A 140,865-nucleotide genomic window follows, 5' to 3' on the forward strand; every position below is an offset into this window, starting at 1 on the left:
ATCGTGTACTGAACTTCAGCTCACATACCACATCCAAACCCCTGGGAGGCTTTTTCATAAGCTCTTTGGGTTTGTGTTTTGCTGTCTCCCTTTTTTTTTTTTTTTTTTTTTTGGGTCACAATCTTTTCATTAAATGCTCTGAAATCGAAACTTCAGGCCAACGTGTGTGTCTGAGAGCCAAACTATACCACAACAACAACAACAAAAAGATATTTGTATATGCATCCAGACATTATTTAGAGGAAAGACAGTTACAAAAAGGAGAACGGCTACAGTTTCAAATGCTTGATAGAGCTGTGTGGTCCATCTCTCGCAATAGAAGGGGTACACTTAAAAGTCGGACTTGGGTATATAATATTTTTCCCCACATATATATAACCCGATACCGTTGTTGCTTCTGCGTGGTGTTTGGGGCTCTCCGGACAATAGAAAGACCCGTTGTCCTCGCTAGTGCCGGAAAATGGCGAGGAAATAAAGCCCTAATGAATTTGTTTGGGTGTATTTTGTCCTGCCGCACACTAGAATTTGAAGCTCGTCAGAATTGCTTGCAAAATATGTTTCTAATCCAAATGAGTAAAATGATACACGTATAATACAAAACATAGTTAGGAGAACAAGCCTCCGGATGGCTGGAATAAAATTAAATCCCAGCCTAATTTTTAACAAGATAATCCACCAAAACAACCCAACCTCCACAGCACCACCACCAACGTAAAAGAATTTCTAGTAAAGATAAAATTAGTGGATCCATCACTTGTCACCTAACTTGGCACAGACACAGTTTTCCTAAACCTCTTGTCTGAAATCCGCCTTCTTTGGAGCAAATCCAGAAAAAAAAAAAAGAAAAAGAAAAAGAAAAGAAAAAGAAAGAGGAATCTGGCACACACGCGCGTTCCAGACAATTGACAGTTCCAATATTAAATAACTATAGTCTGATCGCATTCATTTTTGGAGCTGTATAAAATGTAGTCCACGGCTGTATTCTCAGATAGGCGGCGCATGCACTCCTGCACAGACTGCAAGGCCGTTTACGTTTTCACAAATTGCAGCTTGCCCGTGTCTACAAATAAAAGCATATTTTAATTAGCTCGCAAAATGCGTCTCTGGATTAACAATGCTGATCTTTTGGGTTATACGGGCCAATAATAAGAAGATAAATCACGGTTTAACACGATACATTTTGAGATTTCTAGTCAGAGTTTGCTTAGGCTGAGCTGTCGGTTTTTATTTATTCCCTTCTTGTTTTTTAATTTTAGTTCAACCAATAAAATGGCTTAACGACCCTATTAATGCATCTATTATATTTTTCTTGGATCAATAAAATTTTATTTTGATAGTATTGTCTGTGTACGCCGTGAATTTAGATTCTCCAAGAAAGCACCTTCTCAGCGGCTTTGATATTCATCAGAATTTTATTTGCTCGCTTTTATAGACCCTCGGATAGCTTTACTTACAGAAGTAGAATTAAAAAGAAAGTAATTCTCGTCCCCTGGCGTCCACAATATTCTTTAAAATTTCTTTTAAATAGGGGTTAAGTTCCAAGGGACACATTGTTAAGTGCTGGCAATGCAGTAGCTGCACCCAGCGCATGCCAAATTAGCTCAGTTTAGTCAGAATTGACCATTATCTTTTATAGTTACGAATCAAGTGAACATTATTAGTTTTACTTCACTGGGTTTGATGATGCTGGTTACTATTTGCCTTGGCCTTGTTAGCGATTAAAGAAAGCGGAGATAATGCAACGCCGAGCTGAGTTCATGATCTAGATGCAGCCGGTGCCTTGACCATCAAACCACCACTGTTCACTGCGGTCAACACAACACCCCTCGGCAGCTCCCACAGGACCTGACACGGCAGGGGGTAGCCCACTGCTACAAAACCTAGGAGAGGAGGCTAAAGATAACCTTCAAAATTCTCACCGACTTCTGTGCCTTTTGTCTGATTCCCCTGCATTAGCTTGCAGAGAGGGAGAAGAAGTCAATTCGTGTTTCTTCGTTGCATTTCCAGTCATTTTTTTTCCGGCTGACGACAGTGTACTTTTTATAGTACTTTCCTCCTCTTTAATCCAATTTTTAGAAGGGAGCTGCTTTTTTAAAAACAGTTCTGGAACGATTTCAAGCGTTTCTCCTCGGTTCCGTATGGCTTTTAGGTTTGCAATCCATTTCTATTTAATTTGGCAAATGCAAAATAAACATACCGCAAGAGCGGACTTCCCCGGAGTAATTTTTATACCTGACTTACGTAGAGAAATGTATTTGGAAGGCGGCGCTGGGGCTCACGTTTCGTTTTATTTAGTTCTGTATTTATAACGCTAAGCCTATTGATAATAGCCTTCCTGTATACCAGCCAATAAACCGGTGCCTTATGTGGTATTAATTTTGTTAGTAGTGATATGGCCCTCATAGGAATCTGATAAGGGTCTGTCCGTCGCACATTAACACATCGCGGAGTTATTCAGGTTAGGAAAATACAAACAATGCTACAAGAGGAAATAGGAGAAGGAAAAAAAGGCTCAAAGGGTTTCTATAGGCTGAGAGATCTACCACTGTCACCGCATCCCACGGGCTGGTCAGAAGGAAATAGCGTTGTGATGCTCACCCCATCACACTGGAAAAATCACAGAGGTTTTATGGATGTTGCAAAGCTGTAGCATCCCCTGCCCGGCCCGTGCTTTCCGGGGGCGCAAGGAGAGCCCCGAGGGAAGGGACAAGGGACATTGCCCTCCCTTCTCAAGGAGGGAGGAATGTCACGTTGTGGAAAAAGCATTTCCCCGTGGCAGGCAAACACTACAGGACAAGACCACGTGGGGCTTGACAGATCCGTGGGGTGAGGGGGGAAAGAGTGCTCCCCGGGGGGTTTTGAAGGCCGAGGGTAGGCGCCCGGGGATGCGGGGAGCCGCACCCGCCTCGACACCACGCCGCCCGGCGGACAGTGGTCCCACCACCGCCGCCAGCGTCCTCCCGGGCATGGTAGACGTGTGCCAGGCAGCAGCTCTCGGCCCGGGTCGTGATGTCGCCCGGCCGGCAGCCGCTCTCACCCGCCCGCCCTGCTGGAAGCGGAAACCGGCCGATGGCTGCTTCTCCCGGCGGCGTGTGGAAGAGAGGAGCGAGCCATGCTCCTCAGGGATGGGCAGCGAGAACTGGGCAGCCTCAGGCTCCCCTTGAACTAAAGTGCCCTTAGTTCCGCGGACCAGGCAGTGAGGCGACTTCAAAATGGCACAAGCGAGAGATGATGGAAGTGAAAGCAAGCAATCATTAAGCATTTCATTAAGAAATCTATCTGTCTCTCTGTCTGCGTCCCTGCCTGTCTGCTATCCGTCTGCTACCTCCACCACAATTGCATATTGACTGGACAAGGCTGTCTAGTATCTCGGAATTTATCTAGTTACTCTTACTTCTATTATTTAGTACATTACTTAAAGGAGACGGTGCTTTTGAAGAGGCGAAAAGTGAAAAGACCCAAATGCAGGGGGAGGGAGGGGAGATATAAAAATGATCGCCCAAATATAAACACATCAATAAACACGGTGCGCAGCATCCTGCGAAGATCCATTTGAACTGCTCGCGTCTGGATTCTTTCTGTGACATATGTCTGGCTTTACATTTTAAATGGTAATCAGACGCCGGGAAGAATCAAGCGTTAACTAAAGCATTAGGAGCTGCAACCGCACAATCAATCCTCCCAGAGTGGCATTGCTCCCTAAGAGATTCCTCAGCGCAGCAGCGAGCATTTTATCTCCAGGAAAATTAAGCCCAGCCTGGCGTCGTGGCGGTGATTTTAGGCTGGAAGCAACCCCCTTCCTCGGGAGTTTAACGCGGGAGGCACCAGGCCCCTTTATGGTTTCCAATGATCCGTGATAAACAATAACACGTCTTTTATTTCTTAAAAAAACGAGACAATCAAATAAAATGAGCAGAGCCTGGGCATAAAACACCGGGCGAGCCGCGGTTTTATTAATTTCGTGAGACACATAGGCTGTGCAGGGAGGTGAGCAGGCGTTGTTGCAGGAAAGCCCAACCGCGGGGAAAGAGGAGCGATAGTAAAAGCTTCATCTGGACACCGCTTCAGCCTAGGTATAATAAACATCAGGACCGCCGGGCTATTTTATAGCGGTGAGTGTGATAAGAGGGGAGCAAAACTTGGAGCCAGTACCAGCACAGCCCGCTCCTTCCCCTTCCCGGGAGCGCGGCTCCCGCCTGGGCGCAGACGCTCGCCCATGTGGTCGAAGTGCGCGCGCCTGTGCGTATGGAAATCCATATTACACATTAATATACATCTATCTTCCAAATTCAGAGGTCGACCTGAGAGCAGCTCTGTGCATACGAAACCAGACGGGGAGGGGTTGCTGGGGAGGCCCGGGCTTCCATTGGCTGCAGCAGCCTGCCGTGGCGCGGGGGTATCTCTCATCATATTCAGCATGTTTTGCACAAGAAATGTCAGCCAGAAAGGGCTATCTGCTCCCTTCGCCAAATTATTCCACAACAATGTCATGCTCCGAGAGCCCGGCTGCAAACTCTTTTTTGGTAGACTCCCTGATCAGCTCGGGCAGAGGGGAAGCGGCGGGAGCAGGAGGCGGAGGCGGAGGCGGAGGCGGCTACTATCCCAACAGTGGTATCTACCTGCCACAGGCGTCCGATCTGTCCTACGGGCTGCAAAGCTGCGGACTTTTCCCCGTTCTGAGCAAACGCAATGAAGGTACTTCTCAAAGCATGGTCCCCAGCTCGCACTCCTACGTGTCAGGGATGGAAGTGTGGCTAGACCCCCCCCGGTCCTGTCGCATGGAAGAACCAGAGAGCCAGCAGGCCACCTCGTGCTCCTTCGCTCCAAGCATTAAGGAGGAGAGCTCCTACTGCCTCTATGACTCAGAGAAATGCCCCAAGGGCTCGGGCGCCACAGACCTCGCTCCCTTCCCCCGGCTGAGTGCCGAGGTCAGCCCGGCCAGCAGCGGCGGCGGGGTTCCCGTCCCGGGCTACTTCCGCCTCTCCCAGGCTTATGGCACTTCCAAGAACTACGGCGCGGGGCCGGCCGGGGCTGCCCCCTTCCCTCCGCAGCCCCCCGGCCGCTTCCAGACACCTCCATCTTTGCCTCCTGTCCCAGACGCGGGGAGGAAAGAGGACGAGGAACGCTCCCCCAGCCCCTTGGCGTGCGTCTCCCAGAGGGAGGACGAGACTCAGGCTTCATCTTCCACCGCAGAGGAGCTCTCTCCAGCTCCGTCAGAGAGCAGCAAAGCTTCTCCCGAGAAAGAGCCCGTAGGTAAGCGAATGATGATGGTAATGGCGGTAGTGATGATTTAAAAAGCAAGAAAAAAGAAAGGAAAAAAAACCAAAAACTGTTGAGGATCATAGTGGCATCGCGATGCGAAAGGAGGATCCCAGCTGCCCCGCGGGGCTGCCAAGAAGCGCTGCTCAGGCTGACCTTCTGAACTTTGTAATATTCGGGCATGGGGTTGCCGTAAAAATTAATGTCCGTCCTGTAGTTTAAAATCCTTAGAGCCTCCGCAATGGGCAACTTTAGCCTGCATGCTGCTTAAACATATAAAATAACAAGATCACTTTTTCCCCTGTGTTGTGAAGGTGCCTACCAGATAACAGAGATGTTTGTGAAGCATCCAAAATAAGCAATAGGCAGTGCCAATAAATAAACCTATTAACACGGTAAGTTATATTTTACGATCCAGAATGCTTTTCGAAATAACAGCCGCGCTGAAATGTGCCATCTCTGAGCTGCTATCAAATTAGACTGATGAATGCAACCGCGAATATCCTTCAGCGTCTACACTAGATAACAGAGCTGTTATTTATACATTTCCTCATTTATTTCCCTTTCGGGTCCCCATGGCAAAAAATAACTCCCCTTCCCCGGGCGGCAGACTTTTCAGGAGCTTCTCTCCATTCGCTTTTCAGACGCCCTGTTATTCCTTTCAAGTGCACGGTTGGAAAATAATATTTAAAAAAAAAAAATGAAAGAAAGAGAAAAACTACTAGAGAGCCAACCCCAAACCACTAACTCTAAGCCACCAAGGGATTGGTGTTACCTCTTTCCCAGCCAGTGGGGAACATCTTTGATGTTTGATGTTTATATTATTATTATTATTATTATTGTATTTTTTTCTTCTCTGAAATGCTAAGGAAAAGAGAGGGCCGCGGTGAAGCATTCTGGAAAGGCAGGGCCGAAAGGCAGGGAGGCTTCGGCTCCCCAGCTCACCTTGTTTTCCGCCTCCATAGCACACTTAAAAAGTTCGCATCCACAGGCTTTGGTTTTTTGGAAGCAGGTGGCAGGGGTGGAGTTGGAAATCAGCCTACAGGTCGTTCACCAAGCTGCCCCCCGGTAACAGTGGGCTCTGAGCGGCTAACAAGGAGAGAATAGAAGCCTGTTTTGGGATGTCGGGGTTGAACTACACACCAGGAGAGGAGTTTTTCGAACAGTGTCAGTTTTTACCAAGGTAGATCCAGCGCCTTTGGGAAACCACTTCGAAGTTCTTGGTTCCCACAAGGATACCCCACATTCCAACTCTCCGCAGCTGGCGGAGCAAGCCCACATGGATGCTCCTTCTATCCTCTTCCCCATAGCTCCTTGCCTCTGACTCGATAGTAACGTCCATTTTTTACTTTCTCAAAACTAGGCAATTCAAAAGGAGAAAATGCAGCAAACTGGCTCACGGCAAAAAGTGGCAGAAAGAAACGATGCCCCTATACCAAGCATCAAACTCTCGAGCTGGAAAAGGAGTTTCTATTCAATATGTACCTGACTCGTGAGCGTCGCCTAGAGATCAGCCGCACAGTCCACCTCACAGACAGACAAGTTAAAATCTGGTTTCAGAATCGCAGAATGAAACTGAAGAAAATGAACAGAGAGAATAGGATTCGGGAGCTCACAGCCAACTTTAATTTCTCTTGATGAATCCATAAACACGTCTTTATGGTTTAAAGAGCCAGTATCATTTTCCTAGGCTGTAGTAATCCGCACCTGTATGGATTAACGATTTTAGACACTCTCAATACGTCCTTAACCTCTTAAGAGCTACTTTGGGGGGTGAGGGGGTGGGTAGACTAAGGCCACACTAAAGAACAAAATGCCGTGCGTGAACCTCCCCTCTTCCTTCAGCCTTCTTCCGGGCCGATTTGTTCCTCCAGGCTTTGAAACATAGAAATACGATTTCAGAAGCTGCAAATAGGTTTTCCTGTATATGTCTCTTTGAAAACTAAACAAGCTTGGTTAAAGGTACATTCTTTTAAAATATAAGTGCTGCAACTTGGACTATATGTAGCTGCACAATGAAGAATTTAAGCCTTGCCATATTTCTATATATTGGGTTCCCTCCTCTCCTTTCCTTTTCTCCCCCTCCCCCTTTTTTCTTCGAAAAGCAGGACTTAAAATAATGAAATGCAGGCATGCTTTAAAAGGGTTTCATGGGAACGGGTGTTAAGAGAATTTTTTTTTTTTGCTTTACCTTAAAAGTCATTATTACAGCTTTAAAATTGGCCAGGAAAATGAAGTCTCTTCTCTTTAAAGGTATAAAAGAGTTCGTTTTGCTCATGGACTAAATTATTACTCTTACCTCTGAATTTCTCTTGCTGGTTGTAGATATTTACGTAATGTAGTTTTGCTTAAATATGTGGAATTAGTTATTTTTTTGTGTCTATATATAATGTTACCATTGGTAACGCATGACAAGCACACAGAAATTCCCCCTTGAGAAAGAAATAGTCACTTTTTTCCTCACTAATTTCACTGAAAAGTACATATCCTGAACATGAGATGGACTTTCTGAGCCAGAGTCTGAGATTGCAAGGGAGAACGTGTCTTCCTTTATACTGTGAAGTTATATGCATTAAAGGGTCAAACATATGGGTGAAAAAAAAATTTAAAAAGAGAAAAAAAGAAAGAAGGGGAAAAGCTATAAATACAGATATGGATAAATGTCTATTATTATTAAAATGCCGATACTGTTTTAAGCAAATGCATTATATTGTTATTATAAATGTTAGTTCTAGCTATATCTAGTTCTTACCTTAAATCGGAATAAATTAATATTGTAATGCTGCTGTGCGTGAAAAAGACGATGTTTATGTTCTCATAGAAGAATAAAAAAACGTGGAATGAATCCTTTTAATTTTACCTCTTTTTGTGACTGTTTATCCTCAGGTTCTACTTTATGTCTTCGAGAACTTTTACAACAGGAATAGTTGCCTAAACCCCCTGCAATTACTTTAGGAATCTATTTAAATATTACCTAGACGGTCGTAATTTGTCTGGGCCATATAGCGATGGTGCTCTAAGGTTTGTCGGCTTTTGTTCAGTTTTATGACTTGCTAGTATATCTGGATTGTTGCTGTCTTGAACGAGTGGTTTCAGTTGACTGAGGAGCTGCATAGACTGAGGAAGCAAATTGCTATTTCTTGAGGGAAGGGAAACGATTTTTTTTTTTTAATCGAACACCTACAAGTGTGCGGAGATCTTTAACTCCAGAAGAGGCTGACAAAATGCTAGCTTTATCTCAGGGCTGAGAAGAAATCGTAAAGGTGAGCTCATGGGGAGGGGGGGACCCAGGTCTTGTCTCCCTGCCAGTGGGCCCCTCCAAACAAGGCTATTCCCTACCTGGTTGCATGTGGAAGAACTTATTTCACCCAGCTGCCTTTTTTTTTTTTTTTTTTTTTGCATCCTCCCTTCCTCAATGCATGTTTAGCTTGCACAAAGTCTTGCACAATGGGAAGGCAAAAGGAAGGCTGGAAGAAAAGCGACAGCTAATGCTTCCTTGCAAGGGTATATGTACGCCGGGAGGAGGGGGGGACAGACTTTGAACCCGGGCTTCTTGGGAGCCGTTAGCTTTTCATGATGTAACATTGTCGTGCACGGGCTTTTTTTTTTTTTTCCCGGTTGCATCTGCATGGAAAGGCGAAAGCTGCCCGCGCGCGCTTGTGTGGGTGGTTGTTATTATATTTTATTCTTGTTTTCATTAACCCACCCGAGGCTGGCCGGGGGGTGCGGAGGGGCGCCGGCGGGGTGGGCGGGAGGGAGAGAGCGATGTTTTAGTCACGTTTCTGGTTTTATTTTCGTAGCGGGATCCTTGCGTTAAGGACCACGGCAATGGGGAAAGTAATAATTAGCGCCTGAGAACTGCTCTGTGGTTTAGGTAGTTTCATGTTGTTGGGGCTCCACCTTTCTCTCTACAGCACGAAACTGCCTTAATTACTTCAGTTGATATCATCACCAGGTATGCTTGGTGCGAGGGTCCATTCTGCCCGAAGAAATCTTAGCGCTGAAGTGAACTGTAGGCGTCAAGTCCCAATGCCATTGTTTCCCATCTGCAGCGGAGCCTCCTTTGATTCCTCAGATAAACACGGCAGCCGAGGGGGGAAGCTTGACAAGTTCTTCAAGGTTAGCTAGCTCCTAAGCGAGTCCCTGCCTGCTTGCGGGTTTTTAATGTATCTCGTTGGCTGCATTCAAGGTCAGGTGCGTTTTGCATTCCGCTCGGCGTGGGTCGAGCTCGGGGGATCGGAGGAGGTGGGGGGACGCTTTTATTTTTCAGCCTGGATTTATTAAAAACCAAGAGATCCGAAAGCGTGCCTGGGGGAGGGGGTGGGGAGAGTTCAAATCTGCCGGCCCCGCTCCACGCGTCATCAAAAACAAGGGCCCGGAGCACAGCGCCCGCGGTCGGGTGGACCCACCGGCGGCGGGGGTGCCGTCCCGCCGGCGGCTCTCGTCCCCCGCGGTGGGGTGGCTGGTGCCTGCCGGAGTCTGTCGCAGGGCTCCGCCGGCTCTGTGCAGCCGCCCGTCGGGCCCGCTCCGCCGGGGCTGCCCGGGGGCGCCGGCTGCCCCGCGGCCCGCAAGGCCTCGGTTACGATCACGATTGCGGCGCGGTCTCTCCGCGGAGGCGGAACGGGCAACAGCGACCTCTCCGGGCCCGCTGCCGCCGCCGCCACCGCCGCCTTTTGTGTCCGCAGCGCAACCGCGGGCCATGGGCGGGCTCCCGCCCAGCCCTCCGCCGGCAGCCAGCGCCGGCGCACCCGCGGAGCCGGGCACCCTCCGTGGCGGAAAGGAGGGTGCGGAAAAGGACCGAGAACTCACTCCTTGGGCATTTATTTCTATTTAAGATTTTAGGAGTCGTGATTATTTTTTCCTTAAAAAAATAACAATAGTAAAACCTATAAACTTTTTGGAAAGCCCAGGTTGGGTTGCAGGGGCTCAAAAGAGTTTGGATAGCGGATTATAGCTAGACCGATCCCTAGAGAAGCAGATGTCCCCGGCCGGGGCAGGAGCAGAGCTCTGCATTGCAGCCAAATTTAAGTGCTTGTGTCTGTCTCTGCATACACTGTGAGTCTGACGGGTTATCTGCTGGGGCTGTGTACATTCGGGGAGTGTATTTACAGTGCCTATGACTGTGCGTGCCTGTATGGCGTTTGTTGCCTCTGCCCTTTTGATTCCCAATTGAATCGCCTCATCTTGACTTTGGACTGCTTCCCCTAAATTCTGAATAATTTTTTCTCTTCTCTGTGCCAAAACCCCTCCGTGCATTCATAGCACCACTGGTTCAGAGAGCTCTGCAGTGGCAGGAAACCCTGGGGAAAAGCGATCCTGAACTTCCCGTTCAGGAGAGGTCGCCAGCGCCCGCGGATTTCTGCCCCGCGCCCGAGTATACTCCGCGCCTCCTTGGTGCGTAGCTAATGAAGCAGAGTTTGCAGATGTCTCTCGCTTGAAAACCGATGGGATCCTTCCTGTTGCAGCCGGGGGTCAGAGCTAGAGGAATAAGAGCTCTGCTAATTCGGTTATGTCGGTATGGAGGAGTATTTTTATTCAGACACGATGGCTCCATCAGTGCTTCGTTCCTGGGAATTCCGGTTTCATATAGCAATTTTACATGAACGCCTGTTTCTGCCCTGCTTGGAGTCTTTTGCCTCCGAAGGTATAAGGCACCAAAACCTTAAGGCATTTGCAACACAAACTGTACGAAGCCCACTCGTCCTTGTAACTCGCGTGAAAACTGTACTTTGGTTGTAAATGGATCTAAAACCGCACCAAAAAAGAGGAGAATATCCCAGCGTTTTTATCAGCATCGTTACCGCGTGAAAAATGTCTAATTATTTGCCAGATTTTGCCTCTTGCTTTCTGTACACCCTGTCCTTCCTCTTGGATGCTGGCAGTGAACAAATACAGAATTTTACAGGGAAATAAAAATGCAGACACGTTCTTTTAAACGCTACTGTTATTGTTATTCATTTGCTATTAGTTTTGGTGAGGAACCAAAAAAATGAAACCCGCTGCTGAAGTTGAGAACCCAAATTCGAGTATAAACATCCAGGACTCCTGCAGCTAAGATTATTTTTTCTGAATGGAAAAAGGAAGTTCTACAATCACATTTCACCACAGCTGACTCTTAATAATAAATACGAATGACGTGGAGTTCCGTCTTTCCAGGAAAGAAATACAATTATTTTTTCTATTACGAAGAGTCTATACAATAGCGGGGGGGAAAAAAAAAAAAAAGAGTCAGAGAGCTTTATTTGCATTTTTAAAATTGTTAGAAAATAACGGGCCCCTTGTTTATTGAGGTCCTGCAACTGCTCCGTAATTTTTGAACTCTAATGGGGGATAATAGTTTCATTATGGACCTTTGTAATTCTGAATGGGGAAGAGAGCATTGTTAAAATAGGACCTCTGTAAAATTTCGGATTAAACTGTTGAGAAGACATAAAAAGAAAAAGAAAGAGAAGAGAGGAGAGAGAGAGAGAGAGAGAGAGGGAGAGAGACAGCCCACATAGCGATGTAAAACTAATTAGAACCACACTTTCGCATGCACAGTCCTTACACGCGATTTTAATTATTACTCAGTCGTCCCTACCATTTGCTGGGCTCTATTTTCAATAAAAGATTTTTTGAGTAAATTGAGCCTCTCGTGGAGATTTTTTGTGCCCCCTGCATCCTGGTGACCGCGCTCCTTCACCAGCCACGGGGATAAACAGCGTGATTGTCCGCCAGAGAGAAACCAAGGAGTCGCAGGCACGTTTGCCAAGCGCTCAGCCACGACTTTAATTCCTAACACTGGACTTGGATCTGGCCGCCTCTTACTTTTCCCCCGCGCACCCTCCCCTCCTTCTGCGGAGGATTGTAACCCTCCGCTTGGCTTCCGATGCCGCTAGCGTGTGTCTTGCAGTCATAGGAGGTGCCAGCAAATAAATAACTATATTTGCACATAAATTTGATTCACCAGAATGCGGGACGGCCGACTGCGAACGCCCCTTTGATAGCCGCCCGGAGAAGCAGGGTGCCTTTCGGCAGCGGGGAGACGGGGCTTTTTCTCCCCTTTCCCCCCGCTGCTTCCCTGCATAGTTGAAGAATTAATCGTCGTGATAAATATCGCCGCCCGGCTCTGCCCGCGCTCCTTCCCTCCCGGTCCCGACGGCGGCTCCGCTCCGGCCGCAGCCGAGCAGCCCAGCCCCAGCTCCTTTCCCCGGCCTGGCGAGGGGTCCCCGGTCCAAGGGCAGGGTCGGGCAGGCGCGGCGGGGAGGACGAGGAGGGTGTTTCGGTCACTGCCGCGCCATGCCCTGCGGGGTGGGGTGGTGAAGTGCAGTTTGGTGCGGGCCAGCCTAAGTAACGAGCCAGCGCCTGCCCCTGTCCTCCTCCGGCCGGGCGGGGAGGGCCGGCTCTGCGCCGCGGTTTCGGAAAGGGGATACGTTGAATTTGACTTTCCGCTGCCAGCTCTGAGCCGAACGGAACGGTATTATTTACAGTGGGTTCCCAAACTAAACACAATAGTATAATTTAACCTTTCCAAGCACTCGTAAATTTTTACTGCTGAGAAACACAGCGATGCAAATGAGCGCGCTCGTAGTTACTGACTTAATAACAACCCCGTGGCTCCCGAAACAATAACTCCTTATGAAATATAATAAATGTATATTTAAATACAGTACACCGCAACTGTTATTTTGCTTTTTTTATTGCTTCAGTTATTGTATCATTTTATGTGAAGGTCTCCGATCACAAGGGTGGTGGGATTTTTTTTTCGCGGGGAACACGACCCACTGATGGGATGATTAATTATGATATAAAATAGTCCGCTTAAACGAAAAAATAAAGAGAGAGAGGGGAGAGAGAGAGAGAAGGAGAGAAGGGGGGCTGTAATACGGAATCTGATCTTTTAATCTCAGTTGGCCGCAATTAAAACAAACCCCACCGTATAACTCAAATATCCCTTTGCATAAAAACATATGGCCTCGCTATAAAAATTATGGCTGGAAAACACTGACCCATTAATAGCCCGCGGACTGATTTATACTTTATTGTTCTGCTCCCTCGCCACGTGACCGGCGCAGCCAATGGGCGCCCGCGCTGCCCCCAACTTATTACTGACTCTACTTCCCCGCCAGCACCAAGTTGTTACGTGAAACCCGCAGCCCCGAACCGCGGCGGGTCCGCCGCGCCCGCCTGCCCGCCATGTCGGCTCCCGGGACCCTCAGCAATTACTACGTGGACTCCTTCCTGGTGCCGGAGGGGGACGAGCTGGCGGCGCCCCGCTACGCCCCCGCCCCGCTGGGGCCGCCGCCGCGGCCGGCGGCGCTGGCCGAGCACCCCGAGCTGGCCCCCTGCAGCTTCCAGCCCAAGGCGCCCGTCTTCGGCCCCCCCTGGAGCCCCGCGCACCCCGCCGGCGCCCCCGCCGTCTACCACCCCTACGCGCACCACCAGGCGCCCGTGGCACCGCCCGACGGCAGGTACATGCGTTCGTGGCTTGAGCCTGTGCCGGGCTCCTTGTCTTTCCCCGGGTTACCTACCAGCAGGCATTACGGCATTAAACCTGAACCGCTGGCGGCCAGGAGGGCTGACTGTACCACGTTTGACACTCACACTTTGTCTCTCTCTGATTATGCTTGTGGTTCTCCTCCAGTTGATAGGGATAAGCAAAGCCACGAAGGCGCATTCTCTGAAAGCAATGGAGAAAGTGAGGCAAACGGAGAGAAACCGCAGATCGATCCAAGTAAGTGGGACTGCGAGGGTAATGGACTTCAGGGCGCTGCGCTGGCCGCGGGGAGGTATCGAGGCGCTGGGGCTAATTACGTGGCCGAGCACCGGCCGCTGCTGCCGCCGCCGCTGCGCCAGCTCACCCGAGCCTGCCATCTGCAAAAGCCAGCGCTGCCTTTCTCAGGCTCGAACGGGATCTAGGACGGCTCTGGCTTTCCAGGCTGAAAGGAAAACAAAAACTCACTCTACAACTGCAACTTGAACAAACATAACAAAAAAAAAAAAAAAAAAAGAGAGAGAGAGAAATGCAATAGCCGCCCACCCCTGCTCCAGCCACCCCAGCAAACTCCTCGGGACGTGCTCACATCACCCTGCCTCGCCGCGCTCCCAGGCGTGGGCAGACACCGGGGACAGTGTGCCTAGAAAGCATTGAATGTGAATCTGATCTTTTTTGAGACGGCTCTCAGGCCGGGGCGGCTATTGATGGTGTGAGAGCAGAAATCCCCCGCCACTGACTTGATTTCCCCCCTCCCCCCTTCGACTCCTCTGTGGAAACCCCCAGGCTGGATGCTCCCAGGGCTGCGAAACTGGTGGCAGAGCGCCTCGGGATTACTATCGCGATTAACGCAGTGCGAATAAGGGTCCTAAGAGGGCGAGGGTTTGATTATGCCAGTTGTAGACTGACTCTCCAGCTTCCGGGGTCTTGCCAGGAATGACACGGGAGAAGGTAGAAATAAAAAAGTGAAACAATTTCGATGACATATTAGTCTGGCTGGTCACTCCCCGTGCTGGCAGTTTAAAGGGGGTGGGGAGGCCAGGAAGGAGGTAGGGGTCTAGCACAGAGGGGGAGAGAGAGGGAGGGAGGGGGGAGAAGAAAGTATTTTAAAATTGTATTCCAGAAACAATAAAAAAGGCGAGGGAAGGCGGGGGCAACGGGGCTTTGCCGCGTGTGGTTGCGTGTGACCTCTCCATGTGTCTGTATTTTGGAGTCCATTGTGCCTCACGATCCTCTGTGCCTCGGGAAAGGAGAGCCACGTCCTAAACACGAACACCGGGACACTTAATCGGCAGTTTCTGCGTGGATTGCCTTCCCAGACCCCTCCCTCAACCCCCCCCCCCCCCAGCCTGAACTTCTCTTGTTTTCGTTCTAGATAATCCAGCTGCAAACTGGCTCCACGCAAGGTCCACCAGGAAAAAGCGATGCCCTTACACCAAGCATCAGACGCTGGAATTGGAGAAGGAATTTCTGTTCAATATGTATCTCACTAGGGACCGTAGATATGAGGTTGCCAGACTCCTCAATTTAACTGAGAGACAAGTGAAAATCTGGTTTCAGAACAGGAGGATGAAAATGAAGAAAATCAACAAAGATCGAGCAAAGGACGAATGATGGAACCACACGAGTTAAACTAAAAATGCATAAAATAAAAGAAAAAAAAAAAAAGAAAAGTTAAAACCAAAACAAACAAACAAACAAACAAAAAAGAGAAATCCTCCCCTCGAGCCCTGCCATGCAATGCGTCTGGGTCCAGGCCTCATTTTTTTTCCCTTGGCAAATTCTGATTATGATTGTACAGTGATTGTCACAGAGGCCAGAGTGCCAGGAGAGGTACAGTAAGACTTCTAATTTTCTAATAGGAAAGAAAAAGGGGGCATTAGCACGAAAAGGCTGTTTAACTGGCTTGTATAAATCTACCTGTTTCTTCACTTATTGAAAGAAAAAAAAAGAAAAAAACTACCTTTTCATAATGCACAACTATTTACGGACTGTATAGTTTAGCCTACGTAGTTAATTTTATTCGCTCTTTGCGCGGCAGAGAGATCTCTGCTCTAATACTTGAACACTGTGTTTTATTGTGGTAATTATGTTTGTGACTCAATTTATGTGCTTGGGTGCTGTACCGGATGTAATGGTGTAAGCTAGAATTCAATTTGAACTCAGGTTGTTTATTATAAACATTGCATAGAGTATAGCTCTGTAGTGTATTAAGTCTTTTCTGTATAATTAGACAGTTAACCTTTGATTGTAAAATATATATATTATATATATCCCAAAAAAAAAAAAAAAAAAAAGTAGAAAAAAAGTTCGTCCGGAATGTCTGGGAATTACGGTTCTCAAAATATGAAACAAGTCATTTTAGTATGCACAGTTGATATATATATAGTACTGTCTTTGTCGGTTGTATATATAATCTATATATTAAAAAACTAAGTAAACAGACTAGCTTAAATATTGTTTTTGCACCAGTGAGCAGTTAGCAGATTTCGGAGCTATACGTATATGTGAAAAGGGTAACTACCTATGGTTTACGTTTGAATTTTAATCGAATTATTTGATGGTTATTGTAATGAAGGTTAATTTTATTGATAATAAATTATACATTATAAAAAACTACATTTGGTTATTGTAAATTTGTATCAATTAAAAAAATAAGTCTGGGAATTTATGTTGATGAAGAACGTACACTGTCTATTTTGAAATAGTTACCTCATGGCCTACTGACCAAATCGTTGTGTTGAAATGATATTTAACTTTTTGCCAAATAAAATATATTGATTCTTTTATATTTTGTGATGTTTTAACATTATTAAGGAGGGGGTCTTCCAGCAGACATGGCAGGGCTAGGGCAGCTGCGGAGGCGAGGAGTGGTATTATTTCTGAGCCAAGGCAAACCTATGGTTCTATAAACGCAACCCCCAGGTGATGGAAAATCGGGCTTATTTTCGTTCTAAACGGGCAGATTCAGGTCCTAAATGCCATAGCTTCTCTGAGGGGAGGCATTTCTTCCTCCCTCCCGGATGTGATTTTGGTAAGCTGGTGCTTTTGGATGGCTTCGGGGCACGGTCCTGATCCAACGCCGATTTAGTAAATTCGCCGGCGGAGCGGTGGAATTAGGACCAAACCAAAATGTCCGAGACGTTCTTTAGTGCGGAGCATAATGTAAATCAGCTCAGACAGCGACATTTAAACTGAGACGGTTAATTAGCCTCCACCAGAAAATGTCCAACACTAAATGTGCTTCCACAAACCGTGAGAAAGATCGCCTTACAAGGGCGTTAATTTTATATTCCCTTCTAAAGACAATTTCCCATGCAAAATATGTTATTTCAAACGTCACTCACTTTTTTCCTTCCCTTACCTTCACTTTTGGGATTTTTTTTTACCCTTTTAAATGCCCCGTGGCAAATAAAAGCAACCCGTTGCATTGTAGTAGCTCCTCAGATTATATATGTATTTATAGATAGATATAGATACAGATAAAATTTTACTGACAATTATGGTAGAATTTATGGTGTCAATTTTACTCGCTGATTTAGCCGAAGGAAATAGGTGGGCTGGCAACAGTCTAGAGCAGAGAAGACAAAATAGGATTTATTTTTAAAAAACAGAAAGCTGGTTTCTTCTGAGTCGAAGACTTCCATACACCCCCTCCTCATTTCATCTACCCCTCCCCCGCCGCCCCAAGCCAAACCAAGCTCAGCAACAAAAGAAAATAGCGTAGTCTGTGAGCTTGCTGAAATTTACCGATGTTTTGGGCGGACATCTTACTGCTCAGAGCAGATATCCTCCATAACACGAATCGCAGCACAGCTCTGCACCACACTGACCCTTGTTTGCAAATATACCGAATAACAATAAAATCCTTCTTGTTTTACGGAGGTACCCTTACATATATGTATGTATTTAAAGCAAAATAAGACGGAACATGCTTATGGTCTTGGCAGAAGTTGTTGTTAGGAAAATTCAGAGCCATACTACAGTGCAATAAAAGAAAATGACTGCTGTAACCGTTTATGGGGTGTAAAACGCTGCAGGGCTAAAGACAAAACTTAGGGAGCCGGTAAGAAGTTTACAGATGTGCAGAACTGCGGGATGAAAAAAAATCTTTCGTCTTTACCTTGGGAAAAAAAAAAAAAAGAAAGAAAAAAGAAAAAAAAAAAAGAAAGAAACCCGACATAAGATTTGATGAGTTCTAATTAGCAAAAAGGAGCTCGTTCTGGTGCACACACACACAAAAAACCCTCTAATTGATCCCCGAGCCAGTATTTGGGGATGCTGGGACGCCCTCTGTTGTTGCAGACAGAGGCAACTTCAAAGAATCAGCATTAAGAGTGTGTAATAAATGACGGGTCTGCAAACTGTCTGGAATTCGGCTCTTAATGAGTTTACAACTGTCCAGCCACAATTAAGATTTTCTACAAAAGCCTTTTCATTTGTTTTGTCTGGCTGTTTTAGATAAAGCGGGAGAGCGGAAATAACAACCTTTTATTGGCCTTCCCCTGCTTAAATCCAGGCTGGGAGGTGGACATATATCTTGCCGTGGGCTGGCGGGCAGAGGCGCTGGCTCCGCCGGGCCGGGGCGGCGGCGGCGGCGGCGGCGCGGCGGTGGCGGCCGGGCGGCGGCAGGTGGCGCTGTGACCCCGCGAAACAGCGCCCGCCCGCCCTCCGCCATCAAGCGCCCGGCCACCTCCCCGAAAGCTCCTAAAATGTCGACTTTATGGGAGCATAACTGTGCTTGGAACTGCTGGCTTGGTTTTTAACAAAGGCTGGTGGGTTTGAGGGTGCTTTTTCTCCCCTTTTGCCGCAGGTTTTTTTCCCCACTTATCCCTCCAAGCGGGTTCCATTGAGGGTGGCATTTACCTCCTGGCCACGCTCGGTGCACTCGTGGCAAAAGTAGATCTTGATCTGCACCAAGGACATACCGTGCATTTATTATTCTCAAAATACTGAGACATTTCGTATTATCTGATAGAGACGGATGGAGCCCTAGCACGGAGCTGCCAACTCCTCTTTCTCTTGCCCCAATCCTTCGCCTTTCTCTGGTGAAGCTCTGATCCGGCAAACAGGGTATCCTGATCTCCCGAAGGGATGGTATGAAATGAAATGAAATACTGGGAGAAAGGGGGAATTGAAGGGTTCAGTCATGACGGAAGAGGGTCTCCCCGGCTTAGCCCGGTAGGAGATCACCCGAAGAGCTTCACCCTCAGAGCACTGGGGACGACCGATGGATTTTCCAATGCCCTTGGCCACCCCGCTTATGTGAGACAGCCGTGCGGGGAACCTGCAGCGTCGCAAAAATCTCGTTTGTAAATTATTTACCGGCGGATGAAATTCTTCAACAGCTGTCTTTCATACAAATAAAAAGCCCTGCTTATGTCCCCAGCAATTTCATGTCTGTGGGACCCGTTGTGATTATATTACACAGATGTGAGAAGGATGATGCTCTGCAAACTTGACGGGTCTCTCAAAGTCATTCCTAACTTACCCTCGCCTTCTATTTTGTTTCCTTGAATCGTTTTACTATTTTTCCGCTTTGCTTTTGTTGGCTTCCTCGTCTTGAGAATGAGGCTTAGTGGGGAGTCGTGGAATATTTTCAGATCGCAGTTGCCAAAAGAGATGGAAGAAAAAAGTGATTGAAAGGAAAATAAATGTAGGAGGAAAGGAAGCATAAAATGTGAACTAAAGTATGAACGCTGTATTTTTTAAGTTTACGCCAGACAACTAAACAAATCGCTGCATTTTTACAGTACAGAGTAGTACTCTGTTACAGAACTACTTTCTCTGCGTTTTATTTACATTTCCTTAAATCAAAGGCATTCTCTTTATATCGAAATTTAGGATCCGGAAGGAATGCACTGAGCTAGTTTTTCCCCCGCACTGCTTCAAAAATTAAAGTCTTTCAAGGGATAAAGACTAACAGCCACTCCCTGCTTTCTAACAACAGCCTTCCTATCAAATGTTTGTCTACAGTGGCATTGCTAAACTTATTATGATTAATTTTTTTCCTTGGGTAGTAAAATTACATTGAAATTAAAAAGTGTTTATGCGTTGTCATACTAAGTAATAACTTGGCACAGCAAGCTCCATTATAATCGTGGATAAATTATGGTGAGAACAGATTCCAAACGAACAAAATCTTCTCTAGTATGAATCACATCAAGATACTGCTTAGTACACAAGCCATAATCATGTAGTGCTCCCAGGTCGCTTATAACTTATGAGCACCGTTTTATCACTACATTTTACTTCCCGGAAAAGCTCAGAGTCAAAGAGAGGTAGTCCAAAGTTCATAAGAAAAAAAAAAATAAACTAAGCACCAAAACAATTAATCCTTCCTAGAGGACTATTTTTAAAGCGTTTGAGAATATTGCAGTGACCGAAACTTTGAAATCTGCGCCCGTTCTCTGTTTCCCCGATTGGAAAAAAATAATTCAAATGAAATGTGCGTTTACAGACGCGGGGATCTAATCTAATCTTGTGAGCGACAAATGAGAGATTTCAGAGGCTGTTTCTGAAGCAGAGTTATACCTAACTCGCAGAGGGTGGGGGAAGTAAACAAGGTGGCGGGGACCCATGTCTAGGGGTCCTTTTAGCTTTTATTCAGTAAAGACTTTTTGAGAAATCTGAAGGGATGGCAGGAAAAAAAAAAAAAGAAAGCAAAATACATTTTAAAAAGTGGTGGTGGTAAACACACATACGCGAAGAAAATTATATGAAAGTGCAAATTGTACAGAATCAGAGTGCTCGAAATACAGCTATACAGACAATCTATTCGGTCCTACGATATCCATATTTAAGTCTAGACATTGGTTATATTTGCTGTTTCTTTCTTCTTGTATCTTGGTATGTTGTCACCAGAGGAGCAATTTATTGGTCTAATGTCATCTACTTCAGTCTCTTTGATCTTCTTGGTCGTCGTCTTGTTTGCATCGCATTCGTTTAACTTGGGCCTTTATTCCTTTCCATCAGCCTCTTCTGTCGGCGTGTTCCCATATCACGACTGCGACCGCAGGGATATTGTCTAATATTGGTGAATTGGAAGAAATATCCAAAGGGGACTCGTTCGCCAGCTTCTCCCTGACGCCTGCGAATAATAACTGCATTTTCACGTACATAACACTTCGCAAATATCTACATACACCCGCCACATCTGCATGCTCTGAAGCACTAATATCTCAGGGATCTGGCTTTAAAGAGTTTACTTGCTTCTGTACAGTAACCTGTATTCATGGGGCTGTAATAACCGCGCATAAAGAGTCCCAAAGGCTGCGCGGGTGTGTGTGCATATGTGTGTTGGAGGTGTGTATGGGGAGAGAGAGTGTCCCACGTTTACAAAACATAAAGTTTAGGGTCCGTGCGAAATATCACCAAGAACAATTTTAACTGGTGAGAAAGTCTTTGTACGCGGGGCACCAAACTATAATTGAAAGGAGAATTTCCGGGGCAATTCCATTGTGCTCCTTCCAGTTTATGATGTGCAATACAGGCAGGCAGTAAAAGCTGTCTTTACCAGGACTCCCTGTCTGAGGGAAGGAAACTCATTTTACGATCCGTTTAAAGGAAGGGCACGAAGCAGCATCCTCAATGGAGAGCCATTCGCATTGTTGGGGAGATCAGTGTTTAGAAAAGCAGCAACGCTCGCCGTCATCCGAGCGTACCGCTGCCGCCTCACGCTCAGGACTGCAAGGTATGTAGGGTGGAAAGGTAAACAGGAACAGTAAACAGGCGGCGGTGATTTGAAGCCATTTGTAGGCGATTTCTTCAACTTCAGGGTTTTTGGTTTATTTTGCTTTTTCTTCTTGAGATGTTCAGAAAGTTAAATACTGGTTTTTTTGGGGGGAGGGAGGTTTGTTTGTTTGGTGTGGGTATTTTTGTGGGTTTGGTGGTGGTGCTTGTTTTGGGGTTTGCTGTTTGTTTTTGTTTTTTTTTTTCTTTCCACGGGGATGGTGACTGTGAATTTTTTTTCCCCTCGGCTGACTGCTGGGGAGCGCCTTGATTACCAAGGTTCGGCAGCCCCTCGGGATCGGGGTGGGGAGTGCCCTCCCAAGCCCCGTTGCGGGGTTACTGCCTGCTTCTTTCCCTTACGAATAAAACAAGCCATCTCCTTTATATATGTACATATATATAAGTATATATATGTATATATACTTTTTTTTTTAAATAATTTTTTTTTCGCAACGCACCCCCGGTCCGTCTGAAGGACCGCACGGTGCGTGCGTGTTCCCCTGGGGGGCCGAGCGCCCCCCAGCCGCCCATCCCGGTGCGGCGGCGGCTGGAGGGCGCTGCCGGGCGCGGCGGCGGCGGATGCCCGGCATTCCCGGGCCGTCCATGGCCGGGCACCGTCGGGCCCCGGCCGGCACCACCTGTGAGGCGGGCGGGGATTGGCGGGCGGCGTCATATGACCCGTCACGTGCTCCAGGCAGCTCAGTCCAAAAGAAAATGGGGTTTGGTGTAAATCTGGGGGTGTAATGTTATCATATATCACGCTACCTCGTAAAACCGACACTGAAGCCTGCCGGACAACAAATCACAGGTCAAAATTATGAGCTCTTCGTATTATGTGAATGCGCTTTTTAGCAAATATACGGCGGGGGCTTCTCTTTTCCAAAATGCGGAGCCTACTTCTTGCTCCTTTGCAAGCAACTCCCAGAGAAGCGGCTATGGACCAGGCGCGGGTGCCTTCGCCTCCTCCATGCCCGGCTTGTACAATGTGAACAGTACCATATATCAAAGCCCGTTCTCTTCCGGATACAGCCTGGGCTCTGATGCCTACAACCTGCATTGTTCCTCTTTTGATCAGAACATTCCCGTCCTCTGCAATGAGCTAACCAAACCCAGCTGTGAGAAAGCGGAGGAAAGCAACCTGCACAACCAGGCTGAGCCTAATTTCCGGATATACCCCTGGATGAGGTCTTCAGGTAGGGGCGAGCGGAGAGGGCTCGGAGCCGTGGCAGCCAGGCAAAGCGTGTCGCCAGGATTACTGTCAGCACAGCCTTTATGGTTTTAATTATAGCCGAGGCGCCATTGCGTAGAAAGCCCGTGGCATTGTATGTAAATGAGTATCATAAAACTTTTTATTGCCCAATTAATGGGTTCTAGCCTCGTAAATTTATTTAACTCCATTTGCTATGGAATTTTAGCATTGAGTTGATTTGCGCTGTTTGCTATGGAAAAGCGGAGAGTTGTCTGCGGGCTCCCAGAGCCCCCACGGGTAAGCGTCTCCCCTGCCCTCTTGTCGAAGTTGGGAAAAAAAATCCCGCTCGCTGGAGAAGGCGGAGGGGACAGGGGCGTTTAGGCGGAGGGGACGGGCTGTTGAGGACTTTGCCAGCCCCCGTTGCCGAGACGTGCCACTCTCGTCCCCCCTGCCCTTTCCACGGAGATAAGGATCTATAGAAATGTACTAAACAGGAAAAGGGGGGGTGGGTGTGTGTGTGTTAGGGTACGAGTGTGTGTGTGTGAAAAAGGAGAGCTCTCTTCTGGAACTAAATGCGATGTATTGTTTACGATCCAGGAGGGGTGGGGGCAGCCCCCGACATTAAAATAAAATAAATACAGCCCAGCCTTCCAACTTTTTATTTCCCCTTGCGAAACGTGAAAGTCTGGAAGGTTTTAGAGAAATACATCGCCTGGGGGGAAAGTTCCTCCTCCCAAAAGCAATTTCCTCCCCCACCTCCACTCCTGAATGCTTTCTCTCCACTTTTTCTGGGTCTCGAGCAACTTCTTTTTTGCCCTGCCTAAGCAGGGCAGGTCGTGTGGCTGAAATGTCTTTGTTAGGGCAAAGTGGGGGGGCAGGTCGAAGTCAGAGGGTGATCGTTCACTCTGGCTCGGCCGCTTTTTGCTTATTTATTTATTTATTAAAAACAATAACAAGAAAAATAAAAATAGAAGACTTTCCACCTTTCTTCTTGTCTAACTGCTGGACGCATGTGTGCCTGTTTTCAGGTCCCGATAGGAAGCGAGGGCGCCAGACCTACACCCGCTACCAGACCCTGGAGCTGGAGAAGGAATTCCACTTCAATCGTTATCTGACTCGGCGGCGAAGGATAGAGATCGCCCATGCCCTCTGCCTGACAGAGAGGCAGATCAAAATCTGGTTCCAAAACCGGAGGATGAAATGGAAGAAGGAGCACAAGGAGGAGAGTTCCAGCGCCCCGGCTCCCAATGAGCCCACGTCAGCAGCAGCTTCTGTCGAGAAAGTGGAAGAAGACGAAGAGGAGGAGGACTAAGGAGTCCCACTCGAGGAAGTGATCTCTTAGAATAGTGTATGCACATGACATTTGGAAAAGTTCCCTTTTAAGGAAAAAAAAAAAAAGAGAGACTCAGTGTTTTTATTAAAAAAAAAAAAAAAATCAGTTCCCTTTAATAATCATATTGCAAGCGAGCATTTGCAAACATGAAAACATTTCTTGGGATGGCTTTCCAGCCTACTCTCCATTCTCCCGTACTCCCCAAACCTACCCTGTGCCGAACCTTTCGGTAGTATACCCTAAGAGCATCCTACAATCATTTGGGTTTAGTTGTTTCGTGGTTTTTGTTTTTTGTTTTTTTTTCTTCATTTACCCAAAACTGGGTGGATGTCTCCAGGGGGCATTTCAGTGGGAGAACTGCTACTTGCACAGATAGCAAACCGTGACCTTCCGAAGTAACTACCTGATTCAATAGTCTCAGTCATGTGTAAGGGGAAAAGTGCATTAGGCTCACATTAAGAAAACTACCTAATTTTGAATAAGTAGCTCTGCACTTCTCTTTTTGTTTTCTCTTTTTTTTTTTTTTTAATTGTTGTTAGGAAAGTATCATAACTAACAGCTACATTTACAAAAGATTAAACAGCAAGTGTGTGTGTGGGGGGGAAATGTTCCACAAACCACTACAATCTACAGCAATTATTTGTACTACCTATTTTCCAGACTACCTACCTATATATCTTGCTCTGCCTACCTATCTTCGAAAGTATACTGTATTTTAGTAGTCAAAAGGATGTTACAAGATTACTAATGTGAATCGCAAAATGCTTTTAGAAATGTAAGTGTAGTCATTCGAAAAGCACGCATCAATAGCTTTGGTATAGAATTTGGTACCGAAAAGTCTGAATATATTTAAATTTAAAATAATATATTTATTCCTAAGCAATTATAAATGAAAACCATATGCTGCAGTATATCTTTGTTCTCGATTCTTTACTATTCCGAGTGAGGAAGCAAACACACACCAATATTGTACAAAGCGGTTTAATATCTCCCGTTGGTTTCTACCTTCGGCTGCCTCTGCTAAAGGCCATTTTCTTATTCTGGGTTGATCTTAATATAGCGGAAAGTGTTCTTTGAACCTTTAAAAATCACCTTAAAAAAACCCACAAAATATTAGTCCTGATTATCCAAATATGTTAATATGTAATACCGTGAATTTTCTTAAATAGCAGATATTGTATTTTTTTTTTTTGTCATTTATATTCGTCTTGGAGCTCATTTGTAAGATCATGTCATAAATTGGAAAGTATGTAATTTGGAAACTTTGTAGCATGATGTATTGTTAAGAACTCTGTATAAATCCGTCTTGAAGGTTTGGCTAAAGTTTATTCAAAAATTGTATGTTACAATGTGTTTCAATGTGTTCGTTGTGAACATTTGGATATGCCGTGTAAGTATTGGAAGTGGGAAAAAAAATGTCTGTGAACTCTCTTTGGAAGTGATACCGTGTTCAATTATCTCCCACGATAAATGTGTTTTATGTTACACAGAAAATAAATATGCTTGTTGACAATGAATTGTATTTCTTTATTAAGGAACCAGTTCGAAGGAAGCTTAAAAAAATTATTTACACAGACAAATAAAGAAATTAGGCCATCTAAACCTTCCCCCCCCCCCCGATAATCAGGAGGGGGAAAAAATCCAAGGTGATGAATTGACACAAATTAGTCCATTTCTCTATTTTTTTCCCTAGCGCAGCTGATTAATAAAGCGGAAAGCCTTCTTTATGGGAGGGCTTCCTTCTACCGTGTTCCCGTGTCCTCTTGCAGTCATAATCCCAGTCCAGGCGACCGGCGATCAAGCCGAAATCGCATACAGTGAAATAATATTTTGTAATGAACAGAAAGTGCAATGCAAAACTTCCAAGTGTAAATGATCTGGTCGGGTATGTGTGTTGTTTGTTCGTGCGGCTTTCGGGGGACGGAGGGCATCACGGTGGCAAGAAAATGGGGGAAAATCCCCCTGCTTTAGATATCACGTAATGTCAATGAGATCTAATATTTTCAATATTAAAAAAAATTAAAAAATTAAAAATCTAGCCCGAAAACCCCCTTTATTCGGCTGGATAAATACAGGTAGAAACAGAGCATCATTTGCGCTGAAGTTCCCTTTTTTCTACTACACTCCGTTCCTGGTCAATGTACTAATTGTAATTTTAATAAAATTAGTACAAAGTCCAGGTCTTTTAAAAAACTCTAGGGCTGCCTCTTCGGTAAGATGGCGCCTCTCTAAGACCTGCCTCTTCTTAGTGATGAGGAAAAGGCCATAAATCCGTTGTTGTTTATGAAAATTTACAACTTTGCAATACAACTTTATGAGTTGTTCGGTTTTTCCATTGGTCGTTGTCGGTCATGTGGATGGTAACCGTGAACATGAACTTTTTTATAATTTCCCTTGCGAGAATAGAGCCGCATTCTTTTGCTGAGCTCTGTCCTGCTTCGGATCTCTCTGGCTTTCAATCCCCATTTCATTTGTTCTTTGTAAGGCAATAGTGAACAAAGTGTGCGGAGGTTCGGCATAAGCAGCCGCCTAGAACACAGATCCGGGATGGCAATTTCCAGTTCCCCCGCTGGAAGGTGTGGCATATTGGATTCAAAGCACTGGCGTGGCAGATTTTCAACTTGCAACCTGGCTAATTTCCTGCTTCTTCTGGCACCAAAAGGAGGGCGATTCGTCTCCTGTGCAGCCAAAGCGACAGCTGTCAAAGTCGCAGGGGCTCCTGTGAGCCAGAACCTAAAAGGTGAGAAATGTATATGACACTACTGTAAGCAGGGGAAAATGGTTTAATACGTTTAAATATTAGACATGTGTAATTAAACCAAATGGAAATGTTACCGGCCAAAAATAGAGGTGGCTGCAGCTCAGCTGATTTTGACTTAACCAGTGCATGCAAAAATATTCCTTAATAAAATGTCTATTTTATATGATTTAGTAAGGAAGCTGTGGATTTTTTTTCATGAAGTTGATTTCTGTTTGCATTAGCCAGGAGGTTTGTTGTGACGTTCAGGTTATTTTGCAATAATTCAGTTTACAGCATCAATGAAGGGGGTTTTTTCCTATCAGGAGGAAAAAAAATATTAATATCCCCAAACATTTTAATTAATTCGCAGCATTAAATTATTAACTTAAATTTCATTTGCGGTAGATGAACTTTAGATATTATTTAATTTTTACTATTTCAGAAAAAAAAACCAAAAACAAAAACAACCAAATCAGTAAACACAATGTCTCCTGGCTTCTCTACCATGTCCAGGAGGAAGGTTATTTCTAGACGGGAGGAAACAGCGCGATTGTGTCTTAGATTTTCTTTATCAGATCAAGCGCTGCCTGCATAAATTTCGTGGCCCGCCGTGGGTCCCTTCCCGGCGCTTCCCGGCGCGGGCGGCTTGCGCGCCTCGGCTGCGCGGAGCGGGCTTCGCGGCAGCTAAACCCATTTCAGCGCCGGAGACGGAGCTTCCCCCCCCTTCCTCTCCTTGTTGTGACTGTTACGGTGCGGCGCTGGGGCGGGGGAGCGGCAGGCGGCGGGCCGGTGCCCCGCGGTGTGTGCCGGCGGGGGGAAGCGGGGACCCGGGGACGGCGCCCCGGGACCCCCCGCCGCTGCCGCCCGGCTCCGCTCCCGTCTCCTCACGGCGAAGGAGAAGCTCGGAGGCCTTTAAGCGACGGCCCCGGCTCTGCCTGTGCCGCCGGTCTGATAAAGCACTGCATTTGCATTGCATTGCGGTATCCGCCGGACTGGAGCTGCAGTGAGCGCCGGATTATTTATTGCGGGGCCGCGGGTGCTCAGTGCTGCCACGGCGTGGCGGGATGGCGGAGGCGGGCGCGGAGCGGAGCGGCCCCCGCAGCCCCTGGGAAGGGCAGCGCTGGCAGCCTGCGCTGCTCGGGGGAGCCCAGATAAAAGACCAAGAGGGAAAAAAAAAAAAAAAAAAAAAAGAAAAAAAACCCCTGGGCCTACCTTTTTGTACGGGAGCATCGGAGCTGGCCCCCGGGCAAGATATTCTGGCAGGACCGGCTCTGCCCACTCACCCTCCGCTTGTACCTCGGTGTGTGTCAACTGCAAGTTATCACGGTGGGAGCCGGCTGGGGAGGACCCGCCCGCGTCCCCCCGGCCAGGCTCCTTGTACCCCGCCACTCTAAACAACGGTCCGCCTTGCCCAAACTGTTTGGATTAGGAGCTATTAGTTAAAGGTTGGTTTTGATGACGCTGGCGAGCACGAGAATGATCTGAAAGTGGTTTTATATACGAGGAGAAAGAGGCTTTTGAGCTTAAGAGGGTAACTACCCCCGCACCTGTAATCCAAGAGTGGCTGGGGTCGCGGCCGGGTTTTCGGCGGGAGGAGGAAGGCGAAGTGTTTTGTGAAGAAGGTGATGGGGGTGCGGGGAATTACGAAAACAAATAAAAGGGGGATGAAATACACGGATGTCGCGAAGTGTGACTTTGTTGCGTTGTCAAAATGCAGCGGCTGACTTGCTTTCTGCTTTCTAGAATGCGGGCGGGAACGGTGAAGGGAAATCGCTGCGAAATGTGTCTGGGCAGGACATTTCCTCGGCAGACCTGGGGGGTAGCAGATTATTGTAATTCGGGGTTTTCTGGGGGTAGGGGGAGGAGCGGAAAGGACGCTTGAATGTGACTGAAGCGGAGATTGCAGTGCAGACGGTTTAGCTGTCACTGTAACTACTCTAACACGACTCAGTCAGGCAAACGTGCAGATTTCATGCATTTTCATATTATGGGATCAACGGAGAAACATTTTCACTGCCTGCAGTGGGGCTTTCCCAACTTGGTTTGGACGCAAGCAATAACTTGAAAAACGGGAAAGAAACAAAAAGAAACAGAGGGGGGGAAACAGTCTGTAACCGATGCTATAAAATGTAAATACAACTAAGCCTGGAGCGATTTTTTTATTTTAAATTCTGTTTTGGTCTGTATGCTGGATTTAAATAGAAAACCGTCTGGCCACAACTTTTTAGAAGTAAGGCCAGTGGGTTTTGGTTGTCCTGAGCGTTCTTTTTTCATGGTGCTTTTTCGTTCTGACCTGAGTTGGAGAAAATCTGCCCTTTTAAAAACCTCTTCGTATTTGCCGTGTTGTGTGTGCTTGATGGCTGGTGTTTCCTCCTTTTTAAACTCTATTCTCACTGAGTAAGAAACCTTTTTTTTTCCTCTGGAAAAATCTGTTTTTCAGGAAATACATGTTTCTGAAATGACCTCTCAAAGCATGCAGCTAGCGAGCTGTAATTCTACCAGGTGTGTTTATGGATTGGCTGGGCTCAAGAGGTTAAGGAAGTTTAAAAAAAATTGGAGGCAATCAACATCTGAATGTGAAAGTCCAGCTGAGACTGCAAACAATACAAACGATTGTGGAGCAATGTTTTAGCTCACTACTGTTTTATAGGTATCGTAATCTGCCCCCGGAAATGAGACAAATAGTCTCCCAACAAAAACAAAACTCTTTTGAAAGCTGCTTTAGGAAACGGGGCTCGTACGAATGTCACTTTCCGTGACAGAGCGCGTTTAAAATTAGGCTATTCAATCTGTTGTAATGGGCACGGATTATGAGTAAACACAGCTTGGAATGAACAACCTCATGTTATCTCCAGGAACTGCGCGGTTATGGCTGAATTAAATGCGCATCAGCGAATTTCATCAGCACTGTTACTGTCCGAGCCCTGGGCCAAGAATTATATTTCCGCTATGGGGTAACTGCCATATTGAAAAATGAAGGTGGAAATGTTTGTTTCGTGTATTGTTTTTCTCCTCTTAAAGGTACACATTCGCTTTTAATCAAATTATTCGGAGCGACAACCAAACCGATTGGCTTCTGCTGATTCATTAGTAGGGCTATATTAATTAGGAATAGTCCTACTGGCTCATTTTTTATTTTGAGTGTTTGATTCCCTCGGCTCAGCTCTGGCTGAAGCAGGGGTAGACTTGGGAAGAAGAGACACGCAGAACTTTAGCTGGGCTGCTGGGCGGCGCTGGGAGACTGCCGAGCTCTTCTCGAGGCCTCCTCGGGCACTTGGTGCAAATCAAAAATCCCCCTCTCCAAAAGGCCACTGCCACGACCTCCGCGTTAATTATGGTGGAGTTCATTAAAATACGAGACCTCTTCCATGCGGGACGGGTTAGCCTCTCTCACAAAAACTGGATTCGACACTGGGGCAGGCTCCCTGAGCTGCGAAGGGAAGCCTCAGCGGAGGGGCAGTTTTCGACTGAATGGATAAATAAACACGTTTTAAAATCTCCTAAAAATTCTTGGATGTGGTTGTGGCATCGCGATGGTAAACTGGAGAGAGGCCGCCCCCCTCCACCCCCCCCGCTGCGTGGCGCTCCGCTCCCCCTTTCACGTGCTCCCTCCACTCCAAAGTTTCCCTCCGCAGCATCCTCCACCGCCGTCTCCTTCCTTCTCTCCCTCCTCCTTCCCTCCGCCGGAGACCCGCGGGCGGCTCGCCCACCCTGCCTGCGGGGCTGCGCGGCTGCCTCGTCGTGGGCCCTCCAACTTTTAAGGGCGAAGACTCCCTACACACACCTCCAGCGGCCGCGGGTGGTGTCCCCATCAGCCGCTGTCACACTGCCCGCGCTGCCGGGAATTATCGCTATTATTGTTGTTATTATTACTGAATTATTTTTCCCGCGGAGGGGCGGCGCCGCCCCGGGGGCGCGGCCGGTGGCCGCGGCACGGCGCGGTGCGGTGCGGGGCGGCGCGGGGCGGCGCGGCGGGGCCGGGGCTGCCGGTAAGTTGGCGGCGCGGTGGCGGCGGCCCCGGGGGAGCGGGCGCCGCGCGCGCTCCCATTGGCCGCCCCGCCGTCAGCTGCTCCTATTTTCTGCTGTCGCTTTTGGCGCTCGGCCATCCAGAAACAAACCACTTCGATGACTCCTAATAGTTATCGCCAGATGTACTAATACACAACAAATCACGGTCCGAGAGAGGGGGAGAGCAAATGAGTTCCTATTTCGTGAATCCCACTTTCCCGGGGAGCCTGCCCGGGGGCCAGGACTCCTTCCTCGGCCAGATCCCCCTGTACCCGGCGGGCTATGATGCTCTCAGGCATTTTCCGGCTTCGTACGGGGCAAGCAGCCTGCAGGACAAGACTTACACCTCACCCTGTTTCTACCAACAGTCCAACACCGTCATTGCTTGCAATCGGGCTTCCTATGAGTACGGAGCCTCTTGTTTTTATTCGGACAAGGACATTAGTAGCGCCTCTCCCTCCGGCAGTGGCAAACAGAGAGGGCCCGGGGACTACCTGCACTTTTCTCCCGATCAACAGTACAAATCCAGCGGCGGCCAAGCCAAAATTATAAATGACGAAGGTACCGACCGGAAGTACACGAGCCCTGTTTACCCCTGGATGCAGCGGATGAACTCCTGCGCTGGTAAGACATCTCGATGCAATCAAGGGCGGGAGGGGGGGCAGGAGGGAGGGAAAGGAAAAGTTTCTTTTCTTTTCTTTTCTTTTTTTTTTTTTTCCTATTTTGTTTGTTTGTTCTTAGATAAAGTCCAGACTGTTGGAGAAACATGGTTCCTGCAGGGCAACATGTAACATGAAACCTTCCCAGGTTATTTTAGACCTGGCACGTTGGCACCCTCGGAACGGTGGCTGAGATCCCAGTTTGTAGGCTCACTGGAGAAAGTTACTGGGGAATCCTTAGAAGTAGGGTAAAAAAAAAAAGAGATAAAAAGGAGCAGAGCAGTTTTACCACTCTCTTAAAACCACCCCAAAGCCTCTGCTCTGCTGCTTCATTGTCAGAGAGAAATGCAAGGAATATGCCCTCTGTACTGAGGATCCAATGCATTTGTGGCACATTCCTCCTCGCCCCCCTCCCCCAGCTCATTAGCCTGTGAGTATTGGATATTGAGAGCACGTTTCTGAGGCCGTGAGCGCACTTCCATGGCATTGCGAATTTTTTTCTGAATTTAAGAGTAAACTTCACATAATTGAACTATTCTGTACAGGAGTGGTGCTGGGGGCTGGGAGTGGGTTGGGAGGGTTGTACTGGAGTGGCACGTATTTTTTATAATCCCATATTAAGACGTTTACTTCCAGCGTTTGCTAATGACTCCCCTCTTCTCCCATCCTCCCGAGTTTACGTTTGCTGAAGGGTAGATCGCATTTCTTTTTTTTTGGAAAGTTAAACTTTTAGCAAGACCATTCTGATGCTGCTTTGCATTCGAGAGCAATAAATTCTAGAGCAAATGGCAAAATGCTCTTCTATGATCTTTAGCTGATGTCTATAATCATACTTAAATTAGAGACCCTCTGCAGTCACAGCCGTGGCAATGGCTGCGTGTTTGTTTCAACACACCCGCATGTGCGTGCACACACATAGGCGCAGACACATGAGGCTTCCCGGGTAGCACACGTGTGCGTGAGTCTGTGTGTGTGTGCGCGCACAGGCTGCCAACGCGCAGGGAGCAGACGCTGCTCAGTGATTCACACGGGTGCTACCTACTGCCCTTCCCCTAGGTCTACCTTAAAGCCTCTTTGTATTCCGCTTACCCCACTACCGTAAGCACGCTGCACATCCGCATTTACAGCTAGGCAGTCAGGAGAAAAAGAAAAGAGGGGGGGGAAAAAAACCCTCCAGGAAACCAGAGCAGCTTCCCCCCCTCCCCGTCATTGTGCCTCCAAAAGGAGGCAGAATATACTAATCGTTCTTTCTGGTCTGAAATCACTGGGCCCTGTCCAATGCGATCGTTTTGTCTTTACTTCTACAGGTACAGTATATGGAACACATGGGAGACGAGGGAGGCAAACTTACACCAGATACCAAACGCTAGAGTTAGAGAAGGAATTTCATTTTAACAGATACTTAACCCGAAGACGACGTATTGAGATTGCAAACGCTCTCTGCCTTACTGAACGCCAGATTAAAATATGGTTTCAAAACAGGCGGATGAAATGGAAAAAGGAAAACAAATTCATAAGTTCCACACAGCCAAGCAGCGAAGAAACAGAGGAAAAGTCAGGGGAGTAGAACCACTTTTAATAAACGCTACCAGGCCTTTCCTTAGCACTTACTACTATTATTATTTACCTTGTGTTCCTTCTGCTACTGAAATCCTATAGGTTTGTCACAGTCTATTAATCCCCAAAAGGCTTGTTTAAAAGATGTACATTTGCAATCATCTGTGACTTACTTTAATATATGTGGAAGTCCTAGCTTTTGAGCTACAGGCATGTGTGTATATAATCACCTTTCCAAAGCATATGGCGTTGCCTAAACTATTAGAGAATTGGCCCAGAATTTTAAATATTTCAGGTGAGCATCTATGTGTGGGTGAGTGCCCCCGGTGTGCTTGTGTGAGAAAAGATAAGGGAATTTTTTTTTTTTTTTAATTATAAATGTTCTTACTGTAGAAAGACTTTTAGAAAATATCGGGTTTATGGTTTTGCTAGCTCCCGCTAAGTCTGACCATCTCGTTATGCTGTGTTTGGGAGTTTATGATCTGCAGGGGGGGAAAAAGTTTTAGTTATGTATAAGATATTTAAATAGCGAAAGGAAGAAAAATCCTTTTAAAAAAATCGTTGTATAAATCCCTGTATATAAACTTGAAGTGAAAATGAACTGCAGGGAGATTTTTTTAAAATGCCCCTAAACTGCTTAATCTGCACTACTAGTATTAAAGCAAAAACTCGGCGTTAAACTACAGGGGAAGCGAGGAAAGAGGTTTTGAAGTGGGAAAATTTCTGTGGTTCCCGTTGAGCTTACATTGAGGTTTCAGTGAGCTCAGCTCTACACTGAAGGGGCTTTGAATTATGGACTACATTTCTTGGGGCTTTGTGGGCTTAGATCCATCTGTTTTTCCTTGTTTTAAAAATCTTTCCTTCTTTCTTTCTTTCTTTCTTTCTTTCTTTCTTTCTTTCTTTCTTTCTTTCTTTCTTTCTTTCTTTCCTTCTTTCTTTCTTTCTTTCTTTCTTTCTTTCTTTCTTTCTTTCTTTCTTTCTTTCTTTCTTTCTTTCTTTCTTTCTTTCTTTCTTTCTTTCTTTCTTTCTTTCTCTCTTTCTTTCTTTCTTTTTCTCTTTCTCTCTTTCTTTCTTTTTTTTTTTCTTTCTTATTTATTTAAAGAAAAAGTCTTATTAACTCGGAGGATATTTTTCTCCGCTTCTGTGGTATTTTAATGCACATTCGCTTTTCTTAGCACTGGAAAAAATAAATTGATACTCTGTAGAAAAATACCTGCCATAAAATGCTTCCACTTCTGTAAAAGTAAAATAAGCTCAGCGAAAATATTGATTAATATATACGTTATATCTCTCTATATTATATTGCGTGTGCATGAGTATGCGTGTGAAACTGTGTCCAAATGCACTTGTATAGTCATCGAGGCTCTTTTGTTTGGAAGGCAGCACAGTTTGGGCTACTGCTCTAAATATATAAAAAGCCAGACCTGAAGAACACCAATGCACAATGGCTACCGCCGCATTTAGAGAGTTATTTTCCTTTCGAGAGGCGATAAGATAACAGCGGCCGTAAAGTCGCTTGGAATTTTACTCCCTAGCTGGAAAAACGCTGCACGATATTTATCTTTCATGGGTACCTGCCATTTCACATCGGCAGGACCCGGCTGCCTCTCTAAAGCTCCGGCACGGGAGTAAGTGGGGAGGGGAAATTATATATATACCTATATATGTAGAAGAGACATAAGCGTTGTCAGCTCCCGAGGATGGATCCTATAGGCTTTGTGAACTGGTGTAAATAAGCCTCGCACGGAGGAGAAGGCAAGCACAAAGCTCTCTCCGCTCCGAGCTCTCCGGCGGGCGGGTCGGAGGAGCAATTCCCGCCGGCCCCGCGGCCTCGCCGCCGGTTGCCGATGCCGCCGGTGGCGGCGGCGGCGCCGGGTGCGGTGGCGGCGCGGCCCGCTCCGCTCCGCTCCGCGCCTCTCCGCTCTGCTCCGCGCCGCCGTCGGGGGCCGTCACCCCGGGCCGACCCCGCGGAGCCGCCGCCATCCCCCGCGCCGCCAGCGGGTGGCGCTGGAGGCCGGCGGACGGGCGGGCGGCGGCGGCGGCGGCGCGCACGGGCGGCGCGCCCCGGGCCGCCCGCGCCCTCCCAGCTCCCCCACCAGTGCACGAGTTTACCTCTAGAGGTCATCAGGCAGGATTTACGACTGGACAACAAAAGCACGTGATGTGAAGCCGTACCCCATATTTGGGTGCCTACGTAGGAGGGAACCAAGTACATGTCCCAGTCATTTCCATAATTCATCATAAATTGTGCAAGGGTGCTATAGACGCACAAAACGACCAAGAGCCACAAATCAAGCACACATATCAAAAAACAAATGAGCTCTTATTTTGTAAACTCATTTTGCGGTCGCTATCCAAATGGCCCGGACTACCAGTTACATAATTATGGAGATCACAGCTCGGTGAGCGAGCAATACAGGGACTCCGCCAGCATGCACTCCGGCAGGTACGGATACGGCTACAATGGCATGGACCTCAGCGTCGGGCGCTCTGCTTCCACCCACTTTGGTGCCAATGAGAGACCCCGCAGTTACCCGGCCAACACCACCTCTGCCTCGACAGAGCCCAGGTACAACCAGCCCGCGACGTCTTCTCACTCGCCTCCCCCTGACCCTCTGCCCTGCACCGCCGTGGCCGGTTCGCCTGTCAGCGAGAGTCACCACGGGGTGAAAAACTCCCTCGCCAACTCCACCAGCACTTCGTCCAATTCCAGCAGCAACACGCACATCAGCAGAGACGGGGTTGGCACCTCGTCTGGGACTGAAGAAGACACTCCAGCAAGCAGCGAGCAGGCAAGTGCCCCGACCGACCAAAGCACAGCCCAGCCTTCACAGCCCCAGATCTACCCTTGGATGCGAAAACTGCACATAAGTCATGGTAAAGCAAATACCCTGTTCTTTCTTTATTTCTCTGGAGGAAAAGGAGGATTTAATGTAAACCGGGTGGCTGCGCCGAGCAAGGTCGGGGAGAGAGGGAGAGGAGGGCGTGAGAGCGGGCAGTCTCCGCACACGCCACAACTCTGCTCGCAGGGAAGCACGCTCCCTTCTCTGGGCGAGTCCCCCCGAAAGGAAAAAAACCTCCCGGCCCCAAACCCACAACCCGTCTGGCTCCCAGCGCCGGCGGGGGAGCAGAAGGCGCCTTGCCGAAGGGGGATCGGGAGCAGAGGCTGCTCCCGGCTCTCCTCTGGATGGGGGATCTTCCAGAGGGAACAGCGCGGCTGACCCCATTTATTTTGCTGAGACATATTAAATAGAGAATAGGAGAGGGCGAGAAGGGCAGTTTTCAATGCTGGGAAGCCGGGGGGGCTGGGGGAAGGGCGAGTCGCCCCAAACTCGGGGGATAGAGCTTGAGGGGCGCGGGGAAGTGAGGCAACTTTCAGCCCCGGGTACCTGCCCTGCCCTCGCTGCTGGGAGAGCGGCCGGGAGTTCGCTGCCTCCCAGAGCCTTCCCCAGCTCAGCCGTGGGAAAGGGCTGAAAGCTTTGCTCTCCCAGCTCTGAAAACCTAGCTAGCAGCAGAGACATCTTCCAAAGCAGCTTATCTGGGGGAGGCGTGGGGGGAATTAACCTTCGGGGGGGGAGGGGGAAGGAAAAAATTCAATTTTAAAAAATCGAACCACAAATCCAAGCAAAAACTTACCGAGACTACCAAATCCCCCTCCCCCAAGCCTTTCCTTAGAGGGGCTGGAGGGGGAAACTTGTTGAGCGTTTATCCAAAGCAGAAACAAAACCAAGCAGGACTGAGAATAACGGTCCTGGTCGCTGGTAGCTGCAATGAGACACGAAGGCTCCGAGTGGCTGCTGAGAATCTAAATCATGTACTTTTCTCTTCCAGACAACATAGGGGGACCAGAAGGGAAAAGAGCTCGGACTGCTTACACCCGCTATCAGACCTTGGAGCTCGAAAAGGAATTTCACTTCAATAGATACCTGACCCGCAGAAGAAGGATTGAAATAGCACATGCTCTTTGCCTCTCAGAGAGACAAATAAAGATCTGGTTCCAAAACAGGAGAATGAAATGGAAAAAGGATAATAAGCTGAAAAGTATGAGCATGGCAGCTGCAGGAGGGGCATTCCGTCCCTAAGCGTTTGATCAATTAAAAGTACTGAGCAGTATTAGCTGACCCTGCGTCGTCTCATGTCAGTACTAAGTTGACTTTCTAAAACTTCCTTGTGTTACTTCTGTGAAGAAACCCTGTTCTTGTCGCCCTTATTCATCTTTTAATCATGAGCCTGTTTATTACCATTCTCTCGCGTGTATAAGTAGATCTGCTTTTATCGTACATTTCTTTGTCTTGAATGGCTTTGTCTTGAAAAAAATAATAGATGTTTTAACTTATTTATATGAAGCGAGCTGTGTTACTTGAAGTAACTGTTAAAACAAAACAAAACTGAACAAAAAAGAACAAAAAGGAAAAAAAAAGGGAAGTTAAAAAAAAAAAAAGGAGAGAGAGAAAGAAACCCTCCCCCGGTTTAGTACAAATGTTATGTGTTGCACTCAACCTGCTTAACTGTGCATGTGTGGTCAAGTGTTAATGTCTGTATAGCTCCAAGCTGTTAAAAATATTTTTATTCAAACTACCTATATAATTCCTGTGTAATTAATGCTGTTGTAGAGGTGAAATGATGAAATCAACTGAATTTGTCCTGCGTGTAGTGAATAGTGAATCTGTGACGAAAACTGTGATTCCAAGCAGTATGTCCTTGCTGTGCCTTTGTATATGACTCTTTGCACGAACTCTTAGAAGTGGCTCTTATTAAGCGCAGCTTCTGTGATGTATGTTTTTTGTGAACAAAGTTACAATTATAGTCAAAGTCTGGCTGTTTGAGCAAACTGTGATCAGCTTTTTTTTTATTATTATTATTATTATTTGTTTTTAAAAAAACCTGACTGGAAATCAACAAAAAAAATAAACTTTCTATTGTAAAGTTTTCGTGATCTGGTTTGTGCAAAGCAAGAAGTTGTGCTTCCAGATTTGCCTCTGAAAAAAAAAAAATAGCCCGTGCAGAGTTTGTAATAATATTTTACCTGGCTCCTGCTGCACGTTGCAGATGGTGGATGCTGCAATTGTCCGCTACCAGTATTTTTAATTGAAAGTTTGACCGTAAGTTCTTCCTTACTGGTTTCTCCCTAGGTGGAAAGCTGCATCGCAGGACCACAATCAACACTCTTTGTGAGTGAATCAACTGTTAGCTGTTTGCTGATGGTTAAAAAAAAAAAAAAAAAACAAAAACCAAAAAACATGTGCTTTGTTAAAACACTGCTAATGCCAAGGCGTGTTTGCATCGCTCTAGAATTTCTCCTGTGGTTTCATTTAGTATATTTGCAGGACAGCCACGTCTGAGCCCTCTGCGTCTATCAGTAACCCTCTCTAGCCACATTCCCACTCTTCACCCTTTAAAGATTTTTGATTTTCTTTGCTACAATTAGTTTGCTATAAACGTAATGTTACTTACCCCATCAGAGCTTGAATGGTTAACTCTTCTGAGCTTCTAAGAGCAACTAAAGATTTGCACATTTACTGACTGGTTACATTGATGCCTTCCCTTAAAAGTTATAAAACAGTAAACTTTATAAGCCCCAGTTCCGGCTATATGACATTTGGGTGCCAAATGAATAGGGTTTTGTCTATGAATTAGATCGTAAAATCATCCATAGCACAGACAGATAGGCTCACTGGCTATAAAAAGTCACGTGGTGCCATTAAAGTAAGTTTTATGGTTTTGGGGAGTTGACATCCAACATTATATACCACATAACATATAATCTCACTGACGCTGGACTTCATTTGACTCTTTTGCAGGCTACGTGTGCCTCCTGGCCATTCAAATTGTCAGGTTTAGGGACAGAAGTATCCAAACCACAAGTTCTCAGTACTATATGAAAAATGGCTCCTTGCAAGTCAAAGGTAAGTTTTGTGCACAAGTTCCTTAAAGTTTATTTGTACAGTGAGGAAGCCGAGGCTCCCGCTCGTTCTCGCTGCCTCTCGCCTCTCTTTCTTTCTCTTTCTCTTTCCCTTCCTTTCTGCCTGGAGCTTTTCAGGATGGTCCCACCGAGCCAGAGAGGCAGGATCAACCACTAATGATCCAGGTTGCCTGCAAATTCCCCCCCCATCCCTTCACTCGCAGCAGCTAGCTCTCTATTTTAACGATCAAATCAAAGTAAACCACAATAAGCGACTTTGGCAGAGATGGATTTTGGGGCCTAGCTTTAATCACTTTGACTACCACAGAAGATAATTACTTCCTTTGCTCCGATAGACTCTCCAAGTTTGGAGAGGTTTTGTTTAGCAAAGAGTAGTTACTGAAGGCGATTAAAAAAAGGGGGAAACAAAATAGATGGGGCTTGATATTATCTGGGCTGTATCTTATGCAGGCATGATAGAGTTGGAGGCGTGATGATATGGTAATAATCCTTGGATTGGTGAAATATGTTGCACATCAGAGATAGTATTAAAATGGCACAGACTGTACTGGAGTGCTTAGATACATATTTTCTGCATTGGGTTGTGCAGAAAGCTTTAACTACATGTCTATGTCCATCTATGAGTGCGTACTGTGTTTTATGGATGCGCATTTATAACATTGCTGTAACTTTTTCCTGACCCTATATACAATTGTATAAATATATTTAAATTACATGCATGTGTGCTTGCATGTACCTATCGGTCTATATGCCTGTGTAAAGCCGTGCAAATGCATAGATGTGTCTAATATTGGTGTAGTTACATATACAAAGGGTGTGTACGTGTGTATACATATACATGTCCCTGTGACTTTTTTTTAAAGCAAACCAATTGACTGTAACTTGTAGCATTAATACAAGAGACTACAGGTCATTAGAGTGCTGCAAATTATGAAATACGGGCTTGGTTTATTGAAGATTGTAAATATCTCCCTAGCTCTGCTCTCTCTCTTTTTGCCTTATATTGCTGGCTGCCATTGTGGGGTAGGCCCCAGCTGCATGTTTACTTCAACATTCTTTTTATTTAAGTGGACTGTTCTCACTAGAGTGTGATTACTCAGCAATAAACTTTATGGCCGGATTTAACTTTAGTCTTTGAATTTCCAGGACTTGAATGAAAGGGTGAAAGGAACTCTGTCTTTCTCTGGGTAACATTAAGGCCTGATCCTTATCCTCAGAGCTGTTACTTTGGCGAGTGATCTCAGGGGGGTGCAAACTGACTAGTTGGGGGCTAGGGAAGAGATTTGAGAATTGCCTACAGTCTCTCTCTCTCTCTCTGTATATATCTATATATCTATCTCTCTTTCTCCCCCTCTCTCTCTCTCTCTCTATCTTCAAACCAACTGTGGGTATCTCTTTCTCTGCTCAGTTACTCCAGTGTTTGGAGTAACATTGATTCAGGACATTGCATTGTTTTCCTTTATGTGTCATAAAGTTCGGTTTGCAAAAGAACAGCATGGTATGATGTGAGAGATGGGCTTTGTTTTATTTTGCTAGTGCTATTCCGCTTGAATATTGTGGTTTAGGCTGGTTTTGCTACTGCAAGCAAAAATGAGAGAAAGGCACAGGGGCACAGGAGGGTAAGGTTGTTGTGTACCTCTGCAAGGTCTGCATGTTGCTGTCTGATTCCTATTTTTAATTTGTCTTTAACTTCAAAGAAATGGTAGTATATAAGGTAGGTTCACCTCAAAGATCTCAGTTTTACAAATATTTAATATGTAAAGTCACCCCTTGTGTAAGATAAATGGAGTCTGAAGCCTTTGTGTCTGTCTATCCTTCCTATGAACACTAAACAAACACATCTGCATATATTTTATATTAAAAAAATGGGAAAGGCTTTAAAAGAACATATCCAAATGCACATTTGAAAATCATTTCCGTTATAAACAGCTGGAGATTTTATAGCACACTAGCTGTCACATTTTCATCAATAGGAATACCAGAAAGTTATATATGATAGGTGTGCATTGCGTTATACTATATGTCATAAAATTTTATAGTTTGAGGCAAGGCATGAAAAACCTTTAAAAGTTTGAACTTCATTTATTTGTGGGTCCTTTTGCTAGGAAAATTATTTGCTTGTAGGTGGGAATGATACTAGACACAAACAGCTCACAATTACTCAGTATTCAACAACACTGCATTATTTGAATTAGCTGGTGAATATACAAACACACACGCACATCCGTTCAGCTAATATTTTAGGATGCTGGCTTCCACCGTAGACTGTAACTTTTAATTGTTTAGAGTGAAAATATTTGCTACTATGTGTTTTCTACATTTCTGGTTGTGGCTTTTGGAGCCTATTCCACGGAAAGCAATGTACAGAGATTCAAGAACTATGGAGAAGAAAAATATCCCCAAGCCCAGAAGCATACAAACCCACCCATACTGCAAGAAACACTAACAACAAAAGAAAGTTAGATAGAAATGACAACTTCACCGTATTTCTGGCCCTGCCCTGTCCTAAGAAGCACAGTTGAAACCATTCAAATCCAGAAATGCATAAAGATTTCCTAGTCCGCTTTGAAATTTAAAATTCAAACGAGCTCAGACTGCCGAACTCTATGAAAATAGTCCCAGGTCCGAATTGTTTTCCGAGGGAAAATGTCATGGGGAATTATCGCTGGGAATCAGGAGAGAGGTCTTAACTGCACACGTTATTTTTCTGCTGTATTTGGAGGATTAATGCGTGGGAATTTGTTCTACCTTAGGCGTGGCAAGTTGCGTTCTGTGATTTGAAATATAGCTTGCCTAATCCTTTGAAAGAAATACTTGCGTGTAGTGTCTCATGTCTAAGCGTAAGGCCAATTAAAGATTAGGTAGCTCTCTTAATGTGCGTTAACTGGTGACTTTGCAAGACATAACTTTCTCTAAACCAGAAGTATAACAATCCAATGGAAAGTCATCCGTAAATTACAGCTCTGCAGTCTTGTCTAAACCATGCAAACGCCCTAATTGTAGAACATTACAGAGAAATTATTATTCTGCCATTTCCTTACATTTAATAAGTGTGTATCTGTGGAAGGGTGACAACAGAGGGGTTTGCAAACTGCTTCATGGGAAATTGAATGGAACAGATCACGAGGGGCGGATCAGGAGGTTTCGATTTCAAACCCTGGATCCTAGAGCAATGTTTTTTCCCGCCCCGCATATACAGACTTAAGGCATGAAACGCGGACATAAGTAAATCTCCTGACCAAGTTATCGCTTGGCTTTCTTAGTTCTTTCTCTTTCCTGCCCTCAAAATCTTCCCGATTTGAGACTAGAGTTGCTAGCCAGAGCACAAAACCAGGGCTCCCACAGATGTCTGATCATCTTTGAAAATATTATCCCCTTCAAATTAAAGCATCCCCACTAATGTCTCTCTGGAAGGCAGATACTCATGGACCACCCCAGTCACATGTTCCTGTAGCTACACGCACAAACGCTATCAAATCTGACACAGAGAGCGTGTAAAATTTGCATGAATTTTGCTTTATAGCATGCAAAAAGAATCTTTCCTATATCCCCTCCCCCCCAAAAATGTCTTTTCAATAATAATATTTGCGATGAAGGTTATTGGGTAATTATTGCAATTTTGTGGAACAGTCCTTGCTTGAGGTGAAGTCTGTCTCTGGATAATAAATGGCAGCCCGTGCAGTTCACTGCCAGGTTAAGTAAATGCAGAAAAGATAAATCTGCACACCCTAGGAATCACCAGCAGAGCTCGCTTTAGACCAAGTTCACAGTCAACTCGTTTGCCTAGACAAGGCTTCGCAAACAATTAGAGTTGTTTCTTTATGTTTAAATCAAGGAGAAATGACTAAGACCCTTCAGCAGAGAGCTGCAGCTTTCCCCCCAACGCTCGTCGCTACATTCCTTCCAACCTCACGCCCAGAACTTACCCAGCATTTCACCTGCAACTGTAACCATATAGCGCCTTTGAGTAACAGGCTTCCCTCCAACGCTGCCGAAAGGCTGTGCAAACTGATCTAACAGCACTTTGCAAAACCGCGAGATTAAGGAAAAAAAATTAAAAACGCAAAAGTATCCGATTTCTCAAAAGCAAGAAGAAAAAATAAAGCCCCCTTAGAAAGCTGGGGGAAACAGCAGAAGTATTGAAACAAACAGTGCGACTCTCTTACTCCTAGAAGAAGCTGCATAGCTTTTGTATATCTTTGTGGTTAAGGGCGTTACAACTGCAGGTCAAAAAGTTGAGGGTCAAAAGTTTACGTTTTGCACCACTCTTAGTCATTCGCCCAGACAGAGTTTGATGTCAATGTTATAGCCGAGATCTTGACTATCAGCACAAAAGATAAAATAGCTTTGAGTTACGTGTGTATCACAGTATGGACTCCAGGTGAACCCTACTGGCTGAATGACCTCAATTACCGAGGAAAGGATAGAAAATTCCTCTTTTCAAGAGTAATACACGTTGTATTTCATCTTGAATTATCGGCCGCATTTGTGTCTGAATATCTCGGGTTCAGTCGTGGCAGGTAAATACGCGTGTTACCCCCACAGCAGCCACTGACGCTGCTTCTTCCAAGACTCAGGTAGCAAAATGCTTCACCTTTGTTTATTATATAATAACCTGATTTAAGAGGTTTAACGTTAAGCCTTCTCACTTTGCAAAATGGCAGGAAGATAAGATAGGAGCGAAGCTATTAAGGCGTATATCGATCCTAGTCGCGTCTTTGTTTTTGCTCTCATTTCTGTAGCAATGGCTAAACTGTGCTTAAACAGGACATGCTGGAGATAATATAGGTTATATGTTTGGTCCGAAGGAGCTCGTTTAAAAAGCGGAGCGGTGGAGCCCTGTTATGATACCAATGGAAAATGTTACGGAGAAGCTGGCGCCCTGCGCTGCTCCGAGATTTGAAGGGTTCTCACAGCCTTCTGGAATTATCCGAGGCGGCAATTCCCAGCGAAATGGGGAGTAGGAAGTGTTGTTAATTCTCCCTCCACCCACCCCTCTCCACTCCTTCAAGAAAAAGTTTAGTGGAATTTCTTAGCACAGAGATTTATTCCCACACTGCTGGGATTTTTTGTTCCCAATGCGGTCTCTGTGTAAAAGCTTTACTCCTTGGTCAGACGTGTCTGCGGGGAGAACTGGCCAATATTGCTTAGGCAACTTCATTTTGGACGAAATACCTGAAGACAGGACTCAGCTTGAAATTTTGAGGCTGTGGGGTGGATGGAAGAGGGAAAGGGTATTCCCAAATAGGCATAATCAGATATGTAAGGTGTGGAGGAGGGGACAGCGCGACGAGGAAGTCCGAGAAAGAGCGCACCTCACTCCCAACCACGCATTGCTGCCTTCCCACCCCCAAGGCAGGAGCCTACCCCGGCCTCTCTGTAACTGGTACTCGTGAATTATTTGCCAGAGACACAGCTGGATCGTGACAGGCGAACTTTCTTGGGAACAAGTACGCGAGAGGCTAGATATCAGATTAGCCAAAGTGTTTATTGGAGATTTTGCCTGAAGTACCTGCTGAAGCCTGGAAAGTATGTAATGCAAGTATTTGATCGGCGTGGAGACGCTGCTCAGAAGTTGTTGCTGCTGCTCACTTGTAGAGAGCCCTGGCACTGCACGTTTGGGGAGCCTGCCCGCGCTGGAGATAGTATATAACCTTTCACATCGAGGCTATTTATTTGGTGTAAGAGTGAAGCCTGATAACAAGCTAAAAACCGTAGCCAAATATCTATTTTGTTAGAGAATAGCAGGCGAATTGTTTCCAAGAATAACAATGCGTCTTTGATATACCCAGAATGAAAGCTGTTACTATAACCGGCTTACTCAAGAGTAGGTGACAGAAATCCATTTACTTCCTCACTAAAACAATTAGCATCCCGGATTCCATATTTAAAATCTGGTTTAGAATAAAAATATCAATTATAATAATTTCAAATAAGTTGAAACAGCGACTTCCGTAAATATCGACTCTTTTGAATTATTGTTTAAATTGTTCCCCACTCCCACCCCCAATTTAAAAAAAAAAAAAAAGGTAACAGGCTAGAACAGAACAGTTAATATTTTGAGGCGAACTCTTTCTGTCCTTTCACACTCTGCCTTTAGCACACTGCTCTCTGGCGTGGAAGGTCTGCTCAAAAGACCATTCATTTAAAAATCCGTGCACAAATCACATTTTACGTGTGTTTATTTAAGTGCGCCAGGACAGAATGAGCAAATCCCGCCAACCATCCCGTTGTTAAGAGGAGTCTGCGTGCCAGAAAAGCCACCGCTTTTACCAAATGCTGAACTTGGGGCAAAACTCCCAACATTGACCTGGTAGAGCCCATCGGGAAGGAGCGCTCCCGTCCGCGAAGGCAGGGCAGCCTCGAGACTGTATCATTCCCAGGAACAAAGAAAGGAATACAGTCGATACATTCCATAACGTTTACATTTTCCCGCGATTTTTTTCTTATTTTTCCTTAGAAGTAGTGACCTGGGCAAAGCACCCTGCTATCTAAAAGACACTGTTATAGACCTTTTAGAAAAACTAAGTCCAAGGCCGAGGTGAACTTCAGGTCACCGCGTCTAACAAATATGAAAATGTCGCCTGGTGAAGGGCACGCCTTGTTATTTAACAAAGACTGTCAATGTGTAAGATTAATAAGAAACAAAATGCACACGGTGTCACTTTTCGGTCACTTTGAAACTTGGGACAGCCTCGTATTCAAGAGGGGAAAGCTGGGGCTAAATATATTCAAAATGGTTCAAATCAAAGTCAAGTCAGGCTGCTAGTGTGATTCTTCCTCCTCCTACTGTTCTCGGTGGAGGATGGCCGGGCACGACGAGAGGTTGACTTGAATTATTATTATTATGATTACTATTATTACTACCACTTTTGCTATTATTGCTGTTATTATTATTATTTTATCTTTCGTGGAAATTACGGTTTATCCGCATATGTGGAGGGTAGCAGGAATGCTTGTCTGTTTCACCAGAAAAAGAGGGATCCCCTTTTCCCCCTCTTTGGGTATGTATGAGGTTGCCTCTTCTTGGTGCATGAAAATTTATTCTCTCCCTCTCAACTCAATTCTGATGCGTCCAGAATTAATTCCTTCTCTTCCTCGGCCAGACTCGGCCAGGAAACTCTCGCTTCTTTATTAATCGATTAAAGTCTCCTTCTTCAGTGAAATCGAGCCTTTAGTCCTTCTGGAAAAATAAGGGAGCTGGCCTATTTTATCCGATCCTTTTCTTTTTTTGAGAGCTTAGGGTGATGGTACAAGTTTGTTAAAAGGAAGTACCGGGGAAAAAAAGGGTTTCTGAGATTGTTTATTACAGCCATAAATCTTGCAGTAAAATGTCGAAATGGCCGTGTGCAAGATAACACTTGGTGGTCTTGGCTGGGTTCTTGTTTATGATAACAAAACCACAAAGACATGGAACAGGCCTTTTGGAGGTCCTGCCTCAGCACATCTTCGCAGACTAATAGAGCCACACGAAAAAACAGACTTGAGCTGAGCAGCTCAGGTCACCTTGCAGATTTACACTCGTATACAAAATTGAGTCCTTCTTTCTGTAGCCGAGCGCCAGAGACCCGCTGTAGAAAGAGGTGCAGTGAAACTTTGAGATCTAATCACAGTAAATAATACGAAGCAGAGGCCGGTCAACTCTCCCGATAAAGCGCTGAGCCTATAAACCGAGACAACATTTTTCGTTTTGCTTTACCATGGCGTGGGAACACGGCAGCCCGCTGTAGTGCTCCGGCCATAGTGCCTCAGGAGTTATGCCGAGGATAATATTTACGATACCCCAGTGTAATTCATCTGGTGCTGCCCGGCAGGTATTTGTGCGTATGCGTCTGTATGTGTGCATGTGTCTCTTTACGCCGGGAATTGTTCGCTGGTCGTGGTGGCTTTTGGCAATCTTTTACTTTTTATAGCCATGTAGATGGGAGCTTTATTCTTCCAGAACATGGGTTGCTGTTGTTTTGTTATTCTTGTCGTTTTAATATAAATAAAACGATCTCCCCTTTTCTGTCAAATATGTGTTGTTGAACAGTTGCTGCTGTCTCTGTGTGTAACCGCGTGTGTGTAACCGCATTTCCTCTCCACGCAGAGTAAATAGAGAAACTTATCTATTACCCCAGTTAAAGAATTCCATAGATGTGCTGTTGAAAACGAGTAAGTAAATGTGTTTTAACTCTCTTTACAAATTAGACATTCGATAGTAGGAGGAAATGAGTGATTGTTTAGATAAGTACCCCAGTATACCCAAGTGCTGGAAATGTTCTAACATATTACAAGTCGCATGCAATGTGCGTGCCTGTGTGTCTGTGAATAAAATATAAATCGATACGATGTGTGTCTTGTTAGGTGGAATATATATTCAAATAGAATTTTATTGCATGTATCCATTATCTATAAAACTGCAAAAGACAATAATCTGAATTTAAACCAGGGTGACTGTTAATGTAATATCTTTAGGAGGGCAAGATCTAAACTGTATCATATTTACGCTTGATATATTAGAAGTATTTTCCCATACCAGCAGATGAGATTACCCACTCAGCAATTATATTCTCTAAGGGTGCAGTAAATATTTCTGTGTGTTCATATGCTTTCCTTAAAAGAAGAAAAAAAAAATCCGAAAAGTTCGCTTCCAACTCCATATGTGCCAGACTATCTGACACAATCTCCAGTACTTCAATAAGTATTTTTCCCCTTAGAATAAGAGCGTAATTAGTTTAACCATCAAATTTCAATTACCTAAGGTCAAGACTGTTGCCTCTTTCCCCTCTGAGCTGCAAATATCGTTAACAGTCTCAGTGTTAGCAACGTAGGGGTGTCTGAGTGCCCTCTCCCTCCTACACCAGGATTTGCGAGTTACTTTTGCGAAGGTGCTAGCGATTTCTCGCGGAAGTGAAAATTATGGAATAAACCCAAGACGAGGCATACCAAACCAATGGACTTAAAATCATAGTTCAGAAAGAGCTCCTCCACGGGGAGGGATGCTCGCACTGAGCCCTGCGATCGCCGGTAGGAAGTATTTCATTCCGTCGTGTCCGTCTTCCCCTCTCCCTTCCCCCTCTCTTCCCCGTTATTTTCAGGCTCGCAATGTCCCTCACACCCCGCAAGCCACTTCAGGACTCTCTTCGGCCTCCCCGCGACCTTCGTTCTAACTTTCGCATCTATTCGTTCAATTAGCACAGATAGAGAGGCTCAAAGGACTGGCCTTGGAGCGACGGGGCGCTGGGGACAGATCCCGGAGGGCGGCCGGTGGCCTGAGCCCGGCAGCCGCTGCCGCCCTCTGCCTGTGCGAAGCCCCGGTTCTATGCTTTTGGAGATGGGCTTGTTTAAAAGGATTGTGCAACGCCTCGTGCAGTGCCTGGCTCCCTCTGGATCACAAAGTTGGGCTGCGCGCCGCTTCCTCGCCCCGCTTCCTATACTCTCCCGCGGGGGAACTAGGGCACAAGAAGTGCTGGGGCGGGCGGGGTGGGTGGGAGACTGTCAGAGCCGGATTAGTTTTATCTCGCTTGACACTGCGACTGCTGGACGCAGCCCGGGTCGGCGTGCGGGAGGAGCTAGGGATGCTGGTGAGGAGCGGACGCGGGGAGCTCCCTCGCCAAGCAGCCGCCGCCCTTGGGGGAAGCGCGGCCCCCGCGGAGGGTCCGCGGGCGCGGAGCTGCCCCGCGGCCCCTCGTTCTCCTTCCATTTCCTGATCCGGGGTCCGCGGCCCCGCGCGGTAATTGGCGCTGGCGGTCAGGTGGTGGCGGGGCGGTGGGGGGTGCGGGTGTGTGTGTGCGCGGGTGTGTGTTGTGTGTGTGTTGTAGGCGCTCCAGGGGTGGGAAGAGAGGAAGGGAGGGGAGTGCGGCGGGGAAGGGGGGGAGGGAGGGCTGGAGGCCCAAACTTTGGCAGCGGCGAGCACTTGACAGCAGCGGGAGGGGGAGAGGGAGGGAAGGGAGGGAGGGGGGGGAAGGGGAGGGGCCTCGCCGAGCCCAGAAAAACGACAACGCGAGAAAAATTAGTATTTTTGCACTTCACAAATTAATGACCATGAGTTCGTTTTTGATAAACTCCAACTACATCGAGCCCAAATTCCCTCCCTGCGAGGAATACACGCAGCACAGCGGCAGCGCCGGCAGCTCCGCCAGCTACCACCCGCACCACTCGCACCCGCACGCCCCGCCGCCGCCGCCGCCGCCGCCGCCGCACCTGCACGCCGCGCACCCGGGCCCGGCGCTGCCCGAGTACTTCCCGCGGCCGCGCCGGGAACCGGGCTACCAGGCTCCCGCAGCGCCGCCGGGGCCGCCGGGGCCGCCTCCCGAGGCTCTCTACCCCGCGCAAGCACCCTCCTACCCCCAGGCTCCCTACAGCTACAGCAGCGCCGGCAGCGCCGCCCCGGGCCCCGAGCAGCCGCCCCCGGGCGCCTCGCCGCCGCCGCCCGCCAAGGGCCACCCCGGCCCGCCCCAGCCCCTGCTCCCAGGCCATGCCCTGCAGCGCCGCTGCGAAGCAGCCCCCGCCGCCGGGACCGGCACCGGGCCCGGCTGTCCGCTACTGCCCGACAAGAGCCTGCCCGGGCTGAAGGGGAAGGAGCCGGTGGTCTACCCCTGGATGAAGAAGATCCATGTGAGCACGGGTGAGTTGCCCTTGCCAGGGGGAGGTGTGGATGCGCCTGCAGAGGAGGGAAGGGGGGAGGGTGCTCCTGGGGACGGGATGGGTCTTTGCGTGTGTGGCTTTTTTTTTCCTCCTTCTCCCTCCGCGTTTCCTAATGCTTAAAAAAAAAAAAAAAAAAAAAAAGAAAGTGAGAAACCTTTTGTATCCGGGGTCCTTTATCAAAAGATTTACGAGACGCCAAACTGTTAGGGCAGTAATTATAGCCCCCATAAATTTAATTGCCCTGCAGTGGCTCTGGGCCATGTGTCTTTGAAGCTTTTCTTCTAACCCAAATGCCCATCACCATTTTTTATTGCTCCTCGATTGTCCCCACTGTCGATAGGCTGTGAAACAATTTTTCTTGCCGTTTATGTATCTTATGTGAACCTGGTGTCAAGTTATTATATAATGATTATGTCCCATCGCTTCCCTCCCTCCTTTTTTCCCCTCCGCGTGTGTATGTATGTGCCTGTGTGTGCACGTTTCAGTCAACCCCAATTACAACGGAGGGGAGCCCAAGAGGTCTCGCACTGCCTACACCAGACAGCAGGTCCTGGAGCTGGAGAAGGAGTTCCACTTCAACCGCTACCTGACCAGAAGGCGACGCATCGAGATCGCGCACACCCTCTGCCTCTCGGAGCGCCAGGTCAAGATCTGGTTCCAGAACAGGCGCATGAAGTGGAAGAAAGACCATAAACTGCCTAACACAAAGATGCGCTCCTCAAACCAGTCCACACTGAGCCAGCAGTCCAAAGCACAGACACAGGGCCACCCCCATCCGCTCGATGGGGCTACACCCAATGCAGCCGCGCTATAAATACGGCTTTTGGTTTGAGTTTTTTTGTTGTTATTTTTTTTTAATATATATATATTTACCTATCTATTGGGGTTTTCAAACTGCCTCATGGTGGAGGCTGGCCGTTTGGACCAAACAGTGTAAAACAAAGCAGGAGCAGGAAACGAAGACAAAATGTGCCCAAGAACGGGCACATGTTTAAACCAAAACCCGGACGATTGTCTACATTGTATATAGATAATGGTTCCATGCCCAACATTTTTTTCTATTTATGGAAACGCTCTCTTGCCCTCGGTGTAAAAGAGGGCTGGATGGTGTCATGGACGAATTCTCTGTATCTAAGATGGACTTTTTTTTTTTTCTTTTTTTTTTTTAAAGGGAAAACCTTACAAATAAAAGACTTTACAAAGTAAAGAGCTCGTGGGACAGTTGTGTAAGGCATTGACTTGAATAATGCTGTTTCATGGCGTGTTCGTGGATTCTTCTGTGTGTGTGTGTGAGGGTGCACAGGCACATGTACACACTCACACCAACATAGGAGAGACAACGAACACGTCCATGAGAGGTTAAAGACTTACAAAAAAGTCCTCTTACCCTGTCTAAAGGAAAATGTTTTATGTATCATAACAAAGGTAACTTAACTGGTTTTAAGTGTATCCCCCGCAGTAGCTGTGATCTATTAGTTTTTCTCCACTTTCCCTATTGCATTTATTTAAAGAAATATTGCTATAAAGGCTGTTGCTGTCTTCGTATTTGGCACCGTCTAAATAGTTTGGGTCCATGTAAAATTTGTGGATTTTTGGTGTAATGTATAACAGTGCCAAATGCTGGTAATAAAGATTATTCTGTACAAAAGAATTAAACGCTTGAAACAAGAGTCCACTAAGTGCTGTTTCATCCACCTTGTGCTTAACTGGTGTTAGAACCAGGAATAGAAAACAACGGCTTAATGTATTGTTCTAACTTGGATTCACCTTATCAATAAGGTAATGGTTATTTTCAATATAGTGAAAAACGTCCTGACTCCTAATTGCCTGGCTGGGATAAAGTGTGCTATAGGATGGGGAAAGGTCTTGCTTCATTGTATAGGTGAGTGGTGTTCTCTGTAGCAGACTTAAGGCAGAGTGAGTCTGACTCCATCGCTTGCTCTGTGACTGTTTTCAGCTGTGTTACAAGAGAAACCGTGCTTCTTCTGGGAGCCGGTAAGATCCCGTGCCATGATAACACTTTAAATTTTTAGCCAGTCGTGATTTATTTATTCGTTTTCTCTGATTATGATTTCTCAGCTGGCTAGCACTGTTTAAGGGAAACATATGAACGGTAACCTATAGTTTCTTTTTAAGCTGCCGTTTCTGTTTCTGTTTCCTTTAATTTTGTTTTTAAGGTTATTTTGAAATGTGTTGAGAAAGCCTCGGCAGACATGCGAATTTGGGTACAACTCAGGAGGCTTATGTGACTGAGATTGTCACAGCTATTGTGGCAAAATGGGGTTCAAGTGGTTCCAGCTCAGGCTGTGCATTTCGCGCTGCTTCCAGGCAGCTAAGGAGTGCAGGCAAAGCAGAGCTTCTAAGGGAGAGCCTTGCTCAGGGCTTTCACAACATAGTGTAGCACCAAGCCAGGTAGGAAAAATCTTGGAAAGGAGCTCAAATGCTCATAAATCTTCAAGGGAAGGCCTGAAGGCCAATATTTTTTTACTTACCCAAATACATCCGAGAGGGATTTTTGGAATCAGTGCTTCTCTTCACATGAGTGAGACCGCCAGGACCAGGGGCATCATCACACTCTGGTTGAGGTAGAACCAGGCCCCTAAGGTGCTGCCAGCATCCCTGCCCGGTCATGGAATATGAACCATCCCGGAGAAAAATGTAACATGCCGATGGCAGAGCACGCTCAGCATCAAAGAGGTGGTGTCTTTAAATACCCTAAGCAAACAATGCTGTCTCCACACCTGACCAAAGAGCAGGCCTGAAAAGCATGCTTGTACTCACATACTGCTGTTTACTAAATCCTGAATCGCCAGTTATCTCTTTATAAAGGAAGAAAAATACAGCTGTTAAGTGAGGTTACTACTATCTGCAAGTCTGTAACTCTTTGTTTTGTTTATTGCTTGAGAATCCCTTCATATATTTGCAGTCAAAATTAGCACAACCGAGCAAAATTCCAGCTGAAACGTATTAACTGGCGGTGCAGGATTTCTTTAGTGAGCAGCCTATGCGTATAAACCTGGTTTGGTCCCATTGTAAAGAGAAATGAAATCACGCTGCAAATAGCAATTTTAGCGAGAATCATTAATCACCTCCTACAATAAATACTTCTTTGTAATTCAACAGCCGTTCTGAAAGGCATTCTCTTGGAAAAGTCTGTGAAGACGCAAAGGATTTTCCTGGGGAAAAAAAATGGTCATGTGTAAAGACACAGCATCTTGGTTGTCTGCTAAAAAAATGTACTTTCTCTTGCCGGACATTCAACCGCGGACTGCAAAATACCCCGTGGCAGATTATCATCGTTTAAGGTAAATTTTCTTTCCCCCCCTTCCCCCTCTGGCTGCGCTGGGAAGCAGGACGCTGCTCCCGGGCTGGGAGCCCTCTGCTCCCAGTCCGATACCTCCCGTCTTTACAATAACTTTGAAAATTACATCGTCCAGTTTAAATTCTCGCATTGTGCTCCCTTTGCTAAGGCAACCGGGAGTTCATCGAGAGGACAAATTTTCTATCCCATTAATTGTTTTTTTTAGAGGAGCAGACTGACCCTTCAAACCCTTGACCTTTAAAGACAGTATTCTTTTTAATCCGGCACTTGGACCTAAATGTCTCTTTCCCCCCTCCCTCTCTCCTGCTCTCCCGGTGTCTCTCACACACGGATTTATCTGCTCTGGCCACAAAGACAAGCGCGGCCCAAAACGCTGAAAGTGAAGTTTGTCAATATTTCAAAGAAAGACCGAATCAGCTCGGAGTCAATTTGCTGGCTGCAGGGAACGCCATGCCGTTAACCCCGGCACCCACCTCCCCTCCACCAAGAAAAATACTCCTCTTCCAAGATCTGCCTCCTCGTTTTTCCTACGAGCTTTTGCTATACCTGGTGTTTCATTACACGAGGAGCTGAGCTGTGACAAGCGCCTTGTGGTATTTAATAACCAGAGCCATCCTGCCTTGTGAGATTACGCAATGCCGGGAAATTTTTTTTTTTTTTTTGTTCAGGGTGCTTGCAGTTCCATGGCCTTCTTGCTCAGTGTTTGTAAACGAGGAAGGGGTGGGGGGAGCCCTCACACAGGTGGAGATCTTGACAGGCTTGCCATGAAACTTCGGCTCCCCCCAGCCCTCCCGTGCTGCCCTATTCGGGCAGCCCCGAGCCCGCCTGCCGTTCCCGCACCTCCGCCAGAGCCGCCCGGGCGGCGCGGCCCCGGGGCGCCCGCACGTCACGTCCCCGAGGAGGCGGAGGCTCCTGCCATGTCCTCAGCCTCACGGCAAGGCCGGGCTGCGGCGGGTGGGATCCCGCGGGGTCGCCCCAGGGCTGTCCCCTTCAGCGCCGTGTTGCGCGGGCGCCCAAGCCCGGCCCACGAGGGTCCCAGTGGGGCCGGGGCTCCCCGCGTGGGCAGGGAAAGCTCCACGGCCTCCTCCCTCCGGCCCGGGGCAGCCCTCCTGGCTCCGCCCGGGCCCGCGGACAGGCAGCACTGACCCATGGAAGGTGGCCCGGGGGATGCCGTCCTGGTGCTCAGAGCCCCCTCCCCGCTGCAGACAATGAGGATCTGGGTTCAACTGACTCGTCTGGAGGTGTGTGTGGGTGTAAAGCTGACCCATCTCTCTGTGCAGGACGGGACAAACCCATGTTATTAATGCCCTAGCACTCTCCCTAGAAACTGAGGAGCTGTCAAAGCAAGGAGAGATTAGGGGACCCAAGTGCGAGCATCCCTGCACTCGCAGATAAAGGTGTTGCGTCTGTTCTGGGGGAGATATTGAAATTTTTATCTTTATGGTCACGTGACTCATTAAATAATTAATGCAGATAGTCAGGAATGGATCTGTGGCCGTCAGTCCTCACTAGGAGTGATTCTCTCAGAAGTGAAACTCAACTCCTTATTACTGGAGTTTGTTTTTCTTTCTTTTTTTTTTTTTTCTTAAAAAAAATACCCACCTGATTTATCTTGAAAGATTCTAAACTTCTTAAGCAAGCAGTAGGGTCTGTGGTGGTAAGTAGGTAGTGTGTATTTCTAGCTTGATGACTTTAATTGTTTGTGCTTGCTTTGTGTGCTGAGCATTTGCTTAACAAGTTTAATATTTAGAAATGTTAAATCTTTGTTTCAGCTGCCTTGTGGTCACATTACGGCTTTTGGTGATTAAGTGTTACCGAAGCAAACACATTTGATAATGTTCTAATTCACACTGTGGAAGGCTGGGTGCCACGGTGCAGGAGGACCTGCTTTGTTCAATTTTCCTGGCGTTAATAAATCACCGGCTCTTAATACAGGGCCAAAAAAGCAATGGAAAGGCAGTGAGCATTGTAAAGGAAAAGTCATGGGCGAATTTCTCTATGACTCATTAGTCTGAACGATTTATGTACGAACTTAGAGTGCCGCAATGAATATTAGAGTTTGGGATAACAACAAATTAAAAAAAAAAAAAAGTTAGAGCTTTTTTGAAGTGCTTTACTGCTACTTAGCAACTCTTTCAAGAAGCAGCATAGTTTAAAGGACCGTGGCAGTGTAAAATATGGTAGCGTGACCTAATAGCTCTAAAATAAATAACAGAAAGTCGCTGGCACCATTTTCAGATACACGCTCCATATTTAACACGAGTGGGACAACCGAGTCACGACATGCTTGATCGATGATTATTGCTGTTTGTAACGTGACTATTGATTAGGGATCAAAACGGCTAAGGTATGTTTTTGAGCCTAAAATGCCAGGGGGTTCCCCCTGCGCTGAAGGCGAGTGGAGAGAAAGGTAGAGCTAAGGATAACCCCAGGAAGCAGCACCCGGGCTCTGCCATTGCAGATTGAACTTTCCATTTTCTTTTGTGTTTGCCAGTAGATTTTAACAGTCAGCGCTCTCAAATTTATGACACAGCAATAAACAGTTTAGTAGGCTATTACTGCATGATTTTATGTAGACTGGAGTTCAACACCAAATTTAAAATTATTAGCGTAATTATTGAACTACTAAATTACCAAAGCAAAGTCTCCGCTCGAAAAGTTATCCCAAGATAGACCTAATATTTCCAAGGCTCAGATAACACCCTTTCACAAGAACTGTGTTATTTAATTATTAGCATTTGCATTTACTGACGATTTTAAGATGCATTAGATGGGTTTTATTAGCAAGACTGAATACGAGGGTACATTGTTGTATCTGACAAATTCATATATAAAAGTGATTCAGTAAGTGACATGCAAATAATCTGACTGTTGTCTTATTGGACTGTGCGGTATTGTTTATTTTAGGGGAAAGAAGCGGCCCGATTTTTTCCCCCCTCCGTCAATGGCTTTCAGTGTTTTGGTTTTTGGTTTCTGTTTTGTTTTTTTTTTTTCCCCTTAAAAAAAGCCAAAAAAAATCATTTGGGCCCGATTCCGCTACAGTGAGGTCAACTGTTAGTCTCTTATTGCGCTAGTGGTGGCAGGATTGGGCCCTGAATAACCGTTTGAATAAAAGCCCAACCACAATACTCCCTGCATTTAAACTGGAACACTTTCCGCGTTTTATTCAGCAGAGATGAACACCACGACTTGTGTTTAATGTCTGTTCTTGATTAAATGATCCTAAACAAAGGTTTCCCAGAGGAAAATAAAGCAGACATTCATGTAACAAGAATTCGGAATGACAGTATTTCCAAACACTTGGAGACAGAAGGCATAGTTGTCTACGAGGAAAAAAATTAAAAAAAAAAATCACACAAAAAAAACCAACCAAAAAAAAAAACAACAAAAAAAAATCATCCGCACGCTTTTATTTCTCAGCTCCCTGTGCTCTTCATCCGGGTGGCAACCCACACTCCGCGAGGGAGCCCGAGCCCGCTCCATCCCTGCCCACCCCTCTCCGGGGCTCTCCCAGCGCACCCGACAAACCATGTATTGCCAATGAAGGCGCAAAATACCTCCCCCTGCACTCCCCGGTAAGGCACTGTTTGTTGCTTGTTTACAGGGAGCCCCGAAAAGAAACCGCTCGGCCGGGGCGGTGGAAGAAGCTGGGAGCGCTTCAGCCCAACCTTGCGCAGCTGGAGAAGGTAAGAGTCGGTCAGCGGCCGCTGCTTTTGCGCCGGTGGCTGCTGTAAGAAAGCGATTTGCCTGGTATCTGCATGAAGAACAAGCCTGCTGGAATGAGATTTTGTTGTTGTTGTGATAAATATTTAACCTAGCTGGAATTTTTTTCTGCATTGGCTCTATTCATCTTCCGTGGGTGGTGAATGCGCGTGTCTGGGCAGACAAAGAAGTGTACGGGACCTGAGTGATCGCCATCCTTATAAAGGCATTGGGAACAGGAAGGATGCAAAGTCATCTGAAGAGCGAAGGAGTTAGAGAATTTCTTTGTCCATTCTTAGCTCCTTCCCAAATCAAAGGCGCAAGGCAAGGGAGAGAGGGTTGGAGCCGGTTCGGTGTTGAATGGCTGCTTATCGCGGCTTGTCTGTTCGCCTCCTCCTCGAGGAGTTCCGCAGCCAGTTCTGCAAACGTGGAGTGCATGTGGGGATGTTAGAAAACCTGATTTTTGCCTGCGTGCGTACACCAGAATGGTTCGCGAGTAAATTTCGGGTATTTGTCTGGCCCGGCCTGCTTTGCACTGAACGGAGGTCAGTGTCTGGTGGTTCGGAGTTGTTGGAGTCTTTTATGTGCTTGGTCCTTTGGCAGGAGAAATGAAATGCTTTCCATAGTGACAATTTTTTCATGCCAGCCGCCGAGAGGGGAGGATTACATAGAATTAGCTCAAAATCCTGCTAGATTTACCTGCTTATTTTTGGACGTTGATGTACAATTAGTGTACTTTACTACCTTTTAAAAGCGGCCATAAATTACGGAACTACAAGGGCTCTTTGTGTTGGCTTAATGGGCTGCTTAAATCTTAACTACAAAAAGGCACTGCAAATGTCCATTCACGCTTGTGTTCGGAAATTGAAAGCGAAAATACGGTACGAAGGAACCTTCCTGCAGTGGCATGTACCCACAGCATTGCGTGCAGAGATATTTGGGATTCCTCGACGAATCCAACACTGGTAGACTCTGACTCTGCTGACTCTGAGCAGAACTTCTCGCACAAGGGCGCAGTCGATAGCTCTACTCTTTTTATCTACTTGGAAATGATCAAAGACCAAGTTTATCTCTATCAGACTCACGGATGTAGGTAAACAGCTCTGCATCCCAGCAGATTTCAAATCTTTCGAGGGAGTGAGGAAATAAGTACTTGTATCATACGGTGATTCCCATTTCATCTCCACATGGGAGTGATAGGCACACCTCTTAACAACTATCATTAGAGTAAACTTGAAACACAGTAAAAATCCTAAATCTAATTATATCGAAGACAACTTTAAATAGCATTAATGCCAGGAGTGGCTATTGATGCCAGAGTGGGCACAAAGGGTCTCTCTTAATGAAGGCACGTTATGAACTCAGATCTGTTTGTTGTTACTGAGGCTGGAATTTCAGCTCAGCTCGAAGCCATGTGTATAAAGCACGGAAAAATCAGTAGCAGACCTACTGATAAACTCCACATTTTTCTCCTAGAAACAGTGTTTCGGGTCTCCAAATCATCGAGGTAATAAAACACAATGTTGAATGTCCAGGAACAGGAACAAAGCAATAAATAGAGTGGTGAGGGAAACCTAGTGCCTGCAACTCGCAAGATCATTTGAATTTGTTTCTGAAACTTCGTAATCATGCTATCAGAGCAAAGAAAACTTTCTCCAAATTCGGCAGAAGGGAATAATTTTCAGCTGCGATCCAGGAGAGTACGAAGTTAGGCAGACTCCCCCCTCTACCCTCCCAAAGCACACCCTGTGAAAGGTATTCACAAGTCAAGAAGTTACTTTTCTTAAGAATTAATTAGTTTCCCCACTATATAATGAAGTTAATTGTTAAACAGTAGTTTTAGGATTAACCTGACCATTAATACTAATAAAGATGTTCATAGAAACAGGATTTTGAAGCCAATAGTCACAGCTAGCGTTAAGGCATTTAAGCTGACTTATGGTGGTGATTTATTGCTTTTGTAGTTTCTATTTGCTCAGGACTGTAACTTCTAAAGCCATCTTTCTGCTTTTGACGCAAAGCAGTCGATAACTTTTTACAACAGCCCCAAGACAGGCTTGCTTTACTTTCTTCAACATCTGCTCCAATCCCCAGTAATTTCAGTGTCATTGTTGCAGAATAACTTCTCTGTATGTTTCTTCTATGGGATGTAAATGCACCATATTTAAAAGAACCGTGAATCCATCTCGAGCAAATATAGGCCTTGGTTTATGATAAGTATGAGAGCTATGGAGTTACCACGCGTTCTGATAGTCACAGACTCGGGCATGTCGAGTGTACCTAATGCTTTCTCTTTTTCAAAGGTCTATAGTTTTTATTCCAGTTCTTAGTGAGGGATAATAGATGTATACGCTGATACTAGCTTAATCACTTCCATATGAAAAATTGCAAATTTTTCTCCTATTGTAATTTCATGCTGACTTTGCTGCAGTAGCCACTACTATACACTGTTACGAGTGGGTTTATGTTCCAGTGGCCCACTTTGACAATCCAGGGAAGCGTATATAAGGCTTGGTCATATCTCAAAAAACCACGTTTAAAAAGAAAACTCCTTCCATTCTGTTCAATGATATGCAGGTGAACCACTTAGAGGGAATATGTAGTTAGCTTCTTTGAACTTATGGGAGATGGTGGAAAGATTTAGGTTAGAGTGTATGCATCATGATGCACAATGCTGGAGTCACAAAACTGGACCAGGAGCACGTTAAAAGAATGAACTGCCTGTTTTGCTTTGATTCCTTCTAGAAAAGTTATGTGAGTGGAGGGTTTCTTTTGTTTGTTTAGCTTATTGTGTCAATAGAACAAGTTAAACAGTCTAACAGGGAAGATGTGATGTGTTCACACACAGGCGAAGCTGCCTGGCTCAGGGGCTGCATACAACTTCGCTCTTCTCTTTTTTTCTTAATTTTTTTTCCCCTTAGGCAAAGAGCTCCCCCTCCTCAATTTTTTTTCATCATTAGCAACCTATAATTTTGTGCATCACTCAAACTAGCTGTATAGGAAATGCGTAAGCACAGGTTTAACAGCAAGGTCCCAAAAGATTTTGCAAAATTCAGAGGCACGCCAGTGAAGGAAGGTGTATTCTTCATAGGGTGTTACGAGGACAAAAATCAACTAGCTTCTTAGAAGAGACGGTCTTTTGCCTTTGTCAGGTAATTAAAGGTCTTTTTAGTTTCTACAGGAGCCCTGATGTAGCGAGTGGGAGTTGAGCAAGCCCTGTACAATAGCAGCTGGGGGTGGGGGGAAGGCTGGTAATCGTCCCGTTTAGAAGAGGGCTGGAAATAATAGCATTAAGATTTGGGTTTTCTTCGGGAGTTGCGGAGGATATGCGACGTGAAGCAGAGTGGCGGGCCTGGGGAGCAAATACCGGTTAATTAGGCTAAGTATCAAAGTGCAGCGTAATCCCATATTATAAGAAGAATTCCGCTTACCTTCCAATGGGCTTTGTGTAAAGAAACATTGGTGTGGGAGGAAAGAGAATCAAACCAATCTCCCCCCCTCCCCCAGTCATCTGCATCTCTTAAAATTTTTTTTTCTCCTCCCTTAAAACTCTTCTTTAACATATTGGGTTAAGGCTTTAAAAAGCGAAGGCTCGCTCTAAGAAAGCCAGTTCCTTCAGTGATTCCCTATTTCAAATAAAAGGATTTAAGTTGACGTATGACCACGTGAGCACATAATACAGCGCATTATTGTGGCATTTGGAGTGGAGACCCGGTCTGGCTCCGTCTGCGATTACGCTTTTCCAGTTTCTGTTCAGAGCAAGCACTGCTTTCTATTATTCTTTTTTTCTCCTGCCCCCATCACCGTCCCCGCAAGAGCTGGCCATTTCGCTGACAGCTTTCGTTCCTTATGGAAAGGTTATTGTCGAGCCGAGAGGACGAAATGCTTCGTTAGAAAGGATGGATTTTATTTTAAGGTATTTCCGTTGATTGTTCATTTATGTGGTGAGTTATTGCTGTTCGAGGCAAAGGTCAGTAGCAGAGGCTGGAGTGAGTGCGTGTGTGTGCGTGCGGGTGTGTGTGCACCCGGACCCAGGCTGCTTCCCCCTTTGTTTCAATTTGCTGCGGTAAATATTCAACTCTACCCTCGCAGCGAGCAGAGCAGGGAGAGTTTGCTTCTTTATTTATTTTTCTCCATAGAGATCCCACACTGCTGTTGATGGCCAGCTGCCTCTGCTCCAGCCCCTCGATTGCCATCTTATCATTATTTATGACCGGCTAGAGATCGGAAGCCTCCTTTATTGTCATGTTTGAAAATTTCTCCCTTAATTTTATTCTATTATTTTATTTGTGTGTTTTTGTGTTTATTTATTTATGTATTTGGGCAAGTCGGAGAAAACTATGCGGGGGGTGTATGTGATGCTCCTCGGTCGGGGTCGTGCTCGAGTGTGCGGCGGTGGTTGTTGTTTTATGGGTGTTTGTTCGGCCGCTGCCGCTCCGTAAATCGATGACTGTGCGATCGTGCTGCCATTTTATTTATGATGCTTTAGTGGTACTTTGTTTACTGTGAGCGGAGCGCTGCATGGGCGCTCAGCAATATGGCAAAGCTTCTCCTTCCCAAATGAGCCAAGGGGCTCCTCTTTATTTCTCCGCGGTGAGAAGGAACAAGCCAGCCACGGCTTCTAACAATAAATCAACCTTGGAAATGTGCGAGTTTATTCTGTCTCTCTGAAAGGGGATCTGGAAAGAGAGAATAAAAAGGAGAGGACTGGGAAGTACCTTCTAGGAGAACCTAAATTCATATCCATCCCGTCGTTTACACAAATATAGCTATATCTGTATATATAAATATGTGAGTATTTGCATATACTTATAAATATGAAGGCGTATATATATATATATATGAAGAATGCGCTTTAAATGACAAAAAAGAAAGATTATTTGGCTTTCCAAGGAGGGCAAAATGCTATATGAAATCATATTTCCCCGGTGTGCCCCGGCTTTGGGAAAGGTTGGAGCACTGGGGCTGGCTTTCCTCCACATCTCTCGTCTATTCCTGTTGTACTATTCTGTGTCCAGTTACCCGGTGTTTTTAATTGCTCGTCTTCTAAGCGGTCAGAAAGGGAAGGAAAGAAGAAAAGCGAACGATGATAAAATCTCTGCTGAAAACAACAACAAAAAAGGTTATTTCCACTCGGAGTTGCTCGCGGCCGTTCTGCAGAGATCTGCAGGGTGATGTTTGGGATGGTCTCACGTTTTCCTGTTCTTTAAAGCTGTTCTCAAAGCAGAACTGACCCTAATGAGTTATATTTCCCCTTCTCGCCATACTGAAGCACGTTGTCCTTTCTTAGACCCGGCGTCTCTCTCTCTTCAGCGAGGGGAGGAGAGCTGTTTCACTCCCAACTGTGTGTCTAAAAGCCAAGGCTGACTTTACCGTATTTTGAAATGGGCCAAAACGCGCCTCAAAAATAAAGTGCGAGCTTTAATTGCAGCTAAATTACTTGGCAGCGTTTCCTCTGATTTATGGCCCAGTTCGGATGCATACTGACCCAGTTAAAACACTCATAAATAATACAGTCCTTCTCTAGAGCAAAAGAAAGCGAGAAGAGTTCTGGGGGAGAGGAGGATTTCGGCGAGTTGTGTAAATAACTTCAGTCTGTTGAGCAAATAGCGAAGGGTGCGTTGCCTCTCTAGTGTTAGAAAATATAAACAACAATTTAGATTGACCACGACTCCCTTCGATTGTCCAGTCCTTCTCTAATTCAGCTGATATCCCCTCCTAAATCTCTAACGACTTGGACAGGCACCAGTTCCAGAACTGCCCCCCTTCTCCAGCAACTCCCTACCTTGCTGTTTCATCTCTAAGAGATCCCCCCCAAACCAGCTTTGAACTGTGGTGCTACCTGCTTCCATTTCGGGGCATCCAAGGACAAGGCGCTTTACAGGCATTATTTTATTCGGAAAATAGTAACTCCGGGGAGGGGAGGGGGGAGACAGGAGGGAGTCCCGCAGAGTGGGTCTCTTCGGGGAGAAAAGGCAGCTCATTTCTGACCCAGGAATCAGCCCCAAACGCCACCCGTCCCTCCCCGAGCTGAGCCCTATCTCTCTCCGCGGAATGAAGCAGAAAGAAAATATTCGGCCTCTGGGAGGGAAAGACAGATAAAAACAGCGGGGATTTGTGCGTTGGAACACTTATTCTACATCATCGGAGACATAAAAAAAAATAATCATCTTCTCATGTTTAAAATTACCTCTTTGGGGAGAGAGGGGGCGTGGGGAAACAGGACTAATAGGAGAATCCTCGCAAAATACTCTTTGCAGGCAGTAAGACGAATGGAGGAAACACTACAATATTCCTATGAACCCTTTCGGTTCTCACGATTAAAGTCCTTGAAAATCTTTTCATTTTTAAAAAGACCTTCCCGCCACTCCCCTTCTCCTCTCTTAAATACAGGCACGAGTCAGAATATCCCGCTGGAGATGGCTCCCAAGTTGAAACGCACTCCTCGGAAAAGCTCTCGTAGCTTTCGGCGGGGCTCCCCAAACCAGCAGGCTACCCCGTGTCCGCAGGTTTCGGCAGTCCCCATCTTTCTCTCCCGGTCCAAATCCTCCTCGCCAGTCCGAGGGGCTCCGTCGGGGCGCAGCGCTGCCTCTCGCTATTTGGCCGGGCAAGTGGGCGAATGGCAGATCAGCAGTTTCAGAAGAAAGTGTGGGGTTGATTATTGACTAAAAAGACTTTTTTTTCTTCCGATGCAACATTCATGGGATTGTTTGAAGCAAAACGCGTACGCGGGATTTTTGCCTCTCCTCTCCTCCTACGCTGGCCGCTTCCCCTTTCATGTGGTGCCTTCTCACTTATGCCATAAGGAGCAAGTGTTTTCTGTTTTAGTGCTCTGTTTACAGCTTTGGTGCACGAAGTCATAAATCTTGCATAGCCATAAATGACAAAAACCATTGGTATGCGTAAGAGGCCACCCCAGCCTTATAGTGCTTTTTATTTCTCGCTTCCCCCTGGCTTTGTTTGTGTTTAAAGATGACGCCGGGCTCCCTCGTGCTTTAAACGGACTGGTTACATTTGTAATGCCTTAATTAACGAAGTAATGTCAAATTTACACCTAGGTTTTATTCGGAGGTTCCGCTTAATGCAGAAGGCAGAGCCCCGTTAACGTCTGCCAGACCGGCAGGGTCTGAAACTTTGTTTAAGTTCTCGTTTGCACGGTCGCTGCCGTGCTTCTGTTGCAGGAAACTGGGGGGACTCCACCACCCCCAAAACCCGTGGCGCTGAAGAAAGAGGCGAGGGCCTTCCCCACCTCTGCCGCGGAAAGAAGGCGAAGACGAGCTGTGAGGCTCCGGGCTCGCATCCACGAGGGGCTGACTCCCACACGTCCCCACGGGGGGCTGCGGGCACCCCGACCCGTCTGTGCAGCACATGTGTGTGCGTGAGCGCCTCTGTGCCCGTCCCAGGCGCTGGGGATATTTGGGGGGGAGGGACGGGACAGGGGGGTGTCTGTGTGTACATCTGTGTGTGTGTGCGCTCACGCATGCATGAGTTAATAATTAGTAACTCTAATGATTTCCAGCGTGGCTCTGAAAGCATCGCCCAGAGCGGGGATCCTGGTGGGCTTCGGTTGGCTCTCCGGACCCAGCCTCGGCTCTCCGGGCTTTGCTCCCCTCCCCGGGACTCAGCCAGGGCTGTGCGGGGCTCCTGGCCGTGAGGAGCGGCAAAGGGGCTATTCTGCAGCCGCCCTCCAAGCCCACCGATAAGAGGGACAAACTCAAGGCCCCCCAGCAGCACCCCGGAGGCTGGTGAGAGCGACCCTTTGTGAGAGCCGTTTGTCTTCATTAGCATAATTTTCCTGGACTTTGGTGACGCCCGGGTGCGGGGGGGGCCGCACTCCTTCACTGCCGCGCTCCTTCGCTCCCTCCCCAGCCCCCACCCTGCCCTAGGCTTCCCCAGGAGGCCGCCTTTCTTTCTTCCTTCCTTTTTTTTTTTTAATTTTTTTCTTTTTTTTTTTTCCTCCACTCCCCCCCTCCCCTCCACCCTTTCTCCTTCCCTCTCTCTCTTTCCTTTCCCAGAGCAGCCCTGGGAAACATCCCCGTCCTCCGTGCCCCGCGCAGGGGGAGGCCGGTACGCCGGGGACCGGCTCGGGGTAGGGTGGGCAGCCTCCAGCGTCAGGGGAGCGGGGAAGGCGGGTGTCCGGAGCAACCGTCCCCATCCGTGCGGGGCAGGGCTCGTCCCGGGTACGGAGTAATTGAGCCGGTGCCCACCCCGCGGCCACAGGGATCAGGCTGAGGCAGACAGCCCCTGCTCCCTGGGTTGTGTCGCCTCCAAAAAAAAAAAAAAAAAAAAGAGAGAGAGAGAGAGAGAGCATGCTGGCTTCCGCCTCAGTCGTCAGAAGTTAAGGTAAGCAGGCCACAAATACGCTGCTATCAGTCGTGAATGGCGGAGTTTATGTCCCAGTGATTTATGACCGTAGACTTAAATGTCGGTTCAAGAAGAGTTCACAAGCTGGGGCTTCCTTCCAGGCAGTGACTGATACCCTTACACTTCATGTTCAGGCAGCTCTCTCTGCTCTTTTCCTCCCACCCCCCCACCTTCTCTCAACTTCATCTTTATCTTTCAGGAAATCTTTCAGGGGGGCTGCGCGATTTTTCGTCCTAGAGTCAGAGTTCGGGGCTCGGCTGAGAGTTACAGGGCAAAGATCTGGTGTGCTTGGGAGGAGGGGAAAACGGAGGGAAGGAGAGGATAAGAGAGAGCTGGAGTGGGGAGTGGAGGAAAGCAAGCGAATTGCCTTCCCCAAGCAACTTTCATCTGCTGTCTCTGGGCCGTTTGGGTGGGGGGACAGAAGTTGGTAAATAGCAGAGCTGTGTATTGCACAAACGGAGATGAAGCCGATAAACCGGGCATTGGAAAAATCGGGGGCCCATCTGTGTTTGTGAGACCTGGCCTTTTGTATTCGAGGGGGAGAGGAGAACTCTTCCCCTCCCAGGCACCGGCTGGGGTGGTAAATCCACCCCCACTCTTGCTCCCCTCTCCCGTTAGGACCCTATTATTATCGTGATCGTTGTCGCTCTTAATCTCGCTATTCCCACTTTCTCCAGGAATGACCAGGCTCTCCTCAGGTTACCCCCGCTTCTCCATAACTTTGTAGGAAGTGATTAACTTGGCGAAGCCAAACGCGGGATCTGACTTTTTTTTTTTTTACTTGCTGGCAGGCGGCCGAAACTTCAATAATATTTTTACTTCCGAGTAAAGTTGTCTATTGTCTGCGGGCCAGCAGCGGCGGGAGCATCCCCACTCCGCACTACCCGTCCTGCCTGCGCCTCAAACTTCCTAGCGGCCAAGGGAAGGCGAAATATTTGATGTCGCGATCATGAAAGGCGGGTGTCTTTGTAAAATCACCACTGGCTGATTATTTCCTCCTTCTCCTCTGGTAGTGGTGTCTATATTCTCTCTTTCAAAGGAATTGAGAAAAATCACACCAGGCCTAGATAGCATCGGGAAGGAGAGGCGAGGAACTGGAAACTGTGTGCGCGCCTCAGATCTCCATCGCCTTATTAGCTTAATAGCATCCAAAGAGCTTGATTAGTGCAATAACAGGATAGCCGCTCTGCTGTAGGTGTATTGCCTTCATTTTGTTACGATCTAACAAAAGGAGTACTGTTTTCTAAGAACCTGTATAACTTGAAAGGCGTAGAATGAGCTCGTTTGGTGCATATGTTGTGTAAGGCTTTTCGCCCCTAAGCATTTGTCCTCGTTAGATGTTTTGGGGGGGGGGGGGGGAATATCCAGCTGCTTAAGTACAGGGAAAGTGGTAAAAGAAAAGAGAGGCTCTTCTGATCTGAAAATACATGGTTATTTGCCAGCAAAGAGGGTAGGGGACGGTGAGGAACACACTTCAATTTCTGAGAACAATGTGAGTGCGTGTGGAAACAGCTCCTAGATCGGAGGTTATGCACAGGTCTTCTCTCATTAATACGGGTGATTCTTTAATTGGTTATTTTCAAGCAGGTGACCAGTAGACTTTAATCTGGGGAGAGAGGGAGGGTTGTATGGAGGGGGGGAAATCCCAGAAAGAAAGGAGGATGGGTGACCAAAAAAAAAAAAAAAAGGGGACCGGGGGGGGGGGGCGGGGAAGGGATTCGCCCAGGCAGGAGAAGCATTCTCTGGATTTGTGTCCACCCTCTCCCCAGCCAAGTGACCCTCATACATCAAATTACATAGCAGTTTCCAAGACAGAACCTATTATCGCTAAGTTGGAAGGAAAGTTCAAGCCGTGGTCATGGAGATGAACGCTGGTTTTTCAGGTTCCTGGTGTTTTTTCCCCCCAATCCATCATGTTTTAACAGGTAGGATCTGGCTGATTCCACGAAAAGTTAGTGTCTTGTAAATAACTGCTGGGGAAAAGAAAAAACAACCACGGGCGAAGCTCCCAACTTGCCCCTGCTGGCCTCGCAGAAGGGGCTTTGTGCGGCGGCGGGTGCAGTTAAGGCTCCAGACCCAGTCACGAGTGGGAGGAGGGCTCGAGCACTCCGGGGCCGAGAGGGAGCCGCTGCGGGCGTCGGTCGGGGCTCGCCCGTGCAGAAACCGCTGCTGCCGGGGTGCATGACCCGGCCGTTTCGGGTTGGGGTGCGAGCACGGAGGGGAGAAGGTGCTTTGTTTATTTTCCTATCGAGCATTTCATAGGCAAGCTAAAATCCATCACTTGGAATCGGAGTGTTTACATATCCCTGCCTAGGGAACCTTTCCACCCCTCTCCTGCCCCCTGCCACACGTAGACAGGAACAATCTCATGTATTTCTTTGAAGTTGTATAGAGAGTCGTAACCAGGAGAGAAAGGCTAAAAATAAAACGACATTGGTTACAGGAGAGAGTTTGATCTCAGAGTTGGAATGAAGTAAGAGCCCACCCCCTACCCATTACTGATTCCTCGATCACCCTTATCTCAGCGACCAGTATTAAAACAGCCTCTTGGTGATAAACGATCAAACCCCCTTGCTCTATTTCTTAAGAATAAATAAATAAATAAATAAATAACGCTAGAAAGCCCATATCCCGGTGCAGCAAAGCACATATTTGTAGCTGCCAGTAAATGCTCTGCGCCTGAGGCCAAGTCATGCTGCTAAATATTGCTGACCACTTTTTCTTTTATGGCTTTCATGTCACTTAGCTATTGAAAGTAAGATGGATTTGTACCATTTCTTCACCCTGCTCTGCTCTCCCCACACCCCAGGTCTGCCTGGAGAGGCCATTGGAGGAAGAACGCCACGTGACAGAGGGGTGCCAATGTTATTCTCCAAGGGTGTCAAGACCCTGTCAGTTTGTGAAATAAATATTGGGAAACAACGAAATGCAAAAAGCGACCTACTACGACAGCTCTGCAATCTATGGTGCCTACCCCTACCAAGGAGCAAATGGTTTCACTTATAATGCGAGTCAGCAGCAATATCCTCCATCTTCATCACTTGTGGAAACTGAGTACCACCGTCCTGCGTGCTCCCTCCAGTCCCCTGGCAGCTCTGTGTCCCACCACAAGGCCAATGACATCAGTGAGAGTTGCATGAGGACCCTCCCCAGCCAGCCTCTCCAGCCTCCTGGCCTCGCTGACCCACAGGCTCCACCGCAGCCACCTCCAGCCCAGCAGGCACAACCTCCACCTCCATCCTCCACCTCACCATCTCAAAATGCCAGCAGCAACCCTGCCCCAGCCAACCCCACCAAGAGCCCAGCTCTTAACTCACCCACCGTGTCCAAACAGATATTCCCGTGGATGAAAGAGTCTCGGCAAAATACAAAGCAAAAAACCAGCAGTTCCAGTTCAGGTATGAAACATGCTCCCCCTCTCCCTGGGTACCCCTTGGCTGGCTATGCATCCAGTAGGGAGGAGGGCTGTCTCTACCCATCTCCACTTCAGGGAAGGGAGGGTGTGGGCTTTTTTGCTCTCTGAGTTGGCTGCCTTAAGCTTTTGGAAAGGGGTTGCTATCAGTCGGCTCATTCACTGAGGGGAGTCAGTGAACAAATCACCCCATGCAAAACTTTTCCAGCCTTGCAGAATAGGTCTGAATTGACTTTGCTTCCTAAGTGGTTGAACCACTTGTGCCCTCCCGCATCCATTGCATTTCCTAGGTAATCTCCCCTCCAGTAAATCATGTCAGTGTGGAGCAGCCCAGGCCTTAAGCCAGAGACTTGTCCCGAGTACTTTGTTGGCATGGTGCTGTTAGATTAATAAGACAGTGACCTATCTCTGCTGAAGTGTAACGGGAATAAAATAGCTCATAATCACATCCAGGCAGGATCAATGCCCTGCATGCAGTCAGAACCTCTTCCTATTTTAATAAGCTGATTGGCAAAGTTACAGAAATGGTAAACAGAAATCATTCTGGAGTGCCATAAACTTCAGCCCATAAAACATTATTTGAGGGATGGAAGTGTATATCAATGCTTTTATTACTGAAGGAAACCTAAATTGATAACACCAGTGCTAGCTCTAATGCCCAGGAGTTGGGTTTATTCTGACTTCTTCCTCTTTTTCACTGAAGTGTGCCTTGGAAAGAGAGTCCAAAACTTTAGCAATGGTCTTTGCCAGTCTGCTTTTTAAAGTCACGGTAACACTGCTGTTTACAGCCTTCCATATCATGTATTTATTTTATTAAAAAGCAGTAAAGTTTCAGTATATCTATATGCCTATCTGCAAGCCTAGCCACTGTAGGATACTTCCCAATCACTACCATATGTTTATGCCATACCCTAGACATGATAAAAACACTATACTGTCAATTCTATGTTTTTATGTTAAAATTTTATACCGTAGAGACCCAATTTTCAGGCATTTCTAGCTTATATGTATATATAATATCTGAAATGGTATATTAAATGGTTTTCAGAAAAAGAGAGCTTCAGGTCTTTACAGCAATGGAGAACAGCTAGTTCTTGAAGACTCTGATCACACTATGCTAGCAGAACCATAGGTTCACCTTCAGACTTTCTAAACCTCACTGTATTTCCCTAAACCTTTCCTGCTCCTTTATGCCAAGTTCAAGATATGTTGCATGTTGTCATTCTTAAAGGAAGCAAGTGTAGTCATATAGTGACACTAAAGAGGTGAAGGAAGTCTTTTGATGCTTGTTGCTTGGCACGATTGAGCTCATGCCATGGGGGAGAACTCGTTGCACACATGGGCATCCCTCTTGTGCTTGAGAGCTGGACTCTCCCGGTGCTGCTGGTGTTGGCCATTTTCTCATGTTGCCATGTCTAGGTTTGCCATGCTGATTGTGTTCTTTGTGTGATTTACATAGGTGAGAGTTGTGCTGGTGATAAAAGCCCTCCGGGGCAAACCTCCTCTAAGCGAGCCCGTACAGCTTACACAAGTGCCCAGCTGGTAGAACTGGAAAAGGAGTTCCACTTCAATAGGTACCTTTGCAGGCCACGAAGGGTAGAAATGGCTAATTTGCTCAATCTCACGGAAAGACAGATCAAAATCTGGTTTCAAAACCGCAGAATGAAATACAAAAAGGATCAAAAGGGCAAGGGCATGATGACCTCTTCAGGAGGACAGTCCCCAAGCAGAAGCCCTGTCCCTCCAGCTGCTGGGGGATATCTAAACTCTATGCATTCTTTAGTAAACAGCGTCCCCTACGAGCCCCAGTCGCCTCCACCATTTAACAAGCCTCATCAAAACACCTATGGCATCCCTGCATCGTATACCACTCCTCTTAATAATTGCCCACCTCCTCAAAAGAGATACACGGGAACGGCAGCTGTGACACCTGAATACGATACTCATCCTCTTCAAGGCAACGGTTATGGGAATCCACATATACAGGGAAGCCCCGTCTATGTAGGGGGCAACTACGTGGAGACCATGACCAATTCTGGGCCTTCCATCTTTGGTCTAACTCATCTCCCTCATCCTCCCTCTGCCAACATGGACTACAGCGGGGCTGGGCCAATGGGCAACAATCACCACCATGGACCTTGTGATCCACATCCAACATACACAGACCTTACTGCTCACCATCCTTCTCAGGGAAGAATTCAGGAAGCGCCCAAACTCACCCATCTGTAAGAGACAGGAGTCACTAAGTGGAACACCAAGCCCCCAAGTTTTGGAAAGTACTCATCCCTTCCCTTCTCTTTCTCCTCCCCCCATCATGTGCCCTCCCCTCCCCTTCTTGTTTCTTTTGTTCATTTTGGTTTGGTTTGTTTCCTTTCGTAAAAGCGTTTTCTAGTTTATGTGACGTAGCAATATTTGTTGCTTGAATTGCTCTATAGTTTCACTAGTGGATATTTATCTTCTTGAACTGTAGCCTTGTGTCTCACTTTGGGAGTATGCAGAGGCTTTATACTTTACCTTCTACACTTTTATCAAAACAGGGTATATGAACAAATTTTCTATAAAAGGAATTCTTAAATGTGAATTTGTTCGTACATGATTGATCCCACGGGGAAGCAATTTTTTTTATTGCACTTCTTTTAAATAGCAAGAAAGACATCACAAGCGCTTGGACAGGGCCTCCCTGGACGATTATTGATACGTGTAAGTCTTTCAATGTGTGTATGCTGGTGAACATTCAGATTTATTTATATTTTTTTTTGCAAACATTGAATAATCTAAGTGTTTAAAATTTTATTTATCCCCATTTGTTCATATTTATATATATATAAAAAAATCTGTACCCTGAATATTCAGGCGGTATTTACCTGGCCATATGTTAGATGGCATATCGGCACGTGTTGGAAATATCATTTGAAAGGAAACTAGTAGCTCCTTTTATTAAAAATGGTGATAACGATGATGATGATGATGCAATAAAATCTGGGAAAAAAGATCACGGTTTGAATACTTTATGCTTGTGACATCCAGCTAGGTGAAAAGCGTGTGAAGCTGAAAAGGTTAGATTTGTTTTGAAAGTTATACATTCCTTGCTGCTCACGTTCTGGAAAAAAAAATAAAGTTTTTATTCTGAATAAGAAAGAGTTAAGAACATGTTCTTCACAGCTCAGGGGAAGGGAGAGCCCTTCATGACGTGGGGAGATAGGAAACTCGCCTGTAAACTCACACGAGGATCTCATCGCCCACCCGAAGGGCCCCGCGACTCCTTTACAGCATTTCTTAGGCATGGAGAGAGAGTTTTCTTTTCCTCTCCCTTTTCCCTCTACGTTTCTCTCTTTTTTTTCCTTTCCTTCAGCGGTGCTTCAGGGCCCGTGGCTGCTGCCTCCTCCCGCACCCGCTGCGCGGTGCCCGCCCGGCGCGGAGGGCAGGCGAGCGCGGATCGCCCCCTCCCCGCGGGGTCTGAGGGGGGACCGGCGGCGGAGCAGCGCGAGGAGGCCAGCGGGGGTGTGTGCCTGTATGTGTGTACAACGCTGTGTGCGAAGCACATGGGAGCAGAGCTCAGGATAAAGCTCTGCGTGGGTGCTGGCGCGGAGGGGTCGCCTTGCCCCTGGGCTGGCCCGCCGTGGAAAGAGGGGAGCCGGGGCTCCGGAGTCCCGCCAGCACTGGGGAGCAGTGGTGGTAGAGATGGGTCCGGTCGAACCGCGAATGCGGTTGGGGCGTGGATGTGCGCTCTGCTACTCCTTCCACCCGCCATCCCCGCCGTCGTTTTTTTCCTTTTCCTTTAAGAAGTGGATTTTTCCTTTTACCTTTTTTTTTTTTTTTTAATAATTAGTATTTTTATTATTTTATTTGGAGCTTGTTTCATTCTTTCTGAGCCGTCTTTCCTCCCACCGTAGCCTGAAGCTGTGGGGGAGGGGAGCCTTGTGTTCCCTTTCTTCCCTCGTGGGGGTGTGGATGTGTGTGTGTGTGTGTTTGTATCGCAGGAGGGGGACACGGTACTGTAGAAGGGCGACTGTCCCGGCCCCAAACGGGCACCCGTAGGGGTCTCCGGTCCGAATCAACTCGAGGTAGAAGGGAGAAACCCACAAGCTTGTGTTTAAATCCCATTTTTCTTCCTTTCAGGCGAAATGTCCATAATTTTCAGATTGAAACTTGAAAGATAAATCAAAACGGACCTTAATATACTAGGTAAAATACACCCCTGAATGTTTATAAAGACATATTCCTATGCTATGTAGATAATAATGCACGCTGTTCACCATCTGTATCTCTTAGAGCACAGAAAAAAAATGTCGCCATTTTGGTCTCATACTGAAATATTATTAATCTTTGGGCTTTATCTTGTTCCCAGAACCATCCTTGCCTGATGCTGAAACATTGTCATGCATCCGTGAATCTATACAGAGCTTTTCTGCATAAATAGATAAAGCGTGCTCAGTCAAAGAAAAGAACAGCAAATAGATTTATACCGTGCTGTTTATTGTATATGTAGACATGTAACCGTGGAAAGAAAGGCTATGTAGGCTGATATTTTTCATTGAAAACTGATTACTACCCAATACAGACCAAAGACTGATTATTATTTTTGTAGGCGAAGGAAGCATTTTTGCCACATTGCAAGACATTGCCCGTTTCAAAGGAGCGCCCGTATAAAATTCAAGCCGCCCCCCCACCTCTCGGATCGGTTAGGTTAGATACAACAAAAGGTAACGGTACGCTCACTATACTTACTGAGTGGTTCCTTTAGCACCACGAGTTACATTAAGGAAAATGCTCAAAAAGAAGGAATTTGGCGTTTTACTCCCCTCCCACTCGAAGAAAGAAAAATACAGGCGATTTTGTCCCCTTCTTTCCATAAACAGTATTAAATCCCTTCTTCGGACCCTGTAGGTTGCACATAAGAATTTGTAATTTCGCTTTTAAGATTCGCCCGATTAAAAGATCCCCCTGGAGGCAGCAGTAATTGATTTCCCCAAGAATTTTGCGTCCTCTCGCCAAAGGTTTTGTTCCAGGTGGTTTTTGTATTAGACTAACCACAAGAAACAAATGTGCAGAATAGAGACACCCACACAGGTTTTACTCACAAAGCCTGGTTAAAGTCCAAACCTCTTTCTTTATTATTTGTCATCCTGCTGTTAATCCCAATATTTTCCAGAGGGGAAAAAAATTAAAGAAAAGAAAAAGAAAAACCCGACCCCAGCGTAGGCACCAAGAAGCAAAATAAAACTGGACTTTCCCCAGCAGCTCAGTCCTCTGCCAGCATATTTTAAAAGCAGCTTTTTGTCTTGTTTACTTGCGTTTCTTGCTCTGCCTCTTTTCTCGGCCACATTTGATCTTGGAAAGACCAAGAAGCTTTAAATGTGTTCTTAAGGGCCAGTAAGCTGTCAAACCTTTTGGCGGCCAAGATTGATCGCGCACAGACACCACCAGAGCTTTGTTTGGACTAAAAGCAAGAAAATTAAACCCCTTGCATTTTCCAACAGCATCGATATTTGTAAGTCATCCCTTTTGAGGGATTAAATGACAAGTCTCGTTCTATATTTTATTTAAACAAGCAACCACCAAAAAGCCCATTTAAAGCCTCCCGGCCCCTCCCCTCCCCCTCTCTCCAATGCCTTCGGAGATATGCTACATCTTGTGGGTGCATTAACTTAAAACCTATTTTTTAAATGCACTTCGTGCAGACTGGACGCAGACCGAACCGCTGAGTGCTCGGGGTCTTGTTTTCTCTTTCCTCCCCCCCCGCCTTTTTTTTTTTTTCCTCAGTAATTACGAAGACGGTTGCCGACCCGTTTGGCAACTCCGAAAATAAAGCGAGACGGCACCTCATCGCGCTGGCTATCGTTCCTGGCTCCTGGAGGACGCGGAGAGCGACTCGGAAGCGACTTCCCCTCGGCCCCGGCGCACCCTACCCTGCTGGGCACTCTGGGCTCCGCGGGAAAGCAAGTCCCGTCCAGGCTGCCCAGGGCGGCTGTGACCATAGGATTCAGCGGGTTGGTGACTGTGGCCATCATTGTCATCGCTCTTCCTCTCACTTCGGTCTGGTTGGAAAACTGTGCCCAAAGCATCCAAATTCGGGACTTGCCTCGACCTGGCAGGGGCGACTGGAGAGGGCGGCGGCGAGAGCCAAGCGTCGGAAGCGAGTGCCGTGTCTCAAGTCATAACCCCGCAGCGTTTTCGCCCTGCCTGGCCCCGTGAAAACAAACCCGCTACCAGCCCATATATTTCCTGGTAATCGAAAATACTCACCAGACCCAGCCTACTACGGTTATTAAGCAAATTATGCCAGCAGCCGGGAGTATCGTTTGCAAGCTAAGGCACGGGATACATATTTTTTTTTTAAGAGGCAACTGCCAGACACGTTTGCAGCCTCGCCATTTGGCTCACCCAGAGAGGTTCTCCTAGAGTTATGTTTTACGCTCCAATCCCGGGAAGCCAACTGGAGAAGGGAAGTCATGAAGCACCGGGGCTGCTGCCTATATGACTCTTCCCCTAGAAGCAAGGTTGCTGAGGAAGATCCTGATAAACACTGGCTCAGCACCGGCAAGGAATTGTTCTCCGTACTGTACCCCCGTTAGCCACCAAAAAAGAAAAAAAAACTAAAAAAGAAGGAAAAAAGGAGGGAAAAAAAAGAAAGGGAAAAAAAATCAAGAAAACAAAAAGAAAAAAAGGAAAAAAGAAAAGAAACAAAAAGGAGCCCATCGAGGCTGAGTAGGGAAGGAGAACGGGAAGGAGAAACTAGTTTTGGAGGAAGTGCTATTCCTAGGAAAAAATCAGGACCCTCTGCTTCCCACTCCTGCCTGGATGTAACTTCTTATGCGGGGGCCTGACGGTGTCAAAACTTTAAAGATTAATGGATTACTTTGTTAATGACTCAAGGCGTCAGATTGAGGTGCTTAAATGATTTGTGAGGTGCAAAGCGTTTTCCTGACAGTCCCAAACAATGAGAGAAGAGTGTGCGGGTGGATGCGAGGGAGGCTGCAGGACAAGCAGCCACACACACACACACACACACACTCGCGCACACACACACACTCACAGCCTCTCACACAAATATATCCACGCACATGCACCCTCCCCCTACCCCCGATCACTTCAGATTAGGACGCCAAGGGGATAGATACTCGACATATCATTTCCCTCTTTAAAAAAAGTGTAAATAAAGCCTTTCTGGCCCCCAATGAGGCGTTCCTTCCCGACTTTTTTGGATCAATCAAACAGACAGTGGCTTCTTTTGATTAAAGCCCAAATTGTCATTGGGCAGAGGCAATCATGTGACAGCCAATTCGGTCCAATTTCAACCTTGTCTCCATGAATTCAATAGTTTAATAGTAGCACGGTCCCCATACGGCTGTAATCAGTGAATTAGAAAAAAAACACCCCACCAGCGATCTTCTATGCTATATTTTTTTCTCCTCTCTCTCCTTTTTCTTGGGCCTTCCCCCCCCCGAGCCCCCTGAATCCGAGGGAACTTTTTCTCCGCGGGGGCTGCCAGTTGAAGGCCATGAATTTCGCATTTGAGCGAGAGATCGGTTTTATCAATAGCCAGCCATCGCTTGCTGAGTGCCTGACATCTTTTCCCCCTGTCGGTGATACATTTCAAAGTTCATCAATCAAGAACTCGACGCTTTCACACTCGACACTGATTCCTCCTCCTTTCGAGCAGACCATCCCCAGCCTGAACCCCGGCAGCCACCCTCGCCACAGCGGCGGCGGTCGCCCCAAGGCGAGCCCCCGCGGCCGCAGCGGCAGCCCGGGCCCCGCCGGCGCCCCGCCACCCCCGGAGTACCCCTGGATGAAAGAGAAAAAGGCGTCCAAGCGATCCGCGCTGCCGCCCGCCTCGGCCTCCGCCTCAGCCGCTGGACCTGCCTGCCTCAGCCACAAAGGTCAGTCCAAAGACGTGCCGCCGGCCCCGCCGGGCCGCTATTTCGGCTCCCCGCATCCCCCCGGCTTCGCGGGGGGACGAGAAGGAGGGCGGGCGGCGGGAAGGACGGAGCTGGCGGTGAGCGCTGGAAACCCAAACTTTCCCCAAACTTGCTTAATGCGGGATGATTTATTTGAGTTGGAGCTGACCTCTCTTGTCTCGCCGTCCTAGAGTTAGGATATTTGACAGTAATGAAGAGTGATAGATTGCTCCCGCTCAGCTAAGCAGCTGATGCATTAATTATAAATTGCGGTATGGCTAATATAAAGTTTGCTCTGGTGTGGGGAGGTTGGGGAGCTGGAGGCAGCGATTTGGCAGAGGTGGCCGAGGGGCACGCAGCACAGGGCGCTCAGCAGTGCAACACAATGGGTTTACTGCATCCAAAGGCGGCCATTTTGTTGCAGTTGCTATTTTATGCTATATGGACATATAGATATAGACACATACATGCAGAGAGAGCACTCCCGCCCACCCCCCCGGGGATGCGATGTGCTCGGGTGCTGAAATTCAATCCGTGCATTTATCTGTTTTGTGTGTGCGTCCGTGTGTTTTTGCTTTTGCTGTTCTGGCGGTGATGCTTTGGGGTGCGTGTGGTGGTGGTGTTTTTCTTTTTTTTTTTTTTTTCTTTTTTTAACAGACCCCCTTGAAATCCCCGATAGCGGTAGCGGTGGATCTAGGCGCCTGAGGACGGCTTACACCAACACCCAGCTTTTGGAGCTAGAGAAAGAATTTCATTTCAACAAGTATCTCTGTAGACCAAGGAGGGTTGAGATTGCAGCCTTGCTGGATCTGACTGAGAGACAAGTCAAAGTCTGGTTCCAGAACAGGAGGATGAAGCACAAGAGACAAACCCAGTGCAAGGAGAACCAAAACGGCGAGGGGAAATTTAAGAGCCTAGAGGACCCCGAAAAAGCGGTGGAAGAGGAGGAGGAGGAAGAGGAGAAATCCCTCTTCGAGCAAGCCCTTAGCAACGTCTCCGGTGCTCTCTTGGAGCGGGAAGGCTACACTTTCCAGCAGAATGCCCTCTCCCAGCAGCAGGCGCAGAATGCGCACAATGGCGAATCCCAAACTTTCCCCGTTTCGCCTTTAACGAGCAATGAGAAAAATCTGAAACATTTTCAACATCAGTCACCCACTGTTCAAAACTGCCTCTCAACAATGGCCCAGAACTGTGCAGCTGGCCTGAACAATGACAGTCCTGAGGCCCTAGATGTCCCTTCTTTACAGGACTTTAGCGTTTTCTCCACAGATTCCTGCCTACAGCTTTCAGATGCGGTTTCCCCCAGTTTGCCAGGATCTCTGGACAGTCCCGTAGATATTTCTGCTGACAGTTTCGACTTTTTTACAGACACACTCACCACAATTGACTTGCAGCATCTGAATTACTGAGAAATTAAAGACGTCCTCTCCAAGGGTCCCGCTTTCTCCTCATTATTACTTTTTTTCCCCTCCAGTGAATTAATTTTATTTTTTCCCCTCCCTTTCCCTTGTCAGTATTTTCTGTTTGTTACTTCCCTCTGCTATGCCATTTTGCCATTTCTTATGAAGTTTTAGTTGTGTTCAATTTTAACCTAGCCACATTCTAGGTCCTTCTATGAAAGCAATATATGAGGTCTGTAAGAAAGTGATCATATAGGAATGTATCTTCACTTTCTTTTTATTTTTGTATTGCATTAGGATGCATTGTCATAAGTATTTTTGGTAGAATAAATTCTTGTTTGCTACAAGGAGCTTTCTCTTTTTTCTTTTTCTAACTCCCCTCTTTTTCTCACCTTTCAAGACTGATAACATGATGGGTATCTCTCCCCATCCCTTCCACTATTAATTTACTAATAATCAAAATCCAACGTTCTGACTACGAGCTCTTCCCTTTTGGCAAATTAGGATGTTTATTAGAGAGGAAAAGCCCATTCAAGTTCTTTATTGCAAAGATTATCACAAAGAAAAAAAAACAAAGAAATTAAAATCGTTCACAGGTTTGATGGAGATTTGTTCCTTTTAATGGATAAACGCAGCATCTTATCTCTATGAGGATGCAAAACTTGGAAATGCGAGCTGTAACAAAAGCATGAACGAGCACTTTCTCTGTTACAGGCAGAACATAAGAGAGACACAGTAGGATAAGCGTCTCCTGCAAAAACTAGCCAGTCACATGAACGAATGGAAAGGCTCTTTAAGAAAAAAAAAAAAATCCTGTTTTTCTAGAAAGTAGTGCTTAGCAGCCAGCAAGATTTTTCAGGAAGCATATCACAAAAAATATCAGAGTTCACAGAGAATGCGCCTGGTTACTTCTCACATGCTGAGCAGTCCAAGAAATCAGCTCTAGGAGGAGAGGAAATGGAGAAGTTAGTGCCTGTGAAATCAAAAGGGTGGCAGAAACATAGGGGGAAGAAAAAGTATTTAGGTAGGAACCAGCCCTTCCACTCCATCATTTGAGGGGTGGTGCGGGGGCAGAACCGAAGATATTTTTCTGTTTAAAACTTGCGAGGTGAAAAACTGATAACGCAAAGGGGAAACTCTATGACTTTAAAGTTACAATTTCCTCCGGCTTCCCATTCTTCTGCTGGCGGCAGCAAAGACGGGCTTTCAGAAATCTCAACCAAATTACCTGCCACCCCGCTAGCAGCGTAGCGGGAGACCCCAAGGCGGAGGGTGAGCCCCGTCCTTCGGGCTAAAAGCGAGCAACAGATGCCAGCGGGGCTCTGCCGCTCCGGGGATGGGGAATCTGGGGAGGGTGCGTTCGCGGCTTCTTGTGTGCATATGAGTGCGTGTGGTTACATTACACAGCTGAGCGGGGCTTGGGTGGGTGTTTGCGAACGGGGCTCTGCTGTCTGTCCATGCGAGGAGTGTTGTCTCCCAGCTCTGCAACACGCTGTGGAGCTGGGATGCGTGGATTATAGCTGGAAGGGCTGAACGCAATTCTTCCGAAAGTCATAAATCAAACTCTTTCTATGAATGAGAATGTCATCAAAGAGATCAATTGCAGGAACACATGCACAAATAAAAATCCTCTTACGTATTTGCCGGGGCTGGGGATCCCCGTCTAAAACCATTAAGTGAGAAGGCGTTTAGTCATAATTCACTTTTATTGCTCTTTTAAAACAACAGCTTGGCTGAGCTGCGGGCGGGCGCGGTGAAACCTCGGTCCTGGTTCTTCTTCTCTCTGCTCCAGCCATGTCCCTGCGGAAAGCGAGCAGCCTCATCGGCATTTTAACTCCTTTGCCACTGGGTTAAATTGGATCACAACGTGCGTGTAAGGGTTGGGGTTTCTTTTGTGCCCGGATTTCCGGATGCTGACAACGCTTAAACCAACCCAAATCAAACCAACAACAACAAAAGAAAATGTGCTACAAGGTTGCAACTTTTCATAAACTGCATTTAAATAAATGGGAGAATTCAGCGAGTAGGAGCCGCCTCCGTGTCCCCCGGTAAGCCCTGGGGCCACAGGGAGGGCACACTCCCACGGAAAAGCCTGAAGTGCCGGGATGGCCCCCTCGGCCCCCGTCTCGTGGCAGGAAACGCGGAGCGAAGTCGCGGAGGAGCCGCTCCTGGTCTGCGGGCAGGAGGAAGAGGTAGTAGCTCCCTCTCGCCGGGTTGGGGAGGAGGGAGAGTGTGGTGTGCGTTCCCCCTCTGCTCCGGCCCTTCTCATGGTGTTGCCCCCACGCTTAGTAACAGACAGCAAACCCCCACAGCCCCGTCAGAGAGACAAAGCAACAAGAGACAATGGCATGAAAAAGGGAGAGAAAAAAGGATTTCAGGATGCTGGAGACTGTAAGGAAATTGCTGTGATTCATCGGAATTTCTGGGTAAAATGGATCTATAGTAAAATATTTTTTTCTTGGCTGACTGAAAAGGTGTCAGCCCTTTTATTAGTAAACAGTCCTAATCGCCTGCCTTTTTTCTCTGCCTTATGCTGTATTTATAATACATGGTTTACAAGAATGAAATAAATGTGTTTACATCTGTAACCATAGCCAAAACTGGTGCAGAATAATACCATAAACGCCTCTGGAGTGTTGTTGCTCTTGTACTCCACCCTGGCCCCCTGCAGTTTAAGAAACTGAACCTTTCCAGAGGGCCCTTAGTATTCCTGCCTCTGTAGTAAATCAGAACAAATAGACGTACTGAGTGCACCGGGATAGACGTGTGGTGGAGAGAGTAGCCCTTAGGTTTTGGCTGACAGTAGAGAGGCCTTGGAGATGGCATGGGATAAGGGCTGACCTAATAGCAATAGGAGAGCTTTGCACCTCGGAGAGAGTTGTAGTTCATGTGGGAGGGAGGAGCTTGAGGGTGAGTATGTAGGGGGGGGTGTGATCGTGAGCAAGGAGAAGGGGCAGGGTAGAAGAGCCTTTTGGATTTCAAAACAAGCAAGAACTGAGCGTGAGAACAGAGGGACGTAAGAGTCGGCACCTGCAGAAATAGAGGGAGCAGCCCCTCCTGGGGCTGGTGGCATCCATCCATCTTTTTCCAAGGTTAACGTTTTGCAGGATGTCTTTTGAAGACTTTTGCTGCCGTCCTTTCTGCCTGCAGATGGCTGGGTGCACCGGGATGGACGCATGCCCGGCCTTTGCCTCCCTTTTCATTTTCCCCATACGTAAACCGAATATGAGGTCGTAACCCACATCTCACAGCCCCTCCTTCTCTGGCCACGGACCCATTTTTTTACCCACCTCCCCAAGGAGCTGGGAAGGGGTGGGTTTGAGTCGATACTCAGCGCGGTTCCCAAGGGTCCTGGGGCCGTCTCTGCCACTGGCCATCTGCCATCTCTCACCACCGCCGACTCGAGTGGAGGAGCGGAGGAACAAAGGGGCCGGGGCGGCGGGCCCTGCGCCTCCCGTCGCTCCTCTGCCCCTGCCCCGGGCCGCCTCCTCGGGCTGCGACCCGCGGCACCCCGGACAGCCGTCCCCACACTCGGTCCCAGGGCAAGCGGACGGCAGCGGCGCCGCGGGAACCCAGCAGATGGGCTGCGGAGCCAGCGGGCCCCCGCCCAATCATTTGTTCCCCTGCCCCCCGCCTCCTCCTTCCCTACCCCAGCCTCGGGCTGGCGTGAGTGAGCCCGGCGGAGGTGCGAGGGGAGCAGGGATGAGGGACAGGGGGTGGCCGGTGAGTTTGGGAGAGCACAATGGCCGTCAGTCCCAGAAGAGGCTCATTTCCATGCTAATGTCCACGACCGCCTCGTGATGCAGCTGGACAAGCCCCTTTAACTCTTGGCGTGGCGTCGCCTGCGGCGGTGCAGGACCGGCGAGATACCTCGGCACCGGCACTATTCCCGTCCCCCTTGCATCTCCCATCCCATCACATCCCATCCACATCCATATCCTCGACCCCATGCTTATTCTCCATCTTATCTTTACCTTCATCCCTGTCCCTGTCTCTGTTCTCGTCCCCATAGCAGTCCCCAACCGCATTCACGTCCCATTCTCAACCCCGGCCCAGGGGTTGATGCTCTCAATGCTGTCCCTGCCGCCCTCCGCCCCATCCCTCGCCCCGTACCGCAGATCCAGTCGCCTCTCCCCTCCATCCCCCGCTTCCCCGACCGGTGGTTGAGGGGCGACATATGAGCCCCACGCAAGCCTGACAGCGCCAGCAGCAGGGGTGATGCTGGGGCGCCCTCGCAGCAGCACTCACCCTGGAGGGGACGGCCGGTGAGCTCCGCGGGCCAGGCGCAGCCTTCGGCTCTCTCCTGCCTTCCCCTCTCAGCTGGTGGGTGAGACCCAGGGGGCTGCCGCGGCGGGGTGTGTGTGTGTGTGTACGGTCCGGCCCCCCACCTCCCTGGGGGGCTGCCGCCGCCGCCCTGCCCCGCGGTGCCGCGCCGTCGGAGCGCTCGGCGTTTAAATGCCCCCGACGCGGCGCTGTATCAGCGACAGGAGCCGGGGAAGCCCCGCGGGCGCCGCAGCCATTGGCTGCCGCCCCCCACGTGCCTGCCCGCTGCCGGCGCCTTCGTGTCATTTTCCTGCCGGCCCCATGGAGGAAGTGGGAAAGTTGGCGCGGCCCCGCCGGACGCTGAAGACCCGGTGGCGGCGTGACAGAGGGAAGCGGCGAGGATGAGCTCCTTCCTCGAGTACCCCGTTCTCGGCGGCGAGGCGGGAGGCTGCGCCGGGCGCGCCTACCACCCCGACCACGGAATTACAACTTTCCAGCCCTGCGCCGTCAGCGCCAGCAGCTGCAGCGGAGAGGACCGCTTCCTGGCGGGCCGCGGGGTGCCCATCAGCCCCCACCGCCACCACCACCACCCCCCGGCCCAGCCTGCCGCCTACCAGCACCACGGCGGCCTGGGGGTGTCCTACGCGCACCCCGGCTGCGGGCCAACCTACGGCGCGCAGGGCTTCGGACCGGCGTACGGTCCCTACACCCTGGGGCAGGACGCAGAGCTGGGCGGCGGCTTCCCTCCTTGTGCCCCCGCCGTGTACTCCGGGAGCATCTCCTCCTCCGCCGCCGCTGCGCAGCACCCGCACCAGGGCTACGCGGGGGGCCCCGCTCAGTACGTGCCTCCCCCTTACGGGCAGGAGCAGCAGAGCCTGCCCCTGGGCACCTACAACCATACCCTGTCTCCCCTCCACGCTGGACACCGGGAAAACGCCCGCTCCCCCTCCGCCGAGACCTCGTCGCCGGCGCAAACCTTCGACTGGATGAAAGTGAAAAGAAACCCACCCAAAACAGGTCAGTGGCCGGCGGGAGGGCTGGGACGGGGGCCGCTCCTGTCTCTCTCCGCCGCGGGTGCGGCGAAAGCCGTGCGGTGCCCCGCCGGGCGCTGGGCAGGTAGGGCGGCCCGCACCTCTGGGAGCAGTCGCGGCTGTCTGCCCGCGGTGCTGAAAGCCAGCGCCGCTTATGCCTCACTTATTCCTGACTCCCACTTCTCCTCCTCTCCCACGGTCATATTGCTCGTAATTAATAAACCACTTATCAAGTTTCCTCTGACACTAGAGGCTGACTCCGGTTTAGCACCTCGCACTCCATCACTCACCCTGCCGGGGTTTCCCTCTTATCCAAAGAAGTTCTTGCTCCCTATCGCTTAGTCGGTGTGGACATATTGATTAAGTCCCCTATAAATCATTTGCACTCACTTACTTACCGCTGCATGTCCCCTCGCAGGCAAGGCTGGCGAGTACGGCTTCGTGGGGCAGCCCAACACCGTCAGAACTAACTTCACCACCAAGCAGCTCACCGAGCTGGAGAAGGAGTTTCATTTCAACAAATACCTGACCAGGGCCAGGCGGGTGGAGATCGCCGCCTCCCTCCAGCTCAACGAGACGCAGGTGAAGATCTGGTTCCAAAACCGACGAATGAAGCAAAAGAAACGGGAGAAAGAGGGGCTGCTGCCCATCTCTCCTGCCACCCCTACGGGCTGCGAGGAGAAGGCGGAGGAGTCATCGGAGAAGTCCTGCTCCTCACCCTGCAGCGCCTCGCCCGCCTCCTCAACCTCGGACACGCTCGCTGCCTCCAACTGAGATCGGCCGCGCCCCGCCAGCTGCCCGGCGCGCCGCCCCCGCCAGCGCGGCACGCGTCCCTTCACCGCCGCTCTGTCGGTCCCTCGGTCGGTCAGTCGGTCTCCCGAGAGGTCTCGGCACGCTGCCGCTCCCACTCCCCCTACCTCCACCGCTCCCGCCGCCGCCCGCCCTCGAGGGTGCCAGCTCCGCCGAGTGCCGGCGCCTTGGTGCCAGGGGATTATTTTCCCTGCCCCCTCTCCCTTTTCTGCTGGAGGAGCTGTGTTGGCACGCGTGTAAGGGTCTCCCTCCTCCACTGCAAGGACGTTTCTCCGAGTTTCCCCCAGTGAACGACAGGTTATTTAGGGTACATAACCTCACAAAGAGATGCACTATTGCAAGTGTTTACACGACTTATAGGACTTTCATCCCCTTAATTTAATGTATTCTTTGTTCGTGTCTATGAGTTTGTTGCTTGTAAATACTTTGTCCGAGAGATTTATCTTTTTACAGATTTTTCTAGAAATGATGTTTCGATTATCAGGTTAAGCAGGGTGAGTGCATTCGCCAAACTGGACCCACTTTTATATTAGTAACGACCGTATCAAGTAAGCATCTTAAGCTCAAGCAGATACCTCAAAAAAAGTAGCGCTATTTCTGTAAATGTGACAAACAAGGCTTCAATTGCACTAGGTTTTGTAAACCTTATCCGGTGTGCTTGCTTCCTCTCCCTTTCCCCCTGCCCTAAAAGCTGTGTTGGATTATGCTCAACCAAAGGGTTCAACCATCTAAAATACCTCGCCTCTTCCTATTTTCATATTAACCTTCCATTAGACTTGATGTCTTTTCAACCTACTCGTGAATGTGATGAATGGCCAAATGAATGTATAATTTCTGTGGTTGGTGTCCAGACCATTGCATGACGCACTGTGCTTTGCTGTACTGCGGGTACACTGAGTTCTATCAGTTGTCGTGTGTGAGCGAAATGTCCTCCTGATTTTTCTGTACAATCATGAAAAGCTCTGGGATTCCACAAATGAGGGAAACCAGGGCAGGATTTACGGGTCCTTATAATGTCTGTAATAAATATATTCCACTTTCAGGTAGCCCTTGTCTGCCTACCTCTGCATGACGTCAGTGCTGAGTCACAGGCTGGGCTCAACAGTTTTGTTTCCTATATTTTCTTCTACTGGAGCCTTTCCAAGGGGAAAAGACAAGAGTCTCACAGCCTTACTCCTCATGTGTTGTTTTGTCAGAGTTAGAGCTCTGGTTACTCAGTCTGACTTCTTACACAAAGCTTCTTCCTCTCCTATGCTCAAATATTATTGTTAGAAAATATAAGGCCGTTCTCTCCCTTCTCCGTAACTGGGAGGAATTTATGGTCCCAATCTATTTCTAAAGCACAAACACGAGAACTTCCTGGGTCAAGTGCTAACCTTTTCACCTCGAGGTGGATGCTGACACTTATATAAACAGAGCACCCTTCAAAAGCAGAAACTGTCTTCAGCCAGTCTTTCCTCACACTGCAGGCCTCGATCCAAGGACTGCACATTTAATTAGCCTGGGCACTGAGTGAGTCTGGCTTCTCTCTCCCACCTCAGGCTGCCATCCCAGCGGCTGATGGGATGCCGTGGTGGGAGATGGCTCCCAGTTCTTGGCAGAATGTTTTTGTCGTGAACCTCAGCCCGCTGACGCCTCGTCCTCGATCCCCAACCCCCCCTTTATTTTTGGAGGGGGTGTGTGTGTAAAAGAGCAAGCTCTCACACATAAATATAATAACTATTACAAGAGGTGTCAAGTGGACAGCAGGTCGGGGATGGAGAGGAGCCTGTGTGGGGAAAACCTGGGTGGCAGGACAGAGCAGAGACACGCTCAGCTGGACGGGGGGTGTCTCAAGTCACTGATGCCTCTTGAATTTCAACGCAAACACGCGTAACATCTCTTTCACTCGGCCCAGCTGCGGGAAGTGCTACCGGGCTTCTCCTGGGGCCGGGCTGCCCACGCAGGCTTTGCTCTGTGGGATCCGCAGAGAGTCAACGAAATTTTCTTCACTTCGATGTCAAAAGAGACAAGCCCTGATTTGCAAGGCGTGGCGGCCATATCAAGAGCCGAGCTATCTGCAAGGGAGCAGGGCTGTCTCCAAAGGCTCCCGCCGATGACTCTATTTCTTTCATTTACCCGCCTGCCATATACTTTACCTTTTGTTTATTAGGGTAAAGCCACAAAGCAAAACAGATGGCCTTCTTCCAGAGATTTGGATGTGTTAAAGTGGCATTTGCATGCCAATGAGGACATTTCAATATCGAAATCTGGATCTAAACATTGCTGGAATCCGGATCTACAACTCGGTTCCCCCGGTGCTGACTTAATGTGTTAGAAACAGTGGCCATAAATTATAGCCTAAATGCGAGAGACAAGACGCTTTTCAGTGTGTCAATCTGCGGTGAGCGATTCGCAGGCAAAGAATCCCGTCTCCTTCCAAGACCAAACCTTGGTTATGTTTATATATATATATATAAACATATTATTATATATTTATATATATATATATAATCTTTTCCCCGCAGTCACGATCGATTTCGAGGAAAGACGTTCCAAACATCATGATCCTGCTTTATTTTGTTAGCGTTGTTATTATTTCGATACCTTCAGCCTTTCTGGTCAGGTAGTCCGGGGAAGAGAAATGAAAATCTCTAGTTTAGAGTTTCTACCACAAAAATATCACTAAAAAAAAATCACAGCGTCCTTTCGTGGTTTGCCCTGATGAAGACAGAAATTTGCCCTTCAGGTCGTAAGGATCCTTTTATTTTTACACCTTGTAAAACGTATTTTAATTTTTCTCTCTAGAGTCTCAGGGGAAAAAATAAAGAAAAACCCCCCAGCTCATCAGAACCCACCAACCCAAACCGCATCCAAATGTCAAAGGGAGTTTAGCATCTTCCTATCATACTTAAGGCCATTTCTGCTGTTCACCTTTAAAGTTTACTTTTGGAGGCTATTGAGATGCTTTGGTGTTTTCCTCTGGGGCAATCAGATTGAAACCGATCAATATTTACTCAGTCTGAAAGGGCTGTTGAAAAGGCAGCTAACAACAAACTGCTTAGCTGCTCACCCCTCTTTAATCTCAGGTTCACCGAAAGTTCAAGCAGAAATGAATTCGGTGATGGGTCACTTTAGAATAAATCCCAGTAGTTAATCTCACAGCCTTGGTAAAGGCAACAATTACAGAGTCATCCCTCTCCCTCTCTCTCTCTCGCTGTCTCCCCGGCAGCGTCAACTTTCCTCTCATTTTTGCCCACCAGCTTTTTACTAAATTTTATCCGCTTTCCACTGTTTTGCAGAAATAGCGAAAGCTCGGCACCTCCCTCCCGCCCGCACTGCAGCCGACACCGGCGTTCAGGCGGGTACCCCCGACGAGAGGTACAAGTGTGCGGGAAACAAACCCTCCCGCAAGGGATCCGGTATTTTCAGACAGGGATCCGGGGCTGAAGGTAGGGGTGCTTGAGGCTTTCTACTCAGCAGTGACGGTGGGTGGAAGAAGGGGGCTGGAGACGCACCCGGCTGCTGGAGGCGCCGGTGGAGCCGTGCTCCGCTCTCCATCCATTGCGGGAAAAGAGTAGAAATCTGGGCAAAAGGCGATAGACAACGCCGTTAATTGCAGAGATTCTTCAAAGGCCAAAGTTCACATAATCACTGCATAAATGTATTCTTAATAGGGATTTATTAGTAATTCTCTAATGGCAGTTTGGGCTACAGACTCGAGCGAGTTTTCACCGGCAAATTGCTTCTCAGAACAGGTGCCCCCTCCACTGAGGCATTGCCGGAGGACCCCGGGCACGAAAGGCGATGAGCTCCCGGCCAGGCCCCGGGGATGTTCCGAACCGTGCCGGCCGCCGGGGCCACCCGCAGGAGAGCCTGGGCGGCAGCTCCGCGCTGGAGAGGGAGCCCGGGGGAGGCCGCTCCCGTCCGTGGCATGGCCGGGCCCTGGACCCGGCGGGAGGAGCGGCTGTCATTTTTGTGAGGGGGGAAAGAATAGTTTTGGAGTGTTTTTTTCCGTGTAAGTTTAGGAGCAAGGTCTCGTATCTGTCTTCCCATGGCAATTAGCTCCAAAAGATCACAGTAAACTGGTAACCACAGAAAAGGAATACATAAATAATTTAGTTAATAATATCTGAATAAATAGGCATATAATGTATTTTAAGAAATTCTTTCTTTCTTTTTCTTTCTTTCTTTCTTTCTTTCTTTCTTTCTTTCTTTCTTTCTCTCGTTCTCTCGTTCTCTCGTTCTCTTTCCCTTTTCCCTTTCTCCTTTTCCAAGGCAAACATTCCTGTTCTCCCCCAGGCACACTACTTGGCCGACTTTCACTGTTAACATTATTCTTTTACGGTTTATGTGTCATAAAATATTACAGGTCACAGTTACTCCTGTTTCAAGCTCAGAAAGACCATTGAAATCAACGGGTGCTCTGGAGAAAAGAAGTCTTCTTTTGTGCCTAGGAATTTGGGGACAAACTTCTTTGATTTTGATCATGCAAGGAGTCCTCTTTGCCATATAACACATTCCATTATTGTCAACAGAAATAGGCCTGGAAAATGCATCTGTGCCACTTTTTATAGGGCAGTGACATATTTTAAGCATTTGTTCCACACGGAGAATGTTTCAACTATTACTTTCACAGTTATTTTGGCTTTCCAATCCACTTTCCTTGAAAGTGTATATCTCACAAAGTTAAATTGGGACTATGGATTCTTATAAAAATGCAGTCAAATAACGATCAGACTCGACTGTGATGAAACCAATAGCCAGTTCATGACTTTTCTGAGTGCCCAGTTTTTATAACTACAAATCCAACGTATTGTAAAACTTCTCCTGCTGAAGAAAGTAAAAGTAGCAAAAAGAAAAAAAGTAAAATAAACCCGAACATAAGACCAAAAGAGGGACAGCAGGAGGTATGAAGCCAATCTCAGTCACAAACTCTTGTGCCCCTGATGTGCCTACACCTACAGATGTGGTGTAGCCAGCGGGAAGCAGAGGGATTAGGAAAATACAGGGACTTATGGAGCGTTTTTCTCGCAAGAGCTGTAGGAAGTGTCCGAGAGGTCGAGAGCCACGGGACTTGCGCTCCCTGCCTCGATGTTTGCCCCGGTGCCTGCCCCGGTGCCTGCCCCGCGTCCCAGTGCTGCACAGCGGTTCCTGGTTGCATCCGATAAGCTTGGCTTTGCCCAAAAGCACTTATTCATTTTCTAATTCTATCCCACGCGACGTTGTAACTCGGAGTGCCTCTCGCCGCCAGAAAAAAAAAAAAAGAAAAAGAAAAAAGAAAAAAATAGCAATATGCTATCGACTGTTATAAATGCACAAATAAAGATAAATAAATCCAAGGATATATCTACTTTGACTGAATACTTCACTACCGCATTTTGTAGAGATCGTTTGCATTCGCAGCTGTCTTCGGGTTTGATCTTCGGGAATTACTAATACGAGGAAAATCCGTTGTGTGAATTGTAACAAGGGCGGAGCGAGGCCGCGGCCGCTCCGCTTTGCTCCGCACCTGGCCCGGGGGCTGCGGGGGCGCTGTGTCGGCGGCCGCGCTGCTCCGCACCCCGCGCCGCGGGTCTGTCCCCCGAGACACGGCTGCGGGGAGGGCAAAAGCCAGGCTCACCCGGGGGTGCCCCGGCACCCTCCCCGCTCATCCGGCTGAGCGAGCCTGAGGTGGCACCGCAGCGCTGAGCCAAGGATATCTCTTCTGATGTCCTTTGTCTATTAATATAACCATCACCAAATCCCGGATAACCTCCCTTTCCCTCTGTCAACACCCCTCCGCTCCAGCCTGTGTTGGGAGAAGAGGGATGGGACCTGCCATCGGGGCCCTGTAGCAAGGGGGTGCCCCTTTTAGGGGTAACTTGGTGACAGATGTTGACGTTTCTGGGGAGCTTGGTAAACAGAAAGTTGGACTGGACTTTTTCATAGTCCATGTGGTTTTCATCATTCCCCATCAGACTCAGACCAAAGGCAGAAGCTTCCCTCTTCACACTCTTCATTCCCTCTCATCTTCAGCAGTCACTCAGCCCTGGTGACAAGGAATAAAGAGCAGAGAAAACACAGGAGACCAGGTTCGTTAAGAAATGAAAAGAGATGGGGGTGAGGATGAGGCTGGTGGTGGAAATGGGGGAGCAGAGAGAATTCCTCCTCCACTGCATGCCAGAGAACCTTCAGGTGCAAAGCACACCTGCGTAAACCACAGACCCCCTCTGGGGACAGAGCAGTGGGGGCATATCAGAGGAGACTCGGAGAACAACCACTTGTCCAGACTTCTCACTGCCTTCATAAGAAGCTGAAGGTCATGGAAGGGGCTAAGCCACAGAGGTGGGTTTTAATTGAAACTCCACTATTCCAATAACATGAAGCTTTTTCTTTAGTTTTGCAGTAGGTCTGTTATCTCAGCTAACTCTTGTGCAAAGCATCAGTTGCAGTGGAAATACCATCCAAGTCTCAATTTATTTCCTTAGCATAGTTGTAAAATATTCCCAATAGCACCCAGCAAAGATAGAGACTTTCACCAGACTACTCTGTTTTGCAAGAAATAAAATCCCTGCAGCACTGCTTTACACTATCAGTGGATTTAACACCTATGCATAGTTCTGTGGACTGGCGGATCATAAAACAAAACACATTGGTTGGGGTAGTGTTGTGTTCCTCATGCTGTGCTGGGAAAAAAAAAAGTAAGTAAAAAAATATAACCCTTTAGAAACTGAAAAGTGATCCCATCTGAGCTGAGCTATCTGAGAGCCATGCATATTTCACTGTGCAAAAATGTTATCTTGGAGGAACACTCCTTACAACAAGCAGTATTAACATGACCAATATGTTTAGACTTAGAAGTGGGTATTGCAGTCAGGCAGGACCCCCTAGGGCTTTGCAGTTTATTACATCCCCCTGTATATTTTATTTTTTATATTTCTGACAGTGCCATCAGGCAAGCAGGGATTATGAAAATAGTGGGTGAGGCAAAAAGGGTCTGAGAAGACCTGTCTTCAATGACACACCTCAGATCACACTGCACAGGAAACACGCAGTGTCTTTATCCATACAAATATGTATGTTCCCCAAGAACCCGGATTCATGTAAAGAGGCTGCTTCTTTCTTTTTTGTCAGCTCACAAACTGAAAGGTTAAAATGCTAGCAGAACATGTACCTGACATATAGGTTGGCTTCGAATGGGACCTACTGTGACTCATTGCCCAGGGAGATGAGATTCAGCTCACCTGAGACCCACAGCCCGACAAATCCAAAAATTAGCCTCATTGAGCCTGGTAAGCCACCAGTAAAGATAACTGTTTCTCCTTCAGATCACATCTTTCTCACCTCAGGGTTTGAACAACATAGCAAAGTATATAAGGAACACAGGCAAAACCCACTGAAAATTCTGCGGAGGCCTCTCTAACAAGACAGATTGGAAATCTGATGAGAGACGTTAGAAATCCAGATAATCTCCATGTAATCCTCCTTTTTGAACATGGTAATGTGTTTCGAGACTGGTCAACTATACAGGTTGACTCCTACTTTCACTGGAGCTGAAACAGAAGAAGACACAACTACTATTGGGCTCTGGGTCAGACCCTAACTGCAAACTCCGTATTCAACAAAGGGGAAAAAATTCCCCTCTGCTTTTCACTGAGAAGACAATAGGAAAGACTGTGTGCTGAAAGTAGTGGAAACCTAACAAGAAATCTTCTGCTCAGAGATTCAGTTTTTTCTTTATCATATATGTAAGCAACTACGGATGAATCCCGCTTGTGGAAGGAGAAAGCGTTCTATTTAAAATATTTACTGCTATCAGAAAGAACAATTTTTCTCACCCTATCCTGCAGGTATGAATCAAAATAAGTGCAAATCATTGAAGTTTGAATACAAATTTTAGCTGCAATCTGAACTGTTATCCTGTTCAAAACACAAGAATGGAGGAGGTCCTTTAGTAACTGGTCTTAACCAGGATCAAATACAGAACAGAGTGTGACTCTCTTCTACAGATCTTTTTCATTAAAATCAGTGGAGTTTTGCCTTAGAAAATACTGCAGACAAGATTTTTTTAGCCACTAACCATTTTTCAATGTGACATTTTACAAATTAAAATAAAAAATGAAAATTAGTTACTAGAAATGCAGCATCTAAAGCAAGAACGAGCCCATGTTAACATTGATTTCTCTGTGTTTCCTTCTTTCTTTCTTTATAAAACTTATGTACTCTGTCAATAAAATACTATCTTCCTTGATAATAAATCTGTTGTTTTAAGCTAGGATGTCACTATTTCCTTTTCCATGTAATTTATAGCTATATTGATTCTAAAGCTGTGGTTCTCTATTTCCCCCATTTTGTATTAAAAATAAGTTCTAATTGCAAGGCAAATAATCTTTGATTGAAGCACCTCACAGAGTATTTTAACTGTAGCTAAGGAGATTTAATTTGATTAATAGAGAAATAAAAGCCTTGAATATTTAAAATTATGATTTTCAGTTTAGGAAAAATAGAGAGACGGAGAAAGAAGGGAGGTTAATGGAGCCAGGGAAATGTTCATAGATCAGCATGAGCAGATGTTCTTTTACTTTTCTGTCAACATTTCTGGTTTGTTGTGCATATAGAAAAACAAGGTTTTCAACTCTCACCATGATTTCAGTCTGTTGCCAGCTTTACTTGCCTGCAGGATATCTGCTTATCTAGCATGGGGGCAGGATCAGACCTCCTCCCCTTTGGTCTAGAAGCAAAACAACTTTTCACATGGGCTACGAGGTTTGTCGCACTCCCCCCTCCTTCACATACACATTTTCAACCCTTAGATCTTTATTTCATAAAATGCCTTTCCTCTTAGAGACCAAAAAACTGGCCAGGAGATGAATGGAAGGGCTGAGCAATATTAACTGCATTCAGGTGTGTGCTGGCTGAAAGGAGAGGATAGGAACCGGGCCCCTTCCTTGAGGGCAGAGTGTGTGTTCAGCCACGTGGGACAGAGATCTCCATGTTGCTGTACAGGGTTCCCTGTACCCCTGGTGTCTGCACTCAGCATGTAACTTCAGAGTGAGAAGGATGCTGTTACTTCATATAGGAAATTCCAATAGCCATTTTCCTTTGTGAAGCACCTTTGAGAACTACCTTATGTGCTGACATGTCTGAAGTGTCCATGTTGAAGGATGAAACTGGTCTATGGATGCACGTGTGCGTTCTTTAGGATTCAAGAGAATGGGACACTTCTTTTCATGTTTTTAATCCTCAAAGCAGATCTTTTGCTTAGTACAATTCCACATTAGTTCGGAGCAGCAGCATTAAAGTTCTCTGGGGCAAGGAATATATATCAGCCTTTGCAAAAAAAAGGCAATCTGCATTTAAGTTAATAATCTAATTAATTAAATAATCTAAGTTTTATCATTCACATTTGAGAGGGTAGGACTTTTTTTTTTTAATTGTAGTAAAATATTTAGAGTAAAAAGTGTCAGTAGGCATCAGAAAATACCTTTTAATCACAAAAGGTTAACTCCTGCTGTATTTGTGCTATATAAAAAGGCCTAGCAGTTTCAGTGGAGAGTTTCTCAGAAAAAGGACTATGGAAGTAGCCCGAAAAGTCACACTACTCTTGAGGTGAAGAGCTCAAAGAGAAAAGAGAAAGGAATGAAGTTTGTCAGCAGCCCTGTCTTGAGACATACCTGATAGATGTGAATGTCTGAAGGTAGGGACTCTGCTCTGCTCCAGAGATCTTGTCAGCTAGATCTGAAGGACATTCCTTGAGCTGTCACGTGTGAATATCCCTTTAACTGTGAGCAGGAGTATGTGTGCTTAGCCAGAACACCACTACTGAAAATACTGCTTTTTCTTGACCAGCAAAGTGAATTCTAGATGCACTCAAAAGCTGAAGTGTTGCAAAATTTCTTTTTAGGAAAATGAAGGGCACGAATTATTCCTTGCATACATCTTACTCTTCTATTCAAAAGAACTTTAAAAATAAAGCTTTAGCTAAATGTTTCCCAGATTCATACCCACAGCTGTGAGACAAGCCCTTCAGGATCTGTTCACTGGTGATCCAAGCCTTTTCAGTTTTCCAGACTTCATGAGCGTACATTCCCCAGCCCTTGGCGCAGTTCTTCCATTGCTGTAAAATAGTTAGGATGAGGCTGGTCAAAAGGGCAAGGCTTATGTGAGGAAAGAGGATGGACAACCATGCAGAGTCTCTGCTGGACATTGCTGCCACTGTCCCCAAGAATACTGTCTATAAGGCAGTGGGATAGCTGGAAGGAGAGACTGCTGCCTGGGCTGGGTAGGAGCAGGGGCAGAGCACAGAGAAGAGAGAATTTAGTGGTAGTATCTCTTTCTTTCTCAGGCACAGTGTGAAATTGCTATAATACACAGAGAGAGAGACATTTCACATGACCATCCAACAGAGTTGCTATTCCTTAATGTATGTTTTAATTCCTCTGGGGTTTTTCTTCCAGGTTTCTGCACTGTTTAGCTTGGATACCATCACCCATGGTTTTATGCTTTTGGATATAGTGCAAAAGCTTGTTGTCTTTAAAAGGCATGTGAATCAAGTGATAGAAAATTAATGACTTGAAGTTTTTTTATACATTTTTTACAAAAGCAAATTTATTCCTTCCTTCCTCCTTTCTCCTTCCCTCTTCCCTCTTCCCTCCCTCCCTCTCTCCCTTCCTCCAATTTACACAGTCTGAAAATATTACCCTTGTCATCCAGGTGTGACTGTAAGATATACGTACCTCCATTTCTCTTCTGGAATGCGTTGTGATGTTTGTACTGGGGTGTGTGGGAAGGAAAGGAGCACGTGTGGTTTCTCCAGATTTCTGCCTGCCTTTCCAGTGTGAGGTTTGAAAGCAAGGCTTTGATCTGAGCATCAAGAACTCCACTGAGGGTAAGGACGGTGTTTTACTGTCATTGGATACTTGTTTGTTGTTTACTGTTGATTTCAAGTCTTCCTCCAAATTCTTCAGTCTGGAATTCACAGATTCAGACTTCTGCTGTGGGGAAAACATGGAAATTGTTTTTTCCCCTAGTCACAAAGTGTTTTCTAATAGTTGCCTCCTTTTCTGCTGCCTTTTCTTCTGCTTTAATACCTCTAATAAGTGTTACCATCTGCTTGGATGCCTCGTACTACACATTGTGAACAAGGCCAAGAGTTTCTGAGGGGCTGGAACAGCGTTGTTTACTGTTAGGCATAATGCAGGTCATTGTCTTTGCCTGGGGCAGGTGGGCTGGGGCTGGAGCACACCTAGAAATGCAGAACATGTGCTGAGGTTCAGCTATTTGCCATTTTCTTAAAAGGAGGTTTGGCTGTTAGCTATCAGTGCTTATTTAGTATGCAGGGACTCTTTTCTCCTGCCATTCTCTGGCCCCTAACATGCTTAACCTTAGAAAGAAAGACATAACATATTGTGATGCTGCTAACTGGTCGAAAGGCACTATCAATTTTAGACATGATAGGTACATGTCAGAATCAGCATAATTAACTGGAATGACAATCCTGTTAAATGTGTTCATGTCATTGCACTGGCAATAAAGCATGTGTAAATTTACAATTAAGGCCTGTCTTTCTTCCATACCTTGGAGACTAGTGACAAACATTAAGAAGTTGAATAGCATCAAGAGCTGAAGAGAGGTATTTATCACAATAAAAACATCAGGTGATGCATTTCCCAGATTATCTGTCCTTATGCAAATACCCCTTTTGCTGGAAATTTCAGGCTAAATAATATTTATATTTCTGATCTGAAAGGTGATATTTCACCCTCTGAATTTTTGTTTTCATTTGCAAAATGGATGAGAACCATATTGTTAACTACTTTGCATAAAGGTATTTGAAATAGTTCCCATTTCACATTATACCTCAAGCTGAATTTTCTATATATTGGGTGCACTGCACATTGCATATCCAGAGAGAAATTTTCAGGGATGCTATAAGACATTTCCTTACATTGTACATATATACTACAGCTCTTGCTACAGTGATGGCTGGAAACCATCAGCACAAGTAAGATAAAGGTGATTTAAAGTGTGTCTGTGAGTCAGGCAGAGAACTGACAGCCATCTTTAACCAGCCTGACCCTGGGATGACCCTGAGCTCAGCTGGTTGAGAGATAGTTGGGTCTATTATGGGACAAAGGATCGTATGTCTGACAGGATGCAGAGAACACATTACAGGATCACAGCTGAGTAACAGTGCAAGACATAATGTACATTTATTTGATGAACAACACAAGCAAATCTTGCCAAGAAAATTTAATTTCAACTATTTTGTTTATTTCAAGTCAATCTCTTTCTGCTGCCTATTTCAAGAAATTAATATTTGCTAGCTTTTTCTCTTCTAGGAACAAAAGAGATGATCATGCTAGTGAAATCTATAAAGCATGCAGAATTCACACTGATAAACTCATATAATGGAGTTGTACATTTCTATTGTATTTTCTTCCTGTGTGGGCTCAATCTGCATCTATTCAACATTAAATTTCAAACATCTTCGCCTAAAACCACATATAATTTTGTCAAATGAAGCTGGAAATGTCAGAACTAGTGCAGCAGTGGTCACAGAGAAAGCCATGGGCTTCAAACTGCTTACAACCTTGTACGTGAGTAGCTGTACTCATGTAAAAGTGCCAGGAGACCAAAATTTGGCATGACAGGGTTCTCAAGAAGGGAGAAAAATACTCAAGTACCTTATCAGGCTGAACTTCCTTCACATCTAGTTTTAGGAATAACACTGTGGCAAGGGACCTGATATCCTCAATTTCAGCACTGGGAAAAGGGCTGACAGAGATATGGAAAATCTGTGTAACCCTGTACATCAAAAATTAGATCAGCTCTAACCTTTCCAATACAGAGCTCATCATATACCATGGACGGGAACGATTGCTGAGCTGAAGATATGGAAGCTGAGGCTGGGAAGGGAAGGGACTTGCCCAAGCTCCTTTGCTGTTCAGGCACTAGCCAACGTGCCCTGGCCCTGATATTGGCCACACTAGGCTTCTGTTGTGGAGGAAAGGGAGAATGGGTGTCTCATTGCTGGTGTGGCAGGCAAGAGAGGTGGAGTGATGGGGAAGGTTGACAGTATGTCTGTCAAATGACAAGTCTCTTGTCCCCCTGTGAGGGAGGCAGGAGCACATCTGCTACAACTCCTCTCAGTGCTCTGCCCATCCCTCTGCTTTCCCAAAGCTGCCATCCAGCATCACCAGGTGAGAGGCAAAAGCTTCAATCAACAGAAGGAAAATTGAGAGTTAACCCCCTGCCCTCCCTACGGCCCCCACCACCCATGTGGTGGGGTGATGAGAGAGGCGGGATGAAGTACTGCACCACAGGCAAAGCTGAGAGCAGCGCTTTACCTCAGCCAGCTTTCCTGGGGACAGGGGGTTAATCTGCTTCCCAGGCCTTGTTGTCAGTAGCCACACGTGGTATTGCTCCATGCAGGCTTGGATATGGCTCGGAGTCCTACAGAAACAGCTCACTCTTTACGGAGGTACTGCGCTGGGTGACCTCTTCTAATGTATTACTGGTTTATATTTGTGCTGATTGCTTCCAAAGGGGAAATGACATGAAGTGAATCAGTGTGACCTCATTAGCGTGGCTCACACTGGTAAATGGATGACCACCATTAGGAAGGCTCTGTTGTGGCAGTGCTTCCATCGTGTTACCTGTGGATAGTATCATCATCTTGCTATAACCTGCTGCAAAGATTTATGCACTATGCTAACTTGCATGATACAGCTGCTTTCTGTCTTATAAATATTGACTTCTGTGCCAAAAACAACAACTCGGTACAACATGAATTAATCTTCTGCTTGACTGATGCATCTTTACAGACCAGTTTGTCTTGAGAAAATAGAGCTCAAGAGAGTTTTATGATTTAGAAAAATACTTTAAAAGTTGATTTAAAATATAGGCTGTGATAAGCAGAGGCATCATTGAAATGACATGGGGGCTATATTTTGCCTTCTAGATTTTCCACACATCTGTTTGTCATCTCGACTTGTGTGAAATTTTAAAGAAATTGCCAGACTCTGGCTCCTGAATCTTTTCTGTATGTTGCAGTTTTTTGGATAATTTATCTATCAGACTATCCAAATGGTTTTAATTCACTTTTTTTTTTTTAAATTAAAATAAAGTAACCTTTAGGTAATCTGATTTATCAGAACACTTGCAGATGTCCTCCACTGCAGTGGACACCTTTTGTTCTCAGCAATAGCATTACAATGACAGGGGAGCAAAGCACATCTCCCAGTTGATGTTAGACACTGGAATATTCAGTGTTGGACACTGCGAATTCTGCAGTATTGCAGAATTCTGGATTTGACAGTCAATAGCAACACACAGAGCCAGGATGCTAAAAGATTCTAAGGGAGGACATCAGCTTACCTTAACTAAGATCCTTCTAGAAGACCTGTGCACTATAGTGCCTAAACAAAGATATTTTACAGTGCAGAGGAACCATTTAGGATATTAGATCTAAAGATGAACTTACAGTACGTGGACAGTTGCCATCTGTTGAAGTTCAGATGTTCAGGGCTCCAATTACAGGCACTTTTTGTAAGCCTGTCCATACTATGCATGACAGTGAAGGAAAGAGAGTACTCCCTTTTTGGAATTTTTTACTTGATTATGCTTTTATGGATCATGTGAAAATTAGGAAGGTATTGTGGTTTAGGACATTATTGACTCAGATATGTTACCACGTATTATGGTCTTATGCTCTCTAGGCCAGGTCTGATGGACTTGCAACTGAATTTTTGTTCAGATGGGGACTTCAGTGCTGGTTCTTTAAGGGTTTTGATAAAGCTTATTGCCATACATCCCTGAATAAGCAGTCTGGTGGCAATAGTTCCACTCTCGGGATGAAATTCATGCCTCCAAAATGAAGGCAGTCACTGGGTTTTCTCACAGTCTTCACTCAAGTAGGTGTTTGATTTGTGCAATGCCACAACTATGCCTTCAAAGCCACTATCTCATGATCTCCACACTGAAATTTGCCTCTAGGCCACTAAAATCTGTGTAAAAAAAATTCCAATAACTATCATGGGGTAGAAGCATGTATAGAGAGCTGATCTGGCTGAGGTGGTCACTGACATGAGGTTTGAGAAATCCTAGACCACAACCCCTCAAAATTCTGAAGTAATCTGAATGACTCATGATAGTTATTCCACACCAATGGTTATTTTTGCCATAAGTAAAAGGATTATAGATCTCAGGAAAAAAAAGTGCAATGAAAAATGCTACAGATGCATAATACCAATAAATTAATAATCTTTTAGAAAACTTACTTGTTATGTAGCGAAATTAAGCATTTGGGTTTTACATTTGATAAACTGTAAGCTTTTATCTTTTATAGCTGATTCCCATGTTTGCTCAGCGTTTGAGAACTCAAACAGGTACATGTTTGCACTGGCTGAGCTGTTTGGCAGTCTCAGAAAGGGAATTTTTAAAATTTTCTGATATTCATTGGAGATGGGTATGGCCATGCATTTAAAATTATGGTGCTGAGGGTCTTCAAATGAGAGTTGTTTTTCTCTTCAGGGGAGACAGCTAGACAAAGTAAACCAACACCGGATTTAAGTTTCATCCCTGTATGTGTCGTAGTAATGCAAATATTCTCATATGGGAAAAGAGTATTTATCTTGTGGTCAATCCTCTAAAAAAACAACTGAACTGATTAAAATCACTTTCAATCAATAGGAATTGTAATCAGTAGGAATTTTCATCTATAGGACTTTGAAAATGTTAACTGAGAATTCAATTTCTGTTGTGATTATAAGCTCCACATCTATTTAATTAATTCAGGTGCAAAGCTGTTATTAGGAAAAGGTTCATTCATAGTAGAACACATGTAATTGAGGCATTTTTAGTGCATAGTTCCAAATTGTGGCAGTGATTAGTTTACCAAAAAAAAAAAAAAGGAAATTACATGGCTGGAATCCTTAAGTGGGTCACATGGGTCACAGCCAGATACATATCTTCTGTAACTGATAATAAACTGTGCAACTAATTATAAATATGCCAAAGTGCAGATGTGATCTTCAGTAAATACATGTTCACACAATACATTAATGGATTCATAGTAAGCAGATAAAAAAATTTTGAACTCTAGGAATGTATAGAAAGTAACATAAGGCTGTAGTTTAGATCTGCTAGATTCCAGACTTCAGACTCCAATGTAGGAAACCTTATGATAACTTAGTTTGAATTCCAAATTCAAACCTATAAAGCAAAGGCTCTTTAGTTCATTTTTCAACACCTTCTACAAAAGGGATGGTGACCGATAGTACAGTAATAATTGCTACTGTTTTTCATTTACAAACACACCCAGACACTGGCACTTGGGCAGTACTCTGGATTGTGGTGTAGGGCTCATCAGCAAGAGCAGTGACTGAAGGCCCAGAACCGGCCACGTTCAGGTTAATCTGCACCTCATCTTCAAAAACTCCCTGCTCTCTCAGCGTAGCTGTCTGTGTTCCTGTGGGGTGGGTTGCCCTGACACTTTATATTATTTCAGAAAATTATGATTCCATTACACACTGAGCTCAATAATCTCTTTGTTTCTGTGAAAGTGAAGGTTTTGTGGAAAGGGTTTTCTCTCTTATCCAGCTTTAATCTTGAGATCTTAATCAAACAAGCAAATCACAGTCCGTGATATATGGACAATGTTTTGGGTTTTCATGACTCTCTTGAGGCATAGTCCACTAATAGTTCAATCCCTGGAAGTATTGGTAAATAGTTTTTGGTGTGCTGCCTGATATTACTACTTGTTCAGACTCTGACATTGTACACACTTGTGATTCTGTCCCAGGTGTATAAAGCTAAACACAGGCATTACTCTGGATTTCTGGATCAGAGAAAAGCTCTGAACAGCTATCCTGATGCTTCAGTGACAGCTGAGTCCTCATGTGGCAGCTGAGACCAGGCCTGTGCCAGCACAATTGAAAGAGAAAAAGACTTCAGGTAGACACTGTCTGCACAGGGTGTGTGAACCCCTCAAGGTACCTGAAAAGTACCCTTGGACTATGAGTTGTCCATCAGAGTGGATGAGGTGAGCATTTCTGAGTTGGAGGTTCAGCAGGGACATTCACTTACACTTAGGAGAAGAAGGAGAGATCTCTGCTATTCCCATGTCTCCCTCCTCACTCTCTTTCTGTTGTATTAAAGTGAATATGAATGAGACAGCTAGCAGAAAGCCAGCGAAAGGTGAGTGGAAGACCTCACCTTGAGCCCTACTCATGTTGCATTGAAAAAGTTGATATTTGTTTTAACTGGGGGCCACGGCAGGGAGAGAGGCAGGAATGGCATTTTGTTGGGTGTCAGGGAAGTCACTCTTGGCATGACTGTTTTTTTCCCCCTCAATTTCAAATACTTGTAAATTCCTTCCAAGCTTCTTTAGGGGGGAAAGCTTTGATGCTTGATCTCAGCCCATAAAAGACCTTTTTTTCTTCTGAAATTTTGAGGAAAATTCTTTGATCTAACTTTGAGTCATAGAAGAGTGAGACAATGAACCTTCTTACAGACTACAACTTAAAAAAACAAGGAAGCAAGCAAGCAAACAGAAGTACCCCAGAGAAAACAATATCTCATTTTGATGTTTGAATGTTCTTCTGTAAAGGCAGATGCAGATGCAGTCCCACAAAATTCAGGAAATGCCATGCACAGAAGATTCCTGTGTAAAATCCCAAGTTTGTAAAACAATGTTGAGAAACAATGTCTAAGCATGTATGGGAAAAATATTCCTTTTAGAAACACAAAGGAAAACCCTCTAGTGTGACAACCTGGGAATTGGAGAAGCGCTGTCTATTCCATTTGGCTGGAATGTCACACTGGGACCAGACTGTTGTGGGGGATTTGGAAATGCCTTCAAATGTACCCGTCTCAGTCTAGTGAGGACTAGTCCATCCCATGTAACTGATGGTCTTTCTGGAAAACACATCAAGCGCTGAATTTTAACAACTGCACTCAAAATGATCCAAGCAATGCATTTGCTACATAGACACAGGTGGATTTGGGCTTGGTAATCACCTCTCTCTGATCCAGTAGTGAGAGTGGATGCCTGCTTAACTGGACTATGGGATGTGCAAGCATACAGATGTGCTGTTAGCCACAGCGCTGCCTTGTGTGTTATTGCCTGCAGAAATTCAGTGAGCTTTAACCTTTTTCATCTGATGGGTCATTCAGACCTGGGAGGATATTTATATGGATACACAGATTCCATTTGAAATTCAAGTACTTGTCCTTGATAAATCACCATGTTGATTTTGTTTTTTTTTAAGCTATGAAGTGCTAAGCATGTTCTGTTGGCCTGATTTTGTATGATGAAAAATAAAAGCCTGTAAAAGAGATGATGCCATGAAATAATACCAGCAGGAATATATAATGAAAGCAAAGTAATAGTGTTTACAAAATCAAAGCTTATCATGCTGTGTAAAGCAAGGCTTTTATTTCAGCTGTATTCAAATCTGTGCTCTTCTCACTGGTTTTGCCTTAATAAAGAAAACACATCTCATACTGGCAAATAGAGCAATCCCTATTGAGAATAAAATGCCTGTTGCTGTCATAATGGATCTCCGCTGACACATTTAACAGCTTGAATGTATACACTTCAGACACTATAACTTACACTAATTAATCTTTATTACACTATTAGTGCCTTGTAAAAAAAAAACCAAACCAGCAAGCAGAACCTCTGCAAGAATGTGTCATTGACATTAAAGGATAAGCCTGACGTCAATAAAGTTAAATTTTATTTTGAAACATAAATGTTCAAAGAACCTTATGCAGTGAGTGGATGAATCCAGCCAAATGAAATGCCATCCCCCGTCACTGTAGAGTATAAACATGGCATATTCTTATCTTATGATGAGTTACGGGTTTCTGTGTTTAGAATTCAGAGGATTACTAAAGAGATTATCTGATCTGTCAATCAAACTGATATCTTGATGACTTGGAATACTGCAACAGATTTAGCAAAGTGTCTTTGCTCTAATGCTCATTCCGGGTGTCATGGTTAACCAACATCTTAATTACATACAGTGAATAATTTCTCCAATGGCTTATTATAGTAACGTAAGTCTCAGTAGCGATATATAAGCATTGTACATAGCTATGAGTCACTTAGAACTTCAGGGTCCCACGGAAGGACTGCTATAACAAAGAATTCAGTACTCCTTACCCATATCGAGTTGAATGAATTTGGTTGCAGCATGCTTTGGAAACTCAGCACCCTTCAGCTAGTCCAAGTGACTCAGATGACCATATAGAAAGTCCAGGTACAGCAAACACAAGTTTCATCACGGCTAAATACCTGGCCACAGAAACTAAATAAATTAAGTTGAAATAATCCACTCATATCCACTGCTGCTACTGTACTGATGCACATGGTGAAGAGGAGAAGCCATAGCACAGTCAGCTGAAAACAATTTTTCTCATTAAGTAGTGACCTGCATCCAGGTATCTAGTAGGACCTGGAGCCTTTGTAATGCCCTATTTGCCTCCTGGCCAATAGACTAATACATTGGCAAAGTCACCTGTTCACCTGTTTTTACCTCATCCTCTCTGCTTTCCTGCATCAGCTTTTTGCTCTCATTGCCCCATCTGTCTGTTTTCTCAAACAAGAGGAGGGACATTTTGGTGAGGAAAAGATGGTTTGCTGGGTAGTGATGGACACATAGCTGCATGCTACCTGATGGTGTGGAATAAATGGCATTTTGCACACGCAGCTGCGTAAAATTGTTTGGAGAAAAGGGCTGGGGGGCAGGAAGATAACAATGCCATGCACCAGAGGAGGGACATACAGATACTCCCCAAAATCAGTAGAAAACCCCCTGATAAGTGGGAACAGTTTCAACACAGCACTTCTTAATTCACCTGCCTTAGATTTGTTGGGCAGGTTATCTGTGCTATTTAGGCAGCCCCGGGTATACCTGCTGAATGATCTAACATGATTTAAACATGAAAGCTTATCCTGGCTGCAGCTGACAGGTCTGACTGCTCTCCATCACAGCCTAATATGGAATTGCAGCAGAACAGTGACAGTGGGCTACCCCTGCCCTCTCTGCAGAGGAAGGGAATCTCACTAACACAGGTGACCTTAAAAGAGGTCATTGCTGAAGGAAGTTGATTTCACTGAAGATTCTTATAGAATACACTTACATATATAAGCTTTTGTCATTACAGAAGGCCAGGGATGATTTTCGAAGAGATGCTCTAAAATGGCTGAGTGCTCATGCTCACAATGATGCAAACTCATCTGTGCACCCTCATCTAAAATGTAGATTCCTAAAAATCAATGCAATTAATTCTCTGTCTGGGTAGTGAAAACAAACACAATAATTGTGGTGGTTAATGTATATTACACATTCCTCCGATCTGTATTGGACATGTTTTCTGTGACTAGCTGAACACAGACAGTACAAAAAAGACCACATTCTCAAGTGATGCAAGCTGATATAGTGCCCCAAACTCAAAGCTAGGCTACCTGATGGGAGATCAAATATTTCTTTCAAGAAGGTCCAGAAAAAGAGCTCAAGGGATGAACAAATTTGAATTCCTGTAACTGCATTTTCTTTATCTGGTTCTATTTATAGCTGTTTTCTATGGAAGTTCTTGTGTTCCTGTTTCTAGATACAACTATCCATGTGAAGTACATTTGGACATTTGCTTCAGGGTTGCTCACATGCTTATACCATTAAGAAATGGAAATCATCTGAAATGATCAGCTACAACACAGCTGCATGGCCTAACATTAGAATAGTTGTAGCCAGGCAATGGAAAAGTTGATAACTGATTAGCTGATTAAGGTTTAGAAGGAAATATGGCCAAAATGAGCCAAATTATTCACACTTGGCATTAAATTAAAGTTTCGGTTCACTGTTATAGACTACCTTAATGTTTGTTTAAGTGAACTTTAGCCAGCTGTGCCTGGTATGTGTAACAGGTCCTCTGTAACTAAACCAGAAAGCAATGATCTGCAAATTCTAACTATGCCCTGTAGCAGTTATGACTTAAATGGGAGGAACAGACAAGAGAGCTACAGAGTTTGTTTTACCTCATTGATGTGCCCCTGGCCTAGCACAATGACTGGTGAACTCTGCATGATCCTTATGGTGGGGTGGGCCACTTTGCTTTACCATTGCACATCAAGACAGACCTTTTGCTGCCATAGAGTAATTGATTTTCACGTAGCAAAAGACACTCCTAAACTAGAGAAGAAAAAAAATCCCCCATGTTTCTTACTGTGGGCTCAATAACATCAAATTATCAAATTATCAAATTGACCTTGCATAGACATTACCCAAAATGATGTGCATGCCGTGTTGTTCCCAGTTCAAAGAAACAGCACACTGCTTTAAAAATAAAATGGTAGAAATTGGTAATTTAACGGCATGTAGCAAGCAGTTTTCAGCTTTGCCTGCTGTGAATCAAGTCCATGCCTTTCTCTCTTAATCAGAATTTTATTTAAATAAGTTTTCATTATACCACAAGAAACAAGATTGTCAACTCATTCTCTTGCAGCGAGCTGTGTTGTCCGTAGGGCCAGCTCAAAGCTTTCAGCAGTGTTGGCAGGATTGAATTTTACAGTCCCAAGGCTGGAGGACTGGGCTCGTCCTGCTGCTGGATGGGGAAGGATGAAAGAAGGGCTGGAATGGAGGTGAGTCCTGGAGAGCCAGGCTTGCTACTCCCATGCCACTGGGGTGGGACATCTGCCATATCCCCTTACTTGACTTTGCAAGGTTCTGCTGGTAGACAATGCAAAAGCTATCTTGTCCATTTCTAGCACTCATCTGCTTGATGTAACTGCTGATTTTGCCAGCGGCAGTGCCAGCTGTGGTTATTAGTTTGTCATGTTGAATACAATGTGGAAGGCAGAGCAAATACTGGTGCCACTCTGAGCCACAGTGGGAGAGAGGTTTCAATTGGCAATGTGCCTGTAAAACTGCTTTTCCTCCAGTGAAAGGCTGGCTGTTCTTGTTTACTTTATGTAGGTATTATTTCCACCTCCCACAGCACTACTGTGAAATGTGTCTTGCCTTTGAATTCAAAGATCAGGATAAATTCGCCCCTTCACCAGAGTTTGACTTAGGTTGGGCAGGGTGAAAGGGAGAGAAACAGCCTTAGATTGATCCTGGATGTAATCTAGATTTACTGAGAAATGTTAAACCCTGGATCTCTCCTACCTTCTCCTCAACAATCAGCATTACTACTGCATCAGTGCCAGCCCTCCCTCCTTCATCTCTTCTTGCCTGTAGGATTCTCCTTTCCTGAAGGAAACTCTGGTTGCCCATTGCTCACCGTAAATGGCGTGGCCTGAAGGACACAAAGAATTGGGATTCAGGAAGTTATTTAATTTACCCAAACTCAAGGAACATGGGATCATGTAATCTTTTATTGGTTCTAAGTCTTGCAACTTGTTTTCAGGCATCAGGAGCAAAAACCTGTCCTGGTTCTAAACTGGTTGAAGAGGCTTTGTTAGGATAGGACCACATTGGTTTAAAAACCAAGATACCCTAATCTTAAGTCTAATTAAAAAATTCCTAATTGAAATACAGAAACTGCACTAACTTTGGGGCCAGGAACACCTGTGTTACCAGGGAGGGGCAACATGACTTCCTTGGGGCACCACCAGTGGGAGATGTTTTGAGTGCTCCAGGTAAATCTCTGGGCTCCAACTATCCTATCAGCCCTGTCTGGAGTGATTAGGGCAAGAAAGACTGGTCTTGCACATGGATCCTTCTAATCTCTGATATCACTTGCAACCAACACAGACAAGATGTAGGCTGCCTACCTTTTGTCTAGCGAGTGTTGTGTCTTACAAACGAACTGGGGGTCTGAACATTTTTAAGAGCACCCTCTCTTGACTCTGGGGGATTGACTCTGGGGACAGTCAGCTGGGAAATGCTGGTCCTTCCTCCACAAACTCTTCTCCAGCTCATAAGGTATCCTGTGATGAATATTTGAAACACTTAACTACAGCCTTAAATACTTGGGTTAAAGCAGTAATTGTAGCTAATCACTGAAGGGAATAATGAGACACTTCTAGATATCAGATGACCTTACCACAGTAATACCTGTCTTGTCACGTTTTATTGTCTAGTGACATGGTGAAGGTTTGGAAGATAATTGAATAGCAGGCATTCATGAGTGAAGCCGTGATTAAAGGAGCAAATAACCTAACAAGCATGGTCAGGTACTGCATGTGTTTCAGCTGTTCATTTTGCTGAAGGCCAACAATTTATGCTACACCCAGTGGCTACTGACTCTCTTCAGACCAGGTACATGCAATAAAACTGGAATGTTAATTGAGGCAGAATGCAAGGCCTTAAAGGGACAGTGCTCTTGCAGGTACTTGTGATACCTTATTCCAAGATGTTTCACTGTTGAATTTTAGTTTAAACCATGGTCATTGAAATGCTAGTGGGAAGGAATTAATAAAAGAGACAACATATTTTGACACATATTGGACATTGTCATTTCAAAGTGAAATCCATGGCTTATTTTTTTCCTGCAGGTGAGATGACATATCAAACATTTTAAAGTAATGCCTGTGGTATATGAGAGATGCACTCTGCTAATAAATGTGGAAAAATGTCAGTGTTGTGGAATTATTGACAGGTCTGACATAAAATTCAGTTTCTCCAACACCATTCCATCTAAACAGAGTTAGTGGTGTATTAGACTCTCAAGGTCTGTGACTGCAGGTATATCACTCACTAAACAGTTTCCCAGCTATGCAGTTAGGGGGAAAAGGCCAATGTTATGCTCCAAAGTACAAGCCTGTCACTACTTTTTCTACAGCATGTAGCTGTCTTGCTACTTGTGGGATTATTGACTCACTGTATAAATAGTCATAATCTGTTCCAGTTTTACAACTGTAGTACGGGCTCTTGAAACTCTTCAAGAGATAGTTTAAATGTTAGCTGTCCAGGCTCAGTTTCACAAAGGTATTTAAGGTTTAATGCTTCAGTGACTAAACTCCCACTAAGGCCAGAGGGAAGTCAAGTATCCCTATAGGATTTAGGTTTTAAGATATCATTGTGAATTTGACCTCTAGCATCCATAAAGCCTCTTGTTGAGTGGCATAAAATGTTTCCTGCTCTCCAGAGATTAAGCATATTTGGTTAGCTACACTAATCCCCACCTGTCACCTAAACCAAAAAAAAAGTAACTGAGATTAGTAGCTAGAAAGCAAGTGTCTCTCCAGGACTACACTAACTTGCTGGACCATCAAACCAAGCTATGCTTGAAGGCTTACCACATCTCCTGTTTTCTCATGAACAGGACATTGACAACAGTTGAGATCCTCATATTGTCTAGGCTCTTCTGACATGAGAACTGTGCAGGGATTACAGATGAAGGGTGTTGGCTACCTCTGTTTCAGGGCTGCTCCACTCTGCTAACAAGCTGAACTGCCTCAGGCCAGTTCCCTGTTGTTTGCAGCACTCCTACCTTTTCTCACACTTGCTCATGAGGCAATGCACTGGTATTTGTTCTGTGTGGAGCTTGGTTGCCAAGCATATACTTATCAGCTCATGTCCCAACTGGATCAGCTGGACAGCAGGCTAGAAGGGAGAGACATGATTGTGATGCATTTTGAATACTGTTGAATGCACAAAGGCTTAGGAGGTTCTAGCTTTGCAGCTCGAAGAATCCTGTAAAGGTATAATGATTCCTTCTTGAGAAGTTTTCCACACATTTCCTCTTTGAAGAACTGGACATATTCTGTCCTGTGGAAAAGCTATATCATGTTTTGATACTTTTTGCCTAGATTTTTAGATTGTCTTGAACATGATAGGTTTATATTTTCTCTCAAATGCCACTGATTTCTTATATGTATCCCCCTTTTAAAATTCAAATCAATAAAGAGGGATCAAAAGTATACACCCCAAATCCCATTGAATGAGGCCATGGACCAAAAATAGAACAATAAGTAAATGTCATTTAGAAACAATGAGAGCAGAAATAATATGTGAAAATATGGAGAAAAAGTAATTTATGGAAGACAGTCATAAAGATCTTGAATTATTCTTAAATGATCCACTTTATCTTTTTAATTTTTTTTTTTTATTTTAAATTTCAGAGAGGACAAAGATCCATCTTGTGGCACAGTGCAAAGAAGTGGTGAGCCTGGGGAGGAGGACACTGAGCTGCTGGGATCTTTGCTTCTCATAAATGACTAATCTTGGGTCTCCAGTAAGGTTTTGTTGTTGTGTCAGCTCCTGTCTGCCTCCTCTTGTGTTTGGATAGAACCTCCTGCAGTGAGGGGGAAGCATGCTAGTCAAGGAGGTGCTCACATGCCTCATGTGGTGTCAGCTTCTCGGAGTACATTGTCCTTGTGGGCCATTTGTCACCTAGCCTTACATTTGGGATGAAAGAAATGAGCCTTTCAAGTGAACTTTCCCATCTTTTCAACTCTCACTTAATTCCCAACCACTGCAGTCAGGCAATATTGAGTGTTAGAGTCCAGAATGTAGTCTGCAGCAATGTCTGGTTTGGTGGCATGGCCAGGGTATCTCAGCTGGGGCTTAATTTTTGGAACTCACTAGGTCTCAGCTTATTTTATCCTTGTTTTCTTCTGCTTGGGATTAGAGTGCCTCTGCTGTCAAAATTACTAATAGACCCCTGAGGCAGAAAATGTTTCTTCTGTAATGATACGTACTGTGCTACTTCACATCTGCAGCGCTGCAGGGCCACTCTTTTGGCTACCTCTCACTTTGCCGGGGAGTGAGATGGAAAAATGACTGTCTTTCCCGGTACACCTTTAACATACTTTAGTTCAGTTTACATTAAATACCCAGGAGTGAGGACAGAATGACAGCTACTGTACTGTGTGAGCTGCCCAAAGGTAGATTCTGTTAATACAGAAGTTAGACAGTGTGACAGATAGATGGGAGATAAGCAAAAGGCTATTATCCCAAGGTAAAGTTATTTCAACATACTGCCAATAACCCCTACTTATAATTTGGATGAGAGGTAGGAGAGGCATGACTTCAGCTGAGATCCTTTGACTGCCATCTACACCTTTCAGTGAGGCTCTGACACTTTATCAAAGAGAGGGGAAAAAAAAGAAAGATCAGTCTTTATATTCTGGGCAGATGTCCAATAAGAAACTCCAGCAGAAGATTAAAGTATTTAACATGAAAGAGAGATCTAGTGCAATGTGTAATATCCAGCAGTTCTAAAAATAAGCATGTTTGTCAAGTCTGCAACAATCAGGCTGATTGCTAGCACTGACAGCATGACATACAGCTTGCAATCTGGCACAGGGGAAAAATGTTATTCAAATATCTTCACAGACAAGATGGCCTTTGCATTTACAGGAGAGGGACTGCATAACAGCCCTGGCCCAGCATGCCTAGTGTCTTTCCCCAGCTGTGACACCCCACTCCTGAGGAGCTGAGGAGGAACTGGAAAGACAGCTTCTGAGGAGGATTCAACAAATACTACTGCCTGATCTTGCAAGTCTGACCAGACCCTTCTAATGGTCATAAGAGAGGGAGTCCCTGGCACATCTGCTAGAGTGTCACATGTTGGTGACTGAGTTGTTCAGACTGCCATCAGGAGAAGAGGAAAGACAAGCCAAGAGAGGTAATGACTTTTCAGAAACTATTTGCTGAGCAGGGGATAGAACCATTCTCCACCCCAAAACACAGAACAGATAACTGACCAGAGAAAGGGCTGTATACAGCAAATGAGTGCTTGTGTGCTGATTGATTTCACAGCGTACTTCCTTTTGAATGCCAAGTCCTCCCCTGGGAGCAGGAAAGGAGTACTACACCAGATCCAATAGTGGGAGTGGATTTTGAGGGAGGAATAAAACTGGGGTGGAAAAGACATGTAACTTGACCATAGCTATAAAGGGAGCTGAAGTTCAGAGTAGGATTCACATATGGAATTGCTATCTTTCCACTTCTAAGCATGCTGAAGGAGCACTAAATATAAGTTCAGGATACAGACAAACTACCAGTCTGTACTTGGAAAGCTTCCTGGTATTTATGGCCAGAAATCTGAACAGTGGCACTCAGAGGAATCCAATCTGCTTCCTGGGAAGGAGCTGCTGTCTTTGGGCTGCAAGTGATATCTCCGTAGCTCTTCTCCTGAGCCGACACAGTGCTTCCCTGAGGGAGACATCAATGCACAGGCAGCCGTCTTGCAGGGACTGAGCTCCAGTCAGACCTGGACTGGGGCCACAAACAAACTATATGCCCTAATAAAGAAGTCCCCAGACAGCAAGCATTTGTTCTTTCTAAGAACTATGATTGACCTGTTTTTCTCTTGAAAGGAAAAAGGTTTTAAAAGTTCAGTTCATTTTTCAACTCTTCCGAACTGTGGGGGTGAAATACTGCTTTCTGTGAGTCTGAGACCTGCAATGAAGTCTCTGGGTATGAAACACCATGTCCCTTGTCTTTCCTGGCTAGCCCTACTCATTGCTCCAAGAGCTCCACATTTGCAAATCACTCCTTTCATTTCCAAGTGTTCTTCCGATCCCCTTTGATGCATAGGATTTCTTTCACTTACTTTTTCTTTCCAGAAAGCCAAACACTAAAATCTAAATGTGAACATAATGTTAACCTTGCTAAACCCTGTTACAGGCCGAAAGAACAGCCACATACATAGCTAATGTTCTTTACCACCTCATTAAAATGCAGGACAGCTGAATGCAGATGCTCACATGGCCAGAACTGCAGGCATTTGCAAACCTTCACATTAATAAAATTCCAGAGTACTTTATTAAAACATTGCAACTCCACCCACTCCCCAAGACACCTCTGGGGTTTGTGAGCCTGAAGAAAGCAAGCATTAGGCAACAGAACTATTTCTGGTTCTGGCAGGCGTCCTCTGTTCACAGATGAAGTCTTTGATTCCTGTAGCTTTTTTTCTTCTTTTAAATACAGAACTTATGACTTCATACTTTCTTCCTGGGGTTAAGTAGTTCTGGTTCATACCCTTTACTGCACATCACCTTCTAGAGTAAATAACCTCTCACGCTGTTTTTCTGTCAAAATAAAATACAAGCTCCTGACTCATGTCACCTGGGGCAGGTCCATAAAAACATGGAAATTCACTATTTTTGGAAAATACAAGTATTTTAGGGAAATACAGCCACATATAGCTGGCTTACTGTCTCACAGTGTATCCCCAGGGCTGGACTGGATGGGGAACATCCTGTTTCTCTTACTAGTGGTCAAACAAGAGCTCATGGTTCTTAACTGTTCCTATGCCAGTTCACAAGGCTGTTGCCTGTGCTGTAGAGAACCTACTGCATCTCTTAGGGGTCTGCAGGGAATTGTTCTATCCTTGCTGTAGAGAGACACTGGATATACTGGGCCCATTAAACAGTTTGAACTAGTTCAGAAAGTTTAAGTAATGAGAAATGACCTTGTGGCAGTGTTTTGAGTGAGGACTTGGAAAGTGTCCCCATATACAAACATGTCCCAAATGTCCCTGTTTTCTGGGAAAGCCTTGTCCAATTTATCTTTGTAAGGTAAGCAATTAGTTAAATACTATAATTTATGTGCTCATTCACCCATAAGTGTGAATTGCATTTCCTTGCCTCCTTGACCCTAAAAAGATATGTCTGGGTTTAATGACTCTAATTCAGCTGGTATTTCACCCACAGACACTGTTGGCGATGTCAGCATTTCTTGCACGACAAGGGAATTACCCCGGGAAAGCAAATTCAAACTCATACCTAGGAACAGATCCAACACTAGTCTAGCCATGCTCCAGCAACCCATTTCTGAGCATCCAATAACCTGAGCGCTGCTGATTGAATGCACCACCAGCAATGTGTTTTACGAGATCCCAGCTGTTACCTTGGGCTCACCAGGAGGATTGGCATGCAAAGATTTCAGGAGGGAAAGAAAGATGTGTTCTCTGCCAGTTTCGACACTGCTGTGTGATGTGTAGGAGGCAGCAAAGCACATCCAGAAAACAGCTAAACTGGAAGAACAGCCAAATCTTTTGTGAGCGAGGTTCCTACTTTCGGCTGAGCAAAGGCACTAATGTTTCCTGAATGCGTTATTTCTGACATTTAAAAATGCCTGGCCTTAAAAAAGTTCAGTAAAACTTGGCTCTATTACAATTGGTACAAATTTTGTCATTGATTTCAGCAGAGCTAGAATTTTACCTTGGACATACAGACCTACAAATCATCTATAAAAATCCATCTATTTAAGCTTAGTCCAAAACATTTTTGTATTCACATTTTATGATGGAAGACCACACTGCCAGTTTGAGTCAGATGCTGAAAGCTCTTTTATATTTAAGGCATGATACTTGGGAATCGGATGACAGCCTGTACCATTTCACTCTTTAGTAGCACATAATAGAGCAAGTGCCACCTGTTATAGAAGCTGTCAGCACTCTCTCTGGTGGAAGGGTGATTGAACAATGAAAAACACTTGTCTGATCCAGTCAGGATTTATGATTATATGCTGCTGAGTACATTTTGGGTTTTAACTGTAAGAAAACATACAAACATGAATGTATCTGTCTATGTCACTGACCTTTGCCCCTGATGGTAAACTTCTTTATTCCTTCTTTTGCCTGTTACATTTTATTCCATGTCTCCTAACAAAGCTTCTTCCTCCATAAAATTTCTTTTGATCACTTATTTCATACACTCAATTACCGAGTTACCTCAAACATGCATGAAACAAAATCTGTCCAGACTCACCAGGATGAAGCTAGATTTTTTTCCCCCCAGTTATTCCTCTCCTCCACTGTTGTTTAAGGTTAGAAGAATCAGTTTCCAACCAGGCTGTGTGGGCAGGAGACCTGGTAGGTAATGGAGGCCATTCCTTTTTGCAGAAGTGCCTAGGAGGATCTCCCTCTGTTTAACAGGCCTTCTTGCCATCACAGGTAGGATGCATATGGTTGGCTTCCGTTTTTCCACACTGCCTTAGCTAAAAAGAGAATATTTTTTCTCTCTCACTTAGAAATAAATTTGGTAAGTTCCCTGAAGGCTTTGAGTGAATTGTGCCAGACAAACCTTGTTTGTTAGGATGCTCAGCACAATTACCATATAACACCTGTTTTGTTATGACAACATTTTCCATGCATACAATCAATTCACTGTAGTCACCCAGAGCCTGAGGACTTCACTTTTTGCTTAAGGTTTGTTTCTGTTTGTTTAGATAAGAACTTAAGGCAAGGCAAAGTGGAAATCCCTGCATTTGATCAGATTCTAGCAAGTAGTTCAGAGAGTTGCATGGCAAACCAAGGAGGAGACTACAGAGGTGCATTTCTACCCTGCCACTGTCATGCTTGGAGAAATGACGATGAATTAAATGAATGTGACAGAAGAAACTGCTGCTCAAGAACTTTGAAGCAGGTGAGTTCTTAGGGTTACCTAGGACCACCCTGATGTCCTTAGCTGTCCTTATGATTGCAAGAATTGAGCCAGTAAGGTGCTTCTTGGAGGATCGGGATTTGTAACTCCAGAGTTTGTGAAAGCCTGGAGGAAAGGGCAGAGTTGTTTATGTGCTGGGATGCTCCAGGTTCCCCTTTGCAGACCTGTCCCCCTTAGCAGGCCAATCTATGTCTGCACTGTCACGACTCTGTGCTCCTGATCACAGCTGAGCCTCAGCTGCTCCCATCTGTAACCCTGTCACAGTCTTCTCCAGCTCAGCACTGATGCATGCAATCCAGCTTCTTCAGGGGAAGACTGGAGGGTAGAGAAGGTGTACACATCTGGGCCTGTTGCAATCTTTACACCCCCAAACAGGCAAGGACACCTCAGGCATATGGGTGCAATCTGTGGTCCCACTTCTTGGGGGATTTCTACTGTAGGTGTGGAAGACACAATGAGGCAATTTCCCCTCACAGCTTGACCCACTGCACTTCACGATGCTGCCATATACGTATGTGTGGGAGGCAGCCTGTGCTTAGTAGAGTGAGCTGATGGAGCATCTACATTGTATAACATCCCACTGGTACCATGAATACATGTAGAATCACAGAATCATGGGAAAGCTGAGACTGAAAGGGACCACAGGCAGGCTCCAGTCCAACCTCCTGCTTGGAGCAACGTCAGCTGTGAAAGCGGATCAGGTGGCTCAAAGCTTTATCCACCTGGGTCTTGAAAAGCTTGCCGGTGGGTGACGGCACAACCTCTGTGAGCAGTGACTTCCAGTATTCACTTCTACGTATTGTTAAAAAGATTTTTTTCTGATATCCATGCTGAACTTCTTGTTTCAGTTCATAACCATTGCTCCTCGCACTGCTACCACACACCTCAGTGAAGAACCTGCCTCCATTTTCTCAACAGCTTCCCTGTAGGTACTGGGGGACTGCCCTTATGTCCTCCCAAAGGCTGAAGAAGCCCAGTTCTCACCAGACAAGTGTTCCAGCCCTGATCTTTCAGTTGCCCTCTGCTGAGTTCATGCTAGTTTGTTGATACATTTCTCACATTAGGTAGTCCAGCATAAAACTTCATGTGTCTGGGATGAAGACAGGAAAACATCAGCTACAATAACACCACCTGCACTTGGTTTTATTTTGTGCCTAATCACAGGCTCAGAGAGGTTTTGCCTCACTTTCAGCTTTGTGAAAATGTCACAAAGAAAAATTTATTGCTTAAAGCAGATTGAATTTGTTGCCATCTTTTGGATTTTTAATACTAGATTTTATACAGAGTTAGGAAGTACATGAACCAGATAGAATACTACTGCTATTTTGTAACATTTTCTTTTATATTAGTAGAATTTGCAATATATAGGTCTACAAAATCTACCTTTTTTTTTTTTTTAAATTCAGAACTAGAAAGCTTCAAAAAGACTTATTTTTCAGAGAATTTGTTGAATCACCATGGAAAACTCTATCAAAATGCCAGATTTCAGCACACAGTTATTTTTCCATTATGAAAAAATGCTTACATTGAAAGATGAGTCAGTGAAAAAGTTTATGAAGCTGAAGCAGTTGTTATATTAATGTTGAATTTTCTAAGGGGTTGATTCTTTTTTGAAAGAAACTGGCATGCCAACATGCCACCAACTGCAGCTGATAATCTCATTCTGAATTCAACCTCCCAACTAAAAACTTATAAACCCATTAAAAAAACAATTAGTAAAAAATCATGGTGAAAAGGCCATCAAGAATAATTCCATAAAAAAGATGTAGGTTCATAGGGTGTCCTTATACCATGGATTTCTGGGTACTAAGGGGTTTTACTGAATAAAAATATGCTTGTCCTGTTCTGATAATATTCTTCAATCATTATGTGCCAGACAAGACTGGACTGAGCTATGTGGGTCCTTCATCTGGCACAGTTCTGACACTGATTTTATTTTACTTTCTCAAAACTAACAGCATGCTAGCTCTGATCAGTTACACAGTTCTCCTTTATAGAGCAGAGACTACTGTACTTCTCTGATTTCCAAATGAAGACATGTTTATCTACATGCGTCTTGTGAAATATAAAATGTGCTGTGCAAAACATTACTGTGCTTAATTTCTGTAAAAATATCCATTCAAGACACCCCAACTGACAACAGTCATTGAGAAAAATGCATTTAAAATGTCTATGCTCTGACTTGCTCTTGCACAAGAAATCACATGCCAGAGATGCACATTTTGTTTTCAACTACAAACTTCAGACTTCTTTTTCTCCCTGCAAGGCATACTGAGCTACCACTGCTGAGTGGTGCAGAGTATTTAGCAGGCACAGTTAGCAAAGAACCCCCTGGAAATCCAATCAGTATGTCAAGACTGATGTTATTGATGTATATGGGGAGACTTCTCATTCCAACCCCTGCTGCTCCTTTAGAAACCCAGAGGATTGTTAACACAGTTAGAGAGAGTTCATGAACTCTGCTCTGTATGAATGCAAAGTATCTGGAACATTGATATGGAAGTGGAGACTCTCTTGCCTTTGTTTCTATTCATGTTCCTTTACATAATATTTTAATGATTAAGAACCAGATTTAGCCCCCTGATATCCCTACTGGTTCCTCTGAAGTCAATTGATGGTTACCAAACATAGAATTTAGTCCCAAATTTTGTAAAAATAAAGTAACAAAATTCCCAGATCTTGCAGCTTCATAGAACTTTCAAATAAAACCTTTCCCTTTGGCTACTGCCATCTATTGTTGATTCTAATAGAAAAAAAGGGAGAAAATGAAGCTTACAAGACACGGCACAGCCCTGTGCATGAGACTTTTGTGCTGGAGGCATAAATATGGAGTAAGTTCCTTCCAAGGCATTTTTAACAATGTTACACACACTCCACCAGGCAGGAGAAAGGCCTGATCCCTTCTAGCCTCCTCAGAGTATACTGTGTACCACTGAGGTGATCGTGGTACATATAATCGAGGCATATAATATGAAGCAGGGAATTACAGCAGTTGTTCCTTAATTTACACACCTAAGCCTCACTCAAGAAAACTTAAGTGATTTTGCTGGACTAGGTCCAGATCCTTCCTGCACGCCAGTCTGCCACCAGCTGCCTCCACTGCCTTCCCTCCCTCTCTGGAGAGGTTCAGAAGAGCTTGTTAGACTGGGTCCCATTCTTCACCTGTGAAGTGCTCTCACATCATGAGCCTGTACTGCCTAAGAGCTTCTGGAAGGGTGGAGGTTCTGTGCTATAACCTCATAGACACTTCTTGAACTGCCTATTTGCAAGCATTGCTGAGATGCCTCCACTTTTTTTTTTTTTTTTTTTTAAATATAGCTTTCTCTTTTTGACATCTTGGACTCTTTTATATTCAGTGGGCCAAATTATAAGGAGTATAAAATTGATTTAGCTTGCATACAAAAGGTCACCTCACACTGTGCTCTTAATTTCAATTTCTCAGTACTTCAGAGTCATAGTATGAGTTATCAAATGTACAATAACTACTAGATAATTTTAAACATCTTTTAGTTATAACTAATACAATGTTTACAGCTAGCACACAATTAAGAAAACTGGTTGATACCTCTCTAGGTTGGTAGATCACTTTGGGAGAATAAGTAGATGCTGCAGCAGCAGCAGTCTAGTTTTTACCAGGAGTTTGTTCAGAGTAATAGTTGGGGCAGTCAGTTTTCATAGCTATCATACTGATCAGCTTCTGAAAGATGATGAGATGGAGTTCAGACATGTAGAAAAGAGGCATTCTTCACTGTCCTCTCTACCATACCTTCTCATTTTGCTGGCTTCATGTGTTTAGGTATGGGGAGTCTAAATAAAAGGTTTTAGCCTGGCACTGTAATGAAATACAGTAATTTCAGATGTGATGGTTGATTAACATGGTAGTTGATGTAACACGATACTACATTTTTTCTGTAGTAAAGAAAATAAGTAAGAGATTTATTGACAGTGGCTTGTGGACACAGTTCAAACCAAATGCTAAAACAACAAGAAGCCTACTGCTGCTGCCACCACTGAAGCCACAAGCAAACAGCTCATGTCTTGGAACTGAAGGCTCACTAACAAACTGCCTCTCTGCATCCACAGAGTGTGTGGCCAGAAGAATGCCGGGCAGCATTGCCAATTCTGGTTAGCTTTGCCTAATGATAGGTCACAAAATTTCTGTGTTTTTATTTTTTTTTCAGTAGACATTTATCCAGCAACACACTCTTGAAGCGTAAACTTACCTGTCTTCAACAGAAATAAACCACATTTCAACCAGCTACATTTTGCCACTAAACACAAAATTTCTTTGCTTATACTGTCAGTGATCCTGTCATTTTTTTCAGAGTGTTGTGTGATATTGTGCTTCTGGGTCCTGCTATAACAAGTGAAGTCAGGAATTCCCTTCTCAGAGTGAAGCCTTCATTGCTGATGGCTGTATTGACATGGAGATGATGGCTGAGAGTAATATGTATTGAAGGCACAGCAGTCTGCTGAGATTGGTGATAGTCACTCCTGAAATGCTAAATATAATCTTAAATTTTACAGTATTTTGACATGCTTTATTGGAAGGTATCATAATTTCTATAGTTCAGGTCTGAATCTAGTTTTGTTTTATATATCTTTAAGACATTAGAGCAGGTGTGCAGACTCCTGGATTTCTTCCTTGTATCCAGGTCTTTTTACCTGGCAAAATAAATGGAAAAGGCATCTTAGACAGATTTGACTGCAGACTGTGTGGGACTTTTGTTCCTGGCATGCGAGTCTGCAGCAAAGTCCAAGCTCAGCTCTCCCGTTATCTAAAAGGTTTTATTAGTCTCCAAGAATGAAGAACCTATTGCTTCTGGCTACCCGGGTCCCAGGGTACCCAGATAAGAAGGACAGATAAGATATCATAAGAAGGATGTAGATTCATTAAGGGTATGGTTTCATGATGTGTCTGCCAGCAGGAACATGACACAGAAAGCCCGAATGTGCAGAAGGCTGCGACTGCAGAGAGACAGTGAAAAGCAACTTTGGCCTCTGTTCTTTCTTTGTTCTGAGGTGAAAGGACCACTGAGATCAGTGGCTTATGATTGATCATTTTTGCTATCCGTTATCATTAAGAATGCAAGATCTTCATTTACATACTGTAATGTTCCCAGCTGTGTTGCAATTTTGGGGACAGGATGCAAAGGAATAGTCCTTTCAGATGACACTGTTGGTTCCCGTGTATTCTCTTCCCATTTGAGGGAGCAAATCTTGCATTTGCTCATCAAGATAGAATATAAATGACCATTTCTGTTGCTGATGCATAAATCAGAACAGATCCCAGGTTGTTCATCAACTGTTTCAGTGCAATTCTTACATGTAGCAATGTGTTCATCCATGTACTCTTGCTTGCTGCCTGGAGAGGAATCATCCCTTCAATACACTTGAGGCTAAACCTCCCAGATACATTTTTACCAGCTTCTAAGTATTTTGTGATCAGAAACAAAGGGTTAAAAAATACTTTAGCTGTATTATTGATGAAAATATGATTATTAGCTTACAAAATTAAATTGCATAAAGAAAGTTTCAGTGGTTTGAAACTTTGAAATATAACTTTTATACAAGTCTTTATTTCAATTTCTAATCAATAATTCTTAGAATATGGCTTCATTTCTATTGCCAGTAGTGTTTTTATGGAGAGTATTTCATTCAAAATAACAAATGGTTCAGGTGATTTATATCTCTTTTTAAATGTAATATCTTAGTATGCACTGTACCTTATTATGGATGCCTGTCACTCATGCTTCAGTCCAGTGAAATTACTGGTGAAACTATGACTAATAAAATTGGTTGTGAACCAAAATTCAATAACAGCAAAGTTAATTACGTGTTTACAAGAGTATAAACTTACAGTTTGATCAATATGTAAATTCTGACCTTCAATGGTCTTTTCAGCCTTCTTTTAAGCTTTTAGTCTTGCAAAGATTAACTTAACTGCCTAGAACTTCCTTTTATGAAGTTACCAGTATATGAGAACAAAGAATTTCAAATGGTGAGTTTATATTTTTCAAAAATTAAACAAAATACAAACTGTTGATGCAGTAAGTACTCATTCATCTTATTAAATGGCAGCATTAAACTGATATATATTTACTATAACAAGAATAGCTACTTAACGTTTTTTATACTTATTTTCATAAAAATTATGCTATTAACTATATTAATGCAGCATTCTTGAAACACATTGCTTGAGACTCCTGTCCAAAGTGTGAAGAGTTTTGTATAAGGGATGGTTGTTGAATTAAAGCATTTTTGAAGTTATTTGTCTCCCAGGGTCTGCCAAAGCAGTCCTTATGTATCAATGATCATCTTTCCCTGACTGAATGACTATCTTTTATCTACATTTCCTGAAGAGTATCTAGAGATACCACTGCACTTGTTTTTATACCACTTCTTTTAGGGAATACACTTCTTTTGCAGATAAAACAGGCATATCATTCCCTGTATTTAACATTGCTATGGATAGCAATAAGCTTGTCACACACAAGCATTATTCAGGGCAGCCAAGAAAATATCTGTTTTTGGACAGATAACTTTCATGGTAAGTTCTGATCTGACTTTGGAATGACGTTGTTTGAGTGAAAAATTTGCAGAATATTGCCAGCTGCACCACAAAAAAAATTACTGAGAAGGACATTGTTTCTACCTAGAAATCCATCACTTGTATGTTTGCTTGGCTGGTTTTGTGTGTTACATTTCTGTCCTCAGAGCCAGCAGGGAATTGCAGTTACTGGGATGGAAACTGAAGGAAGTTCTAGCTCAGACATGAATATATCCTATTGTGCAACATGAAGCTGTTATTTTTCTGAAGGATTTGTGGTTACAAAGCAAACCACAAGACAAAAGCAATTGGATGCTTTCTAGCATATTTGGACTGACTGGCTTCTAAAGTAGGACATATGTGCCCTGGTTCAGCACTCGGGCAGCTCTTAGACACTGAATTAGGTTGCTTAATGGACACAGAAAGGATTGACTTATTTTAAAATAACCTGCAGAATTTCACTCAATGTTTTAAAATGTTTATTCCCTCAGGAAGATTATATCACTGGTAGTAACAGAGAGTAATTTATTTCGGAGGTGTGAAATCTTATGGATTACCTGGCTGTAATTTTTGCTTCTGGAACTTCCCTCCATGTCTCCCATCCCACCATTTCAAGATCTATCAAAAGTTCCAGCTGTTCCTTTTCTCCTTTGTGGCTGGCTTTGTCAGTCTTAGAACAGAAGTCCTGGCCCAGGAAGGTTTACTCCTTCATTTTAAATAGCCATAAAAATCTAATTTCTCTCCTGGTTTAAACTGATATCCTCTGATATTGTCAGTGTTACCTAGGAGCTCCAAATGCATCATGCAATTAATTCCCTAATTTCCTTCTTCTTAAGGTAATTGTGGAAGAGAATAAAACCCCTAAACACTGTAATTTGCTTCAGTGTCAGCAATCATTTCAGTCCTGAACAAAGGTGGAATAATGTTGCATGGCAATAGTGTTTTAAATATACAAACCCAGAACATCACACACATCACAGGATCCTAGGTGGTCAGGCTACACCATGGAAAGTTTACTCTAGCATCCAGAGCAAGAGATATTCTTTAGAAGGAGATGTAGTTCTTCCTGATCTGGAGAGCCCCTTTCCCCCAGCACTGGGGACATAACTGGGAACCAGAGGACCCAAGCAGCTGGCATGATGCATGTGACACCTTGCAGAACTGGCTGAGCATTCCTGCTTATGAAAAAGCCAGAGCTGTATTGTGGCTTGATGCTGGAGCATAAAGTTTAACGTATTTTGCATGATGTTGGCTAAATAAGGCTGAAAAATGTTGGTAACATAGAATGAATGTATATTTTGCCCTTGTTACTGTGATTTGATTAAAATGCTGAAACAAAAAAGGGAGTGTAAAGTATCAGTCAACATACAAGTGAACCTAGTGAGAATTACTTGGTCATTGAAATCTAAAAGTCAGGAAGGTTTCGATCTTTGGGCTCACCTATAATTTGTGCACCATAAATGTAGACTGAAGTCGTTAGGGACTTTGTAATGACAGTGCTGTCTATAACAGTATCATCAAGCAAGACATTGGCATAAATCATTGGCACTTTGCAAAGTGTCACTTCTGTCAACCTCCCAGTGATGTGATCTTTAGTCTTTCAAATCTATAGACTGGCATTTGGATCAGCTAAGCACCTAGCATCCTGTCTTGCATATTAAAGCTACTTTAGCCAATATCTAAATGCTGAAGTAATGCCTGCTTAAAAATATTTTTGAATTATTTGCATAATATAATCCCAGTACTTTAAAGCTTTCCTATAGGGCATAACTGTACAGTCTGTCCTCTGTTGATGGATTCACAACTACCTTAATCAATAATTAAGAAAAAAAAGGTATTAATTGAAGCAAGGAGACCTATAAAATAACTAAATGGATGTTAAGAAAAATCAGATACTAAAATAATCGCAGTTTATAAAATACTTTCAAAAAAATTTTATGAAGACAAGCTTTTTGAAATTGTTTTAGATAATATACAGGTTTCTTATGGATAGAAATTGCTTGTAGGGGTTGATACAAATAGACTAAATAACATGCATAGATTTAATAACATCTGAAAATGGACAGCAAGCAAAGAAAGCAGTCTTCTGTCTCTACAATGAACCTCAAACCAGAACTCAGTAATGTAGCAATTCACTGGACAATACTGCAACCCTATTGGAATCATCTTGTTTTACCTACGGATGAGTTTTTAGAGATGATGTATTGCTAGATGTGTAAACACTCCTGGGTATGTTCCTAGCCCTGGACATGTGTTTGTGTTACTGATAAATTGTTAGATGGTCCCTGGTATGGTCTTGTTCTGTGACTGTTGTCTCAAGGACACTGATTGGTACAGATGTTTTTGTAACGGCTGCCGAAGCACGTGCAGAATTTGCAGGTGTCCTTTTGACTACTTTGAGATGACAAACTGTAGTCACTTCATTATACTCTTCTAATCCTTCCTTTATATATTATAGTTCAGGGTTGTATTTTTCATGAGGTTTTAGAAGGGTTTCCTTTTGAATTATGAGCGTATTTGATGTACTTTAAGATCCCTTGCAGTCTGTGCCAAAACCAAAGCCAAACTGACTGACTGATACCATGCAATTAAAAAGTTGCATTTGCATACACAGACGTAGTGAAGGGCATGAAGTCATATATGCCACAAATAAGATTACATGTAGCTCTATGAAAGTCATCAATAAAGATGACTTTAATCAATTAAGATTAAACTATCTTACTCAGTCTAGAAGATGTGATTCTTAGGCTGTTTGGAAAAGGCTATATTAAACAAATGGAATTCATTCTCTTGCTCACTGGCCTCTGGAAGTTCCTGGACTACTTCTAAAGTGCCTATAAAAGGTTACTGAAAACAGACCTGTTTTCAATACATTTAGGTATTTGTTGAAAAAGTTGAAGAGGTTGAATTGAGCGCAATAGGCATAGCAACTAGATTAACAGTAAGTATCTTCAAATTCAGGCTGAGTTTTAAGAAAGATACAGGTATTCAGATTTTACAAAGACCTTTCAAAATTATGGCAGAAGTAGCTGTAAAGTTTCATTTGTCAGTAAACAAACAACTCTGAAACTGTTATTTAGAATATTGTGGTGTATATAAGCTTTGTGGTGAACTGAAATCCTATTGTTCTATATTCTTTTTCCAGGCATAACATAATTTTGGTTTCTAGTTACCATCAGAACAGAAGTGGGCAGTAAAAGAATGGCAACAATCTCACAAAAATTTTGCAACAGTGAGAATCACAGATGGATGACCTCAGAAATTGATTTTACTGTGTTTTTGATTGCCAAAGGTAATAAATGAGTAACTTAGCCAGGTTGTATCGATAAATTTGAAGCAAAATGGCTACAACCGGGCATGACATAAACAAATGTGCTCAGAGCTGAAAGATTTATGCCTCTTTTAGCATAAAAGCTGCCATATCTTTTTAGATATGTTGAAGTCTTCAGTGTCTAATTTTTAAGGCAAGAAGAAAGAATAAAATTCTACATTATAAAGCCTTTAATGATCAAAAGTAGAGCAATGGAGGTAGTTTCTTGGCAATACAGTAAAAGCATCATCCATCATCCACCTGAAACTCAAAGGAGAAGCCCCACTTCCACCATTGTTTTTCAGTGTTAACATATTCATAGCATATCTCCTAGATTTTTTTTGTATATGTATCTTTAAGCTGTGCAAGGGGGAAGTCACAGCTTTCTGTAAGGGCCATGACAGAAAAGTGAACTAATATTTGCGTTTCTGCTTTCTGATCTTGTTTTGTCTGTAAGCTCAAAAAATATATGTTCATGTTTATATAACTTTTTCTACCATGAACTATGTGAAGTGATGAGGGATGAGACAATATTTGTGTATTTAAAAGGATAAAAAGAAAGACTTACAAAGATGATTTCTATCACGTGTTTAGCTAGTAATTGGAAACAAAAGAAGAAACCATTAGCAGTGAAATTAATGACTATCCTGCCATGGGCTTTATAGGGTCAGAATTTTCTTCCCTATCATGAGGACCAGAGTAAGAGAAACAATTGCACAAATTGTAATGATAAGGGATAAGTCTGGAAAATAAGGAGATGGTCCTCCAACACCATTTCTAGTCTATCCTTAGCTACATGTTTTAGCTAACCAATCAGAAGCAAAAGGGAAGTTACTAGATTTCATACTTAACATTTCATTTGCAAGAATAAATACATTGCATCCAAAGCAGGGGCAGAGTAAGGGTCTCAACAGAAAGAAACCCTCCCCTCCCCCGGTATTCCAGTTCTTCCTTATAATGGACTCAGCATGAAAAGATCTAAATAATTTCTCCAGATTCTGAGATCAATCAGCTAAATTCTCTGCTCTTACACAATGTCACTATAGTGTAACTCTGCTGAAGCCATTTAAGTCAGACCAATGGATAACTGGTCTAAATGAGAACGGATCTGTCTTGAGAAGGAGGCAAGATGCTCAGCCACTCAAGAAAATGCCATATCTCTTATAGCATAACTTCTTGACAGAATATCATATGGCAAAATAATATTAAGGGAAGTTCTGCTTCCTTTCTGGTTTGTATGTGCTCTCTCACTTAATACAGAGTATTGCTTTTCCCATATGTATAAGCAGCAATGGTTCAGATTAAACACAGCACTTCAAGCAACAATTCCTGTACACTTAGAAAACCCCGGTTACATTAATTCAGTGCTGGGGGACCCTGAGTGACAGGGTAGCCTTATATCACTACAGGCATAAATTTCTTCAAGACCAAGCCTGGATCTCTTTGTAGTGCTCAGATGGACAAGCCCCCTCGGAGGTATTTCATCTGCCTGCAAAGAGCTTTACGGATGGGTGTGGGCACACATGAGAGCATGGCTGCTTGCTCTGTCTCTCTCCAGTTTGCCTGTCTTTTGAGTTTTATATGCTTTCAAAACACACTGAGATTTCCTGAGATTTCACACTGAGATTTCACCTATTGCTCATGATATTTTCATTTTCTCAGTTGTTCTGATATAGACAATTCCTTTCTCTGCTCTTTTCTGCTTCCAGGGTAAGAGTTTGTAGAAGCAGCATCAGCCACTGACCCTTCCCAGCAGCCGAGATTCAGCTGGTCTGCAAGAAGACGACAGTAGTAGTAACTAGTAACTAGTAACTTCAGTAAACTGTGGGCATAAAATCTCACAGTTTGGGGGGACAGGGGTGCAGGTTTATTGCATAACTGTAGATGATAAACATTAGGAGGTCAGCTACCAAGGTGCTGCTTTTCCCTTCCAGGACCTTCATTGAGTTCTTACTGATTTTCAGGAAATTTGGCCTGGCTTTCCCAGGATGTTTGAAAATGTCTGCTATTATTTAAGCAAGTTTTAAATTCTTGTACTGGTTCTAATAAAAGGTGCTATTGCTTCACATATGATTTACCAGGGAGGGTGGCTACCTGTGATACAGTAGACAGTAACTATTCAACCCTTCAAGTGTCCGGTCCTACGTGGGACATAGCTGTAGCAAAGTAATATCTTCTTATTTCCTTTCTTTCTGCCTCTATCACCATCAAAATATTCTCTCTCACCACATTTCATAAGGACTTTCACCTGATATGAATTTGGTACCTAGTATTATTTGTGATGCTCTGTTTCCCAGTCCCTTTGTACATTTTGTCAATACAGCTGAAAATGCTTCAAGCCTGAATGTCACTATGTGTTTGTAGAACAACATAACCTGTGCTCGTCAGGACTGCAAGGTGCTATTGCTGTAATTAATTGACTAGCTTGACTCTTAAGTAATTTGGGTTCTGTACTAATACTGAGTCATTCTCAGGATCAACACATCTGAAGGAGTGGAAAATACCTTTGATCTACCAATTGTAATCAAAATAGTGCAAAAGATAAATTTAAAAATGTGTTATACAGTTTAAAATTATAAATCATAATCTTGAACCCTGACTTTTAAAACACAGAGATGCCAGGGGCATTTGTGCTTCTTAAAGTCTTCAGGAAATGATTCTCCAGCTTTGCTTCAAGTATTACTTACCCTTTACACCTAGTATCTAGTAAAGGAGCTTAGAAAAGTGTTTGCATCCTCAAGAACTTATCAGAAAACATGTGTAAAAATACTCAAAGACATTGTGCACAACTGTTACTTATGGACTTACGATGACAATGTGTATCAAACACTCAGCACATATCTAGGCAGCAGCTAAAGTTCAGCTACTCAACTTTAACCCCCAGGAGGAGGTCAACAGGAAAAAGGAATGCATGTTAAAGCTCACACCAATGTTAAGTGAGATTCCTTCAATGGGGCTTGAACTCCTACTCGAGATATCAGCAGCAGGGCTGAGTGCCTTGGAATGCAAATTGAGCTTGTTACTCTTCATCACAGGAGTCATAAAAGTTCTACATCAAAGATGCAGATACAGGCTGAATTTTATCCAAGGGATATTTCACCACCTACCCAACGGCCAGCTTCCAGATAATGGCAGGGAATACTTTGAACTACTATTGCTGATTAGACTCCCTCTGTCTTCACAAATACTTTATCATTGTTTGTTCCACTAAATTAACAACAGAAATGCACCATCTTGGAACACAGACTTTATGAAATGCTCTCAAAAATGAAAATCCTCACATCTTACAACCTCCCTTGTTACTGAATTATCCCTCATTTTTGGTCTTTCATGTACCAATAATAATAAAAAAAGAATCTTGTTTCTGAGTGTTGCCAGACTAAATAATGAAATGTACAATTTTACTGGCCATGAGATGACTCCAAGCTATAGTGATTAATTTAAAATAACTTAGATACACCATTTCGCCTGCAAGCATGGCAAAAAAATACAAACAACCATTTAAAAAAACTACCAGGGGGACATGTAAGAGAATGGCACAGGTAACAAAAATGCCCCAGTTTTTGTTGCTTATTTGTTCAAAGTTCAAAGCACACGAAAGGACCCAGCAAAGAACCATAGCGTTCACATTTTATTCATCTCTTAAATTAAGGTGATGGTTGTACCAAGGAAGTGAAGAAATTCAGATAAAGTGAGGGGAAAAAAAGTGAAGCAATAAAACTAAAAAAAATGATAATTTGCATAAACTCAGGTGTTTTACTATTGGTAGATTGAGCTGTTGAATGAAAGAGAAAATAAAATCATGCAACAAAAGGTACACAAAGGATTAAAAAACGAGAATAGAACAATGCTTTTTGTGGTACTGGCCACCCAGACTGTGTGACTGTGAAACAGGACCGACGAAAACAAGGCCCAGCAGTTTGGACTTTTTTTGATTCCTTTGATGAAGATGAAAGAAGAGATACATAAATCAGTTTTTCTTTTGAATTCTAGAAGGTTTTAAGGTACTGCACTGCAGAATGAGGTACAAAAATGCAGACAACAGACAGATGAGCAGGAATGTTCAAGTGGAAAGGACATCTGTGCCTTTGGTCTTCTATTTCGACCATATTTTTTTCAGTTTCTCTTTGTATTGTTTTAGCTGAGAGGACTTTACCAGCAGTTCCCTTCCATGTCACTTTTTGTATGTGTCCCTTTAAGGTGTGAACTCGACCCTTCATGATGATCACCCCTTGGTGAAGGCTCTCCTGCCATCACCCATGGGCAGTGCCAGTGAGCACCACCACGCAGTTGGCCCTAGTAGAGGAAATAAAACCACAGGGAGTCTGAACATGTGTCAAATCTGCTCTCACCCAAGGAAGATCTTTTATTCTGTGCAGTTGTTTCCTGGTGAATCTACATGCTCTGCTTCCTCTGCAATATTCATTAACACAAGTCACTTGTACAGTAAATATTTATTTAACTTTAAGATTTATATAGTGTCTTTCCCTACAGCACCTAGGTGGTATTTGCAGAAATTAAAAACATAAGTTATATGAAGCTTTCAATAATGTTTTGCATTAAACTGCTACTGTTGTCAGAAATAAATCAGCTATATTGTCATGAAATGAAATAAACCTAACAAAACCCAAACAAGCAGAAGTACAAAATCAATCAACCAAAAGCTAACCAAATAAATGTGGCTTGCATAAATACAAGCAAGAAAGATTGACTATCAGCTGCATCAATGAAATACCTAGACATGAATGAAAGCAGGCATCATTAATCTGCATTGATTGCATTTGTTTGCTGGGCCGTGCTTCCTATCTGACCTGAACACTAGCTGGAAGCCATATTGCTGGTGCTATTTGTAGGCAGATGTATGTTTGCAGCAAAACCGGTGTTAAAGGCGAGTGATCACGGTAACTGCTAAGTTTAGGAATGTGAAAGGGAAGCATTTTTCCTGGTAGCAAAGGCAGTTTCAAGAGTTTCAGCCTCGTTGATAATTTTCTCCTTTGTCATTCTGTTCATTACTCCAGTGGTTGCTTAAGGGCAGCCATTAATGCAATTCTGCAATATGGTCAATTGGTGAGTTGTTTTAGATTAGATACCTCCAGAAGCACTATTAACAAAGAAAATCATAGAGAACAGCAAGCCCTTTAGTCATTGCACTGATTCATTTTAGGACACAATATCAAAACCAGCTAAACCAGCATCACTGAGAGACCAGTGAGCTCTGGGAGCGAGAGGAAAAAGAGAAAGAGAGGTTTTCCTGTCAGGGAAAATGTCTTGGCAACTATACACCAAGTTAGGGAGCCATGCCAGTCTCCATGGTAGCTGAGGAAGAAAAAGGGACCTTTCCCAAGACCCTCAGGTATCTGAAGCTGACTCTGGTCACTCACAGATACAGAGCCACATATGAGCATCTCTTAAACACTGCACACACCATCGCTTTACATTTGCTTTTCATGTTGGGCTACATGCTCAAGCCACACTACGGTGAAGCACTTAGCTGACTGACTTCACTCATCCAAATTAGGAAGGCTGCAATGAACAATTGCTTTGCTATTTGCATACATTATTGTCATAGGTTTCATTTAGCCATGGATTTTTCCCGTAACAAAATACACAAAGAGAGCAAGTGAGCCTGAATCTGCCACAGTGTTTTCAACTGAGCAGTTTCTATTGAAAGGGAGCAAATTCACCAGCTGCATACATGGAAAACCAAGCACTCTCAAAAAGCAAATCCACTCTCAGAGTACCTTCTGCTCTGTGATCTACACTTATATTTTACATTTTCACTATCTGTTAATTTAAGTTCTAAGATGTGTTGGATCAAGTTTGGTTTCCATTTGTGTCCAGAATGAGAAATCACACTATTCAGCTGTAGAAGAGAGCAAAAATGAATCCAGAGTGGTTTTACTTGCATATCAGTCCTGCAGCCATGATTCTCCCCACTTGCATTAAGTGGGATTTATTTTTTCCTTTGTAAAGAATCAGGGGTCTGACTTATGATATTACTTAGTATGATGACGCTGGTGCAGAGACCAGCTCTTATTACACCAATTTGGTAACAGATCCAGATATAAACAAACATACCTTAGAACAGCCTTTCCCCATCTTTCTCCCTTTAGTACCATATTATGCTTTTTAAAACATCGTTTACAACTCCTTGCTAAGGAAACCCATTTGCATCATTTACCTCTTTAAAGACTGTCTTTGGTGAAATAGGTTTCAGAGGCAATGTAGTGAGGGTTTCATAGGAAATTGGATTTTTTTCCTCACTTTGTTGTACAAGAGGTTAAAATTTATTTCTGTTTGATCGTGCTCACCTCAAAGATGTCCCCTGCAGGCTCTGTCTGTTGGCAGTTAACATGGGTTTAAAGAATGCTCTCTAGGCCATTTTGCAGCAAGAAAGTAGTAGGTCTTACATGGAAATGCAAACAAAACCTTTAAAGCTTTTGATCTTCTTGGGGACTTGATGAAATCTCTTGAGCAAATTGAAGGATTACATGCAACAGCAAATATGTACAAGTATAACAAATTAACTGTAAATGATATAAGTAATCTAAAATGGAAGTATAAGGTATTACAGTCTCATAGCAGTATCTGAAGTTTGTTTCACTAAAACTCAAGAATATTTTAAAAGCAATGGTAAATGACTATTGACTACAAATATTCATTCAAATGCAAAAGAGAATTGCTCTGGGGTTTCTTTTCCTTTAATCTCCTTCTGATTTGATCTAAGCACATCCTTCTAACCTTAATGCAGAGGGGTGGGAGGGAGTGTGGGGGGGACAAGCTGTGAAATTCATACTGCTAATCCCCTGAGGACTTCCTAATCAGACAAGAGCCACTAGGGAGATAGTTTTCAAAAGGTCTTTTGTTTCTCCTCATGTAAAGAACACAGAGAGCAGGTACTGCTGTGCATGGTACACTGGGACTTTTGCATGGTAAAACAATAACACTTTGAAAGACAGCAGGATTACCATATCTTCTTGTACTAATTGTCATTCAAAAAGGTGACCTATAAATTTCCCCCTGCTTTGAGCAGAGGTGGTGTGGTGACCTGGTCAAACCAGGTTCAAGTGTCATTGATTGGATGATGATGGACAAGGAAGAGTCCTTTGCCAGACGTGAATCTATTTGACATTTCACTCATCAAGCAACTTGAGTTTATTTTCTAAATCAGCCTTTTCTCTTGCTTTGCTTACAGTTTAGAAACAGTGGCATGCACAGGCACATCATCATGTTTGCATCTGGTCACAGCTCTTGGGAGCAGGCACAAAGGAAGAAAAGCCTATGGATATTTTTCACTTCACATGACTTCTAAATGAATGGGGTGAGCAGCAGCCAGGACAGAAACACTGAGAAACTCACATCATTAGGAACTTCAAAACAGGAGGACTGCAAAGCCTCTCTTGCAGCATCATCAAATTATTTGTCTTCCCTTTGGGAATGCTTCTGTTCAAAACTCTAGAAAATAATTCACAATGATGATAACAGTTTGAGAAAAAAGTCAAAGTGATCACCTTAATGAGGCCCTTTTGAAGTTAAATATACCTCATTTCAAGACATGTAAAGTATTCTTAATATAGAGAACCATTGAACAGATGATGTGCAGAAGTCTCCATCTTTCACTACTCTTGTTTTTATACACAGGATTACAAATCCATGTTGTGTATTGAAATCATTCAATCAAAACTTTCAAACTTGCGGTTTAATTACTACTGCTGCCTGAGATGTTAACAGTTGCAGACATTAAGGGCCTCTTTAAGACACAGTTTTTATATCTGCCCTTCCAGTTAAACATGTATAACCTTGAGTGTGAACTGAGTAAGGATAATGTATTGGCACTGAACTGAAGAGTAGTGTTTTGTCCACACAGAAAACACGTGTCACTTGAACCACATTGTTAGTGAAAATACAGTACAGTCCTCCTCTCCTTCCCATGCCAACAGAGGTGTAGTTTTACTAGGATAAAAGTGCTTCATTTTAATATGAATAACTGACAATTAAGAAAGGGAATGTACCACAATACTTTGCCTTCATCAGTTGCGGGGAGCACATCAGCCCAGCCACTTCAATATAAAATATTGGCAGAAGGGGTGCCACTGTGTGAACATGCCTGGCCCACCCTGGGGAGATGAGGCACTAGATGGCCCACAGGAGTCAAAGGGAACAGAGCACTTCTGCTTATCAGAAGGTGGCTCTGTCCTATCAACCAGTCTAAGCCCCACAGAGTGCAAAGCCTTTTCAGCAGTGATTTGCCTGTCAGGATGACAGGTTTATCTGAGACCTACCCATGGCTGGCTAGGACAGATATCCAGGGTTTGGTGCACTGAGGCACCACTCCTTCCTTCACAAGCTTACCACCAGGGTTGAACTCCCATGTGCTATCATTCTCAATAATGACAGCAAGTGGTTTGGCTAACTGTACTATGCTGTCAAGGCCCTACAGTCATATAGAATGAAGCACTGAATACAACTGGGTCAAGTTAGCAAAGAAAATGTTTGTTCGCCACAAAAATCAGCTTTGGTTCAGCTGAAAAAATGGATAAAACTCGTGCCAAGTTTGATGATTTTTTTCCTTTCCCACGACAGTTAAGACATTTTATCTGTTGTTCAACAATGTTTTAATTTAGCGAGGGAAGGGAAGGTCTAAACATCTCTCCTCTAAACTGTGGTGTCTAAATGAAACATCTTCATTATAGAAAGCTGATTCTTCTTTGGTAATGTTTATTTTTTAAGGGTGAAGGATGCAACTTCACAGTGAAATGGTGAGTACTTTTGGGTGATGCAATATTTCCATTCAGCTTGCAGACTGTAAAATCAGTTTTCTCAGTTCTCTTAATGAGAATACCTGTCCTTCTACTAATACAACATGATAAAAAAGATCTTGAAAGAAAGGAATCATTCTTATACATGCAAAAATACAGAAAAAATGATATTTGGTGGATACTGTTGAGTAAGCAAAGACTGAATATTAAGTATGGGATGACAGAAGAGCAATCCAGGAGTCATTGGCACTGTTGATTTAATTGCATAATTTAGCAGGTGAAAGAGAGATAGTTTTAGTTCATTGGCTATTTTTGCAGCTGTCTTTGGTAAAGTGCAGAGGGACCACACAAACAGGAATCTGCAAAATATGGCTGGGCAGAAGTAAGCTGCAATTCAAATACAGCATTATGCAGTGATTTGGGAGGATCAAGGCAGAACATAAGTATGTTTTTGTCAAGGACCTGCAAATGTTTTTTCTGAGAACAAGTTATGAGTCCACATCATGTGGATAACAAAAATTCCTTGCAGGACAGATGAGACCTCCTGCTCCACAGCCTGGTGGGTGGTGTCTGGCTTCTCTAGTAAGGCCTAAGCATGGCCCTTCCTCATGCAGATGCAGATACAGGATTTTCTTCCTTTACATGATTGATAATTTTCAAGAATATTTCAAGAACTTAATATATTTGACACCTTTATTCCTCTCTCAGACATGGATGAAATTAGTTGGGAAGCTCAGAGAAAAAGGAAGGACAGGCAGATGGGGGTCTGACCAGTAAGCAAAGAGACAGAAAACACTGTCTGCTCCTTTTAGCTGCTTTTCATGGACATGCTAGCAACCACCTGGGATCAGTGACCACCAGCCACATAGAGCAATACCACCACTTATCCTAAAAGCCACTCATTGTTCTCCCCTTGCCAGTCAGTCATGTCCACCTTCCTCAGTTTCTCTTTTTGTCACATGTTGGTATACTAAAGAATGTCCCCAGCCCAACCCCAAATCTAGCTTAAGCTTCAGGCCAAATTCACTACTTTAAATCTCTACATTTCCAAAAAAAAAATTGCGTGTCCTGGAGTATTGTGTTAAATACTGATCATAGCAAATAAAAATAAAAATGGCAGAGCAAATCTGGTTGAAAGCAAAGCAGACATAATAAGAAAAGACACAGGCTTACATTAAGCCTGCAATATTTTCTTGAGATACATTTATAAGAAATTCTGGAATGAAAAGCCATAATTAGAAAATGAATAAAACCCAGAGCACAGGCCTTGAAGGTATACATCACTCCACAGACAGCTCTTTCTTTTTTCCCCTTTCCTCAAAGCCAGCTTATGAAATGGCATTGCAACCTGACTGCTTCTCTCGGAATTTTTGCAAGTACAGCTAATAAAAAGCCAGGAATTTCCCATCTTTGGTTATGAAAAGGAAGTTTCCAAGATTGGAGTCACTGATAAACTGAATAACCCCTCTCAAAATTGCCTTATTACTTCCGTCTCCTTCCCCAAGCTTTGAGCAGAATAAAATATTTATATGCACCCTGGCAACAGCCCAGTTCAAAAATATTATACAGCTGGTCCTATTGATTTCGATGCCTGTGGAATAAATGTCTACCCGTGTGAGTAAAGGAGACAGAAAAAAGAGTCCAAATTGCAGTATTTAAAATGTGTATTTTAAATCTGTGTAAAAATACTGAAGTAATGAGATTTTACCTTTTTGTTTTAATCAGCCTTAATACATGGTCTTATCCTGATTTAAAATCTTCACAGAATGATCCTGTTCATGCTGAAGGACATCCCTGTGTGATAGCAGGAAGTAATCTTGCTTGGACCATTTCTACATGCATTTCCACAATAACAACTATTACAATATTCTGGATTTGAGATGGGCTATACAGCTTTTTTCCCCCTTTGATTTTATCCTTTAGATTGTAGCATAAATGGTCTGTAAAACATTTCACTGTCTAATTTTAGAACAGGAACTGATCTCTACATAAAAAGGGATTTTTTTACTGGCTGAGAAAATTAAAAAATCCAACACCAAAAAAAAAATAAATGAAGCCCAGGGCACTTGCTAAGTATCTTTTGATTTTTAAAAAAGGCTTATAAACAATAAACAAATAAACAATAAACTTTCAAAGCAAAGCTGCACTTAAATTCATGTTGGAAAAATGTATATGAATCCTCATGTATAAGAAATGAAATGAAAGGTTTCTCAGGACTGGTCTGTCTGAGTAAGCAGCAGCCATATAAGCTTTGAAATGGAAATTTATCTGGACAAAACATTATTTTTGCCAAAATGATTAAGTATTTGGGGAGATAATTGCCAAAAAAGAACTAAAAACTTTCTTGATTAAAATCTTTATTGATTAAATTCCTGTGGAAATATTCATAGGACAAAGCCATAAACACATTTTCTATTCCACAACGCAAAAAAAAAATAAAAAAATCAATATATCAAAATAACATTATGGGTAACTGTAAATTTCAGTCAGGTCCGATGATGCAATAAATTTCATGTGTAGGAAAAATATGAGGGCATTATATTTAGGAAACATGCAATTCCAAATGTTACATTTAGGAAGCATACATTCTTCTAAAGAATTTGTTCTCCGAAAGGATTCAATAGCATTTTGTAGAAATGTAAATTAAGCATAAAATGGTGAAAGGCTTTTTTTAAGGCCTTTTTTAAGCGGCTGTAGATGTGTCACAAGACATAAGACACGTGCTGTTCTCCATTAAGACTCAAAGCAGAACAAAGCGTCGGACAGGAGGTGTAAAGGGAAGGAAATATGAAAGATTTATCTTTGCTCTTGGTATAAAATAACAAAGCTGGTTCTTCCATCAGATTTTTGTCACTGAGCAGAGGCACAAACTCCCCTCCCTCTCCTGCAGGCCAGGGTCTCGATGTATAGTTCAACTGCACAACAGTTTTGAAAAATTCAAACAGCACTTTTATGTCACCTTTTAAAAATTACAGTGTAAACTAATTACCAGGCTTATTACAGAATGAAGTGCCACCATCTAACCTTGGGGCAGCTACCAACCTGTGTAAGAGTTCAGATCTGACTCCCTGTGAATTCCTAAAATGCGCCACCGTATTTGTATTTCCACTATGAATCACATAGCTCTCATTTGACTGGAATCAATAAATCAAAAATTTGTTATTCAACTGAGTTACTACTTAACATGCTATTTTTCAGCAGAATCAACAGTCTTATCAGTGTGTGTAAACACTCTGCAACTGTATCTCTTGAGCACTAACAGAGAATGTGATAACGAAGTGCCTGCTATTTAGATATCATTTCCTAAATAGCAAAGTTAGATGGAGAAGACTGCTCACAGCTTTGCAATAGGTTCTTATTTTTTTATTATTAGCAAGGTTTTGTTTGATTTTCAGACCTTCTGGGAAAAAAGAAAAAAACCAAAACACCTTCCTAAAGGAATTCTGCTGAACAGCCACCTGGTCCTCAGCTGTTCTGATGTTAAGGTTAACACCCACCATGGCAGCCTGTGAGGTAGCTAATTCTTCTTTCATCTCAGGAAATTACTGAAGGTAGCAGGCTAGTCACAATTTGAAGACATGAGAAATTAAAATATTTGAGAATTTCTGATCTTGGGGGAAATAAGGCTAAGTGCCTCATTCACATTTTCATCTGATTTAGAAAAGAATAATTGGGAGGAGGAATATTTATTTCAATTACGTTTCATCTCCACTGGGTTTAATACTAGTGAATCCAGCACTAAGGAAAGACCATTTGTCTATACATTAACAAAGAAAAGGTTCACCTAGTCAACACTAACTACTGTAATCATCTGCTATTTGTAAAATTAGGCTCAGCAGTTTTCAAATGAAAACATTTTAAAGAACTGAAAATGGCATTTAGAAAGAATGCAAATTCTCCAAATTCGCTTCACTAGAAAACTGCTCTTTCTCTGGCACTGACACCATCCCTGACTTAAAAGCTGTTAAAGGTCTCACTCGACAGAGTGCATAAATATAACCATATGGTATGAAGAAATTGAGTTACTGAAGAGAAAAGAAACTAACAGGCTGTTTTCAAACTCTCCCTGGTCAGGAACTGCTGAAAAGCAAGTGTAGCTTAATCCTCTCCCAGAGCTGTATCTCTTCCGGGAATTTGGGGCACAGTTGGTCTTTGCCAACAGTACAATCATCTGAAGCGATGTCGTGATAAATGAGAGGTGAAATGAAGTCTACTAATATCCTAGCAGGCTGACAGCACATAGATTTTCTACTACAGCACATGGTAGAAAAAAGAGGTTGCACTGCCACACACCATTTCAGCTCAGATTAACTAATATTAGAGATATCTTTTTTAGAAAAGGGAAATTTTGAGTGAAGCCTACACCAATTTGTAACTAGTGTGTTGACCACTTATGGGGCAATTGAAAAAAAAAAGTTTTAGTACTGTTTGTGACACCCCAGAAACAAACACTTTTTGAGCCTAAACATTCTTAATGTAGAAAATATTTATGAAATAGTCGTGCATATTTGTGTCCAGTTCACTGAAGACAGTGCTCAAAAGATCTTGTTCTAAAAATATTACTAAATTAAATTGGCAAAGATCACTGGAAGTTAGTTTGTTTTGCTCATGAGTTTAGGTATGCAAACTGAAATCACTAGAAGCAGTATAAATCTCCAATGCTAAATTATCCAAAGCACTTTCTACGTCTCCTTTTGGGATTTTTCTGTCTATAAATTACACATTCTGCTCCTGCCATCCTGCAGTGCCTACCTGGATTGTACAGTCTCTGATCAGACAAGTACATCCAACAGTAATTTGTATATTTAAGGAGACTACAACATACCCTGGAAGGATGTGAATTAGCAGGACAGAAGACAGCTGCACCAACAACTGCTTCACCCTGTTTATAAGCTCACTGCAATGCCTATTTTGACTTCATAAGCCATACTAACTTCAGCACTATGCTTTTCCTCTTCTGCAGTAAGCATTTTCTTTCCTGTTCTGTCTTCGAGTGAGGAAAGAGCTCTCAGCTAAAAGATGAAGTTTGTCCTTCAGTTCCTCTTCCCTGAACATCTGCAGCAAAGCCACACAGGTGGAAAGTTCCAGCTCTTCAGGACAGTTAATGTTATTCATGATGCTTGTCTGACATCTCAAAAGTGGGCTCTAAGCAGGCTATGCCCACGTGATGCCTCCACAATATGAACTTTCTGGAGGAACAAGCACTTCATCAAATACTCCTCCAGACATCATTGCTCAGGCTGGATCAGGATGGATGCAAACATACGCAGGTGTCTCAAGAAGACGTTTTATTTGAGGGAGGACAGAAATGCAGTAGTGTCCTCAAAGGAGAGGAAAGGACAGGCTTTCTTTTTGCAGAGACAAACGAAGGTTCTTATTTGACAAACTTTATCCTAGCTCCTATTATATACTTCTGTTTATCTTCCCTCTTTTGGCCTGACAGGAAGATTGGAAAAAACGAAAACTCCACAATAAAAGTGTTTCTTCCTGTTATTTCTGCTTCAGAGGCTGCCATATTAGGAGTAACCCCACCAGCTTACTGCTTGGGAGAGGGAAGGTGGTGGAGCTACCCACAGACTTCCCTCAAACTGTGCTCCCCCTGTTCTATGTTTCCTTCTAATTGCTTGAGATTTCTCTGAAAAAACACGTTGATTGTTGCAAAATTCTCAAGTAAGTAAACCTTTAAGTCTTTCGCTGAAATATAGTCCTTTCAATGAGACAAACAGGTTTTGTTAAAAAAACGCAAAATATGTCTGAGGAAATTTGTGCTGGGAAAAGAATTGCTTTTTTTCTCTTTTTGTGCCTATCCCCACCAAACACTTTCAATTTTCTATCTGATTGGTGGAAGATTCATGTGATTTACAATCACCCCCAAATGATCTGGTATTCCATCACAAATTTTACCTGAGCAAATGGCTCCTTATAAAAAATCTCTTCAAAGCTTTAACTCTAAAAAAAGCAAAACAGGACTGCTTCCTTTTTTCAGTTTTAAAGCTGAAACAACTGAGCAGGTGGTAGACTTAAATCTAATAACCCAAGATAATGAATTGCATTTTTGTGTTATATGAACAGGGGAGAAGAACCCAGCAAATGAGAGACTGTTTAATTCCTAAGAATCCTCACCCTATTCCTCTCACAGACATCCCAATCTATAGCAATAACTTGGCAATTTCTCTTTTCTTTTCCTCCTGTTCTGTTTTTATCCTTGAAAACTTTTGAAGCAAGGAAATACTGAAGTGCCTGACTGTTTTTTTTTTTTTAAAGGCAAAATACATCCTGTTACTGTGCTTTCTAACAACCAAATAAAAATTGAGGTGATATTAAGAAAGAAAAAAATACTTGGTTATGTTTATAGACCAGTCTTGCTCTGATATTCTGTCAGTACACCAGTATCTTGCTGGATGAATCCTGACCAAGTGTGGTTTTAAGAAAGTAAAAATTATGAAATCATTAAAAATGTGTTATATCTGTTCAAATCAAGGCCCTAGTAATCAGCTTCAGACCCCCAAGGTCACTTGGCCAGCTTGTGATTACAACAGCAACTTCAGTGCTTGGTATTGTCCTACGGCTGTGGTAGGTCAATGGAAAAATGTTCTTTAAACACCATAAGCATCTGATTGTGCAATACCTAAATCAGTGTCATTGATTATTCACAGTGCTGGACCGCTCAAAGCTGGGGAAGTAATTAGGGCTTTTTGTGTGGATTATCCACTGAGAAAAGGTCAAATAACTACAAACAGTGCCAGAAAACAGGAGTCACTAAGGACCTCAGCCTCCGTGATCAGTTAAGAAATGCTAAAGCAGGGTTTGATAATGATGTGCTTATGCCAGGTTCTACAGGATTTGATCATTCTGTCATAGAAATCCAATGAAGCATGAGTGATGGCTACTTTTTCCCTTGAAACTTGCCTCAGGTCCCTGATGCCCGTCAAACAAGTTTGTCAGTGAAACTTGACTGAGAAGAATTTAAAAGGCGGTTTTTGTTCCAAGGGGAACAAATGTACACATGTATATGTATATATATGTGTGTGTGTAAGTAAATGACTGACTAGTCATTTTAGACACATACTTTCTAATTTAGATCAAAATACTTCTTTTGCTCCATATTTTGTCCTCTCTGTAGAAAAACCTGCCTCTGCCAGAGGGCCATGATGCATCCTCTCACAGATCTTTTATCAGTATATACCTCCCAACTCTCCAAATGGGAAGTCTGTACAAAGAACAGCCTTCTGCTAATGACTTTCTCCCTATTGAAATGTGAGAAGCAATAAAAGAAGTCTCTAGTTTTGTAACAGCATTTCCAGCATTTGCTGAGTTTACAGGGGTATTGCTACTTAGCAACACCTTGTAAATTTAATTGCTAAGCCAGGGTGTACAAAGCATTCCAGTTCCATATGGGAGCCATTCCTTACAGACCTCTTTCCCTGGGAGTTCCCAATGTTGTAAATCTCTTCCCTTCCTCCCTTCTCTGAATTGCAGTAACACTTCGGATGATTAGGGCTGCAGCAGTGATCAACATTTTCCCCTAGTCATTCCCTTTCATTGATCATTTAAATGAGGGATTATTCTGTTTTCCCATTTTAGCCCATGGATCAATTGTTTAAAACAATAGACGGAGGTTAGTTCAGAAAATTGCTGCATGAAGAGGAACACACAAAGACACCCTGCACAGGGAGAAGTTACTTTACATTACAAGCCAATGAAAGAGGATGCACAACAAAAGGAAACTTAAACAAAAAACGAAACAATGGTAGATAACAATATGCAGATTTGGCCAAGTAAAGGCAGGGTCTAGTAATGTCTGTAGGGAAAACACTGGAAGGAGGAGCTGGATGGCACTACTCAGATGGAAGTTATAGGGGCAATTCACAACTCTCTGGTTTCTGTTTCATCATGGAAGAGTATTTCAGATGTGCAATGAACACTTAAGGGTTTTATTTTTAATAGAAATTTTAGGCCACTGGAAAGGGAAGTGGAAGACTGACAATCTTTTGACAGGCTGAGCAGTTGGGCCATCTTGTAGGACTTGATGGATAAAGAGCTTGGAGAGATGAATAGTTCCCTGTAGGCTCATCACCTCTAAACATGGGCATGTAGATATTTAGTGCGGTTATAATCCTCGATCTTACAGTTTTGGCAAAAGAAAAGAACTTGTCCTGGTAGAGACAGCTAATAGGGTGGTCCATTTTCTTTAAAATGTCTGCTTAAATACTGTTATCTGGAAAATTTC

The 140,865-nt window shown here is 44.6% G+C and overlaps 8 protein-coding genes and 3 long non-coding RNA genes across 14 annotated transcripts; 9 read left to right on the forward strand and 2 right to left on the reverse strand.

The window, feature by feature from the left end:
• Positions 1-4,380: 4,380 nt before the first annotated feature.
• HOXA10 (homeobox A10) lies at positions 4,381-8,104 on the forward strand. Its single transcript, XM_051808344.1, has 2 exons — positions 4,381-5,253; positions 6,623-8,104. The coding sequence occupies exons 1-2, from the start codon at positions 4,434-4,436 to the stop codon at positions 6,895-6,897; spliced, it is 1,095 nt and encodes a 364-aa protein (XP_051664304.1). The 5' UTR covers positions 4,381-4,433; the 3' UTR covers positions 6,898-8,104.
• Positions 8,105-13,361: 5,257 nt separating this feature from the next.
• HOXA9 (homeobox A9) lies at positions 13,362-16,521 on the forward strand. The gene is made up of 2 exons (XM_051808360.1): positions 13,362-13,972; positions 15,108-16,521. Exons 1-2 carry the CDS (start codon positions 13,435-13,437, stop codon positions 15,344-15,346), a joined length of 777 nt encoding a protein of 258 aa, XP_051664320.1. The 5' UTR covers positions 13,362-13,434; the 3' UTR covers positions 15,347-16,521.
• Positions 16,522-22,151: 5,630 nt separating this feature from the next.
• HOXA7 (homeobox A7) lies at positions 22,152-25,502 on the forward strand. The gene is made up of 2 exons (XM_051808362.1): positions 22,152-22,656; positions 23,681-25,502. The coding sequence occupies exons 1-2, from the start codon at positions 22,281-22,283 to the stop codon at positions 23,962-23,964; spliced, it is 660 nt and encodes a 219-aa protein (XP_051664322.1). The 5' UTR covers positions 22,152-22,280; the 3' UTR covers positions 23,965-25,502.
• Positions 25,503-28,883: 3,381 nt separating this feature from the next.
• Positions 28,884-34,394, forward strand: HOXA6 (homeobox A6). The gene is made up of 3 exons (XM_051808345.1): positions 28,884-30,524; positions 31,102-31,357; positions 32,700-34,394. The coding sequence occupies exons 1-3, from the start codon at positions 30,060-30,062 to the stop codon at positions 32,957-32,959; spliced, it is 981 nt and encodes a 326-aa protein (XP_051664305.1). The 5' UTR covers positions 28,884-30,059; the 3' UTR covers positions 32,960-34,394.
• Positions 34,395-35,033: 639 nt separating this feature from the next.
• On the forward strand, positions 35,034-37,875 carry HOXA5 (homeobox A5). The gene is made up of 2 exons (XM_051808359.1): positions 35,034-35,826; positions 36,781-37,875. Exons 1-2 carry the CDS (start codon positions 35,265-35,267, stop codon positions 37,029-37,031), a joined length of 813 nt encoding a protein of 270 aa, XP_051664319.1. The 5' UTR covers positions 35,034-35,264; the 3' UTR covers positions 37,032-37,875.
• A 10,953-nt stretch (positions 37,876-48,828) lies between these two features.
• On the forward strand, positions 48,829-51,171 carry HOXA4 (homeobox A4). The gene is made up of 2 exons (XM_051808352.1): positions 48,829-49,481; positions 49,987-51,171. Exons 1-2 carry the CDS (start codon positions 48,893-48,895, stop codon positions 50,313-50,315), a joined length of 918 nt encoding a protein of 305 aa, XP_051664312.1. The 5' UTR covers positions 48,829-48,892; the 3' UTR covers positions 50,316-51,171.
• Positions 49,505-53,474, reverse strand: LOC127480332 (uncharacterized). Its single transcript, XR_007907835.1, has 3 exons — positions 53,370-53,474; positions 52,591-52,677; positions 49,505-49,616 (listed from the first exon to the last, which is right to left on the reverse strand). It is a non-coding gene; the product is annotated as an uncharacterized LOC127480332 (long non-coding RNA).
• Positions 53,475-53,746: 272 nt separating this feature from the next.
• On the forward strand, positions 53,747-77,949 carry HOXA2 (homeobox A2). 4 transcript variants are annotated; one of them, XM_051808331.1, is made up of 5 exons: positions 53,747-54,064; positions 56,428-56,509; positions 67,699-68,287; positions 75,965-76,184; positions 76,882-77,927. In XM_051808331.1, the coding sequence occupies exons 3-5, from the start codon at positions 67,816-67,818 to the stop codon at positions 77,609-77,611; spliced, it is 1,422 nt and encodes a 473-aa protein (XP_051664291.1). In that variant the 5' UTR covers positions 53,747-54,064; positions 56,428-56,509; positions 67,699-67,815; the 3' UTR covers positions 77,612-77,927. The 4 variants fall into 4 exon arrangements, with proteins under 4 accessions (XP_051664291.1, XP_051664293.1, XP_051664294.1 ...); XM_051808333.1 differs by lacking the exons at positions 53,747-54,064; positions 56,428-56,509; positions 75,965-76,184; positions 76,882-77,927 and adding exons at positions 59,071-60,441; positions 69,761-71,552; XM_051808334.1 differs by lacking the exons at positions 53,747-54,064; positions 56,428-56,509; positions 75,965-76,184; positions 76,882-77,927 and adding exons at positions 59,071-59,677; positions 69,761-71,552.
• A 141-nt stretch (positions 77,950-78,090) lies between these two features.
• On the reverse strand, positions 78,091-81,948 carry LOC127480363 (uncharacterized). Its single transcript, XR_007907850.1, has 3 exons — positions 81,851-81,948; positions 79,239-79,402; positions 78,091-78,544 (listed from the first exon to the last, which is right to left on the reverse strand). It is a non-coding gene; the product is annotated as an uncharacterized LOC127480363 (long non-coding RNA).
• Positions 81,949-82,035: 87 nt separating this feature from the next.
• On the forward strand, positions 82,036-84,655 carry HOXA1 (homeobox A1). The gene is made up of 2 exons (XM_051808445.1): positions 82,036-82,882; positions 83,315-84,655. The coding sequence occupies exons 1-2, from the start codon at positions 82,267-82,269 to the stop codon at positions 83,668-83,670; spliced, it is 972 nt and encodes a 323-aa protein (XP_051664405.1). The 5' UTR covers positions 82,036-82,266; the 3' UTR covers positions 83,671-84,655.
• A 29,169-nt stretch (positions 84,656-113,824) lies between these two features.
• On the forward strand, positions 113,825-125,982 carry LOC127480370 (uncharacterized). The gene is made up of 3 exons (XR_007907853.1): positions 113,825-113,998; positions 123,712-123,858; positions 125,586-125,982. It is a non-coding gene; the product is annotated as an uncharacterized LOC127480370 (long non-coding RNA).
• Positions 125,983-140,865: the final 14,883 nt, after the last annotated feature.

Source organism: Manacus candei, unplaced genomic scaffold, assembly GCF_025592945.1.
Source record: "Manacus candei isolate 608988 ecotype Guabito, Panama unplaced genomic scaffold, ASM2559294v1 h1tg000072l, whole genome shotgun sequence".
NCBI lineage: Eukaryota > Metazoa > Chordata > Aves > Passeriformes > Pipridae > Manacus > Manacus candei.

What these genes read in the sequence shown, in the direction of transcription:
- HOXA7 (XM_051808362.1), top strand. Translation starts at nt 22,281, where the DNA reads ATGAGCTCTTCGTATTATGTGAATGCGCTTTTTAGCAAATATACGGCG. An exon ending in CCCCTGGATGAGGTCTTCAG is followed by an intron (nt 22,657 to 23,680) that starts GTAGGGGCGAGC and finishes GCCTGTTTTCAG; the next exon opens with GTCCCGATAGGAAGCGAGGG.
- HOXA2 (XM_051808331.1), top strand. Translation starts at nt 67,816, where the DNA reads ATGCAAAAAGCGACCTACTACGACAGCTCTGCAATCTATGGTGCCTAC. An exon ending in AACCAGCAGTTCCAGTTCAG is followed by an intron (nt 68,288 to 75,964) that starts GTATGAAACATG and finishes CCTTTCGAGCAG; the next exon opens with ACCATCCCCAGCCTGAACCC. An exon ending in TGCCTGCCTCAGCCACAAAG is followed by an intron (nt 76,185 to 76,881) that starts GTCAGTCCAAAG and finishes AATCCCCGATAG; the next exon opens with CGGTAGCGGTGGATCTAGGC.
- HOXA5 (XM_051808359.1), top strand. Translation starts at nt 35,265, where the DNA reads ATGAGCTCTTATTTTGTAAACTCATTTTGCGGTCGCTATCCAAATGGC. An exon ending in AAAACTGCACATAAGTCATG is followed by an intron (nt 35,827 to 36,780) that starts GTAAAGCAAATA and finishes TTTCTCTTCCAG; the next exon opens with ACAACATAGGGGGACCAGAA.
- HOXA4 (XM_051808352.1), top strand. Translation starts at nt 48,893, where the DNA reads ATGACCATGAGTTCGTTTTTGATAAACTCCAACTACATCGAGCCCAAA. An exon ending in GAAGATCCATGTGAGCACGG is followed by an intron (nt 49,482 to 49,986) that starts GTGAGTTGCCCT and finishes TGCACGTTTCAG; the next exon opens with TCAACCCCAATTACAACGGA.
- HOXA6 (XM_051808345.1), top strand. Translation starts at nt 30,060, where the DNA reads ATGGTGGAGTTCATTAAAATACGAGACCTCTTCCATGCGGGACGGGTT. An exon ending in CACACCTCCAGCGGCCGCGG is followed by an intron (nt 30,525 to 31,101) that starts GTGGTGTCCCCA and finishes TTCTACCAACAG; the next exon opens with TCCAACACCGTCATTGCTTG. An exon ending in GCGGATGAACTCCTGCGCTG is followed by an intron (nt 31,358 to 32,699) that starts GTAAGACATCTC and finishes TTACTTCTACAG; the next exon opens with GTACAGTATATGGAACACAT.
- HOXA9 (XM_051808360.1), top strand. Translation starts at nt 13,435, where the DNA reads ATGTCGGCTCCCGGGACCCTCAGCAATTACTACGTGGACTCCTTCCTG. An exon ending in GAAACCGCAGATCGATCCAA is followed by an intron (nt 13,973 to 15,107) that starts GTAAGTGGGACT and finishes TTTTCGTTCTAG; the next exon opens with ATAATCCAGCTGCAAACTGG.
- HOXA1 (XM_051808445.1), top strand. Translation starts at nt 82,267, where the DNA reads ATGAGCTCCTTCCTCGAGTACCCCGTTCTCGGCGGCGAGGCGGGAGGC. An exon ending in AAGAAACCCACCCAAAACAG is followed by an intron (nt 82,883 to 83,314) that starts GTCAGTGGCCGG and finishes GTCCCCTCGCAG; the next exon opens with GCAAGGCTGGCGAGTACGGC.
- HOXA10 (XM_051808344.1), top strand. Translation starts at nt 4,434, where the DNA reads ATGTCAGCCAGAAAGGGCTATCTGCTCCCTTCGCCAAATTATTCCACA. An exon ending in TCCCGAGAAAGAGCCCGTAG is followed by an intron (nt 5,254 to 6,622) that starts GTAAGCGAATGA and finishes TCTCAAAACTAG; the next exon opens with GCAATTCAAAAGGAGAAAAT.